The sequence below is a fragment of the Misgurnus anguillicaudatus genome, chromosome 7 (assembly GCF_027580225.2).
Source record: "Misgurnus anguillicaudatus chromosome 7, ASM2758022v2, whole genome shotgun sequence".
NCBI lineage: Eukaryota > Metazoa > Chordata > Actinopteri > Cypriniformes > Cobitidae > Misgurnus > Misgurnus anguillicaudatus.
Window position 1 is genome coordinate 39,272,501 of NC_073343.2, and position 117,270 is coordinate 39,389,770.

At 38.1% G+C, this 117,270-nt stretch overlaps 7 protein-coding genes across 23 annotated transcripts in view; 2 read left to right on the plus strand and 5 right to left on the minus strand.

Annotated features, from left to right (window-relative positions):
* Positions 1 to 39,052, minus strand: part of ctbp2a (C-terminal binding protein 2a) — a 58,021-nt gene extending 18,969 nt beyond the window's left edge. For 5 of the 9 annotated variants that reach the window (XR_008635770.2, XR_008635771.2, XM_055172117.2 and 2 more), the window contains exons 1-2: positions 38,822 to 39,052; positions 22,184 to 22,336 (exon numbers count right to left, since the gene is read on the minus strand). Coding sequence is in view for 6 of the 9 variants with exons in the window: in XM_055172117.2 (XP_055028092.1) it covers positions 22,184 to 22,241 (58 nt within the window). In the remaining 3 variants the exon portion in view is untranslated. Of the gene's footprint in view, positions 174 to 12,278; positions 14,879 to 22,183; positions 22,337 to 38,512; positions 38,533 to 38,821 lie in introns of those variants that run through there. The other 4 variants (XM_055172118.2, XM_055172123.2, XM_055172119.2 and 1 more) reach the window with 4 other exon arrangements.
* A 6,242-nt stretch (positions 39,053 to 45,294) lies between these two features.
* tex36 (testis expressed 36) lies at positions 45,295 to 46,556 on the minus strand. Its single transcript, XM_055172125.2, has 4 exons — positions 46,356 to 46,556; positions 46,137 to 46,277; positions 45,936 to 46,016; positions 45,295 to 45,850 (listed from the first exon to the last, which is right to left on the minus strand). Exons 1-4 carry the CDS (start codon positions 46,404 to 46,406, stop codon positions 45,545 to 45,547), a joined length of 579 nt encoding a protein of 192 aa, XP_055028100.2. The 5' UTR covers positions 46,407 to 46,556; the 3' UTR covers positions 45,295 to 45,544.
* A 574-nt stretch (positions 46,557 to 47,130) lies between these two features.
* edrf1 (erythroid differentiation regulatory factor 1) lies at positions 47,131 to 59,885 on the plus strand. Its single transcript, XM_073869954.1, has 25 exons — positions 47,131 to 47,583; positions 47,894 to 48,096; positions 48,199 to 48,265; positions 48,379 to 48,504; positions 49,392 to 49,516; positions 49,596 to 49,738; positions 50,311 to 50,405; positions 50,780 to 50,901; positions 51,016 to 51,125; positions 51,202 to 51,351; positions 51,431 to 51,542; positions 51,632 to 51,743; positions 51,822 to 52,088; positions 53,290 to 53,361; positions 54,871 to 55,012; positions 55,111 to 55,302; positions 55,507 to 55,707; positions 55,798 to 56,019; positions 56,185 to 56,411; positions 56,974 to 57,132; positions 57,209 to 57,358; positions 57,432 to 57,585; positions 57,652 to 57,770; positions 58,843 to 59,015; positions 59,107 to 59,885. The coding sequence occupies exons 1-25, from the start codon at positions 47,500 to 47,502 to the stop codon at positions 59,267 to 59,269; spliced, it is 3,690 nt and encodes a 1,229-aa protein (XP_073726055.1). The 5' UTR covers positions 47,131 to 47,499; the 3' UTR covers positions 59,270 to 59,885.
* Positions 59,886 to 62,509: 2,624 nt separating this feature from the next.
* Positions 62,510 to 80,296, plus strand: tonsl (tonsoku-like, DNA repair protein). The gene is made up of 25 exons (XM_055172114.2): positions 62,510 to 62,649; positions 62,816 to 62,945; positions 64,602 to 64,773; positions 64,911 to 65,025; positions 65,128 to 65,273; positions 65,345 to 65,497; positions 65,595 to 65,717; positions 65,796 to 65,994; positions 66,193 to 66,248; positions 66,338 to 66,427; positions 67,248 to 67,320; positions 67,409 to 67,572; positions 68,307 to 68,430; positions 68,552 to 68,769; positions 68,866 to 69,322; positions 70,607 to 70,782; positions 70,954 to 71,054; positions 71,128 to 71,284; positions 73,330 to 73,408; positions 73,845 to 74,152; positions 76,791 to 76,962; positions 77,136 to 77,311; positions 79,136 to 79,209; positions 79,321 to 79,454; positions 79,801 to 80,296. Exons 2-25 carry the CDS (start codon positions 62,845 to 62,847, stop codon positions 80,001 to 80,003), a joined length of 3,771 nt encoding a protein of 1,256 aa, XP_055028089.2. The 5' UTR covers positions 62,510 to 62,649; positions 62,816 to 62,844; the 3' UTR covers positions 80,004 to 80,296.
* A 307-nt stretch (positions 80,297 to 80,603) lies between these two features.
* LOC129417450 (antimicrobial peptide NK-lysin) lies at positions 80,604 to 83,992 on the minus strand. Its single transcript, XM_055172126.2, has 4 exons — positions 83,127 to 83,992; positions 82,932 to 82,990; positions 80,957 to 81,061; positions 80,604 to 80,843 (listed from the first exon to the last, which is right to left on the minus strand). Exons 1-4 carry the CDS (start codon positions 83,167 to 83,169, stop codon positions 80,670 to 80,672), a joined length of 381 nt encoding a protein of 126 aa, XP_055028101.2. The 5' UTR covers positions 83,170 to 83,992; the 3' UTR covers positions 80,604 to 80,669.
* Positions 83,993 to 84,682: 690 nt separating this feature from the next.
* LOC129417986 (saposin-C) lies at positions 84,683 to 116,894 on the minus strand. Of its 9 annotated transcripts, none has more exons than XM_073869961.1 (4): positions 97,114 to 97,708; positions 88,715 to 88,773; positions 85,208 to 85,312; positions 84,683 to 85,103 (listed from the first exon to the last, which is right to left on the minus strand). In XM_073869961.1, exons 1-4 carry the CDS (start codon positions 97,154 to 97,156, stop codon positions 84,942 to 84,944), a joined length of 369 nt encoding a protein of 122 aa, XP_073726062.1. In that variant the 5' UTR covers positions 97,157 to 97,708; the 3' UTR covers positions 84,683 to 84,941. The 9 variants fall into 9 exon arrangements, with proteins under 9 accessions (XP_073726062.1, XP_073726061.1, XP_073726060.1 ...); XM_073869960.1 differs by lacking the exon at positions 97,114 to 97,708 and adding an exon at positions 88,909 to 89,216; XM_073869959.1 differs by lacking the exons at positions 84,683 to 85,103; positions 85,208 to 85,312 and adding exons at positions 87,528 to 87,954; positions 88,069 to 88,173 and having other exon boundaries at positions 97,114 to 97,699.
* LOC129417985 (antimicrobial peptide NK-lysin-like) lies at positions 108,491 to 109,838 on the minus strand. Its single transcript, XM_055172893.2, has 4 exons — positions 109,641 to 109,838; positions 109,225 to 109,283; positions 108,913 to 109,017; positions 108,491 to 108,816 (listed from the first exon to the last, which is right to left on the minus strand). The coding sequence occupies exons 1-4, from the start codon at positions 109,678 to 109,680 to the stop codon at positions 108,643 to 108,645; spliced, it is 378 nt and encodes a 125-aa protein (XP_055028868.2). The 5' UTR covers positions 109,681 to 109,838; the 3' UTR covers positions 108,491 to 108,642.
* Positions 116,895 to 117,270: the final 376 nt, after the last annotated feature.

The window sequence follows — 117,270 nt, forward strand, 5'->3', positions numbered from 1 at the left end:
TGTGCCTTTCCTCTCCTCACGCGCCCAATCACACCCCCTTCTGTTGCTCTTTTTTTTCGATCCGATCCTTTTTTTCAGCCCGCACTCCCTCGCTCTCAAATTTATGATTTGGAGACCACAGTGTTTAAAGACTGCCAGCCTCTCCCTTTCACTCTCATCTCTCCGCCTGCGTTTCTCGCTTTCTCTTTCTATCTCTCTTTGATTCACCCTCCCCTTATGCTCGAAAATTACTTCCACTTCTGTTTTTAACAGCTGGATTTATTAAGCTTATTTAAATGTGAACACTGGGTGTGTGTTTGCTTTTACAAACAGTAGGGATGAACACAAAAGGATAAACCAATTATTTACTAAATGAACAGTAAACAAATAAACAAGAAAGCAAAGATACCAACAATTATATATACTCACTGCACAATGAAAGCAAACAAAAGGAACATTAACGCTTAAAAACTATAAATGATTTAAATGACACACACACATTGAGGATATGTTCATCTCACATAGTTTTTTATGTTGCCGACTGAATCATTTTAAGCTACTTAACCACAAGACCAAACACAGCAGCCGAAATTCCCCGTTTCAAATCACTTAACCGGATTTCCAGTATAAGTTAGATTTGCTACCCATTTCGAAACTCAACACACACAAATACACACACACACAGAAAGGAATTTAAGGATGTTGAACTGTAACCACATGTGTGGTGTTCGCAGCTGGTTAACCGCAGACAGAATCAGATTGAAGTTTGAGATAGCAGCACGTCGTGGAAACAGAGCCGTTCATTGTCCCGTTGAAATAAATGTTAAGTGTACTGCGTAGACGCACTGTTAAATGAACAATACCAGGTTTCTTCTGCCGGCAAAAATGAGAAATCAGAAATTGATATCAACGTCACAACTATGATCCACCGCATTTACATATGAATGCCTATTCAGCGGCCTGGCGAGAGCATTGTTACTCATTTCACAAGCATAGAGGATGGCAGGTCATAAAAGAGGCCATTTACATACAGAAGTCTTAAAGGTACAGCGTCTCGGGCTAAGGGTCAGCGAGAGGTTGGAAAATGTTTGGGAAAAAACCCATGCATTTGGTGAAAGAAACGAAAATTGCGATTATAGTTGGACGCCAGTGGGGAGAAAATTGCAACAAGTGTGAATATAACTTTACAAAGATGAAAATGACATCTGCAGTGTGATTAATCAAATCGTATGTGTGTGTGTGTGTGTGTGTGTGTGTGTGTGTGTGTGTGTGTGTGTGTGTGTGTGTGTGTGTGTGTGTGTCCAAATGACCAAATAAGAGACAACATATGACTCAATAACACGCGGTTATACACTGATGCGGTCTTCCTCACTTTGTCATTTCCTGAAATACTTTTCCTTCAAACCATTAGTCTCTCTCTCTCTCTCTCTCTCTCTCTCTCTCTCTCACTCTCTCTCTAGTAGGTGTAGCTGGGTGATTCTCACGAAACCATTGAAACACCATGGCACTAATGATTTTAGCTTTAAAATGTGTAATATAGTAACATTAAAAAGCATCAGAATTAACACAATACTGTGTTCTACCTTGCACAATGTGTGATTTCAACATAAGAATTTATAATTGGAAATTTTCTCTCATTTTCGGCTGAAATTCTCATTACCGCAATGTGTCCGGCTGTGTTTGAACATGCGTTATGTTGTAATTTAATCAAATAAACACAAAAATATTATAAAAAAAATAAATGGATGTTTTGCTAGACTACTTTAGATGACAGAAAAAATATTTACTGAATATTCATGTATAATAATAATGAAGAAAAATTAGGAAAATGATGTGTCCATGCCTGATGTTCTCATCCTCCGCAACACTTTTTGAGAACAGTTTAAGCACACATACAGAATTTTAATAAAGTTTGGTTTTGAGTGACCAAGCACATGGGCCAGTTACTTCAAGATGGCTACCAGGTAAGATAATTTTTTTACAGTTAATTTGAAATATTGTCTTGTCAGAATGCTTACACGACATTTTGATTATCATTACCGCAACAGATGCTTATTAAATGTTAATTTAATTAATAGAAGCATAATACTTTGATTTTAAATGCATGTGCAGAATCTCCAAATTATGTTCTTTCAGGTTTGTCATGTCATTTTGAAAATATGTCAGTGTTGATTTTTTCTGACTGTTGCGGTAATGAGATTTTTTTAGGACTAATTTTTTAAATTATGTTACAAAAAGTGTTAATTGATAAGTAAAAGTTTTTTAATTAATGTTCCCATTTACTCCAGACTTTGTTTTTCAATGTCTGGTGGGAAAAAAGTAAATTTAAGCAATTTTTACAATTTCATGCTTGACATTTTTAAAACCAAGTTTTCGTGAGAATCACCCAGCTGCATTTCCATTACAGATTTGCGCCAAACTTATGCAATATTTTCTTAATGTCGATACAAATCTTTTGTGAAATGACAGCATTTCCACTAACTGGTTATGTGTGTCCACAACATAGTTTTTTCTCTCCAATAAGTTATTCCCAGAATCATGCCGACTGTCGACAATGTATAGGGTGTTTCTTGGAGGTAATAGTACATATCAATTCATTTTCAACTAATGATATATTTCCATATTCTTGCGAAATACACCTTTTCTGAACCGTCTAAAAAAGGGACAAACCATGAACATCTGACTTTCCATGTTTAAGTGCTGTAATTGGGCTTCTATCAACCCAGAAAATGTGAAAAAGATCAACCCAGTAACTAGTGTAGCATGTGGAATATAGGTCATTGAAATTTGCCTCCCCTTGTGATGTCAGAAGGGGATATTATAATAATAACGCCCCTTAATCTGCAACTATCTAACCACAGACTGCCATTTAGTGCAAAGAGAGAAAGAGAGAGAAAAAATATTGACAGCACAATTGAGTTTCAATCTCAACACACCACCATTATGGTGATCAGTGTTTGCATTTTATTAGCTCATTTGCATTTTAAAGGACACACCCAAAAATGTTTGCTCACACCTACAAAGTGTCAATTTTAACATGCTATAATACATTACCTTTTTAAGCTAAAACTTCACATATGTACTCTGGGGACACCAAAAATTTATTTTTCTTCTTTAAAAAAGTCTTGTGAAATGTCCCCTTTAAAAATCACCTCATGCGAACGTAAAAACTTTGCGAAATTGACTTGTTTCCACTGGCCATATTTTCAATTCGCAATGTCAATTTGCGCTAAACACAACCCGCGTTTTCCATTACTTTACAGTTATTTTCTAAATGTCGATAAAAAACTATTGCGAAATTAAAGCGTTTTCATTAACCAATTACTCACGGTAATTCCAAAAACCACGGCGACGGGTGTGTTCGACTTCATACGGCCGACGAATGGATGAGATCAAAATACAGCGAGAGTGACTAGAAAGCATACGGAGCAGACCACTCCCGAATTAAAAATCGTCTTATACTTGGAAGCAGACACATATGAGGTGCTTCTGGGAGGTTTGAGTACATAACGCATCATCTTCAAATAATAATTATGTGACTTACATACATACAGATGACCTGGAAATGCGACTGCAGTTTAACGAAATACACCTTTTCTGAAATGCCTGCGAAATCACCTCATGCGAAACGTAAAACCTTTTTTTGTCATATATTGGATTTTATGCGAAATTGACGCGTTTCCATTGGGCACATTTTCAATCGCAATGTCAATTTGCGCAAAACACAACCTGTGTTTCCATTACTTTAAAGTTATTTTCTAAATGTCGACAAAAAACTTTTGCGAAATTAAAGCGTTTCCATTAACCGAGGTTATGCGACTGAAGTGAAATTTTAGTTTTATCGTGGTTATTCCAAAAAACATGGCAACGGGTGTGTCCGACTTCATACACGCCTTGCAGATCGACGAACGTACAACATCAAAATACTGCAAGAATTGACTCGAATCGCTTGTCGATTCTTGTGATGCCACATGAAGCTGAACACACCTCTTCTGTCTTGTCCTCCAATCAAACATACCACACCATATTTAAAGGGACCATGGCATGAAAATCTGACTTTTTCCATGTTTTAGTGCTGCTGTCAACCTAGAAAATTTGAAAAAGATCAACCCAGTAACTTAGTTTTGGTAAATCATTCTCTACAAGCACATGAAAAAATAGGTTGTTGAAATTTGGCTCTCCTTATGATGTCATAAGGAGCTCTTATTATAATATTACCACCCCTTAATCCAACCACAGCACTGCCATTTAGTGCAAAGAGAAAATAATTCACAGAACAATTGAGTTTTACTTTCAACAAACCACCATCATTGTGATCAGTGTTTGCACTTCATCCACTCATGTGCATTTTAAAGGACACGCCAAAGACGGCACATTTTTGAACACACCTACAAAGTGGCAATTTAACATGCTATAATAAATTATTTATATGGTATTTTGAGCTAAAACTTCACATATGTTCTCTGGGGACACCAAATATTTGATTGACATCTTAAAAAAGTCCTGTGACATGGCCCCTTTAAAGAATGATCATGTGACTTTTACGAAAGTAACGTAAAATGTAAATGCGAACAAAATTGTTTCTATTGCAGTTTTGTGACATATTCCTTTGTTCGAACTACCTAAAAAAAACCTCACCAGAGTGTAAAAACTTTTTTGCGATATATGGGAGTTATTCGAAATGTTTGCGTTTCCAAATTTTCAATGAGCTATTTTAATTTGCGCAATTTAAAGGGTAATGGTAACGCAGCTCTCTCTCTCTCGCTCGCTCGCTCTCTCCTTCTGTTAGTTCTCCATATGACAGGAGCCATCTGGCTTTTCAGAGTGAGAGTGAACCAGGGAATGAGGGCTTTACAACACACACACACACACACACACACACACACACACACACACACACACACACACACACACACACACACACACACACACACACACACACAGCTGTGTTTTGTTACACTAAAGACGAGGCTCTTTATGAGGTGACAGTGTATAACATTAGGGATGAAGTTACAGCAATAACACACACGCTCCTGCACAAACACCCTTACACCAATGAAAAACAAACAAACGAAATAAAAAAAACACACACACACAGCTGTGCAATGCTTAAAGTACAATTATAACAAAAATGCATTTCTGATCTGGTTATCTTTAATGATGTGTTCAATGTCAACACAAAATTAAACGCACGTCTGGTCTTTTCGTAAATGATTCATAGGTGCACAATAACATTGAACTTGCTCTGCCTCTGAATATCTTTACTTTTTCTGTTAACAAGCTCTGAGCAGATATTTGTGCATGTCAGCGTGCAGCACATTAACATCACAGCTTGTTGTTCACACGGTTCAAATTTAACCACACACAGCCGTCTGTCCTTGCTCATAGAAAAATTCATACGGCATACAAAGCATTGGAGATTTTTCTTCAATTGAATTCAAGTATTAAACAGGTTCTGGTTTTCAAACACCGCTATCTGGTCGCTTTATCTGCATTCAGAGATCCACCTCTCCATCTACAAATGAAACTCAATCTTTGTGACCTTTTCATTTTCACACGATGAATAATTCACCGGGACTTGTTCGGTCTCTCTTTCATTGGCACGCAGAAAAAAACCATAGACGGGAAATTCCTTCTGCAGCAGCTGATGCTTTGAGTTGTCTCTCATTGTGCACAAAGACAAGCATCTCATGCACCATAAAGGTTTATAGCATCTCTTGATAAACACTTGTCTTACATAGTTTGCACACGGAGCATGCTGTGTTATGTGACATACATCAACATGTTAACGTATTCCTGTTATCCAAAGCGACTTACTTATAAGCTAAGCTACAACATAAGCGATTTAAAAATTCATGAAGTTGAAAGAAATATCACACGCTGGTTGTTTACATGGATCTGGCACACATGCGAAGCGGGGCAAATTGATTTTTTATACTATCAAACGAACCAATAACAAGCCCAATTCTCATTATTATTATTATTATTATTATTATACGCTACGTGGCATGGTTGTACATCAGAGATGGGCCAGGAAAGTCGAGAGTCCTATACTGCAGATTACAGTACATGCATTCATTCATATCTGCAGGATTATGTTCTGACAGAGAGTCAACCCCAAACCCCCCATCCGTTCCCGCTGGGTCCGGCCCAACACAGATGGCTGAAGGGATTTTTCCTCTCTAATCTCTTTCTTTCCATTCTGTCTCTTTTCTTCATCCTGTTTCATTTGTAAAACCTCAGTTAATGAATATGCTGAGCTGGACAAACCAACCGAGAGTAAAACTAAACTCCTGGCTTTGAGAATCCACTTTTCTCTGTTTCCTCTTACTTGTGTATTCATTACCCACCATTTTTACTTGAGAGATTGACCATCATATGTAAAGAAGTGCTAAATAAACCAAGTTGTATGCGTTAAATAAAGTTATTGCATTTGCTAACATGAACAAACAATGAACAATACTTGCACAGCATTTATTAAGGTGTTAGTTAACATTAGGTAATGCAACTTGAACTGTTATTAACCATTGGATTGAAATTAAGTAACATTACCAAAGATTAATAACCATTGCTCATAGTTAGTTATAAATGCATTTACTAATCTTAACAAATACAACCTTATTGTATTACATACTCTTATAATTTCTGTGCAAATACATTTTGAAAAGAATAAACCTGTGAATTGTTGGCCAATCAAAATGTAATGATGATGTTTGCATACATAATTCTGATTGGTCTTCACTTTTACATATTTTTGGATAATGAATTTCGACTGGTCTTGCCTTTATGCTCATCTGAAAACAAAAAAGCAAAACCAGAAACTATATAAACCTTAAAGGTGCAGTGTGTAAATTTTAGCGGCATCTAGTGGTGAGGTTGCGAATTGCAACCAACTGCTTAGTCCACTGCTCACCCTTGCTTTAGAAACACATAGAGAAGCTGCCAGCGGACAAACATGTCATCGTCTAAGACAATTTAGTAAAAAAAATTGTCCGTTAAGGGCTTCTGTAGAAAAATGGCGGCACAAAATGGCGATTTCCATGTAAGGGGACCCTCTTTGTATGTAGATAAAAATGTCTCATTCTAAGGAAATAAACACATAATGGTTCATCATAAAAGGTCTTTATACACCACTGATAATATAGTTTTGTTTATTATTTAGCATTTCTGTCAAGAGATCCTTCTAAAAATTACACACTGCACCTTTAACACAAACCTTGAAAGCACTGCTGTTTTAAAAAAAATGCAAATTAAATATTTCTAGGGATGCACCGAATCCAGGATTCGGGTTCGGATTCGGCCGAATACTGGGCTTTTTGACGGGGTTCGGTTTCGGCCGAATCCTAGATTTTTTTTCCACCGAACCGAACCCTAGGCTTGCGCATAAAATGAAAAATACACTGCTGTGGACGTTGTTTACTTCATTAATGTGCTTTACTGTGTTAATGGAATAAGGATGCAAGTAGGATTCGGTATTCGGTTTCGGCCGAATCTTAAATGGTGGATTCGGGATTCGGCCGAACGTAAAAAATCTGGATTCGGTGCATCCCTAAATATTTCAATAGTTAGTTGCTTTAAAGCATGACAGTCACTTGTGAGAATAGTAACATGGCCTAAATCTAAGTGGGTGATTCTCACGAAAACTTGGTTTTAAAAATGTCAAGCATGAAAATGTAAAAATTGCTTAAATTTACTTTTTTCCCACCAGACATTGAAAAACAAAGTCTGGAGTAAATGTGAACATTAATTTAAAAACTTTTACTTATCATTTAACACTTTTTGTAACATAATTAAAAAAATTAGTCCTAACAAATCTCATTACCGCAACAGTCAGAAAAAAATCAACACTGACATATTTTCAAAATGACATGACAAACCTGAAAGAACATAATTTGGAGATTCTGCACATGCATTTAAAATCAAAGTATTATGCTTCTATTAATTAAATTAACATTTAATAAGCATCTGTTGCGGTAATGATAATCAAAATGTCGTGTCAGCATTCTGACAAGACAATATTTCAAATTAACTGTAAAAAAATGATCTTACCTGGTAGCCATCTTGAGGTAACTGGTCCATGTGCTTGGTCACTCAAAATCAAACTTTATTAAAATTCTGTATGTGTGCTTAAACTGTTCTCAAAAAGTGTTGCGGAGGATGAGAACATCAGGCATGGACACATCATTTTCCTAATTTTTCTTCATTATTATTATACATGAATATTCAGTAAATAATTTTCTGTCATCTAAAGTAGTCTAGCAAAACATCTATTTAATTTTTTCCTTAATATTTTTGTGTTAATTTGATTAAATTACAACATAACGCATGTTCAAACACAGCCGGACACATTGCGGTAATGAGAATTTCAGCAGAAAATGAGATAAAATTTATCACACATTGTGCAAGGTAGAACACAGTATTGTGTTAATTCTGATGCTTTTTAATGTTACTATATTACACATTTTAAAGCTAAAATCATTAGTGCCGTGGTGTTTCAATGGTTTCGTGAGAACCACCCAAGTAAAGTTCAGTCACTTCAGTATAAGGTTTCTGATCTCTCAAGAGCTCTCTTTTTTCTTATAAAACATCAACATTTATACTAAATAATAAATCAATACAGTAAAACAAACAACCATACGGAAGCACCTGACCTGATGCGCTTTCATGTGGTCTGACCGTGACATCCATCGCCATGGCTACGTAATCCTTCTTACTGGAAAGACTTTTATCACAGTCAGACCTACATGTCCATATGTACATGCGATTAGTTTGGGGGAGGAAGTGCTTTTTGGAATGACCATATATAGCTTTTTAAATTCATGCCCACTTTAGATGTACTAACTAAATCGTAAAAAAACAACAGATTCGCCAAAACATTATTATGCTGTGATTGTAAGCAAGAGTGCAAAATAAATAAAGAGATATGATACGAAAAAATCTGATCAGTCGTTGCTACCGAAAGCAGGTCACCTAGCAACACACAATTAAGAAATATCCTGCGAGCCAGGCGTCTACAGCCTGTCCATTAGCAGGCGAAATTACCGGCAAAACAAACAACCCTCACCCACATGCAAATGACTTTGTTGCGCATAAGAGAAACGTTCGCATTTTACTGAGGACCACTGGGGCTACGCAGATGTTCAGCAATCTACTCTGACACAAACCAAACCTGAAACATCTGGAGTCAGAGATGTCTAGGGCATTATATGAAATGAAAGCCAGCTAAACCAATCAACTTAGGTGAGAGGAGGTATAACAGGAGGCAAAAATAAATGAAGAAACAAGACACGAAAGGAAATAGATAAAGAAAATTGAGAGATAGAGAGGAAGCCCTGAGGTAAAAATCGCAATGTATTTCAATACACAGAAACAATATAGTAGCTCAAATACATACAAATTGTATCTGGAAAGAGTCACAAAAATGTTCAACATACACAGACACCTTTGCATAGACGTATGCCCTATGCTATAGCCATATGTGCACCTCTCCAAAAATGTACAATATGTTATGGTATAATGTTGGCAAAACTACCTGGTCTTGGTTATAGGTAAGGCTGTCAAAATGATTAAATAATCATCTCAACATGATTGTTTGACCTTATCGCAATGATTTCAGATCACCACAATGATTGCATATCTCTCTAAAAAACACAAGGGGGAGCTGCACCACCTGTATAAACGAGACAGTATCTAATGCAGGGTTCCCACACCTTAGTAAACTTCAAATTCAAGAACCTTTTAAGGACTTTCCAGGTCCAATACCCTCAAATTCAAGGACTAAATGTGGGGATACATTACAAGGTTACATCGTGTTACCTTTTAAGATACATTGTTACGGTTACCTTTCGAGGGAACTCACGCTGCGTCACTCCGGTGACACTTTGGGGACGCCTCCAGGGGTATGTGCGTCTGAATGTGTATATCAAATTCAACCAATGGTGAGGCTTAACGACAAAGACAGGGGGACGCGGGAGCCAGGAAGAATATCGCTATCTGAAATATTGCCAAAGACGGCATAACAGGGACAGAGGAAGTATGGCAAGGGAGACACAGCGTCTCGTTCCCTTCTTAGGGAACAACAGTTACACTAGTAGTATTTATTTGTTAGTTATACGATAAGAAATTGGGTTGGTGCTTAAATTGTCATTAAAATGTCAACACCCCCCCCCAAAAAAAAACAAAACAAAACACAGTACTGTGCAGGGCTTCAGACTGCGACCAATTGGTCGCAAAGACTTTGTGACTGAATTTTACATCCAGTCGCACATGTGCGACCAGTAAATTTGCTTCCCCCAACCTCCGTATTTTTTTATACATTAAAGGTGGAAGAGGCACGTCAATGATCAATTAAATGAGCAATGAAATAATCAATGAGACGAGAGCACACACGCACGCAAACACACACACACTCATGAGACGCGAGCACACACTCGCGGTGATGTTGAAATTTAACACGGCCTACTTCTTATTCTGAATGTATGGTATTTTGTTTACTATTTGTACTGTCATGACAGCGATGGTGCTGTCAGTTTACCTTGTTGTTGCATCTTCAAAAGTGCAGAATAAAATGTGACACTGAATTTGAAACAGCACATTGTAATTTCTGCATCTATTATTAAAGTATTAATTAGTAATACAGTGAAAATTAGTAGATTTGGTTAGCATGTTGATTTACGGTGTGGGCCCCTAAATTTTCTGGTTGTGCCCCTAAAATTTTCAGTTGTGCTCCTAGTGAAAAAAGTTAGTCTGGAGCCCTGCTGTGAAATAATAGTTATAGTTATTTCTTTCTTTAAATGCAAAATCCTATTTGTGGGATCCTTTAACCAAACCACATACCATACTACAGGCAGTTTACAGTGTGTTACAATGCATTTCATTTTCTCTAAACTGTCTATTGAAGTTCATGCTTGGCAGTTAAAGTTATTGTCTCTCTCACCCTGCGCTGGCTGAATCAATCATTTTGATCTTGTGTGTTGAAGTGAAAGCTCACATCAAACATGCATCAGAGCGGCTGTAGCGTTTACTGACAGGCTACATTACACTCAGACTATATCTCAGACAAACAGATCAGCTGAAGCACACTAACAGTGACAGAGGTTTAAAGAGAAACCATAATCAAATCAAATATAAGACATGCCACTCCAAATCCTTTTAGATACGTCTGCTGTGCTAGCAACCTACATAAATATAAAGGCTGTGTAATGCGGCTTTCAAAGTCAAGACAAAACACAATCTTATGGTCACCAACACCCTCGGGTTGACTATGACTAATACTGCACAAATATGACCACCGCATTTACAAGACAGAATGAAAAAAAACACAAACGTAGACATTAAGTTTTGTCTTTAAGGAATTTAACAGGTGTATCACATTTAAACCAAGATAAACTATTTGCCAGTGGGCCAAGAAAAATGTTTACCCTGTTAAATTCAAGGATTAGTTCATTCAATAACAAAATTGGATGACTTTCTTTCTGGTGCAGAACACAGAAGAAAATAATTTAATATAAAATATCTGGTTGGTTTAATTAAATACAAGGCAGTGAAATGTGAATCATTTTAAAGCTAAATAAAGCATCCAAGAATGTCAGCATGCTTTTTCAAATTTGTCAAATTTCTTAAATACCAGGTTACTTTTCACTAAAATGCTCAGCGAGCCAAAGGGACTTCTCCTCTGACACTCTTAAGTGCTTTATTAAGCGTTAAAGTGTGTCACAATTTACTGCAATTCACCTAACCAGATATTGATTAAATTATCTCCCTTTGTGTTCAGCACACAAAAGAAAGTCATACGAGTTTGAGAGTATGAGTCGAAATTTTTGTTTCAAGACTAAATGTTGATCAATTTCTTAGAAAACAAGATTTAACTGCTTTAAAAGAAATATTCTCAAATATTCTCAATACTATCAAATGTGCTGAACTTCAAAATCAAAAACACTAAGAGGCAGTTTTTTCACACTAAGATAAAGACACAAACCTAACAGTAACTAGCAAAACTAGTAAATGTTCAGTATACACAATGTGGCCCATATAATATTTAAAACAAAGCGTTGAGCATTGATTAACAACACACATTTTAAAGGGATGGCAGCTCAGGAACATATCAGGAATATAACAACACCACCACCAGTGGCTATGCAATGTATCATTATTTTAACAACAAAATACCATTGTTTGTTCATTAGAGATGGCTTGGATTACACTTGTCTAATTTGCACACACGCCCACTCCGAAACGAACACTTTGAGGGGTGGTGGAGGAGGGGAAAGGCAAGGAATAGCAAGAAGGCATGACATTACTTGTGTCTGGAGATGCCATAGTGGAGACAATGACCGGAGGTCCAGTGCGTCGACTGAGCTTCTGATTAGCCAGGCTCACATTTGTGCCTGGTACGGCCCCCCCCACAGATACCATGGCACCGTCTGAGGCTACAACCCCGGCCTTCCGCATTACCTGTGGGCTCATGTGAGGACTGTGCATGGGTGCCAAACTACGATCCCTCTTCATCAACTCCATGGGGACGGTGTAGTTGGTGGTGTATGCTTTAGGAGCTTGCTGGGGTGCCATAGCAGGAATGGTCATTGGTTGGGGAACTGCAGACAGTTGGTTGGGGAACTGGCAGGTCATTGGTTGGGGAACTGGCAGTTGTGGTGGTATCCCTGGCAGATGTGACGGAACAGCTCCTCGTTGAGAGACTGCAGCCATGGGTGGCAGGGGTAAGCTAGCGTGTGGAATGTAGGGGGACAAAGGGCGAGACTGAATGGCGCCACTGTATGTTCCTGCAGACCTAGCTCCAGGATACCCACTGCTCTCAAGAAGTTGTTGGGAGGGAGCACTACTGGGTCTGCGGCCATAGCTTTCCCCCATTCTTGACGGAATAGTTTGCATGGGGGTACCAGGTGGCTGCATGTAATGGGAGTCCATACCTGGAGTCATGGGTGGCGGTTGGTGCACGTAAGTGTCGCTGCGATGGCTAAAGCTGTTAGATCTGCCTCGAACTGGAACCGTGGGATGTTGAGGTGTAGCAGGAGGTACTTCAGATGGTCTTTTGCAACTGAGCACGACGCGAGATAGGACCCGAGCTTGTCCCAAGTTGGGGGCCACTGAGCGCACATCATTTTCTTCCATAACAGCCAACATTGCAATGGAGTCAAAACCTTGCTGCAGAAGAGAAATGACGGTGCTTTCTGAAAGGCCTTCTTTTTGTAGCAACGCCAGAAACTCAGGGTCTGCATGCTTTTTGGGATCCACTGGAACTACTGGGGTTTGAGGGGCAAGGGGAGGAGCAGCAGGTGCAGGAGGCTGAGCAGGAAATTGGGGAGGATTTTGAACAGGAATAGCAGCTACACCTGGAGTGGTTAGTGGGGTTGTAGGGGGAGCTGGAGTGTATACAGGATTTTGGGGTGCCATGGTTTGCATATGTGGAACTTGCTGCACTGGCTGAAGCTGTGGTATTTGTTGAACTTGCTGTATATGCTTCACTGGCTGAACCTGTTGCATTTGTTGCACTTGCTGAACCTGCGGCATTTGTTGAACTGGCTGAACTTGCGGCATTAGTTGCAATGCCTGAACTTGCTGCATTTGCTGTTGCTGTATGTGTTGTTGTATTTGTTGCTGTGCTTGTTGTTGCGCTTGCTGTTGAGCCTGCTGTTGGGCTTGCTGTTGCTGCTGTATATTGTATGTTGAAGGGTTTTCCGGATGAGTGAGCATACCTCGAGCAGTTCCATCCATTGCCTGAGCAGCTGGATCAACCACCAGGCAGGTGGCTGTAGGCTGGTGAGGATCAGCTGATCTTCCATTAACATCACTGTAGTTCGGATGGCTTGTAAGAGAGGCAGGTGGCTCAGCACCATAACGAGGAGAATTGGCCTCCATTACATAACGAGCTGGAGATGGTGCTCTGCTTGGAATGCGCTGCCCATCCGGCATCATTTTGGATACAGGAGTAAGAGGCGGGGCCCCAGGCAGGGATGAGTCTCTGTAAATACGACCCATTTCATGAGCAGTTGGTGGAGGGGGAGGCAAGCCAGGAGTTGGGGCAGCAGAAGCAGGCCTACCGCCTGAACTGTGCTCCCACAATTGTCGAGGACCTGCCATCATTCCATAATGTAATCCTGACCTATTAAGAGGATGAGACTGATCCCCATGAAAGAAACCTTCTGTTGGTCTGGGTGGTATGCCTGGGTCTTGTTGATAGTAGTCATGGGGTTGCAAGGAACCACGATGAGCTGGTGGTCGGTCATAATTGCTGTTTAATTCAGGAACAGAGCTCTTTCTTATGTTACGGGAGTTCTGGCAATCCAAATAACCCTGGTTATAAAGAGATTCCTGGTAAGCTTCTTGCTCCCGTTTCAAATCCAGGTCAGGGGGACGAACTCCAGGCGGTGGCTCGTACCATCCCCCTCCTGCGTCTCCTCCATAGCTCAACGAGTTTCGTCGACCAGCCATCCGAGCCTGCTGCTCATAAACACTGTCACTTCGTTCCCAATGACTCTCATTCCCACCCAGCGTGTCCCAGCTCTGGGAGCGTCCGATCGGTAACTGCTTACTGGAGATCAACATGAGGAACAGATACACCTTATTCAGAGGGGAAGAAAGAGGGTCCCTTTAGGTTTCTAGTTGCAGGTTGATGTCAAGTGTTGAGAGGTAGGAGGGTGAAAAAAGACAAAACAGAAGATATAAGTTTTCACCTGAGATCCAGTTGTAATTTTTTCCTCCCGGTCTCTTTCACAGTAGCAAAGTCTGGCTATCAAATGGCTCCTCCTGCTTGACGATCTGTGAATAATTAATCTGGGGAATACTGCCAGTGGTGATAGAGGAAGGAAAGAGGACACCAAGAGCTCTCACAAATAACACTGGTAGGTGAAGCCTGCCTGACTACTCCATTGTGGCAATGCAAAGCGACAACCGTGAACCGACGGGGGAAAGAAAATAGAGAAAAACAGACAGGAAGAAACATTTTAACAAGGGGAGGGCTGATGTGGGGGAGATAATCCAGAGAAGCCGATCTGATCCAACCCTGAACATTTTACCCGCTCAGATTGCTATAAGGGATTACGGAGCAGATAAAGCCATCTTAAATCCACTGCCCCGCAAATGTGACGTCACGCAAACTATATCTGTGTTGATTATAAAAAAGCAATGAAATCCCATTGACAGGAAAGCATTCTGCTATTGACACTCTTACCTGATGCTTTTGGTTGAGACTGTCCCTGCTTCTTTCAACTCAGGCCAGATGGCATTGAACAGGATGTCTTTGTGGGACCTCAAGAAGTGGGTCAGTGAGCCAGGCAAGTGAAACTAATACAGATCCCGTGCAGTACTGTCAGAGAATGTCCAATCCTGATTGAACAATAATCCCACGACGGGCCAGCAATGCCTGACCTGCAGAGATCCACTATCAACGCTCATCTAAGGCATTATGACCTGATCCGATGCAAGCACAACTATATGAACTACTGCCTCTATCTAAACACCCTCTGCAGTACAACAACAACAAGGTCAATATGCTTCGGCAAGTTTATGGACTAAACTACCCACAAAAGAATTACAGAGAATCAATGTTAACTGTAAGGATACTGCAGCTTTTTATCTCAAGATGTAAATTCTTAACTATCCATCAATGCAATTGTTTTATTTAAAGAAACCACCATGTTCTGCTCTTCCTTGCTGAGAAAGCATGACTTTATGACTAAGATAAGCAATTAACCTCCACAGGGGGTGAAAGGGGAAATCTGGGACATCAAATGAATATCAATATAACAATCTTGTAAGGCTTGTAAATAATTATCTCATTGAAAACACTTTAACAATATTGATGTTAACCGTTCGTTGAATTTTAGTATGTTGTAGTTGAACCAGGTTTTGTCAAATGCTCCAATCCGTTCTGATCCCCACAACACCAGCGAGAGACTAAGAGAGCGAGAAAGAGAGTAATGACTTGTGACGATAAAATGAATAGAACATTCTTCGACTGTCCATTGTCATTTGATGCACGCTGCTTTTCAATGTCATCTAAAGCTCCGTGCAGTTTCAAAGTCACCTACAAGTGTTTTATTTATTCCATTCACTTTTACGAAATACACCCCGATGTCCGTAATACAGATCTGGCATCATTTTCATGCTGGCGTTCAGGATAGCAGTTCTTATCTAAGCCTGTACATGTCAGCATGTCAAGATTGCAAATGAGCCACAGTATGGTTGCCTTGTCATCTGCCAGGGTAACACTGCCAAAGTTCTTCCCTCGTTGCTTACTAATGAAGCTCATATGTGCAGTTTGAGCATAAATATAAGTAGCAATTAACGACAAACATATACGATTTAACACCTAGTGAGTTGTGTAACCATCCACCATGTATAAGAATGGTTAATCCATACACAAGTTGATCGACACACGTTGGAGGAGGGGACATTTGGCATCTCCAATTTAGCTAACCTGCATGTTTTTGGCCTGCGGGAGGAAACCGGAGTACCCGGAGTAAACCTAATGCTGATGCAGGGAGAACATGCAAATTACACAACAAAAAGGTCACCTGACCTAGCCGAGGCACAAGCCAGGGACCTTCTTCTTGCTGTGAGCTAACAGTGCTGTGAGCCACTGTGCCACCATTTAATGTGTTCTAAAAAGTAAAAAAAGAGGTATTTTAAAAGGCAACGTTATTATTATGTTTGTAACATTCTTCATGTTAACAGTAAGTCTATGATGGTTCAATAGCTCATTGGGTTTTGGATCAGATCCAGCCAAATGAAATCAGATCTCTCTTGAAGAGCGTTTCCTTCTCGCTCACACACGATGAGGATTATGTTGCTCTTCTTTAGACACAATTACAAAACAACCATCCATTAGTATAGTGTTGCATCATAATGTTAAAGTGAAGAAAGAAGTGTCATGGCAACCATTTTTATAGGTTATACTATTGGGAACAAAATAAACAAAGAGAGAGACAAAAGAAAAAAGAATTTTTACAAATCCTCCGTGCCCGAAAGACAGCGACTAATCCAATATGAAACGTTTGGCTTCGACAACCCTCTCTGCATATCTGGGTGTACATGTGTAAGCAATTTTCTACATGGCTACTAATACAAGAGGTCTTGAAGGGGAAACAAATTCATAAGAAGGATATGAAGTAATTAAAAACAGAAGATGTTGGAATAAAACATTATTTCATGTACTTTCTCTCTCTTGCTCACAGCGATCATGTTTCAAGCTTGCAAATGAAACGTGACAATAGAATGGTTGACTATTTGGTAAAACATTCTTCATTTGTCTCCATTGGAACAAAGTATAATAATCTTCTGATGATAGATGGTCTGTAGCTGATCCAAACTGACAATAATCTTGTTGGCTGACCGGCTACCATGTTCCATCATAAGCTTGTATGATTGCTCATTTCCATGAGCTTCATAAGTATTCGGACAGTAAAGACAAAATTGCTCTATTTGCTGTGGAGACAAGAATACTTTTGAGGCAAAAAGCCCTGAATGTTACATTTTATTAAAGGGGCCATGGCATAAAAATCGGACTTTTTCCATGATGTGCTATAATTGGGTTCACAGTGCTTCTATCAACCTAGAAAATGTGAAAAAGATCAACTCAGTAACTTAGTTTTGGTAAACCATTCTCTGCAAGCAGGTGAAAAATTAGGTCATTGAAATTTGGCTCCCCTTGTGATGTTATCAGGAGATCTTATTATAATAATACCGCCCCTTAATCTGCACTATCCAATCACAGCACTGCCATTTAGTGCAGAGAGAAAGAGAGAAAGAAATAATTAACAGCACAATTGAGTTTGAATTGCAACAAACCACCATCATTGCGATCAGTGTTTGCATATCATCCCCTCATTTGCATTTTAAAGAACACAACCATAAATGGCACATTTTTGCACACACCTACAAAGTGGCCGCTTTAACATTTTATAATAAATTATCTATAATGGTATTTTGAGCTAAAACTTCACATGTGTACTCTGGGGACACCAAAGATTTATTTGACATCTTATAAAAATATTGTGACATGTCCCCTTTAACATTTGATTGTTTCAACACATACATGCTTTACCAACAAATAACAGCAACCTTTAATCCTGACTTATATAGGTTGACATAAATGCAAGACTCAGACTGAAGAAGCGATGGATCAAACTGATACTACACATTTTCGGCTTTTCATGGGTAACAATTAAAGGAATAGTTCACACAAAAATTGTGTGTCATCATTTACACATCCTCAAGTTGTTCCTCAAGTTCTGCTCAACACAAATAAATATAACTTGAAGAATGTTTAAATGAACCAAACAAAATCTGGGGCACCATTGACCTCAATGTCATTCTTTTATCCTACACCATGGAAGTCAATGGTGCCCCAGATCTGCCTGGCCACAAACTTTTGTGCTGAGCAGAACAAGGAATATTATATGGGTTTGAAATGAATTGAAGGTGAGTAAATGATGACAGAACTTAATTTTTGGGGAACTATCTCTTTCTTTAAAGCACCAGGACACAGCTCATCATCACTTAACACTTAATATGGTCTTAATATCAGGGTTCCCACCCCTTAGTTAACTTCAAATTCAAGGACCTTCAAGGACTTTCCAGGTCCAATACCCTCAAATTCAAGGACTAAATGTGGGGACACATTTCAAGTTAGAGCAAGGTTACATTGTGTTACCTTTAAGATACATTGTTACAGTTCCCTTTCGAGGGAACTCGCGCTGCGTCACTGCGGTGACACTATGGGGACGCCTCTAGTTGTAAGTGCGTCTGAATGTGTATATCAAATTTAACCAATGATGAGGCTTAACGACAAAGACAGGGTGACACGAGAGCCAGGACGTATATCGCTATCTGAAATATTGCCAAAGATGACGTTACAGGGACGCAGGAAGTATGACAAAGGAGACGCAGCATCTCGTTCCCTTCTCAGGGAACAACAGCTACATACATAACCTGAGACGTTTTCATGTGTCAAACACAACTATGCAAAAAAGATTTCAAGGACCCTTGGGAACCCTGTAAGTGTTGTTGTGTTAAGTTGCTATTCTGTGTATGTTAAAACAGAAAAATTAAATGTGACATTGTGTTCTTTTGTCTCACATTCACCTTTCAATGTTTAAACATTTCTTGACTCCACAGCAAACAGAGCAATTTTGCCTTTCTTGTCCCAATGCTTGTAAATTAAACATGTATTCGATTGCAAACCATAATATCTGAAAAATCAGAGCTCGGCTTTTCTAATTCTGGGCAAATGGACTGAGCATTTAACAAGCCAGTGGCTACAGATGTGATGACTGGAGTCTTTGTGCAGGATCTATAGGGATATACAAATACGACTCAAGTTTCTGAGACCTGATCTGTTACACTTGAAGTGTCCCTTTGAAACCTACCTACTGGTTATTGCATGACCATAACACTTACACTACCTGGATGCACCGTTGAGCTTCTCTGACACGAGACACCACATAAAAAGAACCAGAAGCATATTTAACAAAAACGTACTGATCTTCTAACATATTGCAATCTCTCAAACATTATATTTGTTGAAGGTAACTGACCTCTACAGATGTCTTTGTGTCAATTTACTGCAGTAAAAAAAAAATCGAAATTTAAGGTTATATTCATTTTATAAAAATATACGTTTAAAGGTGCAGTGTGTAATTTTTAAAAGGATCTCTTGACAGAAATGCAAAATAATATACAAAACTATATTATCAGGGGTGTATAAAGACCTTTCTTAATGAACCATTATGTTTTTATAACATTAGAATGAGATGTTTTTATCTCCATATCTACATACACCAAGGGTCCCCTTACGTGGAAGTCGCCATTTTGTTCCGCCATGTTTCTACAAAAACCCTTAATGGACTTTATTTTATTAAGTTATTTTCAACGATGACATGTTTTTTCTGGTGGCGACTACTGTAGCTTCTCTATGCGTTTCAAAATTGAGGGGTGAGCAGTGGACTGAGCCGTTGGTTGCAATTCAAAACCTCACCACTAGATGGCGCTAGAGTTTACACACTGCACCTTTAAGTAAGTGAAATGCACCTATGATCCAATTATGCATATTCAGTATGTCTTTATAAGCTAATATAAGCACACAAGACAACTTTAAAGGGACATATAATGAAAATCTGACTTTTTTCCATGTTTAAGTGCTACAATTAGGTCCCCAGTGCTTCTATTAACCTAGAAAATGTGATAAAGATCAACCCAGTAACTTAGTTTTAATAAACCATTCTCTGCAAGCATGTAAAAAAATAGCTCATTGAAATTTGGCACCCCTTGTGATGTCAGAAGGGGATAATACCGCCCCTTAATCTGCACTATCCAACCACGGCACTGCCATTTAGTGCAGAGATCAGCTCATTGGCATTTAAAAGGACACACCAAAAACGGCACATTTTTGCTCATGCCTACAAAGTGGCAATTTTAACATTTTATAATAAATTATCTATATGGTATTTTGAGCTAAAACTTCACATACGTACTCTGGGGACACCAAAGATTTATTTGACATCTTAAAAAAGTATTGTGAAATGTCCCCTTTAAATACAACTTGCATAACATACATAACATAAAACTAACAATACTACAAACTAACAGTAAATAATAGGGCTGTCAAAAGATTAATCGCGATTAATTGCATACAAAATAAAAGTTTGTTTTGCATAATTTATGTATTGTGTATGCACTGTATGTAATTATTTTGTATACATAAATACACACACATGCATGTACGTACTTAAGAAACAATTATATGTATATTTATTTATTTTATATATCAATTAAAAAAAATAACACAAACAACATTTTTCTGACATTTATACTTGTAAAATATTGGGTTGTTTTTAACCCAGGGCTGGGTAACTATTGGACAGAACACATTAATGGGTTGTTTTAATCCAACTGCTGGGTTGTTTCAACATGGTTGATTAACAATAACCCAGCAGTTGGGTAGAAACAGCCTATTATTTGGGTCATTTTAACCCAGAAATGTGTTCTGTCCAATAGTTACCCAGCCCTGACTTAAAAACAACCCAATATTTTTTTGAGTGTATGTGTGTATTTATTTACATATACATAATAATTACACACAATAAACACACAAATATATAACACCAACACAAACTTTTATTTTGTATGCAATTAATCGCGATTAATCTTTTGACAGCCCTAGTAAATAAACAAACCAATGCATTACAAAAGTTAAAATACAAACTTTGGAAAGTATAGCTAAAACGTGAATATTATATAAGCTAAGGTGAATAGCCACTTCAGACCCTATTTTCTTTTGAAATGGTGATGAATTTAAGTAAAGCAGGATATAGTTAACAAGAAAATAAATATAGGGAGTGGACGCTAAAAGTATAGGCATTTCCACAGCAGACCTGAAGCATAAAAACATAAAGGACATCTTTCAAATCTAAGAACAACAGCCTGTCAGTCCTACAACCAACAAATGTTCAACCCTTTCCTCTGTTCATAGTAAACTGAAACCTAAAATGTCCCTCGGGGACCATTTCCCCTCCCCTAACCATGGGCTTAATTGATGTGCGAGGAAGAAAAGGCGAAACGCTGCCAGATCAGACCGCATTCAGGAGTCCCAGCGAGGGGGCTTCAGGAGCCAAGCGCAAACTTTTATACGCTTATAATACCACACAGCCGGGAGATGCCAAACCATGATCTTTCCGTTGAAAGTATGGAAAGTTTTCCCAGCGTTCGGGGATTAACGTTGATTGCATGTATGTGTGTGTGCGCATATGTGATACGGGTTTTTAGTTCTTGCTTCATTACAGGAACATTGCATCATCATGACTGATGTCAACTTGAAGTAAATGTGCATTTGATTCACCATTCACTTTTTTTTGGCTTTTTAATGTGCCTCTGATGGGACCAATAGGAACATTTGGGAAGCTGGAAAAACTTTCCCAGGAAACATTTTAGATGACATCATTTATCACACATGCCCACACACACAAATCCAAACTACACCCCTTCAATTCAAAGTGTTGTAGCTCTTAAAAACAACAAGATTTGGAGAATGTTAATATCATGCTCCTGTATAGCTAGCAGTGCAAAACATCATGGGTTCGAACCCAAGGAGCACATATACTGATCAAAATATTTCCACTCCGAGTTGCTTTGTATAAAAGCATAAGTACCGTGGTATTTCTGATATCGTTGTAGTACCGCTCTCTCTTACCCTCACAGATTTTGTCCAGTCTCTGGCGTTTGACCTTGTGTTTGTCAACCAATGCCATGGCAGCTCTCCTCTCCTGGTCTAGTGATCACGGAGCTTAGCAACAGGAAACTACAGCCCCCAGAATCCTCCAGTGGGCATAACGCCACCTTACACCTGTACACAGAGATACACACATTCAATGTATATAGAGGACCACTGACATCATGACATGGTTAAGCCACAGGAGGGAGCCAAGTTACAATTTACAATAACATCGGCTTAATGCTGTTTGGCTGTCAATGTCACACCGTGGACTCATTAATTTCAGGCACTCAAATGCCTGATGAAAGGGTTACCAAATTCAATACACGTATTTGTCTTTGCATAATGTGATATGTTTAAGTGAGCGAATATTATGTGGGAAAAATGTGGCTTAATTTTTTACCCGTGGAAACATATAGACTACACTTAGAAATGCTGGGTTGTTTTTAACACACGGTTGGGTACAATATAGACAATATATTTGACTTAAACATAGGTTGAACCAACCCAGCATAGGTTCATTTAAAACCCCAAAGGTTGGATTTGTCCATATTTTACTCAACAATTTTTTCTCAGTGTATTATATTATCATTGATGCTTGCTAAGTCATGGTATTGACTTAAATTGTTTCTGAAAAAAGACAATAATCTATAGCTTTTCAGACCATAAGGGCATAAATATATAAGGATCAGATTATTTAAGACTTAGCAACCTCACAGCAATGCCAATGACACAAGAATAAAAGTGCCGGGTTTTTTTTTTTTTTAAGTAAAAAAAATCAAATTGGTCAGTATGATCTTTGTCTACGCAGCTGACATGTTTTAAATCAAGTTATTACATTTTGAAAAATGACTTTTATTCTATTCTAGTATGAAGTCATGCATCAAACTTTTGCTACACTCACAATATCGATATTCTAGCGATTATTATCGTCTATTACTATAATTTTTCTACAAACAATACTACTAGTTAACTTCATCTTAATGGAGGGTTCACACCAGACACGGTAGTGGCGGCAAGCGTGAGGGAGTTACATGTTAAGTCAATGCAAAGACGCGATTAGGCATCTTGCGCAAATGAAGCGGAACGCGGGGATGGCGTGGCCCACGCGAATTGAGCGTTGCCGCGGAAAACGCAAGACTTGAAAAATATTTAATTTCCGCGCTGCGTTAACCAATTAGGGCCTTGCTGTAGTAGGAGTAGCAGAGTCTCAACGGAGTCGCAGAAGCCCTCCCATGACGCGAATTTCCGAACGTTTCGAATTTCACGTGCGAATGAAGCGAGTAAACTTAAATGTTCAAGCGTCCAACTACGTACGAATAGCACATTTTGCCACCTCTACAGCGGCTGGTGTGAATGCACTATTAGTATTGTTTATTTATTTTGGCCAGTAAATTTTTACTCAAAAAACAAGAGCTGTGGCTTTTAACCCCTAAACTAGGGCTGTCACGATTATGAAATTTGGCTCATTGTTAATAGTATAATAAATTGTGACATTATGACGATTAATTACCTGTTTTATTGCTTTGACATTTAATCCTCATACAGTTTTGTTCATTAAATAAATTCACACATCATTGCGATTATTTAAATGATATCTTTTGCAAGGTTTACCTGGCAGTAAATATTAATTTACATGACACATATTTAAAAGTAATTATTCAATGAATATATTTTGTACAAAAACTCTTTATAAAGAAATAAACACAATAAAGTGTCTGAAAAATAACTGAAAATAAAAATGCAATAAAAATAAATTATACCAGAACAGGCCAAATTAATTTAACTCCTAATATTGGTTAAAATCTTGTTTTAAAGAAGACACATAAAGAATTTTCACGGAAGTGTCTGGAGGTGAAAATATTACATTAAAATATTGTAATAGCAGTTTACACTTATTTTAAGAAATAAAAATAACGTAATAAAGTATATTTTTTACATAAAATTATCACAAAAATGAAGTTTGAGTTATGGTGCGTTCACACCAGACGCGGAAGAGGCGGCAAGTGGAAGAGGCGGCAAGCGTGGAGCGAATGGTGCGTTCCGCGAGAATTGAGCGCTGCCGCGTGATCCGTGCTAGTTGAAAAATCAAAACTTTGACAGTTTTTCACGCCGCATAACGGTACGTTCACACGGGGCATAAGCGTTAACGCTTCCTATTCACTTTTAATGGGTGACGTCAAGTGTGGCCGAACTGAATTGTGGATCCGTCGACGCTGCGTCACTGCCGTTGCTCGCGGCAGAAGTTGAACATTTCTCAACTTCAGATCGCCTTATGCAAATAACCTAGGCAAAGCCAGCCAATTACATTTATGGAATACCGGAGCATGTGTAGCGGCCACTGTGATTGGCTTTTGACCACGCTTCAGACAAGCCTTCCGTTAAGTGTTAACGCTTTCGCCCCGTGTGATTGTACCATTAACCAATCAGCTTGCTCTAGCAGTGACGTGATTACACGTCAGCGGAGGCAAAAAACAAAACAACTACGGAGGACAATCATCATCGCTACACAAGACATCTTCGTACTTTTACAGAAATTAACAGAATCTTGTTTGGAAGAAAGTGGATGAGGAGGTCGAACAATCTCGTAAGTTCACTAAATTTGAGTTATATAAGCCCCTCCCATGATGCGAATTTACGCATGAATGTCTCCAATGACTAGAATTTCACAAGCAAATGAAGCAAGTAAACTCAAAATGTTCAAGCGTCCAACTATGTGCGAATAGCGCGTTTTTGCCGCCTCTCCCGCATCTGGTGTGAATGCAGTTACACTTTTAGTGGTTTTACCAACAATGCCCACTAGGTGTCAACAGTTTGTGCCTACTCTTGTCACAAATTAATAAACTACTGCTAAAATGTTTTGAAATATAGATTTTCTACGCAAATATTAAAGTGAACTCAAGTGCCCCGCTCATGGGACAGCGGCAGTTTACTAAGGTAAAATTTAAATGGCTGCTGAATTATTTACGGTATTGTCATACGTGGAGTATTAACACAATATTGATCTTGGTTTAATCGTGTTTTATATCATGGTTATTGTCTACATACACTGATGAGAAAAATTTACCAAGCATACAGGCTGCCACCTACCCTTTTTTTCTTTCTTTTAAGTACACTTTACAGAACATCTCAGATTTACAGTGTTTGCCATTCCGGATTTTTAAAAAGTCCTTTAAATCAAAAAGCTCTCTAAGCAAAGCTGAAGGTTTTCCTCAATGAAAATCATTGCAGATTTTCCAAGCAGCAGAGAAAGACACACACTGAGCCAAACACATAGAGATGCATCTCGCTTCAGTGATTTAAGAACCAGTGCCCTCTCGCTCAACCCGAAACCGATCACAGGGCGCACGCACACACACACACCAGTCTACTCAACCATACTACACAAATATGACTCAATTTCAAGCATCCTGCTAAAGGACAAATATCGACCCTCGAGACAGGAGAAGACCCCAGGAGAGATGCATGATGGGTCTGTTTGGTGGTGGGTCCTTCATAACAGATCGTTTTCAATTAAACAGACGCATTTCCGAATCCTCATCTCGCTATCAATGAATGCTGTACACAGGCATGTACAAGCTTTCAGTAGTCATTGCATTACCTTGGCAAATCTAACACAAACTTCAAGACATTTACTAAAGCATTTTGAGTCACATGGGTGAATGAGAGATCAGCACTTTCCAGCTGAATGCTGGGTAATCTTAAAGATCTGACCTGTTAGGCAGCAACAATAGCCTGTGTGTGAATACGCACGCATTTACAACAGAGCTTTGGTGTCACGGGGAGGTGAAAGCGAGACCGCCTCTCTTCAACATTATTCTCTGGTTGCTCGTTAGAATTGAACAGCGTAACACATTGTTTAATATGTCACAAGGAGCTTTACACAACTAAAGAAATGCTTACTATAAACAAAACTGGTATGAGTCATATCTTTTGTATCAAACAAAACTTTTTTAAAGATACACAGCAAAATATACAGAAACATAATAAATCGCTGTATTAATGAACCAAGGTCATTCACCATCACCCAGGCAACCGTCACTTCCTGTGACCTGAACGCTTGTGTTTGAGGTCAAAGGAAGGAAAACACAAACATAACACTCGGCCTGAATAAAAGAGTTTTCTAAGGAAACGACAGTATAAACACACACACATGTAAATCTGACTGTAAACATTTACATGATTGTGATTATATTGAATGTGAGATCTGAAGGGCCGCACCGGTTGTAACAAGTGGTTACAGTTTGAGATGTAAATCTCGCAACTGTTTGTGCAACACTGAGCACAGAAAACACCTTGCCGAACGGCAGCCGGCACAAAGACATCAGCTGTATCCACTTCAAAGCCTTGTGTGTGTTTTAAAAGCACTCTTTTACTCAAAGCATGAATTACATCTGCTCCATTCACAAACCTGACGCTTTGATTCCTCCGCACCTGTGTGTGTGTCTGTTATGACAGCGTGACACTCGTCTTGATTGATGTTTGCGTGTTGCGTTCCTCATGTTTACCCTGCACAATAACCACATTTTCACTGACCACATTTCAATATTCATTAAATGCGATGCAGAATGAAGCCGTTATGGGAATGTTTTCATTAAATATTGCACACACTTTTCTCCTAAAAGACTCAAAAACATATCCTGCTTGTATTTCAAAATAAATAGTATTTTACATTACAAAAATTAAGGTGTCACCATTTTGTGGTACCACCAAGACTTTTCTCATAGTGACTCGATTAAAATTTTCCAATTCAAAAAACTGTATGTGACCCAGTCTGTAAAAACCCAGCTAAAGTATTTTTTGGGGATTTACTTTTTCTACATAAAATGTGACCCTGGATCACAAAAACCTCTGGGGTCTCATTTATGTAGAACGTGTGTACGTTAGTTTTTACGCAAAGGTTGTGATCTATAAAAAACAAACTTGACGGGAACATTGCTTTGTTTTATAAGTCTTAATATATTTTGGCGTATGCCATTTTTGTAGTGCTGCCTTACGATTAATCGCGATTAATCATTAACAGAATAAAAGTTTTTGTTTACATAATATATGTGTGTGTACTGTGTATAATAATTATGTATAAACACACACACACACACACACACGTATATAATTAAGAAACATTTGCATGTGTATATACATGTTTATATTTATATATAATTTATATTATATATAAATATATATATTATATAATTTTTTTCCTTTTCTAAAAATTATACATGTACGTGTGTGTATTTATATAAACATAATTATTATACACAGACAGTACACACACATATATTATGTAAACAAAAACTTTTATTCTGTAAATGATTAGTCGTGACTAATTGTGAGGCAGCACTACATTTTTTGCTTTTGTGCATATGTAGACTTTATTAAGGATCCTACGCACAGTTTTATAATGAGACCTCTGGTCTTAAGTCGCAACTCGCAAGGGTATATTTGTAGCAATAGCCAACAATTTGAGATTTTTTATTTATGTCAAAAGTAAAGATTATGTTCCATTAGGATATTTAGAAAATGATTTTGATAATTCCCTACTATCGTAAATAATATATTAATATTTTTATTTTTGTGAGTGGATGTAGTTGCCAGGACTTAATATGAGCATCTTTCAAGGCAATTTTCTCAATATTTAATTTTTTTTGCATCCTTAGCTTCCAGATTTTCAAATATTTGTATCTCGGCCAAATATTGTCCTATCCTAACAAACTATACATCAATGGAAAGCTTATTTATTTAGCTTTTACAATCCTTATAAATCTTGACCCTTATGACTGGCTTCGTGGGCCAGGGTCACAAATCATCATACATAATGTAAAAAACGTTGAAAATATCATTTTTATATATTTTATTCTTTAAATAATCATAGGGGTGTGACGAGACAATAGTCCCTTTCACACATACAGTCTTTACTGGTAATTTACTTGTAAATTGCCGTTAACATGTCATGTGTGAACAGAACCTTTCCGGTAAATCAGTGCTCCCAATTTACCAGTAAAACAGGTTGTAAGAATACCAGTAATTTACCGGTAAGCGCTGTGTGTGAACGAAAATTATAGGATTACCGGCTTTTAGAACGGACGACGTCAGACTGTGCTGACAGCTTCGGGCCAATCATAGCGTTTTAATACAGATGACGCGTTTACCCCCGCAGTGTTTACTGACGTTTCCACACACATGCTGCTTGAAATTTGAGCACACCTGAAGTTTACGTCCACATTTCTTCACCAAAGTTGTTTAAAACAGCTTACCGCTGAATTGCCGACGTCCTTAGCACGCCCTCTGTGAAGCCTAAAGTGCAAACAGTACTGTTGTTAAAAACGCATTTTCGGTTTGACGTCGTCTCATTCAATGTTGTTTGGTCATGAGCAACTTCGCGACTGTTTACCACAGACGTGAAAAGAGCAAAATACGGACCGTGGTCATGAACGACGTGGATTGTTTACAAATACAACACTGAGCTCGCCGCGTGCTACAGGTCCTTCCGCTTTCTCAACGAATTTACCGGTATTTTGATACTGATGTGTGAATGATGTCTTACTGGTAAAATAACGGAACGCCACTGCGCGTGTGAACAGCACATTTTTGTATTTACTGGTAAATTCATTCTGGTAAATTCATGGTAATTTACCAGAATTACTGTGTGAAAGAGGCTAATTACTCCATAAGAACGAGACGAGATTTTTACACTTTTCAAGAAATGATAAAATATATGAATTAATGATTAACGAAATATAATAGTACATATTATAATTGTTAATATTCTGTAATAAGATACTGTCACAAGAAATCTCATGACATATTTAATCTGTCACACCCCTAATCTTTAATACTGACCAAGTAAGATCACGTGAAAGATTGAAATCAATGACTAAAATTAAACTTGATGCTCCTTATCTCATCATTAGCTTATGAGACTTTAGCGGGGATTTCACACACAGGATCACATAAATTATTTAAAATTTAAATGTTTAAGATTTGTGGCTTGCAGTCCATATTTGTGTTAACTTTTAAATGCAAATACACACAAATTTCACTTTAATACACCAGTTGGTTCAACTTAAAAACATGAACATTTTGAGTTAATTCAACTTTAGTTGAGAACAATTTTTAAACAACTTTTATTTTTTTTTATTTTTTTTAGTTGAAATAACAAATTTTTTTTAAGACAACCACAGGTAACTTATTTTAAGTTAAACCAACAAAGTGTTTACAGTGTAGACTTTAATGATGTGTTTTACACATTGTTTTGTGTTATCCTATTTAACACATTATGTGTCATTTTGTGTTGATTTTGGGATCAAATAAATAAAAGGGACAACACAAGATGTGTTAATACAACATTAAGTGTGTTGTTCCAATAATAACACAGATATGTGTCTAGTTAAGGAAAACACATTAAATGTTTTAACACTTTTTTTAAGAGTGAGATACTGTTTGTTTTCTAAATCCTATATGTGTACAAATGCACATGCCAAACACAAATACATTTTCTAATTTTGATCTTAAAGTGTGAAATGTGCCCACTTTCCACCAAACGAAACATTTTTTCTAACACGAGCACAGAATTTTAAACTACACTGTGAACGGTGGTCACTCTTGATGCGTTTCTTCTTTAAAAGCACTGGTGCGGTTTGTCGAGGTGGCATTTTAAATATGCAGATAATTTCCTTTCAGAGCACTCGCCTGTTGTGGCAGTGAATCATTTCAAGCAATCACAAATAGTTTTTTTTTTTTGCGGAGACCTTTAGAAATGCCAGCGCTCATCAAAGCTGGTGTAGCGTCTCACTTCCTCTAACGCACATAAGACGAGCTTTAAATCAACGGCAGTGTGTGAAACGCGCTACAAGCTTATCTGAAAATGTGTCACTGTTCAAGTGTGATAAACCTTCATGGATTCAATTTTTAAAACATTGTTTTGCAGATACTGCAGAGGTTTAAATGATGTCATAAGCATTTGACCTCACCGCCACGCTGGCTAGTGTCTATCTCCCAACACATCACACTTTATGTCATATCTCTTTAGATTCTTTCATTTTATTATCATCCTATCTCAATTGATTCTCCTTTGCAACGAGATTAAGAGAAAAGACTTGACACTAAAGTCCCCACTAACTTCTGCCTGGAAGTTGCAATTTCACAACAATTTCTCACACAGTACACAGTACTTTACATTTAAAAGACATCTAATAGTCATCCAAACACAGCCCAGAGGTGAAACAAGGCAAAATTTGGGCTGTCAATGAAAACTTTATAGATTAATCATAGCCCAAAAATAAATGAAATTAGAGGATTGCTCAACCTTTATAAATAAATCCCGATATTTTACTCACCCTTATGTCATCAAAAATGTTTATGTCTTTCTTTGTTCAGTCATAAAGAAATTAAGTTTTTTGAGGAACATTCAAGAATTTTTCTCCATATAGTGGACTTTAATGGATCTCAACAGGTTCCAGTTTTAATGCAGCTTCAAAGGATTTTAAACAATCTCAACCGAGGCATAAGTAGAGCCCTATGAAATAAGTTTTAATTTTTTCCATAATAAATTCCGTTTTTTTATTCTCAAATTCCGTTTTCATTTGTCTGGATTCTGGTTTTAATGGTTAAGCTAAATTTCAGTTATAAAAAAGCATACTGTATCAACGGAGAACATTAAATGAATACAATTGAACTCTTTCCCCGCCAGCGTTTTTCAAAAAAGTTGCCAGTCAGCGCCAGCATTTTAAAATATATAAACATATTGCCACCAAAATTTGAGAGTGTGCCACTGAATTTTACATCCAGTCGCACATGTGCGACCAGTAAATTTGACCTTCTTTTGTGATGTGACACTGAATTTGAAATAGCACATTGTACTTTCTGCATCTATCATTAAAGTATTTATTAGTAATACAGTGGAAATTAGTAGAAATGTGAATATTTGGTTAGCAAGTTGATTTCCAGTGTGTGCCCCTAAATTTTCTGGTTGCGCCCCTAAAATTTCCAGTTAGGGACCACTGTGCTCCTTGTGAAAAAGGTTATTCTGGAGCCCTGAACATACAATATGTACATACATTTCAAACAAAGAGTTTCAAAAAAGTTTCATCCTACATTCATTTGTTATCTTTTTATCACCTCTCAAATATGTGTAGGTTTCTACAAAAACACAAATTTTTATCAAAAAGCTGAGATAATTCCATTTTTGTGATGGACTTTTGATAGAGATCAGATTCAGAGCGATTCTCAAAACTTACACGAACATACAGCTGCTTTCCCTAGGGCGATACTTCCGGATTTATAAGTTGTGGAAGAACTACACCTGGTGTATAATTTTGCGGAAAGACGGAAACACTCGTCATTGTTGACGAGTTAACCTCTGACATTTGCCGATTAATGAAATAAAAAACTTTTGAAACATTTGAAAAAAGTTATAATGGGTTTTAAAAATGACTGAAAGCTAAATTTGCAGAATTCCGTAACATTTCGCATTGTACAGTAAATTCCGTTATTTCGTCTGTGTTTTCCGCATCGCGGAAATCATAGGGTCCTACCTAAGGGTCTTATCCGGGTGTGCCTCATAAGCCTTGAAAAGTGAAGCCTCTGGCTCTTTGATCGCCCCCTGGTGGCTGGGTGCAGTACAAGTCATAACCCCGCCCTCTCCATTCAAACTAATGGGACTCTGCTCTAAATAAAAAAATTATTTACACTTCCAATAAAAGTTTCCAAAAGGTGGTTTTGGTACTTTCAGGTAGTTGTTTTCACGCTGATATATGTTCAAGTGTTCATTATTGTGGTAAGTTTCATTTTAGCTAGTAATTTAATGCTATAGAAACGGGGCGTGTCGTTATGAGTTGCGTGGTTGAATTGGTTGAGCGAGCGTTTAGGCGGAAGTTTGATAACGTGGCTCCGCCTCTGGCTCCACAGACGATTCCTTCTGCGCATGCCTTGGCTCCAAACTGACATTTTTACATAACATGGCGGTGACCGTGGTCGGACATTTTTGGCTTCAATTCATTACAATGGTGGGAGGCGACTTCACGTCGTCCATCTTTTTTTACAGTCTATGGTCTTATCTAGCGAAATGATCATCATTTTTGCCCCCCAAAAACATACTTTTAAACCACAACTTCTTGTCTTCCACTAGCCATGTGATGCGAGAGTAAGTATGATTAAGTATCATTTCACACACAACAATGTCAGAACGGTCCTCTTTCTCCACACATAGTTGTAAACACCATGCGTGACCTTTCAAAGTTATTATGTAATACTTATAGTCATGCAAAAATCAAAAGCTAATTTTTTTGAGTGAAATGACGATCGTTTTGCTACATAAGACCCTTATGCCCCGGTTGGGATAATTTAGAGCCTAATAAAGCTACACTTCAACTCCAAACCGGTGAGGTCCACTAAAGTCCACTATATTGAGAAAATCCTGGAATGTTTTTCTAATAAAAAAACGTAATTTTTTTTTTTGACTGAACAAAGTCAGAGATCAACATCTTGGATGACATGGGAGTGAGTAAATCTGATTTTTTTTATTATTGTATTGGATTATATAGTGGATTATTCCTTTAAATAAATAAATGAATAAAACCAAACACATTGCAATCACTGTTGACTCTGCATACATGACAGAATATCAGAAATTTCAAGTTATTTAGCCAAAAACAATAACCAAATTCAAATTTATTTGGGCCAAAAGTGGGTTACTCGTAGCTGGACTATATTGGTTCAGAATATTCAATTATTTTTCAGAATTGCCAGGATACCAAAGTACCACATATTTAAGAAATGTGTCCTGTCAGTCACAGTCTCCTCATGCATCACATCTACATCAATATTTGTTCTTCACAAGAGAGAAATGCAAACGCAAAACTTTGAAAGCACTTAAAAAAAATACATTTTCATTTAAACACAAATATTTCTTATCAAGTTCCTCCAAGACCAAATTATCCGAGCTATGCAATCCGTATTAATCTTCTGGTTATGCAAGTCAACAACTGTCTCATCTCAAAGTAAAATTTTAGGAGAAACATCTTTTTAAAAAGTTGATGCATGAATTACCTGAAGTCTTTACGAAACACTAACAACTCTCTCTGGGATAAGAACCTCCCTTCAACAATATCATAATGACTTGACACTCACTCCCACCTATATCTTCTACAACATCACTTTTTCCAGTCATATCTCTTCTTATCTGCCTACGACAGAACCTCCCCGTTTATCAGGAACGAGCCCACTAAACACCGCAAAAGCACAGAAGTGAACCTGACATTTGTAACATGGCTCCACAAACATGTGGTGTGAATGCCTTCCTGATAGTTGTATTGATCTGTCAAGGCTATAATGAGCTAAGCACTCGGCCTCGACCCCTCACGGTCAGAGCACAATGAAGAGGCCCCGTTCCTCGCTGACCCCTCACAACACACTGAACTCACTGACCCGGGTTTGACTCTCGCTCTTGGGGTCGAACTTTAATAACCTGGGTAGGATCACATCACCTCCCGCGGCGCGGAACGCCGCCTCGTTCCGTACCATTTCAGATCAGAGACAAAACTTGGAGATTATACAGCATAATCACCAGCGATCTTGTAGTAACTATTTCTTCTCACGTTTAAATAATGACTGCAGAGACGTTTACAAAAGAGAAAAGATTAGGGGCCGTTTGGCTCTTATCTATCAGAGATAGCCTGTGGCCCCGGCCTCGCCACACAAAGACATGTCACAAGATCTATGAAGCTGTGAGAAGAACAATTCAGAGAAACTCTCAGGTTGTTGCCTAAACTAGGAATCCACAATGTCTCAGTATATCACCAAATACTGAAAACAGATAACAGAAGAGTTATTTTAATATTTTAAGCACCTTTTTTAAACTTACATTTATGCATTTGGCAGTGCATTACAAGGTAGACATTTTTTTCAGTATGTGTTTCACTGGTTCAAAGCCATGACCTTTTGCGCTGCTAACCCAGTCCTCTATTACTGAACAGTTATTCATCATTACTGCGGTACATTCCTGGGATTGTTTAATAAGGAATGCAGATATACAGTATTTAACTTGGCAAGGCTTAGCACAAAAATCCTTAAAGCATCATGATTACATTTGTAGTATGTCAAATTTTGGATTGAGGTGAAGGGTGTCTTAAGAAATAGTAGGGGTGTAACAACGATGCATTGATTAAATTTCAAACAATACATAGACCCCTTCAAGGTTTGTAAACATTGAATGACTATCGGGTGCGCACGCAGCATGGGGTCAAACTGTTCCTACCATTTAGGCTTTCTAGTTTAATCTAACAGGGCTGAAAAATGATGACTTACCTGAAATAAAGTGAGCACTACAAACGCAAGCCTCTTTGATCTTTGCATTGTCCCAGTCTGCACCTTTAATTGCTTGCAGCCACAGATGTTGTATTTTTTGTTTTTGAGATTCTGCAGGAATCCCAAAAAACTTAACGTCAGACCTAGTGCGATTTTTAAAGCCCACGACGCAAGTAGGCATTTTTGACGATACCGAATAATATGCAACTCAATCTGCTGTAATGACTTTTCTGACCCCGACATGCGCTGTGGGAACCGCCTGTGACGTGAACTGTGAAGGGGTCTATTAGGGTGTCCATTCGTGCCAGTTCCGCCGGACACTGTTTTCGGGTTTGTTCTCCGGAAGTCGCGTTGGTCGACCGCATACGTCATCAAGGTTTAATATTTCGGGTTTAATTTCAGAAAATCAACCGTTACATTTCAAGGTAAGAATGAAACTACAATGATTGTATGTCTTAAAAGACATAAATCTTAATTTTCTAATGTATTTAACTGAAATGTGAGAACCTCGATGATGACGTATGCGGTCGAGCAACGCGACTTCCGGAGAACAAACCCGAAAACATGTTCGGGAGGTGTCCGGCGGAACTGGCACCAATGGCCACCCTAGGGTCTATATTGATATGAGGTACCTTTATTTTGACACTCTCCCCGTCCTCATTCTTTGGTGTAATGTCCACCTACGCATTTCCGCCAAATCACGCATTTTTGTCTATTTTCGTGTGCTAGTGTCAACAAAAGTGAATGCAATGCCCCAACAAAGCAGTTGTAGCAGTGAAAACACATGCAAAAGAGGCAAAAGACGTTGTCACTGCTATCAGACACAAATCGTGGGTTTGGAAATATTTTCCATTTGGAAAATGGACTGGACAAGCAGATTGGCAAAAAAATGTTTGCCAGCACCAGCTGAAACACTAAAGACTTCGACTGTTGCCATCATGAGCTTGATTTTATGTGACATTTTTTCCGTCATTATTTACTTTATTAAAAAAAAAGTGTACTTTCTTCTAATATAAGATTTGTTGTAAATTTCACGGTTACCCACGGTAAAATGTCCTGACGGTTAGTATTATCGTTTAAAATTTTATTATCATACCAACTGTGTTTGATTACCGTGATTTAGAAAACTCACGGTAAATCCCGTCCAGACAGAATCAGTTTGGCGCAGGTGCGCACATGCAACATAGTGCATAGTTTTGCACAAGGCGGCATTTAAGGGATAATGTATTGTACAGATTTATACAGATTTATTTATTTTTTACCACAGAAATAATTTCAGGGACATGAAATATTAAATTGTGATTTTCAAAAATAAAACTTTTTTTAAATGTTTTCAGTTCTTTTTTTTAACATTTCCATCTCGTTTTTACAAAACCATGATTATATTGATAACCGTGATAACTTTGGTCACTATGAAATTTTCATACCATCCCATCCCTAGTCCCAATTGGGACAGAGATTGTGCCTTTTTCAAAGAGTTAAATAGTTGCATTGGTGAGTTATTAAACTGCTTAACTAGGCACTTATATTAAAGTATCGATAATCGTAATGGCATTGAAGAAATGCTTAATGCATCATATCGCATTGCTGGCAGAGATAATCAATCATGTATCGCAATGAACCGTCCGATTTACACCACTAGTAAATAGTCTATTGTAATATCAGCCATCACATTGGTGGTTGATGAAAGCAATATCAGTCAGTTAGCTAAAGTGTCTATTAAAATATTCAACATCCGATCCCATATCAGAATTTCCTTTTGTGGGGACAACCACATCCCAGAGAAGCCACAGACACATTTCAATTTGGGATCTCATAGTGGTATAAAATAGTTTTAACCAAAAAATGATCTGCAATTACCGCTACAAGAGATTTAAAATGCCTCGGTTCTGTTGCCACAATGACTTTTCGAGACAAAGGGAGATAAATCAGCTACCCATATAAATCAAGTGTCACTCGACCGCTCTGAGATCACAGACAAACCTCTCAACAGTCGTTTTTTCACTCGCTCAGAGCTTTGCTGTTTAACAGAACAACAGACCATCCAAGTAAACTATACTGAATTAAATCTTTTCTTGTAGACATTTAACCCTATATCAGATTTTAGAGCACAGAATAGTGGCTCATGAAAAGGCGGATGCCACGCAACATGTTGCAATTTCATACTAACTACACATCTGACGTCACGTCCTTTTATCTTCAGACTGGAATACAGAAAAAAACGCTGGAATACTTCACGAGAATGAGTGCAGGAGGATTATTAATATCTGCTAAAAAAGGTACAAAACTGAGAATTCATTATTATTCATGCTTAAGAGTCAGTCTTTAAAATTCACATGACGCTCAACCACCTGCTCAAAAACAAACACATTTTTTCTCTGAGGTGTGTCAATTCCCAGGCTCTCGATACAAGATCAACACAGGATTACTGCTTTCAAGATTTTGACTTTTCTTATCGTCCTTTCTGGAAAAGGTCAGGCTCGCATGTCAAGAGATGAATTCAACAAATGTAATGCATAGCTTAGTTTGCATATACAGTAGAAATGCATTACTTCTTGCTAATGCATTGTGTGCACAATGTGGTGTAAAACTTATATGAAGGTATATAAAATATACTATTATCAAAATTATGAATTGTATGCATTCTTTTCAAAGCATTTCGCTGACAAACTACCTGATGCATCAAGACATCAGATGTTTATATCTTAATGCTATCAGCATAAAGTCTCACAAACTAACCATACAAACATGCATATTTAGAAAAGCAAAATAAATATGACCAAGACTTACTTGCAAGACTTTTATGTGTTGAATTACTGACTGCTCAGATAGTAAATGTGATATTAAGAAATGTCCATAAAATATATATATATATATATATAAAAATCTATGATAAACATTTTGGTTTAATTTGAAAAAGAAACCATCAACCATTAATTAGTATTAAATGAGATTAAACAGAGACCAAATGGATCCCAAACATCTCATGCAGCTGACGCTTAAATAAAACATCTGAAAAGAAATAAAACTTTCATCTGGTAGAGTAAATCTGTCAGGATCATATAAATGAATGCTGTGTTGCCTCTCAACACCTGGAGAACAGAATGCCATAAATATTAAAGAAGCCCTTTGCATTTCCCGTCCTGAATCTAATAAACGTCTTCTTGCTTCATATGCTGCCATGTACACTATGATTCAGTATGTGATGTGCGAGCACTCCGGGCGAGAGAGAAAGAGAGAGAGAATGTAATAGATTTAGTGTTCAGAATCAAGGTCTCCGGTCATCCAACCTACACAAGGAACAAACTGAGAATACAGAACTGCTTATGATCAACAACACTGTGCATTATTTACACATGCGTTGCATTCGAGTAACCAGCATTTGATAGTTTGGCAAACTAGCATATATAGGTTTTTCTTTGGGGGCCTGGCGCCTCCTTGAAAAGGGCCCTTGACAAAGCCCTTAGAAACAGCAGATGTCCTGGTAGGAAACATCTGTACACTCCCCCTCTCCTCCGGCTATTGCACCATGAACAGACAAAGGGGCATCTCCCAAAACACACACACTTTACCTCCACTTCTAATTAACCAAATGAGAACCACCAAGAAATCAATAGGAAACATCACAATTTTACACAAACGTACCAAGAATAAGTTTGTAAGTGTGGCGAGAGTAAACTTTTTAACTACATTAAAACGCAGGGGTTGTTGTGTTGACTTGGCCAAAAGCATATTTATTAAAATCACGTCATGTTTGGGTACCTGATCACACAGTCACAAAAACCCCACAATCAATGTTGACCTAATATGCATCTTTCCTTACATGGTGCACTTAAAAAAACCCACCCAATGCGATTCAGCCAAGATAATAGAGCTATTTTTACACATGGTAACCTACGCGCAACATTATTGCAACATTTGGTTACTCTGTAGCCGCTTGATGTAACGGATCAATCGCTAAAGAATCAGTGGATACAATGTAACCACAGATCAAAGACACAATACCGAAAGCTGTTTCTGTTGATCAGCTGCTAAGTGGCTCAAGATGTCCTCGGATGTTAGAGAAACACAGTGAAAAGACCACCCATCCCCTCCATGTCGCAGGCGAATAAACGCACACATGGACGGACACTGCGCGCGAGACCAGCCGCTGCCGCCGTTTCTTAAAGCAACAACCGGGCGACTCTATTTTATATTTTACATTCATATGAGCCTATATATAATGTATATATGTAAACATATCAGTTTAAAATGGTCATAAACAATCAATCCAACGCTAAACGCACATAGAAGCGTCCAGAATGAGCGACTCACCTTTTTAAACGCTACCAAAACTTAATCCAACGTGTTCCCAAACTGAATATCTGTGAATGATTGTTTGGGCTTTTGATGGTTTTGGAGAAGTTACAGATGAGTGGGGGAGTTTGGTTCTCACAGCGAATTTAAGGTGGCTGAGTGGGTAAAAAAAGAAAAGAGGAGGTGATTCGGACTCGGAGACACAACGTTTAATCTTTTCCCCAGCGCGAGGATTGAGATGTCTCTGTTTTCCTTTGCTTTTCTCTCTATCTTTTGAAAGAGGCGGGGCTTTGGAACAAACCGACCAATGGCGAGGGGGTTAGCGCGCGACCACGCCTCCATTATCTTGGTGCGCAGATACTGGCCAGTTTGACCGAGTGACCACAGCAGCACAGCAGGCCTGAACTACACCATCTGCACTGCCATTTCAGTTTTGGAGGGGAAAGTGCTACACTTTTTTACATGTAGTATAGTATTTACTATAGTGAAATGTAGTATACTGTAGAATATTATAGCCTAGTTATTACTATGCTTGCAATATAATATTCTATAGTATAGGGAACTGATAAACTTTATAGTATACTTTAATATTTACTATAGTAAGACTCAAAAGATCTATGATATTTCCTACAGTAAAAAAAACTAAGTTTTTTATTTGGGTTGGGCTATACTTGCTTAAGAGTGGAGCTTTTATATAAATACGGTTTGTTATTTTTACAAAATGTTCTTGTTAATAGAAAATAAATCAACATCAAATGATATATTAAGCTATTTATTAAATTAATATAATAAGTATACAATATAATTTTTTAATTTTGTACATTTTATGCAATAATAATAATAATATGAATACCTTTATTTTATAGAGCGCCTTTAAAAGTGGCTTTCTCATAATGGAAATAATAAAGGAAATAAAATAATCAAGTAAAAGCAATCCTAAAACAGAATGTTTTAAGAAGAGATTTAAAAGTCTCTAAAGTATTTGCTTCCCTTATGTCAGCTGGAAGAGAGTTCCAAAGCTTAGGAGCATAGGATGAAAATGCTCTATCACTCCGGGAGCGAAGCCGTGTATTAGGAACAACTAAGAGTCCACTCTGAGAGGAACGCAGATTACGACATGGAGTATAAGGCATTAGAAGATCAGTTAAGTAGTGAGGAGCCAGATCATGCAAAGCCTTATAAGTTAACATAAGGACTTTAAAATCAATACGATACCTGACTGGGAGCCAATGCAAAGACTTCAAGACAGGGGTAATATGATCTCCAGCCCTGACCCCAGACAGTACTCTAGCAGCCGAATTTTGTAAATATCGAAGTTTGTTGAGTAATGATCTAGAAACTCCAACTAAAAGACCATTACAATAGTCCAGACATGAAAAAACAAAGGAGTTTATCAACTTCTCAGCAACTACATAGGACGTAAAAGTGCTATGTTTCTGAGGTGAAAAAAGGACGTCTTAACTGTATTCTGAACAAAAGTCTCAAATGACAGCGACGCATCAAAAATGACACCAAGATTTTTAAGTTTGGTTTGAAACGCCAGGGTGACACAATCAACAAACAGGATAAGCGAACCACCAGCACTTCGCAGTTGATGAAGAGAGCCTAGGAGCATAATGTCTGTTTTAGAGCCATTTAAGGACAGAAAATTATTAGACATCCAAATCTTGATCTCAGTGATACCGTTAGAAAGATGCACAATGTCCACATGTTGACCTGGCCTTGAATGGATATAAATCTGCGTATCACCAGCATAAAAGTGACAGTTAAGGTCTAGAGATCTAAGTAGTTTACCAAGTGGATAAATACACATATACTAAAAAGTGAGGGACCCAGTACTGACCCCTGTGGGACACCCGTATGTACAAAACCAACTTTAGACCTGTGGCCACCCATAAAAACAAATTGACGGCGGTCAGTAAAATAAGACCTAAACCAGCCAAGAACAGTCTCTAACAAATCAAATACAGTTTCCAGAGGATTAAGTAACAATGCATTATCAACAGTATCGAAGGCAGAACTAAGATTCAAGACAATGAGAAGAGAGTACACTAAATCATTTTTCTCTCTTATTGTCGGTTTCTCTCTAATTGTGTAAAGGTTGTGGGTTTGATTCACAGGGAACATATACTGATAATGTATACTTTAAATGCACTCCCTATTGAAATGCACGTTTTATTTTTTGTCACCATTCTCATGTAACAGTCTTTAAATAGGGAAAACATGGAAGTGTTTGGTAGCTTCTTAATTCATCCCTGTTTGGATACTAAGGAATGAATGGGGCTAGGCTAAATGCTAACACATTTACGACGCGCTGTACAAAGATTAAGTGCACGGATGTATTAATTCATAAGCTGAGGTACATAACAAAATATTGAAAACGGTGGTGTTTTCCTTTAAAAAGTGACCAAAACACAGCTTGACACCAGCAATACCAGCTAAAACCAAGCTGGGAGACCAGCATAAACTGGTGTGCTGGTTTTAGCTGGTAGGGCTGTCATCAAGTTGGTTTGGATAAAAGTATCTGTCAAATGTATACACACAAGTGTGTTTTATACACTTTTACTTACTGTCTTGTATAATGTGCTTTACTGTGTACTGCTCTTGATGGTAAGATCGATTGTAGTGATCAGGACGTCCATTGTAAAGTATGAAGTATAAAGTATTAAAGTTCTCTGCTCTGTTAATATTCAGATACTGCAAATGAAAAACAGAAATTTGTAGTGGTGGTAGAGACAGGATTTTCCCCATATATTAAATTCTGGGGGCTTTTTTACTCCCTGTGGCATTTTCATTTCCCTGCATCAGTTACTATAGAGCTCAGTGAATGTATTTGATAGTCAAACTTTAAATCTGAACACATGCCTCTAAAGAAAAAAAATCACAGGGCAAATAACAAATCTTTACAAGACATAATGTTGACTGCCCAATAAATAAAAACACTTTCACAGATTCATAAACATTGACAGTACATTAAATACATATGCATGTGTGGTTCACATTCAGAATCTGTAGTGCAAAAAATTGTGCAGGAAAACAGCAGTCCCCACCCTCTCTCTCTCTCTCTCTTTCTGTCTTAGAGATTTTCAGAATCAATATCTAACTTTTGACACATCCAGAAATATCTCATGAGTATGAAAATGTTCAAGTGGAAAATGGTAACCTGTTACAAAATTTATATTCAAAGGAACATTTTTGTAAGAGATACACCACCCTCCACCTCCAATCCCCTTAACACACATTTCTCCCAAACTCAGCACTTTTACATTCTGCCTCTCTGAGCATAAACAGTAGAGCTCATGTCAGATTCATTGCACTCGTAGGTTCTGTCTTTGTTTTATTTATTTTTTTCCTTTTTGCCTGTGAGTTTAATTTCTTAGAGCGCAATATAAAATATTACCAGTAATATCAGCCTCCTCTTTTACAACCTGTTTAACATACTGTACAATCAGCATTTCTGAATTAGACCTTTTTAAATCCTAGTTTTTACTTGTTTTAAACCTTTTGCTTGAGTGAGTTGAATCAGTCATGACTTTGTCACCTGACAATGCTTGAGTTTTTCTGTGTTGTAACATCTCATAGTGATTTATTCACATTGATGCATTATACGTCTCTACTGATGCGAGCAATCTTTAACAATGACTTATTCTAATGCACAAGTCCTCTCTACCTCATTTGAATGAATATTTCATCACACCGAAGGTATATTCTGCTGTGAGACGGGTCTCCCGCAGCCATTTCTCAAGGTTAGACAGTCATCACAGAGCCAAGCTGAAAACAAGAGGTACAGCTGAAGCAGCAACAGTGAATGATATCATTCAATAACACCATTAAGAAAGAGACGGTGTTGACAGGGAGAAAACTAAACTGCATTATGCATCCTGAATTATAACAATCAGAAATCAAAGTCAACAATTCCCAGATAGAAACAATCTAGGTTAGGGTTAGTATTGCAGATTGAATTAATTTCTGCACTACAAAGAAGCATTTGTTTACACACGTCTGGGGAAAAAATGTTAATTGGTGTTAAGATGAGCTCATTATATAATCACTGAAGACTGACATAGGCTAAATTATTTGCCTTGACCCCTCGTGTAAAACACGCCAGACTGTTTTATTAATTCATTATCTGGCAATATTAATTATAATGAGGCAAGTGAAATGAAGTGATTAGGCTGGAATGCCCTTAAGTTAAGGCTCTAATTCAGAACTGATTTATGCAGATTAATCGGCTCTATTAACTCAATGCATTCTAATGTTCTAATGTACCTTGACACCTGGCGATCCTTTCATTAATCCTTGTCAAAGAGACATTCGTTGCCATAGTAACATGACAGGTTTGTTTTAATAGATTTCTAGCACCTCTATTGACAACTTGTATGATTGCTTTTCTGGGAAAAACCTAATGGAGTAATCTAAAAAGAAACAGGAATGAGACATCTCAAAATACTTGAGGGTCTGAATTGATTTCTGTACGGTGCTACTTATCGTTCAAACGTCAAAAGGAGATTGCTTTGATCTGAAAAGTGTTATTCTGCATTTCATTTGATATATGTTGTGGATCCAATGTTTAAATTGTTAAGTATCTGGATTCTCCAAACAGAGATAAATGTGATAATGTCTGGCTTTTAAATAAATAAGAACATGAAGAAAATACTTGTTGAATCAATGTTTAGCTTAAAAAAAAAAACTAAAAGAGAGACTATTGGTGTCCCTACAAGAAGTCGGACAATAAAGAATAATGTTAAGAGAATTCTTTGTGCCATCACCATGGCAACATGTTTTTCAGTCTTGTATTTCATGAATCGGTTATGAAAGAAATGTTCCATTACCATCAAAGCAATAAATACTTAATTATAAGATGTCATTTTCTTGGCTTGCACTTTGGAATATAAGACATTGGGGACAAAATACAGAGATTCTCTCTTTCTCTCTCTCTGGATCGCTGACATGTTATTTAAGGAGTAGAAGGCACAGATGATCCTCTTTACTGGTCTTTTTCAGGTGCACACACAAACAGCTGTATTTTAAATGCAACACCTGCTCGAATAAAATGACAATCTTAAGAGACTCTTTGAGATAATGCAGCACTGCACTGTTCAATCTAGTGAGTCAAATGTTTCTCTTTTTCCATTTTTAACATTTGTTCCCCTCTTTTAACCATCAGGTCAGTACTCTTGGTTTATGAAATGTCATATGTAAAACCTTCATTTTTAAGAGTGTAAAACACAAATGTAAATGCAAGTAAATTCTTCTGAATGACAATAACGCTATTATAAAATGTATAGTTTTAATACCTGCTGTTTCTAAACAGCAATGAGATAAAATGGAGACCCAATGGACACTTTTGCCTCACTGTCCTGAAGTCTCTTTTTTAGACCCCTGTAATGTTACACGTGTCTCACAAAAGGTCTTAAAGAGCACCTATTGTCAGATTCACGTTTTTAAATTTCCTTTGGTGTGTAAACGTGGGTTCACGCCAGCCGTGTTTGAGGCGTCAAAATCGCCTCTAGTTTGCCGCTTTAACATTTTGAGTTTACTCGTGAAAGCCGTGCGTGAAATTGTAGTCATCGAGACATTCATGCGGAAATTCGCGTCATGGGAGGGGCTTCTGCGACTCCGCTCTCTTTCTGTAATCATGTCACTACTAGAGCAAGCTCCTGCTTGGTCAACGCGGCGCGTTTTTCTGCCAAAGTTAAAATTTTTCAACTCGCGCGTTTGCCGCGGCAATGCTCAATTCGCGCCATTCGCGTGAACTAGACGTGCAAATAAGGCGGAACCGCGTCTACCACGCCGCACTAAACGCCTCATTCGCGACACGAGACCTCCAGACACACCTCAACGTGTTAACATTGAAATCACTCGCGCTTGACGCCTCTACCGCCGCTGGTCTCAACGCAGCATAAGTGTGTATTGGTACATGTTAACGATATGCAAAAGGTACAAACCCCAGTAAACGATAACGCGATACGTCTCCAACATAAATCTCTTTTCTTGGACTACAACAAACACATGGATTGTAGTTTACTTCCTGGGATTCGTGATGTAGACAAGATCGACATTTTCATAATTCCTCCCGCTTCGGACTCACAGTCTGTAAGTTAATTCCTGTTAACAATCGAATATTTCAAACAAGGTAAGGAGCGTCACATTTCCGTCTGACATCGGAGGTATTCAGGCCAATCACAACGTACAGATTAGCTGACCAATCAGGGACAGAGAGCTTTTCAAATCCGTCCATTTCAGGAAGAGAGTGAAATCTGGAGCTATAAAAATGTGCGGTATGTGGAAAATAATGTGTTTTTACCAAAAACCACATGAACACGTTGTTTTATACCAAATACCCAAAATAACATTGTCTTAGCAATGAAATAGGTCCTCTTTAAACCGTGCTAACATTTGCCAGAGGATGCAATCAAAACTCAGAGATTTTAATTGAACATTTCTCATAAATTTCCTTCAAGATGAAATGGTCAATAATGAGATTACTCAGGTCACCATTAAATCCCTTGAGCAATTATAAAATTGCAATTTCTCTAAAATATCTATTTATATATAATTTATTCTCTATATAAAATAAAACAGAAATACATCACTACCTTGATCAGATTTATGTTTTGCCTTGCAAGATCAGTGGTTTAAATAATCAAAATGAAATAAACTGCCACCTGCTGGTCAAAAACATGCCCAAATAGCACCATATTCAGTGTCACAAACATTAACTGCTAAAAACTCTATAGGTTAAAGGTTGCTATTGGCTAGTACACTTAGTGATGTGTGCTGGTAACAGTCATGTTTCCCAAACCACATGAAGCACTCCCCAGTCTGAGCTGAAGCATTCATTTGAGACCGGGCTAAGTGGTTTTTAGGAAAGCGGCGTGCAATTGTGGCTCCTGTGGCCTCTGTTTCCTGTTTGGGCAGGAAGTCGGTCTGATACGTAGAGTGGTACTGCTTTTCTGAGCCAAGCAGAGTGTTGTGTTGTTGGCATAGACGGAAATGAGAATTATGCTGTCGTCTCTCATCAAGACATTTCTTACGCCCCAAGCCCTGTACAAATACATAAACGGGGAAATAACTAAGAAACATTAAAGAGATGTACTATAATAGACATCAATACATATGGTAAATTTACCTGATCATACCCCTCAATAGTGTCCTGCAGAGTTGGAAGATTATCATGCATTGATAATGTATAGTCTCTGCCCACTGTTTTCTGCAATTGAATTTTTTTCTTTTAATGTGATCAGAATTATGCTTTTGTAAGCCAAACATCCTCTTATGCCAATGAAATATACACTATAATTATGCTAAATGACTGATGTCCGTATCTGACCTTTTCGAGATTAATGAATATTTTGGGATATCTCTTTTCTCCTTGTGTCAGGGGTTGAGTGACCCCATTTGCCAGCATTAAACCTGTGCTGGTACACATTTCTCTGGTTTGTTCTGTTTTGGGTGTCTGCATATGCATAACCTGGAAAACAAGAACAGCTAGACTAAATAAAGAGGCTAAATATTGATAGGAATGGGTGGTTAAAGAAGTTTAGCTTACCCAGTTTACACTCTTGTTCTTGTTGAAGTATCTCTTGCCTCCTTTACTCATTGTTACAATGTGAATGTTAATGTTTATGCCTTCAAGACAAGCAAATAACTTAATTTTACATTCCCAAATGTCGCAGTTGACTCGTTGATTGAACTCAGGTGACTAAAAGCAAAGACGCTGGTTTTGTAACCATGACGACGGAACACAGTCGATATTTATGAAATTATATAAATATATATTTTTAAGTTTGTACATTAAAATGCTAAACTACTCACTTATTAGAACAAGAAAACTATGTTTTACACACACTAAAAAATCAAAATGGGATTAAACAAGAATTAATAGTAATGTTTATGTTTATTAACTTTTATTATGTTTATTAACTACATTTTCCGTTAAACCAATTTATATAAAATATTAATTATATATGCTAAAATGCATCATCATTAAAACACGAAAATAATAATTAGCACAAATTTTAACACAAAAAAATTAAAACAAACAATAACATTAATTTTATTTTAAATGTTTTACATTACATCAAATATATATATATAAATCTTTCTTTATATAATATTAAAATGTGATAGAAACTAAAACATAAAAATGTAAATAAAATATAAACATTATCTGAATGTTAATACATTTATTAATTTCATAACATATTATATTAAGTAGTTAGATTAAAACTATCTTTATGATAATAAATTATTTTAATTAAAACTGTGAATAATTTGTCAGCGTTTCTACACTTTTCTCCATCGTTCTAGAAAGCGTTGTCGCGACGTCACGTCCGCTTCCGGTAAGAGGTTCTGTAAGTTTACAGTGATCAGTGTGAGAAGCTGCCAGATGAGATACAGAGCTCAAATCTACAAAACATCAATCATATTTTACTCGTTATTAATCTAATATCTAACTAGGTGCTATCGTTTAAAGTGTCAAGCTTAAATCACACAGACATATCGATATCGAAGCTGAAACAGCGCGCAGGATATTAATAAAAGCACATGATGGTGTTATGTATGCTGGTATGTGTGTAGCTAGGAAAGAAGACTTATGATGAATCACAGGATAAAGTGATAGAATCGGATATTTTATATTCTCAAATTCGTCGTTTTGTGAAGTTTCTGGATGGATAACTGTGGTGAACATAATGAGCTCTCAGGATAACAAGACGGAGTTGGAGCAGAGAGATGAGGACGAACAGACCAGTGCTCCCAGTGAAGACAACAAACAGGTTTGAGTCTTTGTAACTGGAGTTACAGTAATAATGTTTCTATCACATGGCCTAGAATATATTTGAACCGAATCAGTAGAAAGCAGCATCATAGAAATCTTTCAGGATTTATAAAGTAATCATGAAAATAGTATTGGTTTTAAAGGAAACTATAATGGTTTCTACTGGTAATATGTTGAGTTCTGTTGGACTGTTATATGGCAGGTGGGAACCAACAGAGCATCCTGATAGCATAAGAATAAAAAATGTTATTATGGGTATACATGTGCTGCATCGATTGTGCCAACATTGTTTATCATTTATTTTGTAGGGGGCGGATCTGGGCAACAATGAAGTGAAGAGTCGTGCAGTAGTGAAATATTCAGCGGCTCCGCCCCCCAGCACCTATGCATTATTGCAGGAGAAGACCGACCTCAAACTGCCTCCCGCTAACTGGCTGAGAGAAAATGCCCAGCTGGGACCTGCAGGGACCACGGTGCTCGGGTCTAGCCGGAAAAGCAAACCTTTCTCTAGGTATGACTGAATTTACTTTTATTTGAGCTGTAATTAACATGCACCTCTGTATTAGGTGTGAGCTTTAAAGCTGATATTTCCATGTTTTCTATTTGATTTCAGTTTTGGGATGGCGTATGACTTCATTGACTGTATTGGTGATGATGTTGATGTTGTGTCTGATTCAGAGGTGAGTTCTGTCTTCTGTTGTTGTTAGCGGGGCTGTGAATCTGTTTTGTTTGTTTGTTTGTTTATATAAATGAACAGATTAATAAGTTAAATGTTTATTGGTTCTTTAAATAGAACATTAAGAAGTTGCTGAAGATCCCGTACAGTAAGTCTCACGTCAGCATGGCTGTTCATCGAGTTGGCGGCACTCTGCTGTTGGATGATCTTGACATTCAGGAACTCTTCATGAGATCATCACAGGTAACAGATAAAGTTTACTGAATCATTCTGGTTACCACTACATCACAGAACCTCAGTGTTTGGATGTACAGTACTGTGCAAGTCTTACGCCACCATGCTACCTTTAAATTTGTTGTTTTTTTTGCAATAATGACCTTTATTTAATTTTAACTGATCAGAAGCCCCATTGACTTCCTTAGTATTTTTTCCTACCATTGATTTGTGTTAAAGGGGACATATCATGAAAATCTGATTTTTTTCCATGTTTAAGTGGTATAATTGGGTCCGCAGTGCTTGTGTTAACCTAGTAAATGTGAAAAAGAACAACCCAGTAACTTAGCTTTGGTAAACCATTCTCTGCAAGCATGTGAAAAAATAGGTCATTGAAATTTGTCTCCCCTCGTGATGTCAGAAGGGGATAATACTGCACCATCTAAACACAGCACTGCCATTTAGTGCTGAGATCAGCTCATTTGCATTTTTGCTTACACCTTTAAAGTGGCCATTTTAACATGTTCTGTGGGGTATTTTGAGCTAAAACTTCACATACGTACTCTGGGGACACCAATGATTTATTTTACACCTTAAAAATGGCTTGTAAAATGTCCCCTTTAAGCAGAAGAAAGAAATTTATACAGGTTTGTAACAACATGAGGGAAAGTAAATTAATTATCCCTTTAAGTGTGAGCTTATCTTAAACTTGAGCAATAGCAGGAACCTGCACGCTCTCTTAAACCTAAATTATGAAATCTTAATGTGTGTATCTTAATAAAGAGAATGAAAAATAAATATGGATGGTCATTCAAACTTTGCTAAAACAAGAAGGCTGATGGTGGCACAATGCTGATCGTGACTATCTAATACCTTTGAGATCATCTTTATTAAACGTTACACTGTTCTCGCTGTAGACCGGAGACTGGACATGGCTGAAGGAGTTTTATCAGCGTCTCATTGACCAGAAGTGGCAGAGAAAGAAGAAAAGTAAAGAACATTGGAATGAGAAAGCCATTCTCTCAAAATTTCTCTATTACAGGTGAGAACTAACATGGTTACCATTCCATTAAAACATAAGCTACCATGACCTAACTGTATTATTTCTACAATTCTCTCAGTATTAACAGTAACGGGGTGCCCGTGCCATCAGATACAGACCAGACAGCAGGCGAGGGTTGTGGGACGGGGAGTGATGGGTCGTCTTGGCCTGCGACCTTCACCAATTCCTCTTCTGCTTCAGAGGAGCCTGCAATACCCAAAGAGGAGCAGTTTTTCTAATCTAGCTCATTTCCTAAAGTGGACATATCATTAAAATCAGATTTTCCATGTTTAAGTGCTATAATTGGGTCCCCAGTGCTTCTATCAACCTAGAAAATGTGAAAAGATCAACCCAGTAACTTAGTTTTGGTAAACCATACTCTGCAAGCATGTGGAAAATAAGTAATTGAAATTTGGCTCCCCTTGTGATGTCAAAAGGGATTCTTATTATGATAATACCGCCCATTAATCTGCACTATCCAATCGCGGCACTGCCATTCAGTGCAGAGAGAGAGAGATGGAGAGAGAAATAATTGACAGCACAATTGAGTTTTAATTTAACAAACCACCATCATGGTGATCAGTGTTTTCATTTCATAATTTTTGCTGACACCTACAAAGTTGCAATTTTAACATGTTATAATAAGTTGAAACTATAATGAGCTGAAACTTCACAAACGTACTCTGGGATACACCAAGATTTATATTACATCTTAAAAAAGTCTTGTGAAATGTCCCCTTTAAGACACATGTTTTGAGTCCAGGACTGAGTCCTCCACTTCGCTTATGTTTTCCAGGAGCAGGTGGACACTTATGATTTTGGTCATGTGTCTTCAATTCCTAAAGAGCAAAACCTGCCTACATTATTCAATGAAGGGGAAAACAGCCAGGTAATAATTATAAATGTTGTTTACATTTCACATTTTCATGATTTCAGAGCTATTTAGCACGAAGGTGATGTCTGTCCTTTTTATCATATCAATATATTATCTCCTGTACCAGCTTAATATCCAGGGACAAGTAAAAGTAAGTCATTTGCGGGTTAAATTCCCCTGAAAGTATTAAAACATAGCTCTGCTTGTTCGTGCCAGACACCACCAGTCCAACATAGCACCATTTGCTAATCTATTGATGTGAGCTTTGTGCAGATATCTATTTGTTTGACCAATGTCAGACAAAGTTTGCAATTTCATAAAGTGATGCATATTAATTTCAAAACTTATCATTAATGCTGGTTAACTTACCGTGTTACTCTGTGTCCCAGGGTTTAAAGAACGACTTTGTCCGAAACATTTTATGGACTTTTGAGGACATCCACATGCTTGTGGGATCAAATATGCCAATATTTGGAGGTGGTCGATACCCTGCAGTCAGTCTCCGACTCCGGTCAGAGTTTAACCTTTTCACACAATTTAAGCACATTTAATTTGTTTTAGAATGTATACATTTTATAGCTACTCTGAATGGCATGAATAAAGTGATTTTTTTCTCTCCAACCAGGGACAACAATAAACCAATCAACGTCCTGACAGGAATTGACTACTGGCTGGATAATTTAATGTGTAATGTACCAGAGTTGGTCATGTGTTTTCATGTTAATGGCATCGTACAGAAATACGAGAATATAGAAATATATGTTAGTAAAGTATATCTATAAGTACAGGCATTGAACATCCTCTTGTTTATAGAAATACGAGATGATAAAAACAGAGGACATCCCAGATTTGGAGAATTCCAGATTTTCGACGCGAGTTGTGAAGGACATTGCACAGAATATCCTATCGTTCCTAAAATCCAACTGTACCAAAGAAGGCCACACCTACTGGCTTTTCAAAGGTTTGTCACTCTTTATTTCATTGTGATTTTAGGTCATTGTTACAAACAACTATTACAAAACATTTTATCCTCTATCCAGCCAGTGGAAGTGACATCGTGAAGTTGTACGATCTCACAACCCTTTGCGAAGAGGCAGCCGAGGAGAAATGCCAAAACCCTTTCACGTTACCTGTAGCTGTGCTGCTCTACAAGTACGATTTACCTTTATAACACCATCTCTCATGTTCCCCTGCCGTTGTCTGCATGAGTATCCCAAACAAAATGTTGTTTTGTATCACAGAGTTGCCAGTAACATGATCCTAAAGAAAAGCCAAAACGGGAAGAACTACGGCACAATCCGAACTCTGTTACTCAACTGTATTAAACTACTGGATGAGGAGAGACATCCACAGGTATAAAACTACAGAAGTCTCTCTACACTATTCTTGCCTCATGTGATTTCTCATCATGTTCTCCGTGTGCCGGTGTAGATCATCGCCTCTGCCCACTACATGCTAGCAGAACTCTTCCAGTTAGACGATGTGAATGAAGAGGCGAGCGACGGGGAATCTCTGAAGGGCGGAGGGTCTGAAGACAGCTACAGTGATGAAGAGGAGGAGGAGGAGACAGATGAAGATGACGGATGCTCCTACAGAACCTCCTCTAAGCCACAGGATGACTCCAAAGCCGTGGCTATCATAAAGTCTGTCGGGGAGCTGTCTGTTCCTGAGAAATACAAGAGCACTCACCAGATCAGAGTATGACTTGAATGTTTATGTTGGAGAACTGTTTCTTTTGTGCAGTCAAGTTAAAATGTTGAGATGTATTTACTGGAAATTGCTTGAGGGACTTAATGGATTTCTTTCTTTTTAAAGGTGCATTGTGTAACTTTTAGTAGGATCTTTTGACAGAAATGCATTATAATACATAACTATATTATCAGTGGTGACCTTAAATAATGAACTGTGTTGTTTTTATTACCTTAGAATGAGACTTTTTTATCCACATAGAGTAGCCCTAAACGTACAAACTGTTCTATTGAGTGCGTTTCATCCCTACGTTGTCTCAGACGACGACATGGTTGTCCTATGGCGGCTACCATATGCGTTTTGAAATTGAGGGGTGAGCTGTTGGTTGCAATTCGCAATCTCACCACTAGATGCTGCAAAATTTTACAATCACTACCTTTGTTAAAGATGCAGTGTGTAAATTTTAGCGGCATCTAGTGGTGAGGTTGCGAATTGCAACCAACAGCTTAATCCACTGCTCGCCCCTTGCTTTTGAAACACATAGAAAAGCTACGGTAGCCGCCACAGTACAAACATGTCATCGTCGGGGACAACTTAGTAAAAAAAAATGTCTGTTAAGGGCTTCTGTAGAAAATGGCGGCACAAAATGGTGACTTCCATGTAAGGGGACCTATGTAGATAAAAAGGTCTCGTTCTAAGTTAATAAACACATAACGGTTCATTATGATAGGTCTTTATACACCCCTCATAATATAGTTTTGTATATTATTTTGCATTTCTGTCAAGAGATCCTTCTAAAAATTACACACTGCACCTTTAAAGGCTCTCTAAGCGAATAATGTGCGACGTCACTTCCTGTTGATGTTTGAACTGTTTTCAAACAAACGGAGCGTAGCTAACGCCTCCCCCTCCCGCTCCCGTGCGTGCTTTCATGAACGCGCCCAAACCCCCCCCCCAAAAACTTCTTGTCGTTTATTGGCTGGAACACTTTGTTATGTTTTGTTGTGCTAGGTTTGGCCACTATGTTGATATTGCCGTTTGTCGAGCCTGAGCTGTCTACAGAGATCGCGTTTTTTTACAGTTTGATCAGCGGACAGGCAGCAAGCAGATAGTGAGGAGATGTTTGCTGTATGTAACAAAAAATGTTTTATGGTCTAAAACGCGTCAATTCGCTTAGAGCGATTATAACAAATTTCTTGCTCTCTTTCAGCCTAACTATTCGTTTCCTGTGTCACAAGACAAAGAAGAGAAGTGTCGACTGGTTCTCAGCTATGTTCTTAAAGTAAGTGCAGTGGATTGTGTTAATGTGCATTTTCTTTATATTCAGTACTGTGCAAAAGTCTAATGCTGCGTTTACACCAACCGCGGTAGAGGCGTGTAGCGCAAGTGATTTCAATGTTAAATCAATGTGAAGACGCGTTGATGCACGTCTGGAGGTCTCGCGGCGCGAATGAGGCGTTTGGCGCGGAAGACGCGATTCCGCTTCATTCGCGCGTGAATGGCCCGAATTAGGGCTGCACGATTTGGGTAATTTTTCCCATTGCGGTTATTGATGCTAATATTGCAATGTGCGATTGCGATTATACTAAATGGTATCATGAGTCAACTTGATGGGTTTTAAGGAAAATCCACACACAGTTTAGTGATAATGCTAAAATGTGTATTTGTAAAACTAGAAATGTTTTCGTATTGCCACATGATGTAGCAACTGCTTAGTGTCAGTAATCCTAAATCTAAAATTCCGGCATAAAACAGACGTAGAGTTTTTTTTTAGCTACCAGATCATTGTCAACCTCCTCTGCATCCATCTTCGCTCTGGTATAAGTCACGACGCACACCACACACGTGCATGCCACACGTGCACTGCCTTTTTTGTTCGTTTTTCTTTCTTTTTTTAAACAGCAAGAAAAATCATCAAACTGTTATCAGAAAGTTTGTGTTAACAAGTCCACACATTTATTTATTTATAATTGCAACATTTTGCTGTCATATAATCGAACAGGCTGACATTGCGATTGCGATTGTGATGCGATTAATTGTGCAGCACTAGCCCGAATTGAGCGCAGGCCGCGGTACGCGCGAATGGTGCTTTTTACATTTTGCGTTTGACGCGAAAATTTGCATCTGACGCCAGAGTTAAAAAATTTTAACTTTGGCGGAATTCCGCGCCGCGTTAACCAATCAGGAGCCTGCTTGATGCTGTGGCGGCAGCACCACCCGGAGTCACTCATTCGACCTGAAGGAACGCTTGATATTGTCCGAAGCAGTCACCCGGAGCTATACGATAAGTTCTTATGTCTATAGATACAGGAATAAAAAGGACCTTACTTACAAACCGGTAACTCTCTTGATAAATACACAATCAACATCAGTCATCTTGGAAACAGGCAACCGCATAGCACTTGCCCCTCCCACAAGAAGCGGATTTTGCCTCTGATGCGCGTCAAATGTTTACTTTTTCCGCGCGTCTAGAGGGAAGTGCATTCAAACTGTTCAAGCGGCAAACTAGGCGCGGTTTTGACGCCTGAAACGTGGTTTGTGTAAACGCAGCATTATGCCACCACCACCAGACTTGTTGTATTAGACGTTTTAAAGGCAGGATAGGCAGGAATTGTCTAAACAATTTTTTCCAAATTTGTTTAAACTGTCTTATATAAAATGTAAGTACTCTAAAAAAAAAAGAGTATAAAACTCGAGTGTCTGTAGACCTAGCTGAAATATGGATTGCCGTAAAAACTCATCTTTTTCTCTTAATTGAGGAGATATCTAACATGTACGTTTTTTTGTGTAGGGTCTAAAAGCAGTAGACAGCAGTATAAAGAAAGAGAGTGACCTACCTGCAGCCGACCCCACCACCCCGATTCCTCTGAAGTATGAGGAAAGATCTCAAACAGGAGATGTGGAGAAGGAGATCGCTCTCCTCCTGGACAGAGGTGAGTAATCCTCCGATACTCAACCAGAGACTGATGTTGTCCTTTTCGGTGATGCCTTGTCTTTAACCGTGTCTCCTTCACTGTCCTTCATGGTTCAGTTGGTCCGTGTAACGAGGAACTAACGGTGCCGACGCGCTCCGGTATGATCCCGGGCACCTGGCAGCACCGTGTGAAACAGCAGCTTTTCCTGAAAGCGTCGAAAGCTTACTACGTCCTGTCAGATGCTGCGTCCAACCTGCTGAAGTACGGCCGTGCACTGCGCTACATCAAACTGGCTTTGCAGTGTCATGGTAAGAAAGTCCGGCATTTGACAACGTACAAAAATGTGCAGTGGTGTGGTTTAGTAGTTAAAAGATTTTAACTGCAGGTTATAGATTCATGTCCTGGGAATCAATTCCATGATCTTGGTGTTGCTAGCACCGTGCTTTACTAGTTGTGCCACAGTAAACCGCAGGTATTTGAGAGCTAAATATGTATATTCTCTCTGTCTGTAGATGCGTATTGCTCCATCAGTGGTGGTCTCCACCCACAGGTGCTTTTGTTTCACTGTCAGTGTCTGTCTCTGTGTGGAGATGTTCAGCTGATGTTGGCCCAGAACGCCTCCAACAGAGCAGCATACCTCGAGGAGTACAACTATCAGACCAAAGATGACCAGGAGATCTTACACTGCCTGCATCGTGAGAGCTCCTGCCAGGGTATGAAAACCAGATGACAAACCTCTTCGACCGCAATATTGGTTTTTACAAATTAGCATACTGACCAATGATTTGTTTTTCCCTTCTTAGCCTTCAGCATGGCCACCGATCTGGCCACAGACCTGGAGTACCAGCTGATCATCAGCAGAAAGTGTTATGAAGCTGCCCATGATCTTTTGACCTCAGGAGTGCTGAAAGATTTGGGACAGGAGCAGTTGGGTCAGGTTCTGAAACGGCTCGGCAACATCCGCAACGAGATGGGCGTCTTCTACATGAACCAAGCGGCGGCCATGCAGACCGAGAAAGAAGGAGGTGAGAAGTTTATTTTTTTTAAGGTTGGTGAAGTTATTGATACAGTCCCTAGAAGAGCACGATGATGATGATAGCTACTTGGCAGGGGTCGAACCTATTTGATAGGCCCCTTTAAAGATGTTTGTGAAGAACTGATTAGTAATCCTTGTCTCTTACTTCCTCCAGAGCGCAGGAGTGTGTGCGTGGCCGAGCAGGAGTTGTGGAAGAAGAGTTTCTCGTGTTTCGAGAAGGGCATGCAGAATTTCCAAGCGATTTCAGACCCTGTGAACACGGCCCTGCTGCTGTGTAACATCGGACGTCTCATGCGCATCTGCGCACAGGCTCACTGTGTCGTGACATCGGAGCGAAGCCGCGGGGAGTTCTCACCCGAAGAAGCTTTATACTACAATAAGGTAAAAATTTACACACATCTAAAGCGGGCTTTATACTTCTGTGTCGATTGTACGACGTAGCCTACGCAGAGACACGCGAACTCTACGCATTAGCATACAGGGTATCCTGACTAGCACGCCTCCCATAATGTAACAGTACATCAATGCTACGTGCACCGCAAGCGCTGTGATTGGTCTGCCACAGAAAAAACACGTCATCGTCTGAGACAACGTAGTAACAAAAACGCAATCTATCAAACAGTTTGTCCGTTTAAGGCTACTGTAGAAACATGATGGTGCGAATTGGCGACTTCAAAAACAAAACATTTCATTTTGTACGGTCCTTTATACACCACTGATAATATAGTTATGCATATTATATTGTGTTTTTGTCAAGAGATCCTTCTAAAAGTCGCACATTGCACCTTTGACTTCTGTAATATTGCATAATGCATTTCATGTTGTTTTTGTAGCTTAGCTTGTAATCTAACTGGCATTCAGTCTGATGTTAATATTGGCAGACATGGCAGTAAAAATGGGATTGTCCTCCACTGATAAACTAATATCTGTCTGTCACATTTAGGCGATTGAATACTATCAGAAAGCCCTAAAGTCCCTGGGTTGCAGAGACAGTCATTCAGCAGTCTGGGATTCTGTAAACTGGGAACTTTCGACAACATATTTCACTTTGGCCACACTTCTTCAGGATTATGCCCCACTGTCCCGCAAAGCACAAGAGCAGGTACCACACACTTCATTCTCACAAGACACACTGCCGTCAGCCTGAGATGATGAGATTTGATCGTGATGTGTTTCAGATCGAGAGGGAGGTCACGGAGACGATGATGAAGTCCCTGCGGTACTGCGACCTCCAGACAGAATCCGCCCGCCAGCCGCTATACCAGTACAGAGCGGCGACTATCCATCACAGACTGGCTTCAATGTACCACAGCTGTTACCGTAACCAGGTACATGATCAAATGCAGATGTTAACTTACAACGCTGTGCTTTGTAGCACACTCAAACTGTTTTTCCTCTCAGGTTGGAGACGAAAGCATCCGGAAGCAACACAAGGCTCAGGCGGAGCAGCATTACAGTAAGGCCGTGCGTCTCTTTGTGAATCTGAGCGACGCCCCGTGCGAGCTGCTCCGCACGCTTTTGGAGAGAGTGGCGTTTGCTGAGTTCACCATGGCAGGTAAGAAACGTGTGCCACAGGAGACAATGACAAGATGATACAGAAACTAAGATGTTTTGTTTTCAGGTCAGAACAGCAATGCAGTCAAACTGAAGACTCTGACGGGAGCGCTGGAGACGATGCGCGAAACTCGACACGCTTTCAAACTCATCCATAAAGAACTAATGGAGCAAGAGGAGAAAGTGGTAAATATACGCACACAAAGTTTAAAGGATTAGTCAATTTTCTTAAAAAAAGGACCAGACAATTTATTCGCCACCATGTCATCAGAAATGTTGATGTCTTTCTTTGTTCAGTCGAGAAAAAAATTGTTTTTTTTGAGGTAAACATTCCAGGGTTTTTCTCATTTTGATGGACTTTGATGGACCCCAGCACTTGGCAGTTTTAATGCAGTTTAAAATTGCAGTTTCAAAGGACTCTGGATGATCTCAGGCGAGGCATGGGTGTCTTATCTCGCGAAACAATTGACATTTTTGACAAGAAAAATAAAAAATATGCACTTTTAAACCACAACTTCTCCTCTGTCGCCGGTCCTGTGGCGCGCCAGCGCGATCTCACGTGATACGTCTTCACATCAAGAGGTCACGGATGATGTATCGAAACTTCGCCCAGTGTTTACAAGTGTGGAGAAAGAGGACCGTTCTGACATTGTTGTATGTGGAATGATACTAATTAATGTCAGTTTATTGTTTAAAATGGTCCGCAAATGTGCGTTTCATATACAGTATGTAACACGTGACCCTTCGACGCCACTACGCAATTACGTAAGGTCACGCTGGCACGTCACAGGACCAGAGATAGACGAGAAGATGTGGTTTAAAAGTGCATATTTTTTATTTTTTTGGCCAAAAATGACAATCGTTTTGCTAGATAAGACTCTTATGCCTCGTTGAAATGTTTAAAGTCCTTTAATACTGCAATTTTAAACTGCATTCAAACTGTTAAGTGTTGGGGTCCATTGGAGTCCATTAGAATGGGAGGAATCCTGGAATGTTTTCTTCAAAAAACAAAATTTCTTCTCAACTGAACAAAGAAAGACATTAACATTTTGGATGACATGGTGGTGAGTAAATTATCTGGATTTTTTTTAAGAAAATGGACTAATCCTTTAAGTTTATTTCAAATGTGCAAATAATACACAAATGTATTAAAATGTCACATGCTTAGAAACAAAATTAAACCACCTGCCATTGATTGGTAAGGCAGAAAGTTCAATGCACCCAATGTTTTTCTTGATTTATTGTATTCTGTGGACAGATACTCACTCTTGAAGACTCTGATAAGCCTGCAGAAGTCCAGGGTTCAGATGGTTCCTCATCTGAACTAAACACAGAAGAAGTTGTGAAGTTAATGGGCGTGTTTGAACCCAGTTTCTCCTTCCTGCTGCTTCAGATGATGAAACTCAGTACTGCAAGTAAACGTAAACTCAGGTGAGGGATATGACATCTATACACACAACCTTTATATTTTCACATTATGTTACTGAAACACTTTTATTTTTTATGAATTTAACATGTGTAGTGTTAAAGAAGAGGAGCAGGTGAAGGCCTACAAGAACGTATATTCTCGACTGTTACGGGCCGAGAAGTCCGTCCCGCTCATCCAGCGGGTTTCCCTCTATCTGGAGCTGCTGGATCAGCTGAACCCACCCACAGGAAGTGAAGAAACCAGATCAACATCTTGAGATTTACTTATAAACCAGCTGGTTTGAACAGTCTAAAGCACGCTCCTGTCTTTGGCTTCCTAATCGTGTTTGTATTGGGAATGTTTGGATAAGGTTAAAACAATCCTGCTCTTGGATGATAAAAGCTGATGAAATAAGGCATTATAAAAGATGGCGTGATATCAACTTTGAGAAGAACCTTAGAAATGTGAACACCGCTTTCACCAGCAGTGCCTTTCCTTATGCTCATAGTCATACAGTATATGTTACAAGACGTCCTATGTGAGCAGACATACACTCATTATACACTCATCAATGATTTTGTGACATTTGTTTGAAATGAAAACAAATGATGATGAGAAATCCAAACTGTACAGTTGTTTGTAGAGCAGATATTTATTTCTAATTAGACAATATGTACAAAATGTGAACCTGTGAGGCTGTTTCACACACTTGGGGCTGGAACATATTCATGGACCTTTTCATTTTTTAGTGTATGAATAAGCTGATATTCATTGAATTGAAATACAAAAATGTGCAATAATTTAGCAAGCCTCAATGCAACCGATGTATTGTTTAAGGTCATTTGTGTTGGCTTGGCTTTTACAAGTCTGCAATAAAGATTTTAAAAACGCTATGGTTTGGTCTGTCGTTAATCTAAACATGAAACTCAAAACATTTCTATTTAAAAAAAATCTAATTTCTTATAGCTGGCTAAACAATGATAGCTTTTGAGGAAACTGAACTAAACTCTTGTCAATAAGCAAAAGTAAAAAGAATCAAAAATCTCAAGTTGCTAATCAAAATACAACAAGTAAACATCTATCCAAATATCTATCTTATTTTAGTTATCAATTGGCATATGTTAGTTTATATCAGTTAATTTAAACTTTATGTTAGGATTAATTTAAAGGTGCTGTACTCTCAAAACTGTATTTACCTAGGCATAGATGAATAATAAGAGTTCTGTACATGATAATGTCATATCGTGAGCCTCAAACACGATTGTTTCCTGCTAATATAAACCTTGAGCACACAAAAGATCGCTGGAAAACAGGCCCATCTCAACATAACACCGACTATGACGTTATAGTTGTGATGTACACCACCAACATTAAATTAACTACAATGTTGTTACAATGCTTATATATATATATATATATATTTATATTATTATTTTATATGGTAAGTTCTACATTCATAAATGCAAATGAGCTCGGATTAAGCCCATTATAAGTACAATATTACCCAATTAAGGTTCAGATGAAGATTTATTTTGAAACATTGAAAGGAGTTTCAAATCCTATGGCAAGACTATGGCATATTACAATGCGTAAAATTCCTCATTTTGAAAGAATTGTATTGTATACCCTCTTTATTCTATTTTTTAATTTATTTTGTAGAATCTCTTTTTATTTAAATTGTAATATTTTTTACTTTAAATATTACTTGTAGTCATTTACGATTGTTTGCTTACAATGTTGCTGCATGATGCTTTAATTGTACAATTATTATGATACAAAATAAAGCACAATCATGCAAAAAAACAAAAAATTTTACAATGCTGAAACAAAGCTGTCACTGCTGAGTTAGCGCTACATACCAGTTAATGCTATATGCTAGTGTTTAGGCTTAAATTTTACTACTGACGTCACAGTTGTGTTTTGCAGGTCCATACAAAAAAAAAAAACACAAACTTACCACTCGTAAACATCCATTAACAATCTCCAAACAATTGATTATTCCTCAAATTCTGTATCTTTGTCTGATACAGGCTCAAACATAAGGTCTGTTTACCCGCACAGAGCTACTGAAATGCGCTGTTCTGTGAAACAGCCAATCATAGCAGAGCTCAACATTATTATTTATGACCATTTCATTCTAAAGGCAAATCCTATGGTTGTAAATGGACATGTAAACCACCTCTGGATAATTTTTGCATTTAATAAAGCCACATACCTTGTGATGTAGAAATCAGAACAATTTAACATTATATCAATGTATTTTGGCACCTTTAAACACGCAATTAACTAATAAAAGCTTTAAAATGCCCTTACCGATATGGCCTCTTAATATGGACGGTTTCCGGCAAGGCATTGTGGGAGCGACGTGACGTCAACTACACAAGCCAATCAGCGGCACGCGATGTTTCCCTTGCAGAAACTTTGGCGCGGCGCTTTGAAAGAATAAGCCGATCGTGAAAAAACAGATAAGTTTATTGATCATAACGACTGATCGATGTCAAACACGCTGTTAAACGATTAATGAAGACGCGATTTAAAGTCTTGCGGCGGATCGGTTCCGCTAAAGGTGTTTATTTATTAGATGCGTGTAAGTGTTTGTGTTATTGATAACGTCAGATAGAATGACGTCTACTAAAGAAATCAAACGTAAGTAACAATTTTCTTTTGATCTATCTATCTATCTATCTATCTATCTATCTATCTATCTATCTATCTATCTGTCTATCTGTCTATCTGTCTATCTGTCATCTGTCTTCTAGTAACGTTATTTGCTTCCTCATTATGTTATTATTATTTTATTTTTAATATGTTACACTGTAATATTATTGCAAATCCAAATCTAACACAATTTACAATAATAATAGTAAATTAATCATGTATAACATGTATTTTTGTATTTTATTTGGTGTATTTTATAAACTATTCTTTTTTTAATAACGTTTATATGGACGTTAATGTATTGTAAGTTAGATGCATTTACTTTTTTATTTCTTACTATTACTACGTTATCTTGCGCGTGTTGTGTAAGTTGCATTATTCATGTGTATACAGAGCTACAGAAAGCCAAAATTAAAGCACAAAGCAACAATAATCTGAAGGAGGAAGCCAGTCTGTGTAATCAGCTCGGAGAGGTGTTTGCTAAAACAGGTACAAACCCCAAAAGATCCACAAACTGTCATGATTTTAATTAATTAATATGTCTTTATTAATCATGCTGTTCTAAATGTATATTTTGTTGTCATGGGTTTCCCTTAGGTGACTACCGTGCTGCTATCGAAGAGCATCGTCAGGAATTGTCCCTGTCTGAGATTTTGAACGATGTGATTGGTTCTGCTGTGGCCAATAGGAAGATTGGCGAATGTTACGCTGAGCTGTGGAACATTGAGGCCGCTCTGAAGGTCTAGAATCCAAATAAATCATTGAATGTAATTGAATCGCACATTTTGAGTCTCACATGCGTTTTTTTCTCTCAGCATCAGAGACTTCACCTGGATCTGGCTCGATCCGTCAATGATGCCGCAGAGGAGCAGAGAGCCCTGGCTACCATCGGACGGACGTACCTCTTCCTCTTTGATTCTGACCAATTACGGGAGAGCTTGCTCCGTGCCAAAGATGCTTTTAAAAAGAGCTTTGCCATCGTTGATTAGCGGTTAGAAGGTTAGAAATAAGCCTTGTCCACTTTAAATGCCCACAAATAATTTGGTACGTTTGATAATGAGCACAAGCTGACAGACTTAATGTGTCATCTAATATTATATTGAGAAATATTAAAGAAATAATACAGAAATGAAATGATTTGACTGTGTTTTCTCTCCGTCTGCAGGTACCGTCTCCTCGCGAGAGCTCAGTGAAATGAAAGCTCGTCTCCTCCTGAATCTGGGTTGTGTGTATGATGGATTGAAGGAACCACAGCGATGCAGTGATCTCATCAGACAGAGCATCTATATCGCTGAGTAAGAAACTCCTACCTGTAAATTAGCAAACTGCAATGTACCCCAAAAGAAAAATGTGCCCGTTTTGATCACCCTAAAGCCATCTTATGTGCAGGTGTAGGGCAGGCCTCTGTCGTAACCTCATACAAAATAAATACAATTTTATGCAATTAGATTAAAGCCACAATATGTAAGATTTTGTAATAAAACCACTTGCACATTGTGAGATATTTATTGCATTATCCCAAAATCCAGAGAGATTGCTGTTTTGAATAATGGCTCGTCTCTTGTCTGTCTTGTAATTGTCACCCTTTTGCTGACTTAATATCCGTGCTATCCTCAGTTTCCGGTTTGCGGAAAGCTGTTGTGCCTTGCAGCCAATTCATTACAATGGCATAAAATAATATGATCAAACGTACGTTAATTCATTACCTCATTTGTGAACATGATTAGTAAATTCCTTATGCTCCGTTCACACCAGCCGTGATAGAGGCGTCAAGCGCGAGTGATTTCAATGTTATGTCAATGTGAAGACATGTTGATGCGCTTCTGGAGGTCTTGCGGCGCGAATTAGGCGTTTAGCGCGGCAAGTGCGATTCCGCCTCATTCACGCGTCTAGTTTGCATGACTGGCACGAATTAAGCGTTGCCGCGAGTTGAAAAATGTGAACTTTGGCGGAAAAACGCGCCGCGTTAACCAATCAGGAGCTTGCTCTATTAGTGACGTGATTACAGGATGCGAGTGGAGTAGCAGAAGCCCCTCCAATGACGCGAATTTCCGCGTGAATGTCTCGATGACTAGAATTTCACGCGTGGCTTTCACACGCGAATGAAGCGAGTAAACTCAAAATGTTAAAGCGGCAAACAAGACGCAAATTTGACACCTCAAACGTGGCTGGTGTGAACCCACGGTTACATCTCTGGTTGGTGGAAACACCATCTCGCATCGTTCCACTCTTCTTCATAACGTCGTTAAGCATCGCCTTTGTTATTGTGTAATAATGACCTATAGTGGTAAAAATCCTACATATTGTGGCTTTAATAGCTTTTCCCTATTAAGAATGAACAATTTTCATTAAAAGATTTGAATGGTAAAATATTACGGGGTTGTTTCTCGGACATGGTTTAGATTAATCCAGGACTAGGCCTTTGGTATATTAGGGCAGTGGTTCCCAAACTTTTTCAGCGTGCGGCCCCCTTGTGTAAGGCCTCCCAAAGAAAATTTGTGACAAAAAAAGGTTCTAAAACTCAAAATTTTAATAAAAAAAACATTAAATAATACAAAAAAGAAAATAGTGCTTTTGGTTAGTAGCCTTATTTTTTTTAGATTGAATTACACAGAATTCATGATAAATTAATGTATTTCATAAAATGTCATAAAACTGGGGCCCCCCTGGCACCATCTCGCGGCCCCCAGTTCGAAAACCACTGTATTAGGGCATTCAAGTAGTTTTTACAAATAAAACTGGTGTGCATCTTGAGACAAAACAATGGCACTGATGTATGTTAAGATATGTCAGTACAAAGTGTTTTTAAATTAAGGCAGCTCAAACATCCATTTTTGTCTGGAAGGACTAGGATAAGCCCTGTCCAGGAAACTGCCCCTAAAATGTTTTTATGTAAAATAATAATATTTAACTCAGTTTTGGTGCAAAAATAATAAAAAAATTGATTTCAGGAAGAACAACCTTGTAGAAGATCTCTACCGTGCCAATTTCAACCTGGGCAGCATCCACTTCCGAAACGGGCAGCACTCTCGTGCCATGCGTTGTTTTGAGCAGTCTAAAGAATGTGCCCGTAAAAACAAGGATAAATTCAGCGAGAGCGAATGTTTCCATAGCATTGGCAAGGTAACTATCCAAACCGCATCAGTCAATTTAGCAGCGCAAAGTTCATGGGTTTATCCCTGAGGAACACACTTTGGATAAAAGCATCTTCCAAATGCATCAATGATGTAAAAACAGCTACATTTCTCTCTTATGTTCAGATATTGCTTCATCTTGGTGATTTTGCGGCAGCCCGGCGATCTCTGAAGAAATCCTTCTGTCTGGGCTCCCAACAGCCTGCAGAACGAGAAGCTGTGAAGAGAGATTTTAAACACGGTGAGACAAAAACATAAAAGGTCAGATATATAAGTGCCACACGAAATCTACAACGGAGCTCTCGATAAGCTTGCTGCTTGAATTTTGTTTTGAACTTCGTAGCGATCCGAGGCTGTCAGCTGGAGCAGGCGGCATCAGAAACGAGCGAGAAGTTTTCCCATGAGGCCATGGGGCTGGCCGAGCAGTTGGGTGATCTCTACTGTAAAGTGGGCTGCTATAACAAGGCTTTGGAGGCTTATCAAACACAGGTAAGAATATTTTTACAAACGTTTGTACCTCGAATGACAAGTCCTGACTGCGTGCGTCTGGATGTGTTTAGCTGGCGTGCGCGGGGGCTTTAGGAAGGCCGGCCCGCGAGTTAGCCGTAATTCACGTGTCGCTGGCGGCCACGTACACAGACCTGCGACAGCATCACAAAGCTGTGGAGCATTACAGACAGGAGCTTCAACTGAGACAGGGAAACCCGAAAGAGGTGAACTGAGCTAATCAAATTAAATGAAACACAAATGTACGTAAATAAAACCTGTGTTTAAGCCCCTTAAACGTCCTCGATATTTCTATCATGTCAGGAGTGTAAGACGTGGCTGAACATCGCTACCTGTCAGGATGAGATGGGCGAGTCTATGGAGAAAATGGATGCCAGTTACACTTCGGCTCTGAGCTGCGCTGAGAGATCAGAAGTGAAGCTACAGGTCAGTTTCTGCGTTTTCAACTTTAAGACAGGACAGGTTTAGCATGACACGTGACGTTCGATTTGGTTGTGTGTTCAGAGACGGGTCTTGAGGGCGTGGTTACAGGCCCAGCGGCGCTGCGGCTCCTCCCAGTGTGATGACACGGAGGCGCGGCTGCAGGAACTGTGTGAGCGTGATGGGCGGAGTCTGGAGGAGAGCGAAGATGAGGATGATGAAGATGAAGAGATGGAGAACAGTGAACCGCTGGAGGACAGTGACATCCAGTGCTCAGACTCGGGTAATACAGAATAACACGTGCCTTCTGCTTATGCAGTATGTATTTTGACAATACTCTCTTTTTTATACCATGGTATTATTTTGTAAGTAAGAAAAAGTACTGTTGTTTGATGAATAAAATGGTAGTGAATTAGTTCAATTCTGTACCATGGTGTTTTTGTGGTACTCCTAAGATGTTTATTTCTGAATGTTTGTACAGATGAGGATCTGGACGGTTATGATAAAATGGTCTCGGGCAGGAGAAAGACTCAGAGGGTGAGGTGATTTTGCAGGTTATGAGGTTTGTTTATTTATTTACGATTATTTTATGATCTTTTATGTTTGCTGTTCTTTCGTCTGTGCAGTGGAACCGGAGGAACGAAAAGGGAGAGACTGTTCTCCATAGGGCCTGTATCGAGGGGAACCTAAAACAGGTCCAATACCTGGTTGAGCAGGTGGGTTTAAAACTCATGCTAATGCTGTTTCTGTGGTTTGTGGGGTTTCTTTGGTTCTGGTAGAGCAGGACACCAGGACAACAAAATTATGGGTTCAATTAAACATCCGAATAAGTTGTGATTGTTTGGGAGAAGAAGTCCTCTAAAGTGATAGGGCTAAATTACGATTAATCGCGACTAATCGCTTGCAGCCCAATCACTATAGAGGTATAAAAGTTTTTGTTTACATCATATATGTGTGTGTACTGTATATAATAATTGTGTATATAAATTTTTATTTCTATAAATTATATTTTAAAATTGATAAATATATTTTGTCTTAAAGTTATATATGCGTGTGTGTCACGTCCACAAAATACTCGCAAAACACTAACTTAACACTAAACTCTGATTACACATGAGATTAAGCTAGTATCTGACAAACTCAAGTGTGTCTTTTATCATAAACCCTTTAGACTCGTGTGCAGCATTCACGTATTTTGACTAAACGCATGATACACATGGTTAACATGACGCGCCGAACACATATTTTAACATGACGATCCAAACACACGAGCTTTAATGAGCTTTGCATCGTGCACCTTCGAAAACCGACTGCCACTATGTGTGTGTGTGTGTGTGTGTGTGTGTGTGTGTGTTTATTTGTATATACATAATTATTATATACAGTACAGTACACACGCATATATAATATAAACAAAAACTTTTATTCTGCAAACGATTAGTCGCGATTAATCGTTATGAAGCTCTACTTGACTGGGTTAACCAGGTGTAAACTAGATCTTTTTTTAAGTCTTGTGTGTCTGTTTCTGCCTCATAGGGTCATCCTGTGAACCTCAGAGATTATTGTGGGTGGACAGCTCTGCATGAAGCCTGTAACTACGGTCATGAAGGTATTTTATTGTTTACTTGCTATGAATTCGAGTGGTGAAGTTTTAGACCGTCAGAGGGCAAAAATTTATGTTTTTTTATTTTGTTTAGAGATCGTTGCTTTACTGCTGGAACATGGAGCAAATATAAATGACCCGGGAGGTCGAGACTGTGACGGGGTTACGCCCTTGCATGACACCCTGAACTGTGGACACTTTCATGTAGCTCGACTGCTGATACAGAGGGGGGCGTCCGTCACTGTTCGCAATGGCAAGGTCAGACACGCAAATGTTTAATAGCTAAATTGTACACAGGTCCGTGTATCTGTTTGAGTTTATGTATATTTTAAAAGTGCACTGTGTAATTTTTTAAAAGGATCTCTTAATAGTAATGCATTAAAATATACATAATTATATTATCAGTGGTGTATTTACATAATGAACTGTATTTGTAACTGACATATGAAAATCTTGAAAGTGCTATAATTGGGTCCCCAGTGCTTCTATCAATCTAGATAATGTGAAAAAGATCAATCCAGTAACTTAGTTTTGGTAAACCATTCTCTGCAAGCATGTGAAAAAATAGGTCATTGAAATCTAGCTCCCCTTGTGATGTCAGAAGAGGATAATACCGCACCTTAATGTCCTTTAAATAAGCCAAAAAGTAAGGAAAAAACTAAAAAGGAAAAGAACTAAATGTTATATGCACCCTAATAACCACCCAACCTTTAGTTCGTCTTAGCTAGTCAGGCTAGTTTGGCTAAGTTGGTTGACTGGTCTTAGCTGGTTTAAGATGGAAGTAGCTGGTTTAAACTGGTCCTCCCAGCCTGGCAAAGCTGGTCTTTCAGCATGCTTTCTAATCAAAACCCCTCTAAAATCAGCCTGCTACACAATCGCAACCAGCTAAAACCCGGCTGGGAGACCAGCTAAAATCAGCCAACCAGCTTGGGTTATTTGAAACGATGATTTTGTTTCCTGTATGAATCTTGTCTAATGTGTTGTTGTTGTAGGGACACACACCTCTAGACACACTGCGTCAGTGGTATAATACGTACAGTCGACAGTTAGACCAAGAGACGAAGCAGGAGTGTTTGGAGACGGAGAAACTTCTGAAGAGAGCTTTGTCAGGAGACGGTGAGAATCAGTGTTAAATCTTTATAACATCGTTTAGATTTCAGCAAGTTTTGATAACTTTTTGAGGTAGTTTGTGTTTGTCCAACATGAACATGTATGCAGTAATAAATTGTTTGTCTAGTTCGTGTTGTGCCGGCTGCTCCGCGTCAGCAGAGGGAGCTACAGGATAGTCAGCTCTTCGATGCTGAATATTCAGAACCACTACTGCAGAAAGATGAGATGACCGCCTCACCGCAGCATACTGTTCCTCGCCCGGAGGCCAGCCCCAAAAACTCCGCCTCCAGAAACAGGGGCTCTTCTGGACGGCCACGGGGGATGGAAGTGGAAGTTCTGTATGGGGTACGACTGGATCTTGTGTTTTTTGTTTTAACAGACTAAGAAATTATATTTGTGCCGTTTAACTTTTTTTTTTTAATTCTCTTTTGTCACTTTTAGATCGAAAGCGATTTTTCAGACTCGGACTGTTCAATCAGCCCTTTGCGTCCTGTTCGATCAGCACAACGCTTGCCACCCGCCCCGTCCCCACAGGAAGTCCCGCCAAGCCAGGAAGTGCCATCCACTTACGGGATCAGAGATGCCCCGTCGCCTCCGCCGGCAGTATCGGGAAGAATACAGTACCAGAAGGTCATACAGAACCTGGGCAGTGCCAAATCCCGCCTTTTCTCTCAGAGCCTATCAGAGCCGGCCTTCAGTAGCACTCCAGCCGTGTCAGTCAACAGCAGATCAGCTTTGGTCCCTGAAGACGAGTATCGGGCAGATGATTGGTTGGAGGATGATTTGGGAGACATTCAGCCCAAAAAGAAACGGAGAGTTTCTGAGCATAGTGTCCCACAGGAAACGACTAGGAAAAATTACAATCATTACACTGCATCTACTGAAGCACAGCCAAAAGGTTTGTGGCACACGTGATCAATTTTACCACTTTTACACAGAGCGTGGATCCTACACTGCTAAAAATTACTTGTTTTGAGTAAAAATATCTACATTTTTTTTATTAAGATGCTTTTTCTTTATGAGCAAAATGACCCAAGAAAATAAGTCTAGTTTTTAGACCAAATATATAAAATTTAAGTGATTTTGTGCACAAAACAAGCAAAATTTGCCAATGGGGTAAGCAAATTTTTCTTGAATTTTTCTTGAATTTGGTGTTTAAGAAAAAAAATGTTGCTCACCCCATTGGCAGATTTTTTTGCTTGTTTAATGCACAAAATCACCCAAATCTGATATCCTTGGTCCAAAAACTAGACTTATTTTTTTGGGTCGTTTTGCTCATCAAGAAAAAGCATCTTAATTTAAGAATTTAGATATTTCTTCTGAAAACAAGACAAAAATACAAAGAAATTTTTGTCTTAAAATAATTTTTTTGAAGTGCATAAAATTACCACCTTGCAAAAAATGACTTTCTTACTTAGTACTTTTGTCTTGTTTTCAGTAAAAATATCTAAAAAAAATTCTTAAATTAAGATGTACTGTATTTGCTTAATGAGCAAATTGAACTAGGAAAATAAGTCTAGTTTTCAGACAAAAAATATAAAATTTTAGCAAATTTGTGCTTAAAACAAGCAAAAACATCTGCCAATGGAATAAGAAAATTTTCTTGAATTAAGTGTTTATGAAAAAAAATAAACTTATTTCAAGAAAATGTTTCTTATTCCATTGGCAGATTTTTTTTGCTTGTTTTATGCACTTATTTACTTAGTTTATATTTTTTGTCTAAAAACTAGACTAATTTTTCTATGTCATTTTGCTCATCAAGAAAATGCATTTTAATTTAAGAATTTTTAGATATTTTTACTGAAAATTACTATACTATAGAATTACTATAGAATTGCTAGAATGCCAACACGTCCCAGAATTGATCCCGGGGTCGATCCAAAAATAGCAACCTAGTAACATTGTCCGGATCAGTTCTGGAAAGCACCCGTGTAAACGAATGGCAATGCTGTAAACGAGGTGTCGTAGTGATGATGCGTGCCATAGGAACATCAATTTTGTTCAATTTCTCTACCAAGGGTTTTAAAGGGGAGTTTTGTCGTCATTTACTCAGCATCATGTTGGTTCAAGCCCATATTTCTTTCTTTGTTCTGCTGACCACAAGCGAAAATATTTGTATTAAAGCAGCAAACGAAAGCACCATTGACTTACATAGGAGAAACATTTCTCTTTGTCTTTGCAGTTCAGAGTTCCTCCAGCAGAGGTCTCTCTCTGAAAAAGGGAGCCAATAAGTCTCGACAAGTAAAGATGAATCAACTGCCTGGAATGGTGATGCTGGGTAGACGAGAGGTCAGCAGGTCACAGAGCCCAACCACAATCCAAGACCCTGAGCCTGCACCTCTGCCCTATCAGCCAATGGTAATACAGACTGTTTCATTGGCTAAATCGGATATGAAATGCAGGCTGGTTACCTCAAACTGATTAAAAAATACACCCATCACTTTTATTATTATAGGTTTGGTGGACAGTTATGGAATGAATAAATTAGTAAATGTCTTATAACATATGTACTACTGTTGTTTTTCAAAGCCACAGACACAAGCCCAGAGCAGGACGTCCCATGTGCCTACACCAATCAGAATGAGGGTCAGAGTTCAGGATAACGTCTTCTTGATTCCAGTCCCACACAGGTCTGATATGTTTGTCTGTGTATGTATCAGATTATGTTGATGTGTGTATTTATGAATATTATGTTGTCTTTAGTGAGGCAGACAACTGTACAGTAGCTTGGTTGTGTGATCAGGCCGCTCAGCGTTACTATCAGACGTGTGGATTACTGCCACGTCTCTCCCTGCAGAAAGAGGGCGCTCTTCTTCTACCCACAGATCCACTGCTGGCTGTACTGCACACTAATGAAGAGGTCAGTGACACACACATTATTATTATTATTGTGTCTTTAGCACCTTTGAAAGTGAAATGAAAGTGACATGTTGGTCAACACATACTCGAAGTGACCCTGGCATTTAATCAATCCCAGTGAGAACTGAACACATGCCGTGATCACACACACACCCTGAGCAGCTATTCCTATAGAGACCGTTCGAAAAGCAGTAACACGCTTTAGTACAAATTACCCAAAAGCTATAATAAAATACTTGTGCAAATCTTCTCAGGCCACATGATTGTATATGAAATAATTGTAGACTGAATTAAAATAAAATTAAAAGTGGTGTTTGTAAATTTTATCTAGTGGTGAAATTGTGATATTGCAACAGCTCACCCCTCAATTCTAAAACGCATATGTTAGCCTCCACAGGACAAATTTTTTTTGTGTGATACAACGTAGGGAAGAAATGCGATCTCTATAGAGCAGTTTGTTTCATTTAGGGTTACTTATGAGAGCAACTTCCATGTAAGGAGAGGTGTATGTAGATAAAAACGTCTCATTCTAAGGTAATAAAAACAATTCAGTTTATTATGTAAGGTCTTTATACACCACTGATAATACAGTAGTGTAGATTATATTGCATTTCTGTCAAAAGATCCCTCTAAAAGTTGCACAATGCACCTTTAAAGGTGCAGTGTGTAAATTTGTGCACCATCTAGTGGTGAGGTTGCGCATTGCAACCAACGGCTCAGTCCACTGCTCACCCCTCGCTTTTGAAATGCATAGAGAAGCTACGTCAGTCGCCACCGGTCAAACATGTCATCGTCGGAGGCAATTTAGTCAAAAAAGTTTGTCTGTTAAGGGCTTCTGTAGAAACATGGCGGCACAAAATGCCGACTTCCATGTATGGGGACCCTCTGTATAAGTAGATAAAACATCTCATTCTAAGGTAATAAAAACATAACGGTGCATTTTGAAAAGTCTTTATACACCCCTGATCATATAGTTTAATATTTTGCATTTATGTCAAGAGATCCTTCTAAAAAATTACACACTGCACCTTTAAGTGATCGTCTCTTTAGCTGCATTTCCATTGGCCTTCAAATTGCATGAATTGAAAATGTGCCCAATGGTAACACAGCAATTTCGCATAAACTCCCATATATAACAAAAAGTTTTCTCTCAGGTGTTTTTTCAATAAAGGAGTATGTCGATAAACTGCAATGGAAATTTTTTCTTTCGCTTTACATGACACTTGACGTGCGTAAAAGTCACATGATCAATCTTCAAACATGATGCGGTATGTTTTGTTGGAGGACAAGTCAGAAGAGGTGTGTTCGACTTAATGTGGCATCACAAGAACCGACAAGCGTGACATCAAACACTGCAAAAGCAATTCGGTAGTCGACTGCTCTGTATGCTTTTTAAGTCACTCTAGTTGTATTTTGATGTCAATCGCATGTCAGTCTTGGCGGCGGCGTATAAAGCCGATTACACCCGTCAGCGTGGTTTTTGGGATGATTTATCGCGTCGATGTGCAATTACACATGCAGACCGCTAGTAGGCAGTTTCTGCACGTGTAACCCACAGTACCAATGCAACAGCAAAAAAAAGCAGCCAGTAAACCCACAAATGAATGAAGAAGTAGTAGCTTGTTGTGTATGATGGAAGAAAGCCAGCAGTGATGAAAGTAAATGGACAGCGACCTTTATTGCAGTTTGAGTTAAATCACTCCTCAACTTGGCCCATGTTTGTTTTTACCGTTGATGCCCATGAAGAAATTCGAGACAGATTTTTTTTTACCTGACTAGTGGACCAATCACAGTGCTTGCGGTCTGCGTAGAACAAACCCGTTGTTTAAATTTTGTTGAGGTGCGTGTCAGGCTACGTACAGCCTACGCATAACCTACGGCATAGATCCTAGGCACAACCATAACTTACACTTAAGTCGCATGACATCTGTTAATGGAAATGCTCTTATTTTACAATAGTTTTTTGTCGACATTTAGAAAATATTGCTAAAGTTTCTTTAATGGAAACGCATCTAGTAAGTATTGATAGCGATTTATTGTCTGCAGGTTGTTGCTGAAGTTTGTTCGTGGGATTTACCTCCGCTCCCCGAGCGCTATAGGAAAGCGTGTCAGACTCTTGCAGTGGGTGAGTGACTTTATTTACACGTAATGCTTTTTTAAAACAACTACTGTGATGAAATGGTGAAACTTTACAATAATGTTGTACTTGTTAGCATTAGTAAATGCATTGGCTAATATGAACTAACAGTAAGCTTTGTTAATATTAGTTAAAGGTTAACAGTTACAATTTTTGATTTTAAAAATGTATTAGTAAATGTTAAAATTAACATGAACTGAGATTAATAAATGCTTGTTGGTTTATGTTAGCTAATGCATTAACTAATGTTAACAAATACAACCTTATTGTAAAGTCGTACAAAAAACACCAATGTTGAAATGCTTTTATCATTTATCCTTCTGCATCCTTCAGCTATGCACTACTTTATCTCAAGCATGTTTTATAGTTTGCCAGTAACTTTGCACATCTATGTTTTTTGTGCACATCTATGTGTGTGTTTCAGAGGAGAACAAGCGTGTTTCTCGATTGTGCGAGGTTCAGGATAACAGTTCCTGTGTGAACGTTTCTGGATTGAGTTTGCCGCCCGCGTCACTGGCTCCTCTCCTCCGAGCATTAAAACTACAGGCCAGTCTGACCGAGCTACGGCTCTCTGCCAACCGTCTGAACGACGACCTCTTACCCGAACTGATGTCTGCTGCTGCCACTATGCCCAGGCTGAGGATTTTAGACATATCAGCCAATCAGATCACAGGAGAGGGACTCAGTAAAGCATCGGATGCAATTGAGAGGCGGAGTCAACATGCATTTCCTGTAATTATGTTCTTTAGTTACTTTTTGCACAGAAAATCATTACTTTGTCATTACTATTGATTAGTCTTTATTGTTTTGTCTACTAATTGGATAAATCTTTTATTTATTACTCATCTACACATCAGAATAATTTATGTAATATCATTGACAGCTTATTGCTTTTATTGGACGCTCTGTGAAACTAGTTGTATTGAAACTAAAATGGGAAAAGTTTGCAGTTGAGCTTTTCTCGAACACCTCTTCACGGTTTGTAAAAGGTGATGAAGAGGGCGTGTGTGTTACTTTAAGTAAGCCGCATCTAACCTAGTTAGTCACAAGTCTGCTATTTCGTGAAAATCAAGTGACGCTGTTCCTGACCTGTGAAATCTTAAAATAGCTATTCATAGCTGTAGTGAATTCAGCCAGCCTATACCGGTTATCAAAAGTCCATATACGTAGGGTTTAAACAAAAGACGTCTTAATTTACAACCATAAACTGGCAGGATAGTTTGATATGTTTTAATCGTTTCTGCATATGCATGTTAGTTGCTGTGTTTCTGTTAAAGGGACACTCCACTTTATTTTTTAAATATGCTCATTTTCTAGCTCCCCTAGAGTTACACATTTGATTTTTACCATTTTGGGATCCATTCAGCTGATCTCTGGGTCTGGCGGTGCCAATTTTGGCGTGGCTTGGCATGGTCCATTGAGTCTGATTGGACCATTGGCATCGCGCTAAAAAAATAAGTTTTTTTTATTAAAGAGTTTGGATATTTTTCCGACTCTTCTGTACAATAGTTACATCATGTACTAAAGGGCGATTTATAGTCGTGCGTAGGCTATCCGTAGCCTGTGCATAGCTCTGCGTAGCCTGACGCACACCTCGCAAAAATTTTAACAGCGCGTCAGATCTACGCGGACCGCAAGTGCTGTGATTGGTCCACCAGAACCCCTCCCGTCAGGTAAAAAAAACTGCGTCATAGGTATTTCCGTTTGTGACGGTGAAAACAAAGATGAGCCAAGTTGAGGAGTGATTTAACTCAAACTGCATCAGAAGTCGTTGTTTATTTACTTCCATCATTGCTGGTCTTCTAAAATTATACACAACAAGTTGCTGTTTCTTCTTCGTTTGTGGGTTAACTTGCTAAGCTTCTTCTTCTCTGACGTTCGCACTGCTACTGTGGTTACATGCGTAAAACTGCCTACCAGCATTCTGTGCGTGTGTTTGCACGTCGACGCGGACGACGACACAAAAGTATAAATGAAAACCGACGCAGAACCTACGCCGTCGCAGCTACGCCGTAGGACCTACGCACAACTATAACGAGCTCTTAAGACCGACAGAAAATTAAAAGTTGTGATTTTCTAGGCCGATATGGCTAGAAACTATACTCTCATTCTGGCGTAATAATCAAGGACTTTGCTGCTGTAACATGGCTGCAGCAGGCGTAGTGATATGACGCACTGCCTGAAAATAGTCCCCTTGGTTACTTTCAATAGCAGTGGACTATTTTCGGCCAGTGCATAATATCAATACGCCTGCTGCAGCCATGTTACAGCAGCAAAGTCCTTGATTATTACGCCAAAATGGGAGTATAGTTCCTAGCCTTAATTGGCCTAGAAAGTTTTCCGTCCATCTTAGTACACAATGTAACTGCAGAAGAATCAAGTTTTAAATAGGAAAAAATATTGAAATTCTTTGGTTATTTTTTTAGCGCAATGCTAATGGTCTAATCAGATTCAGTGGATTGTGCTAGGCTGTGCTAGTGGTAGCGCCAGACTCGGAGATCAGTTGAAGGGATTCCAAAACTGTAAAAATCTAATCTTTAACTCTAAGGGAGCTGGAAAATGAATATACTTTAAAAAAAGTGTAATGTCCCTTTAAATAGTAAATAATGTTAAAGGGATTGTTAATCCAAAAATGAAAAAGGTCGCTCCTGCCACTTAAGATTAAAGCAGCATCATGAGGCTGCAGTTCAAAAAAAGTGTGATGACAGGAAGCTTGTAGATGATAAACAGAAAATTTCATTAAAATATATAAGACATTTCACAACTAATTCCACTACTATAAAAATGGGCTTTGTATAGTGAGCAGAGGTGGACAGTAGTGAAATATTTTACACATTTTTTTAGTATGTGTACTTTATCAAAGTGTTATTTTCCAAAGCAAAAAAATATTACTAGATTAGATAATAGATGCATACTCAATTTTTTATTTACTTAAGTGTTAATATGAAATGTGGTGGTGATAATAGTGTGATATTATACTTTGGAGTGCAGTGAAGTATAATTTAAAAAAAAAACCCACTTTGATAAAGTACATTCATACAATACTGGAGGAGAATTAAAATATTGTCCACTTTTTATTTTCTCCCTCATTTCTAGTGACTTTGGATAAAAGCATATCTGTTAATAATAACAAAGCGTTAGTATCAGATCATAGCGTGATGTCCTCCAGCCCTGACAGGATGTGTTTTGTTCTTTTGAAGTTGGCCACAGAAGAAATGACTTGCTGTTCCTTTCGTTGGGTTAAGTTGTGGTTTATTTGTGTGGGGGGTGATGACCAAGTGTTAAAGAGGAGCAATGTGAAATTCACACTTATATGAATAAGCTGCTCGTCCCCCACTAATATTCATGTGTCATTGTCTCTGTTTTGTAGTGTCTAGAGGAGTTGAATTTAAGTATGAATCCTCTGGGAGACGGATGGGCGCAAGCGCTAGCGAATATTTTGTCCGCCTGTCCCCTGCTCTCCACGCTGTCCCTGCAAGCCTGTTGTCTTTCTGCACGCTTTCTCCAGCAACACCGCCTCTTATTGGCCAACGCCATGGCCAGTGAGTGCATTTGTTAAACATCTTGTACAGTAACTAACTAGGTCACTGAATGTACTCCGTTTCAAGTTTAGTTGTATCTGTAATATTACTTTACTTTAGGGCAGTCATATTCGAAATAAATAAAATTGAAATGAGATCATGGTCTTCTTCATGTTGATCTTTTATGATTGCAGGCACTGGGAACCTGAGGTCAGTGTGTTTGTCCCATAATGCATTGGGGTCCACAGGTTTTGAGCTCCTGTTGAAGACTTTACCGATGCAAAGTCTCACACGGCTTCAGCTTTCTGCAGTCTGTAAAGGTTCACCTGACCAGCCCTCCATGGAAATCCTCACTAAGATCCTCACACAGGTTCTTAAACCTCATACGTCATCTTTATTTAAAATGTTATAGTCATCATCAGCTCATTTTTATAATTCCTAAGTCTTGAAAAAATCCTGGATAAATTAAATAATTAAATAACTGGTGCAGTGTTTTACTCATTTTTATGCCAAAGACCCCAGATATAAAATAGGGACCTCCCTCTGTTTTTGGCTAAAGATAAAATATTAACATCTTGAACAGGTGCATTTGAATGACACTTTCATTTGTATAGATTACAGGGTTCCCACGGATCTTTGAAAGTTTGTGAATCTGGGGAAATAATTCAAGGCCCTGGGAAATTTTTGAAAATATACATGCATAGATACAGGTCATTGAGCATGCTTGAATCTATTTTATGTAAGAAGTTTTCTGAAAAAAAATCCATATTATGTGTAGTGTAGTATAATCAAATTTCTAGCCTTTTAAGCACACGTGCTAAACTGTTCGCTTTAAATGATTATATTTTCTGTATGCGAATGTTGATTGATATGAAAATGTTTGAAAATAGTTGTGTTTCACACATGAAAACGTCTCGGGTTACGAATGTAACTGTTGTTCCCTGAGAAGGGAACGAGACGCTGCGTCTCCCTTGCCATACTTCCTGCATCCCTGTTATGCCGTCTTTGGCAATATTTCAGATAGCGTTATACTTCCTGGCTTCTGTGTCACCCTGTGTTTGTCATTAAGCCTCACCATTGGTTGAATTTGATATACACATTCAGACGCACTTACCCCTGGAGGCGTCCCCAAAGTGTCACCGCAGTGACGCAGCGCGAGTTCCCTCGAAAGGAAGCTCTCGCTTGAAATGTGTCCCCACATTTAGTCCTTGAATTTGAGGGTATTGGACCTGGAAAGGCTAGAAATTTTATGATATTATCCTACACTACACAGGGAATAATATCTTTTTTCCAGAAAACTTCTTGCATAAAATAGATTCAAGCACTTTCAATGACCTGTATCTATGTATGTAGATTTTCAAAAACTTCCCAGGGTCTTGAAATTTTCCCCCAGATGCACAAACTTTCAAGAATTTCAAGGACCCGTGGGAACCCTGTGTAATGCCACTTTTTGGCATTTAAAGAGACACAAGGCAGCATTTTTATGTTAATAAATCATCTTCGTAAGTCTGTATATGGTTAAATGACTCATTACATGACGAATGAAGACTCTCTCGCCCGCCCCTACCGTCTGTAGGAAGAATACCCCACTTGCAAGTTCGCTGTATCCGACCCGGTGTCCTTGAGTCTCGTCAAGTCTCAGATATAGAAAGCATTTACTCCCAGACACTAGGGGGAGCTAGTAGAGAAATAATACTCAGACTTGCCTTGTGTCCCTTTAAAGTCAGAAGTTGTTCCCCGATCCCTGTTTTCTACCAATATTAATCTTGGAAGAGACGGGAGTATCCCTTTAAGTAATCTTTGTGTCAGTGTCCCGCTCACACTGGCAAGATTTATTTGCCATAACAACCGGCTGCCTGTAAATGATCCCGCTTACTACATGACTGCCTGCCACATGAGTCAATTATTGGAAACAAAAGGAATAACAATTTTCTAGCGGCTTTAAGCCAATGCACAAAGACAAACATGCAGTTTGGTGCAATTATTTGTACGTTTAATGTCATGCATTTTATTAATTATGCATATTAGATGTATTTGTAAGTATTATGAAGATGGAACAGTATGATGCTGTGTTATCAGTTTCAGGAAGTGAAATTAACACATTGGAGACTTTTAGTAAGGTGTTACTAAAAATGATGTAATTGTTTAGTGATTATTTGTGTGTAATTGTATTTGTGTATGTTGGGGTATTCAGGGTGACTGCACACTAACACACTTGAGTCTCTCTGGAAATGGCCTCACGGATCACAGTGTACTGTCCATCGCCCGGTAAATCATTTTATATATTTTTTTATTTATTTTATTAATCACAATGTATTTATTTGCAGCTATTACATCATACAAAGCAATGATTTTATAATAAGAAATTGTTGTTTTTAGGTGTCTTCCTGTCTGTCCTTCTCTGGTCTCTTTGGATCTGTCAGCCAACCCTGCTGTGACGTCAGCAGGACTCGGATGTCTCCTGAATGCCCTCATGGAGGCCCAGCGACCTTTGACCCACCTCAATCTTCAAGGTAATCACGGATAGCTATTTACAGCTTTAAATGTCTCATTTTTAGTCTGATCATGTGTTTTTATGTACTGTATATTATTTACATGCTCCCAGTGGTTTAGTGGTTACACAAATGGAAACCTTGCCAGTTCGAACCCCAAAAGGGTGATACATGATGTTTCACCACTGTGCCCTGACTGCCCTTCATTGTTAAAGACCCAATATGTTTGAAAATATCCAAAAATATTAAGTTTGCAGTTTTAAAAAACGATCCGCCCCCGTTCATAAGGTCGAATGTCAATTGTATCACGTCCGGGTTATCAACGTATTTTGTATAACTACAAGCTCCCGTTTCTTTTTCATCACAGGCTGTCAGGTGTCCGGTCCGTGGGGTGAACTGAATTTGGACAGTTTATCCGATCACATCCGAGATCTGCGTTTGTGTTCTCAAAGTCTGAATAAGCTAGACCAGAATGCATTGCGGCAGAGCTGGGAAAACAGGACTGATCCTGTGCACATCTTCTCTCGTGAATCTAAATGTATGCTGACCGTCAATGGACCGTCACGGTAAACCTGGCAAAGTTGGCGTTTGTGTTGGCAGGCAGTGCTGTATTTCTGGTATGATACACTTAAACAAACACGTTTGTCTGTGAATGTGTCTCATTGTAACGTGTGCAGTTTTTTAAAAATGATAAATATAATTATTTGTATATTTCTGCATGTTCTCTTTATCACTGAATAACTAGTGATATTATGATTTTCTGTATGAAATTGGAGAATTTAGCGTGAACAGTATTATGATCCTCCAAACGAGGGTTTAAAGTTACAGAAGAAACTGACCAATAAAATACTTATCCAAGCAAATACTCTCTTTGTAAAAGTTCATGCTCAGGATCACTAAAACAGCGTTTCACACATTTAATTCTCAGTTGCATAGAAAAAAAATAAAACCAAGTGTACGTGACAACAAACATGCATCAGCTTTATTATATTGAGAGAGAAATTTTGCAGATCTGCAATATGTGTGAATGTTAAAAAAAAGCACAGAGGCAACACCATTCGCTCTGATGCTGAACTCAAATAACACTTTTGCGTTTCTTTAAGCCTAAAGCAAATTGAATCCGTTTTAATTTCTGTCATATTACAAAGCATCATAATATTGAAACATTGATCAAACATAAATGCTTCACACTTTATTGAGTAATTCTTATTATTTTAACACCAAGAGTTTAAAACATTAGAAAGGTCTCTTCTTGCAAATGCCAACGTTCACACAGATGGTTGTTGGGTCGTCTGACGTTGAAAGTTCTTCGACCAGAACGCCCGTGTACTTGTTCACCATACCCCTACACGCAGATTTTAGGAACCCAATCTGATCACAGACCATTGATAGCTGACTTTTAATGTCATCCTGTAGAAAAGTGATGATCAGAATTAACAACAGGAAAATAAAGCACCAGTCCAGTGTTGATTTGTATATCTACTTTTTTGTATTAAAAAAGTTTCTGATGTGAGCACACCGACCTGGGTTGCACCATTGGAGATCTTTTTCTTCACGTTCCTCATAGTCCACTTACACGTCCAGCATAATCCAGGAAGCCCTTGGTTCGTTTTGACCATGACTTCACCCTAACAAGAAAGATACATGCATGCATTGAGTGATTATTGCCGTTTATGGTAGTAAGAATCTCACCAAACCCAGCTGGATGTTGGAAGTAATTAATATTTTACTTTATTTACTTTTTTGCTCACTAGCCAAAGTGGCTAGTTGTTTTCCAAAGTTACTAGCCATTCAGCATTTTTAGTGGCCACATTTTTGTTTGATTATGATTAAACTTGACTTGGCATCCTAAAATAACTTTAATTCGAGCAGATTTATTGATTTAGCTAGATTAGATGCAAAATGACCACCCAATGCTGGTATATACCAGGTAGATGATATCTTTAGGTGCATGAAAAACATGTTAGTAGTAAGGCATAAATAGATTAACTTCTAATGAATATATTAAAAGTGGAGCAGGGGTGTAGAAGACTAACTGAAAAGATAAACACAAAAACCCTCGACACTTTAAATATTCATTAACAACAGTAGTGAATACTGTCATGTGGACACATGGACATGTGCATGAATTTTACTGTTAACTTGTTTATGCAGATTGTATTTTATAAGCTTTCTGTTAAAAGTGATTAAAGACTTTTACTGACAAATGTCAAGTAGCCTTCATTAAAGGAATAGTCTACTCATTTTCAATATTAAAATATGTTATTACCTTAACTAAGAATTGTTGATACATCCCTCTATCATCTGTGTGCGTGCACGTAAGCGCTGGAGCGCGCTGCGACGCTTCGATAGCATTTAGCTTAGCCCCATTCATTCAATGGTACCATTTAGAGATAAAGTTAGTAGTGACCAAACACATCAACGTTTTTCCTATTTAAGACGAGGAGTTTTTACGAGCACGTTTGGTGGTACAAAATAAAACGTAGCGCTTTTCTAAGCGGATTTAAAAGAGGAACTATATTTTATTGCGTAATAGCACTTTTGGGAGTACTTCGACTTGCCTGAAAAGTCCGCTCCCCTTCTCACTCTCATAATGGGAGAGGGAGGGTGTTACCGCGCCGAGTCGAAGTACTCCCAAAAGTGCTATTACGCCATAAAATATAGTTCCTCTTTTAAATCCGCTTAGAAAAGCACTACGTTTTATTTTGTACCACCAAACTTGCTCGTATAACTACTCGTCTTAAATAGGAAAAACGTTGATGTGTTTGGTTACTTCTAACTTTATCTCTAAATGGTACCATTGAATGAATGGGGCTAAGCTAAATGCTATCGAAGCGTCGCAGCGCGCTCCAGCGCTTACGTGCACGCACACAGATGATAGAGGGATGTATCAACAATTCTTAGTTAAGGTAATAACATATTTTAATATTGAAAATGAGTAGACTATTCCTTTAATATGATGTGCGGACCACATCGCGTGTTTTCTGCTTTGATTTCGGATAAAACTAGGACGTGTGCATTCAGGAATGGGTATGAATTTCTCTCTGCTCTTGCCCAGAAAGTGTGCACGCACTTTAAATGTCTTCAATCACTTCCATGCAATTGTTTTATCTTTCCCCAAGTGTGCATCTCGTCCATTCGCAAATCGATCAGCGCTCAAGCTCGTTGGTGAATAACCCCTACTGTACGCTGCGCTGGGTGTGGTCTTGGGAGTCATAGTTTCCCAGTGTTGCATTGCGCATTGTTTATCATTTCGCATAACTTTTAAGAAAACTACAATAAAAATGTATATTCAACCTGCCAAAGTGGCTAGTGGGATTGGCTGTCTTACCCACCACAGCGGAAATCTACCTTCATTTGGTGGCTGTTAATGTCAAGCCCTGGTTATAAGCATATGCACTACAAATATTGTAATCTATAAGCAAGCAAGTAAGCATGCAAATAGGCTCAAAATCTAAAATAACGTCATGTGGATGTTAAAAATTGAGATTAACTCACAGAACTTTCTTTATTTCCAATCATTTCTTCTCTGTAGATTTCCCATTGAAGAGCGCACGCTGAGGAAAAAGTAAAGAACATAACTGGTATTAAATGGGTTATGATCATGTTATGACAATCTTACAATTTATGCCTGTCATTTACAGTAAAGCACACACATGAAAGATTAATAGAGTATTATCAGTGGGTTTTTACCTGAGGATACCAGCAGGGTGACAAGGATGATAAATCGTAGCATCTTGCTTGGTCTGAACACTAAGACTGATCAAACTGTGTTTAATTTATGCACAGAAGATCTTTTGTATTGCTCTTTTTCACACATCAAAATCACACTCATGTATAGTCTAAGTGAGACTTTTAACAAACACCTTCATTGTTTCTGCATGTGTTACTGTATTTTCCGGACTATGAGTCGCATCAGTCAAAAATGTGTTTTGAAGAGGAAAAAACAATATATCAGTCGCACTGGACTTTACGTCAGTGGCGGCTCGTGACTGCTCATCCGAGGGGCACAAATTCAAAATAAGTGTTCGGAGAGTTATGTGTGTTGCTTGCGTTTTCAAAATATGTATTTGTTGCGTCATGTAAACCATGTGCATCACGTGTTACATGCGTTAAAACCATTTATGATAGAAGAGACGCTGACATTCACGAAATACACGCTAGACACTTCCTTTAAGGGGACAGAGAATGAAAAACCATTTTTACCTTGTCTTTGTTGAATAATGGTAGTCTACCCGCATTCACAAACATACAAAAAGTGCTAAACATGCTAAACATCTCAGTCTCATAGAAATTCCTCTTTTAGAAATGTCAGCCAGAAAACAGCCCAATCTGAAAAACTGATGCTTATGACATCACAGGCATCTAACTGCCCTTCCACTTTAAAATAATTGGCTGCATTTTTTGAGTGGCAGCAAAGTCAGCCAATCAGTAATGAGATTGCAAGTTAAGCCAGTAGGGGGAGCCAAATAGGTGCAAAACCACTTGTTTAAAATCCCCCACCCGAATAGAGCTATCTGAGAGAGGTTTTAAGGAAGCTTCTAAGGCATTACAGACCCAAACAAAAAATAATTGTCTGCATGTCACATCACAGAACAAGGATAAATACTCTGTTCAATCATTCTATGTCACCTTTAACAATAAACTTTGATTATGCATGAGATTGTGCGAGTATCTGGCAAACGTGAGCGTCTCTTTTATCATAAACCCGTTAGACGCGTCTGCAGCAGGCACTTATTTTGACAAGACAGGTGATGCACACAGTCACCGGACGCAACTGCTATACGTCGGTTTATTTAGAAAATTAATTCACAAAATTCAAGCCCAAGAACAGACATTTAATCTGGAAAGGAAAGATATTCAACTCAACAATGGCACACAGAACAGCAGGCTGAATAGGTGTCTGTACATGTTAACGTAACATTAATAGTTATCACTGAACACAATAGCATATCAAACATACCTGGGAAAATCTGAACAGGCTAAATTAACACGACAAGCCAGATCAAGTTTAAAAATATCCCGAAGTGATTTCACATCACTGAATTTATGTACTTGAGCAGCATAGAGCGGACTCTCGCGGCTGTAGACAGTAATGGTTTCTCTTGGTTCATATGAATTAATTTTCACATATAAGTCGCACCTAAAGTCACAGGACCAGCCAAACTATGAAAAAGTGTGACTTATAGTCCAGAAAATATGGTAATTCTCAATTGCATAGACAGTGTCAAAAAAGATAAAACCAAGTGTATGTGATAAACATGCTTCAGCTTTATTATAATGAGAGCGCAGCACAGATCAGCAATATGTGTGAATGTTAAAAAGGATGCAGAACTCAAATAATACGTTTCTTTAAGCATTATGCAAATTTAATCAGTTGTAATTTCTGTCATCATCATAAAAGTAATGGCAGTTAACTGAAACGTTGATCAAACACTCACATAAATGCTTCACACTTTGATGAATTCATATTTTCAACACCGATAGTTTAAAACATTACAAAGCTTTCTACTTGCAAACGCCAATGTTTTTACAGATGGTTGCTGGGTCGTCTGACGTTGAAAGTTCTTCGACCAGAACGCTTGCGTACTTCTTTACAAAATCCTGACACGCACGTTTTAGGAACCCAATCTGATCACAGACGCTTGTTAGCTGATTTTTTATTTCATCCTGTAGAAAAGTGAAGATCAGAATTAATCACAGGAAAATAAAGCACCGGTCCAGTGTTGATTTACTTTCTGTATTAAAATTTTTTTTAATGTGAGCACACTGACCGCGGTTGTATTATTGGAGATCTTATTCTTCACCTTCTTCAAAGTCCACTTACAGGTCCAGCATACTCCAGGAAGCCCTTGGTTCATTTTGACAATAATTTCACCCTAACAAGAAAGATACATACATGCATTGAGTGATTATTGCTGTTCACGGTAGTCAGAATCTCACCGAACCCAACTGGATTTTGAAAATGATATTTTTTGTTATAAGGATATCACCTGTGCACTACAAATATATATATATATATAAGCAAGTAAGTTCTAAATCTAAAATAACGTAGTGTCATGTAGATGTTAAAACTTGAGATTAACTCACCAGAACTTTCTTCATTTCCAGTCGAGTCTTCTCTGTAGATTTCCCATTGAAGACCGCACGCTGAGAAAATAAGTGAAGAACATAACATGATCAAAGCCCATCTAATACCAATTTAGACAATCTTAAAATTTAAGCTGGTCATTTACAGTAAAACACACACCTGAAAGATTAATAGATAATTATAAGTGGATTTTACCTGAAGATACCAGCAGGGTGATGAGGATGATAAATCGTAGCATCTTTCTTGGTCTGAACACTAAGACTGATCAAACTGTGTTAATTTATACATGCAAGATCTTTTGTATTGCTCTTTTTCACACATCAAAACCACAAACATCTATAGTTTAAGTGAGACTAAGTGAGAGGTGAAAAACACCTTATTTGTTCCTGCATGTGTTACTTGTTTAACCAAACATAGATTTTATTTTATCACACAACTCCTAATAGCAGTATACTTTATGTTCAATGTAATATTCTAGGTGATGAATTTATTTAATAATACATATAATACTATTATTATTATTAAAGGATTATTTGGAACACCATACTAATACTGTGTTTGACCCCCTTTCACCTTCAGAACTGCCTTAATTCTACGTGGCATTGATTCAACAAGGTGCTGAAAGCATTCTTTAGAAATGTTGGCCCATATTGATATGATAGCATCTTGCAGTTGATGGAGATTTGTGGGATGCACATGCAGGGCACGAAGCTCCCGTTCCACCACATCCCAAAGATGCTCTATTGGGTTGATATCTGGTGACTGTGGGGCCATTTTAGTACAGTGAACTCATTGTAATGTTCAAGAAACTAATTTGAAATGATTCAAGCTTTGTGCCACGGTGCATTATCCTGCTGGGAGTAGCCATCAGAGGATAGGCACATGGTGGTCAAAAAGGGATGGACATGGTCTGAAACAATGCTCAGGTATGCAGTGGCATTTAAACAATGCCCAATTGGCACTAAGGGGCCTAAAGTGTAACAAGAAAATATCCCCCACACCATTACACCACCACCACCCACCCACCTGCACAGTGGTTACAAGGCATGATGGATCCATGTTCTCATTCTGTTTACGCCAAATTCTGAATGTCTCAACAAAAACCGAGACTCATCAGACAGTCTTCAACTGTCCAATTTTGGTGAGCTTGTGCAAATTGTAGCCTCTTTTTACTATTTGTAGTGGAGATGAGTGGTACCCGGTGGGGTCTTCTGCTGTTTTAGCCCATCCACCTCAAGGTTGTGCGTGTTGTGGCTTCACAAATGCTTTGCTGCATACCTCGATTGTAACGAGTGGTTATTTCAGTCAAAGTTGCTCTTCTATCAGCTTGAATCAGTCGGCCCATTCTCTTCTGAACTCTAGCATCAACAAGGCATTTTCGCCAACAGGACTTCCACATACTGGATGTTTTTCCCTTTTCAACCCATTTTTTTGTAAACCCTAGAAATGGTTGTGCGTGCAAATCCCAATATCTGAGCAAATTGTGAAATACTCAGAACGGCCTCTCTGGCACCAACAACCATGCCATGCTCAAAATTGCTAAATCACATTTCTTTCTCCTTCTGATATTCAGTTTGAAGTTCAGGAGATTGTCTTGGCCAGGACCACACCCCTAAAGGCAGTGAAGCAACTGACATGTGATTGGTTGATAAGATGATTGCATTAATAAGAAATTGAACCAGTGTTCCTAATAATCCTTTAGGTTTAGGTCCACACACTCACACTCACCTAAAGGATTATTAGGTCCCAAAGTCACTTTACATCACTGAATCTATTGAATTTCATATATAATACATGAGCAGCATAGAGCGGACTCTTGCGGCTGTAGACGTTAATGGTTTTTCTTGGTTCATATGAATTAATTTTGTCGTCCATATGAATTAAGTTGCACCTAGAAGTAGCAGAAACAGCCAAACTATGAAAAAAGTGTGACTTATAGTCTGGAAAATACAGTAATTCTCAGTTGCAAAAAATTTGTGTCAAAAAAGATAAAACCAAGTGTATGTGATAAACATGCTTCAGCTTTATTATAATGAGAGATTTATTCCACAGATCTGCATTGTGTGAATGTTAAAAATGATGCAGAATTCAAATAAGCCTTAAGCAAATTTAATCAGTTATAATCTCTGTAACATTACAAAGCAAAGCATCAAAATAAAAGTTTTGGCGGTTAACTGAAACATTGATCAAACACTCAAATAAATGCTTCACACTTTATTGAGGAATTCATATTTTAAACACAGAGAGTTTAAAACATTACAAAGCTTTCTACTTGCAAACACCAATGTTTTTACAGATGGTTGCTGGGTCGTCTGACGTTGAAAGTTCTTCGACCAGAGTGTCTGTGTATTTGTTTACCAAACTCTTACACATAATCTTTAGGAACCCAATCTGATCACAGACGCTCGTTAGCTTATTTTTAATGTCATCCTGTAGAAAAGTGAAGATCAGAATTAATCACAGGAAAATAAAGCACCAGTCCAGTGTTGATTTGTATATTTACTTTTCTGTATTAAAATATGTTTGTAATGTGAGCACACTGACCGCAGTTGCACCGTTGGAGATCTTTTTCTTCACTTTCTTCATAGCCCACGTACAGGCCCAGCATATATTAGGAAGCCCTTGGTTCGTTTTGACCATGACTTCACCCTAACAAGAAAGATACATTTGCAACGAGTGATTATTAGTATTTGACCTATGGGTCTGTTGAATGCTTGAATCTGAACGTTATTGAGGTGTGTAATTATTTTCTGGGAAACGCACGGCGAACATAGTTGCAGGCAGCTCTCTTGACCACATTACAGTTCTATATCACTTCGCATAGTTAACTGTAATAATGGACTAACAAAAACAACATGACAGACGATTTTCCGAGACAATAACAGCACTGTTTAGAGACTCGTTCACACAATCTCTCTTTCTCCGCTTCGCGTCGTGGCCGCATCCCCACCTCAGGTATGCATTATTTTTCTAATAATTCAATGGCCCGTCATCAATTATTCCGTACTTATGGTAGTCAGAATCTCACCGAACCCAACTGCATGTTGGAAATGAGTAATACTTTTTCTTTATAAGCATATCACCTGTGCACTACAAATATTGTAATCTATAAGCAAGTAAGCATGCAAAAAGGGTCTAAATCTAAAATAACGTAGTGTCATGTAGATGTTAGAACTTGAGATTAACTCACAGAACTTTCTTCATTTGCAATCATTTCTTCTCTGTAGAATTCCCATTGAAGAGCGCACGCTGAGAAAATAAGTGAAGAAGATAACATGATCAAAGCCCATCTAATACCAATAAAGACAATCTTAAAATTTAGCTGGTCATTTACAGTAAAGCACACACCTGAAAGATTAATAGATAATTATCAGTGGATTTTACCTGAAGATACCAGCAGGGTGATGAGGATGATAAATCGTAGCATCTTGCTTGGTCTGAACACTGAACACAATAAGACTGATCAAAACTATAAGACTGATCAAACTGTGTTAATTTATACATGCAAGATCTTTTGTATTGCTCTTTTTCACACATCAAAACCACAAACATTTATATAGTTTAAGTGAAACTAAGTGAGAGGTGACAAACACCTTATTTGTTCCTGCATGTGTTACTTGTTTAACCAAACATAGATTTTATTTTATCACAAAACTCCTAATAGTAGTATACTTTAGGTTTAGTGTAATATTCAAGGCAGTGTTTGATGCTTCATTTGACTTCTTAGTGTGATCACTTTTACCGTCCTCGGGAGGGTTTGGTTATTGGGCCCTGCATGGCTGGCTTGCAGGGGTGGGCTCGAGTGCGTTTCAAAACCATGTGCATTTACAAGTTTTGGCCAGCAGATGTCAGCAGCAAATAAAGGTCATGACAACTGTGTGAAAAGTTGCAGAAATTCCTTTGCCATAAAGTAAATGTGAAGACAAAAGTTGAGATTTGCAGTTAGTGTCATGTTTATTAAAGGCGGGGTGCATGATCTCTGAAAGCCATGTTGATAATTAAAATCACCTAAACAAACACGCCCCTACACTCATATGCTGCGTCCGAAAACTCAAGGCAGTGACTCGTTGCCTCATGAGGAAATGACTTCGGAGGCATGAAGGTAGCTCAGAGAAAGACTTTCGGACACACTTCTAAGGCAGCGTGTTTGAAATTTAAACAGAGAGCGCCGTTGTGATAACTAATCACATATTTGAAAACTACAATATTAATTTCTCGCTAAATATACCTTTATTTACACTAAATTGGTGATCCAGTCGCGTCCTTGGCCGCCATTTTATTTTTTCGAACTCGACCGGACTCGACCAATCACATTCTTAATGTACGTCCACGCATAGGTATCTCAGGAGACAGGAAGTAAACCAAACATTGAATTCGGACATGCCTTGATGCCTTGCTGCCTTGGAAAGCTGCCTCAGAAGGCAGCAATTTAGAGTTTTCGGATGCAGCCATAGAATCTGGACCTTCTTTTGATAGACCCGCCCCACACATACGCAACCCTGGCAACGATGTAGTTTAGTAGACACGCCCCTTACTGCTGATTGGCTACAAATGTGTTTTGGTACTCGGCCCTTTTCCAAAGCGTTTTTTCAAAAATCATGCTGACAATCTGAACTTCAGTGAGCATTTTTGGGCTCTAAAAACTGCTGGGTTATTTAATTTTAAATTGTGGGGTCTAACAGTGTTTTACGTGTATGTATTTTGGAAAAAGCTTTAATCCAATGTTACTTACAGTGCATAGTACATTTTTATCAGTATATGTGTTCCCTGGGGATCGAACCCATGACCTTTTAGGCTGTTTATGCAATGCTCTAACAACAGGATTTAACTTATTGAGATATATCTTAATTTAACAAAACCCCTGTAGTGTATTTAAGTACTAAGGGTTTTCTGAACTTAATAAGTTATCGGTTTATGTTCTGCAAACCCAATAGTTTTCATCATAAGTGTGTCATAGACCCCATGATCAGAAATGCTGTTATACAGTAACACCTCAACCACACAACTCAACAATGTTTGACAAATAACCAACAGACTAAAATCAACTTCCCTTTGCTTCTGCACAGCCTATCATGTGTCAAAAGGGACAGCTGTCCTCCTCATTTCTCATGAACTGACACCTGGTTTCTTAACAACACTATTGTCATCTTTTCTCACTGTGGGCTTGTTGGGGAAAGCATTAGTGGAAATATGACTGCATGGCCTAACATGGGGGACTGACTCGAGGTCAGTTTTTAAACAATGTGGTGAAGCAAATGCACTCTTAATGCATTTGAAATGCATATAAATAGTGCTATACAATACATACTGCGTGCATATGATACGCCAGTCCTTTCCGTTCAATTAATAGTGCATCTTTTCGTGACGTTTTATTTATTGGTTTCTCGTTATTTTTTTTAACGTTGTCGCTTGGGTTCGGGGTTAGATTTGGGATTTGCTTTAGGATGTCATTTAAAGGACAAGTTTATGATTGTTTAGGATGAAATAGATCGGTTTTGACTGAAATTTGGACATATGATACTGGCCCAAGAATTTTCGGGTGTTTGTTGCATCACCTCCCACCCACCTCTACAATGGCTATATAGGTGCACTGGAACAGTCCTTCCTAAAATGCAATAAACTTTCGTTTACAAAGACGTGAAACTCCGAGTGGTCAGGGGTGTTTACTGATATGCTCACACAAAAATCGCTGCAAAAGATGCTTTCCAACAGGTTTTATCGTAGTTTTTGTCCAACTCCATTGACTTGTATTAGATGTGCTGTGAGGTACGGTATTACTCCGCGCCGGGAACTTTGTTTGTATTCTTGCAATTGGCAAATGTGGATTATCGCCACCAACTGGGCTGGAGTGTTTATTATTCAAGCTCTCAACGGAAGAATGTTCGGGTGTGAGGCGTTTGGAAAAATAGGTCCACAAGTTTACATCGAATGCTAAAACACCTGTTGGAAAGCATATTTTGCAGCGATTTTTGTTTTATCATATAAACAATAACTGTGTGAAGTTAATGTGAGTTTCTTCACACTTGCATACACATGCGTCACATGTTCTGTTTCTGCCTACTGAAAAATACAGCTAAGACCAGCATAAGCTGGTTTTAGCTGGTATTGCTGGTTTAGCAAGCTGGTCTAGCTGTGTTTTGGTCACTTTTTTAGCTGGACTTAGCTGGTCAGGCTGGACGACCAGCTGACCCACCAGCTTTGCCAGGCTGGGAGGACCAGCTACTGCCACTTTAAACCAGCTGAAAACAGCTACCAGCTTATGATGGTCTTTGCTGGATATATCCGTAGGGTTTGAACAAAAATAAATGATAAACTTTACTTAAGGCAGGGGTCTCCAACACTGCTCCTGGTTAGCTAAGGAATCCAATCTGATCACAGATGCCTTCTAGCTGTCTTTTAATGTCATCCTGTAGAAAAGTGACAGAAAAAGGTCCGAATTAACTGCAGAAAAATAAAGCACAATTCCAGTGTTGATTGTATAATAATTACTGTCGTTAATAAAAAAAAAAATGTTTATGATGTGAGCACACCGACCTGGGTTACGCCATTGGAGATCTTATTCTTCCCCTTTCTTCATAGTTTGTCCAGCATACTCCAGGAAGCCCTTGGTTCATTTTGACCATGGCTTCACCCTAACAAGAAAGATACATTTGCATTGAGTGCTTATTAGGCTAAATTAAAGGGGCACTTTCATTTTTTGGAAAATATGGTCATTTTCCAGCTCCCCTAGAGTTAAAGAGTTGATTTTTACCGTTTTGGAATCCATTCAGCTGATCTTCGGGTCTGGCGGTACCACTTTTAGTATAGCTTAGCATAATCCATTGAATCTGGTTAGACCATTAGCATTGCGCTAAAAAATAACCAAAGAGTTTCGATATTTTTCCTATTTAAAACTTGACTCTTCTGTAGTAGTGTGTACTAAGATCGACTGAAAATTTAAAGTTGCGATTTTCTAGGCCGATATGACTACGAACTATACTCTCATTCTAGCGTAATAATCAAGGACTTTGCTGCCGTGACATGGCTGTAGCAGGCGTAGTGATATTAAACACTGCCCGAAAATAGTCCCCTTGGTAACTTTCAATGGCAGGGGACTATTTTTAGGCACTGCGTGATATCATTGCAGCATAGAGCGGACTCTTGCGGCTGTATACGGTAATGGTTTTCTTGGTTCATATGAATTAATTTTTACATATAAGTCGCACCTGACTAGAAGTCGCAGGACCAGCCAAACTATGAAAAATGTGCGACTTGTAGTCCAGAAAATACAGTAATTCTCAGTTGCATAGAAATAAAAAAAATGAAGTGTGTCAAAAAAGATAAAACCAAGAGTATGTGATAAACATGCATCAGATTTATTATATTAAGAGAGCTATTCCACAGATCTGCAATATGTGTGAATGTTAAAAAAGCACAGAGGCAACACCATTCGCTTTGATGCAGAACTCAAATAACACTTGCGTTTCTTTAAGCCTGAAGCAAATTTAATCAATTGTAATTTCTGTCACATTACAAAGCATCATAATAAAAGTAATGCCGGTTAATTGAAACATTGATCAAACACTCAAATAAATGCTTCACACTTTATTGAGGAATTCATAATTTCAACACCGAGAGTTTAAAACATTACAAAGCATTCTTCTTGCAAACACCAATGTTTCTACAGATGGTTGCTGGGTCGTCTGACGTTGAAAGTTCTTCGACCAGAGTGCCTGCGTACTTGTTTACCAAACTCCTACACATAGTTTTTAGGAACCCAATCTGATCACAGACGCTCGTTAGCTTATTTTTAATGTCATCCTGTAGAAAAGTTGAAGATCAGAATTAACAACAGGAAAATAAAGCACCAGTCCAGTGTTGATTTTGTATATTTACTTTATGTATTAAAAAATGTTTGTGATGTGAGCACACTGACCGCAGTTGCACCATTGGAGATCCTTCTTTTCACCTTCTTCATTGCCCACTTGCACGCCCAGCATATTCCAGGAAGCCCTTGGTTGGTTTTGACCATGACTTCACCCTAACAAGAAAGATACATACATGCATTCAGTGCTTATTGCTGTTTACAGTAGTCAGAATCTCAACGAACCCAACTGGATGTTGGGAATCACAGGTCAGGAAACCAGCTTGATCTAATCTTCACCTGCAGCTGTACTACAGACAATATCACGGTTGTACCTCTCCATCTTTCTGACCAACTTTTGACATGAACCTACCTACATTCTTCACAACCATACCATCTTCAGTACATTTCATGCATAACCTTCGCTCTCTATCCTCCTGTACCCTTTCTGCTGAGGTGGCATCCTTCTTCCATCTCACTTCCTGTCTTTAGATGCCAACGCAGGAACTGACTGACACTCAATGCTCTACACTAAAATCATGTTTAGATTATCTTTGTCCATTGTCCTCCAGACCAGCTTGTGCTTCTCCCTTATGTCCCTGGTTGTCCAGGAGCAAGGTACTATGCTCAGGGCTGCTGAAAAGAAATGGCACAAAACTTCTCTCAAATCCTCTGTCCTGATTCTGCTAGACCTTTCGGCAGCCTTTGACACAGTCAACCATCAGATCCTAGTAGCCACCCTATTGTCGCTAAAGATCACTGGTACTCCTCTTCAATGGTTTAGATCCTATCTCTCCGATAGAGCCTTCAGGGTGTCATGGAGCACGTTATCCACAGCCCATCAGTCAATGGGGTCCCTCAGGGATCAGTGCTCGGTCCACTCCTTTTCTCCAACATCCTTAGGATCTATTATACAGGCACATGGCTTCTCCTAACACTGCTATGCTGATGACACAAACATTTTCTTCTCATTTCACCCAGATGATACCATCATAGTAGGGCTATAATGATTAATCGCGTGTCCCATTAAAAATGAAATCTGAAATCGATTTTGAATCGATTCTGTGTTTCATGCACAGCTTGTGCGTGTATCTCGACATTTGGTCAGTAGGAAGTTCTTATCAATCTAAAATCATTATGAGTTGGAGTAGTTTATAACGTGCATTTTAAAAAGCAACACCGAGTGGTTTGTGGTGTTCGTTGATGATTAAAAACAAATATATCGGCGCAATGTAACACCACGAACCACTCGGTGAGTAGCACAGTTTTGAAAATGAACTTTAAGTGTTTTTTTAATAACATGGTAAATGGACTGCATTTATATAGCGCTTTTAACAGACCTATGGCCATCCAAAGCGGTTTACAAGTTTGCCTCACATTCACCCATTCAAGCACACATTCATACACCGACGGCGGTGGAGCCGGGGATTGAACCACCAACCTTCCGGTTTGTAGACAACCTACATGAACCACTGAGCCACTGCCACCCATGTTTGTGCATGGCCCTTGACTTCCATTCTGAAGCAGTCAAGAGACGCTTTAAAACGAGTCAAAAAGTCAAGACACGACCCATTGTCAAAATTTCAGTGTCCATTACTGTAGTTCATCCAAAACAAACCAGAAATGAGACTCAAAGTGTTAAATACCGGAATTATCCTTTAAACAAGAATCTCTAGTTTTCATTCTACTTAAAGGAATAGTCTACTAATTTTCAATATTAAAATATGTTATTACCTTAACTAAGAATTGTTGATACATCCCTCTATCATCTGTGTGCGTGCACGTAAGCGCTGGATCGCGCTGCGACGCTTCGATAGCATTTAGCTTAGCCCCATTCATTCAATTGTACCATTTAGAGATAAAGTTAGAAGTGACCAAACACATCAACGTTTTTCCTATTTAAGACGAGTAGTTATACGAGCAAGTTTGGTGGTACAAAATAAAACGTAGCGCTTTTCTAAGCGGATTTAAAAGAGGAACTATATTTTATGGCGTAATAGCACTTTTGGGAGTACTTCGACTCTGCGCAGTAACACCCTCCCTCTCCCATTATGAGAGTGAGAAGGGGAGCGGACTTTTCAGGCGATTTACACTCAGTACTTGTACTTTCACATTTCTGAGTTTTCCCTTGAGTAACATTTTTGACTTTTTACACCTCTGGCGATCATTTGGATTTGCATTATACAATATCAGGAAAATACTACTGCTGCTACTACGACTGCTCACATTAACCTCATTCACACCGCACTTTGGTCCCCAAAATACCCATAAAATTGCCAGACAAGCCTCTGTGTGAACACAACGTAAATTTTCTGGGATCCCTCTCGAAAAGAGGACCTAGTAAGATATCCGGAATACCCTCTGTGTGAACAAGAAGCCGAAACAATGCCGTAATGGGCGTGCCATCACAACAATAAAGTTATGGTTCAGCTCTTTAAAAAGAGGGATTTACATGCAGATCAACATTCACAACGAGAAATGTCAGCAAACTAGACTGAAGCTGATATCAGGTAAGTTAGCTTGTCACTTACAGCTGAAGCGGAGATCAATCAGCAGCATAAAATGATATCGCCTCACGCGCTCATTTGAGCTTATTATAAACAAAAATGTCTGTTCATCATCCCAACAAGATATATCATTCAGCTCCTCAAAAAGGGGGTTTTAAAAGCATATTAACAATCACGATGAGAAATGTCTGAAAACTGTATTAAAGCAGAGATCAGGGAGCTCGTCAAATATCCACTCAGAAGCTGAAATCATTCACCAGCATCACACGTCACACGCTTCAAAAATGCACGCAAGTGGTTTCTGGAGAGAGAAATAATAAGCAAAACTTAAGAAACTGCGGAGGAGAAAGTGCAGGACTTTTTCCGGGACCAATCTCCGTGAAGGCACACACAAATTTCCACAAATCATTGGCAGTGTGAATGAACAAAAAAATCAAACGATCCCGGAAAAATCCAATTTTTTGCCTGTATTTTCTGGAATGTCTTTGTGAAAAGGGCTTTACAGAACTTTCACTGCCACTGCACCAGCATACTTTCACACTTCCCTGCATTCCTACACCCCATCCAAAATCTTGCGTCCAGCAAAGGAGAGGCACCTTGTCTTACCTTCACAAAAGGGCACTAAATCACGTTCTCATTTTCCTTCATTCTGATCAGCCACATCTCCCACTACATTCAAAAAACAACTAAAACCTCATCTTATCCAAATATGCTTGACAAATTGATACTGACTGTAGACACACCTCTATCTAAAAAAATTAGCTTTATCTAACTCTCTTTCTCTCTCAACAAGTATTGTTTCGGAAAACTTGTATCTTGTATTATTGCCTCCATATGACAAATCGCTTGATTGTTTCCTTATCTATGTAAGTTGCTTTGGATAAAAGCGTCTGCTAAATGTCTAAATATAAAATGATTTTTTTTTTCGTTATAGGCATATCACCTGTGCATACAAATATTGTAATCTATAAGCAAGTAAGCATGCAAATAGTCTCTAAATCTAAAAGAACGTAGTGTAGATTTATAACTTGAGATTAACTCACAGAACTTTCTTCATTTGCAATCATTTCTTCTCTGTAGATTTCCCATTGAAGAGCGCACGCTGAGAAAATAAGTGAAGAAGATAACATGATCAAAGCCCATCTAATACCAATAAAGACAATCTTAAAATTAAAGCTGGTCATTTACAGTAAAGCACACACATGAAAGATTAATAGAGTATTATCAGTGGATTTTTACCTGAAGATACCAGCAGGGTGACGAGGACGATAAATCGTAGCATCTTGCTTGGTCTGAACACTTTAAGATTAAACTGTGTTAATTCATGCACGGAAGATCTTTTGTATTGCTCTTTTTCACACCCAAAACCACAAACGAGACTTTTGACAACCACCTTATTTGTTCCTGCATGTGTTACTTGTTTAACCAAAGGTAGAATCTATTTTATCACACAAATCGTAATAGCAGTATACTTTAGGTTCAGTGTGATATTCCAGGTGATGCATTTATTTACTAATATACTATAGACTTCATTGTCCACTTAGAAACAACTTAAGGGCATGCTCACACTATCCAAACCGTTTCTGGGCGTGTTTGACCCCCAAAACCTGCTTCGTTTGACTAGTGTGATCCCTCTAGGTTTGGTTAATCGGGTTTTGGCCGGCTTGCAGGGGTGGGCTCGAGCGTGGTTTAGGACCATGTCAAAGTGAACCACAGAGCACTTTTTTAAAAAATTAAGAGACGACTCCAGTTTTGCCTTTGGACTGAAATGGTCATAATACATGTAGAGATGATGATCAGTGTCTGTTGAATTACAACAAATACAAACCTCATGGTTTACAACAGCAATGTGGCTATAAAAAAACATTTAAAGATGTGATTTAAAATCAGGGTTGTTTTATAAAATGTATGTTTAAAAAAAACATAAAAACATTAGCAGTTTGCTTATTTGGACCATGTTTTCCCCATTTCTATTTCCAGTAAATAAATGCAAATAAAAACATTATTTTTATGAGGATCTTGGCAGAAATGTTGCCGGTAGTTGGCAGAATGAAACAAAAAAGATCATTTTACATTTACATATACAGTACCTATAAATGGTTAAGTTAGAAAAAAAATCTGCGGCTGTATGGCCATTTTTTATGTCAAACAATCAAACAAATTCAACTGCCTACTATACAGCTATATATTTCAAGGGTATTTTAATTTTGAAATGCTTATATTATAGTCTTTACTACATTTACTAGGTTACAATCTAAAAAATAAAGCTGTGGTAAGTTTGTCAAACTGGGTTACTGGTTGCTTTATACAAGCTTTGACCAGCAGATGTCAGCAGTAAATAAAGGTCATGACAGCTGTGGTAAAAGTTGCAGAAATTTCTGTGCCATAAAGTAAATGTGAAGAAAAAAAGTTGAGATTTGCAGTTAGTGTCATGTTTATTAAAACTGCTATAGTGATGCACTGAAATATTGGATTTTTTTTTTTTTTTGATTAAAACCAAAAAATTGATTGGAAGAACTGAAAAGTAAATTAAATTGATTAAAGGGATGGACACTTTTCAGTAATTTTATACAGTCATAGTCTATTGGCTAGCAGTGTTGGGGAAAGTTAGTTTTTAAAGTAATGCATTACAATATTAAGTTACTCCCCAAAAAAGTATCGCATTACTTAGTTACTTCTCATGGAAAGTAATCCTTACATTACTTTTATGTTTCTTTTTCTTACTTGGCTGAGGTTTGATCTCTTATGACAGAGAAGTTCTGCATTCAGAAATTGAGTGTGTAATTCAATGTTAATATGTAAGGAATAATTGAAGACAGGCCATTGAATTATTAAAGCAATAAGCTCCAAGAAGCAGTGGGTTACCAGTGCATTTTATAACAGGTAAGGGGCGTTGTTAGGCACGACGTGAAGCCCCCTTAGCTGTTATAAAATGCACTGTAACCCCACTGCTTTGCGGAGCTTATTGCTTTTATAAAACGGTTACTTAATATACATAGCAGGGTTTCATAAAATAAAACACAAATAAGTTGTAATTATATTAGTACAAATATTAGTCTTCCGCCAAACAAAGTAGTTCCTCAGAATCAAGTATTGTTGCAACAGAACGCAGTTCCCAACCAACACAGACGGAGCAAAGACACAATGAAAATATGATTTAAGACTGTGGTGTTTATTTTCATAAATCAACATTCATCTAATTTATACATTAACATTTATATTGTGCAACGGAGATAATTCCATTTTTGTGAAGAACTTTTGTAAGAAAGTTGAAAGCCATCAAATCTTACACACAGTGTTTTTAGTGTTGAGTGAATGCGTCAGTGTTTAAGTTGGGTAAAATCGCCACCCAGTGGATAATAGCGGAGATGTGAATTTGAGGTAGAAACTCCTCAGAGAACGTTTTCTCTTTATTGACGAGATGACTCAACAATATTTATTGACATTTATCTGGATATCGCCATAATTGTGCAATTGTAGAAAAATAAAAAATATGATTCAAGACTGTGGTGTTTTTTTTTTATAAATCAGTACGCAGCTACAGTGGCACAGTGATACTTATGAAATGCGGTCTGAACCGTGGGTTTACTGGGGTATTTTAGCACGGCTTAGAACGCGTTTCAACCAATCAGAATGAAGAACCAGAACTGCCCGTTTTATAATAGTAAATAATGCATACCCAACATCCCAGGTGTGCATTATTTTCTTATAATTCAAAGGACCAGAGTCAATTATTCCTCTTATACCACGGTTATCACAAACATCGCTCTGGTGCCTATTTTTAAGACATTTGACAGGTTAGGTGTGTGGTTTACAGAAAAATAATCAACACCCATAGAACATTTCTCCGCCAATCAGAATAAAGCATTCAAAAGGCCCATAGTATAAGTTTAGTTTAATTCAGTACATAATTTTTTTAAATCAAATTAATTAAACTGAAAAGTAACTTGCATTACTTTTTTTTAAGTTTATTAGTAAGGCGTTACTTTACTCGTTACTTCAGATTACTTTAATATCATTACATAATGCAATTTACTTGTTATGCGTTACCCCAACACTGGTGCTTAGAGATTCTGGCTTGTAACCCAAGAGTTGCCAGTTTTTTGGGTGAACTATCCCTTTAAACCCAATTGTTCCCCAGGCGCTGAGGGGCTAGCCGCCCGTGTGTGTGTATGTATGTTCATCACTCACTGGTATGGGTTAAATGCAGCGGTCACATTTCAAGTTTGCGTATACTTGACAAGCATATCACACCTTTCAGTTTAATACAAAAATTTATTATTTTAAATTATCTCCAAGACACAATAAGCACAATAAATTATTTCAAATGCACTCGGAGCTTTGCAGATTTTTATTAGCATTTGCAACTAGCAATCAATCAGAATTACATGCAGCGTTTGTTTACAGTATGTTCACATCATACAATATTAAAATTAAACATGTCTTTGTGATATGCATCATCGTAAGACTACACTTTTGCCGAATTATCATTTAACAAATTATTTTTAACTTTTGAAACAGCTGTTGTGCGTGATTAACATTAATGCTTAATTGCTGCGCTTTTGCCTTATGTGGAGTATCCAGATAGGAATGCCTTACTTTGTCTTTGCTTATTCAAAAAAATAAAGAAACTAATGTTTACTAACAGACTCCGATGTGAGAGCAGATCTTCGCGGGATTATCAGTGGTGGAAAGCTCTTCAATCAGAGGTCCCAAGAACCTGGACACAAGACCCCTGCACAGATATTTTAGGAACCCGATCTCATTACAGACATTATGGAGCATCCTTTTAATGGCTGCCTGTGGACAGAAATAAAATTACAGAATAAAGAAATCTAGATGTAATTTTTTTTCTAATAATGGATTTAATTCTAAACACACGCACCTTATTTGTAGTAACAGAGATATGTCTCTTTATCTTGCCCATAGCCCATTTGCACGCCCAGCATATTCCAGGGAACTTATGGCCTGTTTTGGCCAAAAATTCAGCCTGTCGATACAAATCAGAGTCTCATATGACTATAAGCACCTTTGGCCCTTTCAAAACTTTTGGAGGTTATAACTATTGCTACACAACACAACGACTGAGAATTCGACTGTGTCAATGTAAAAATCAATAGACATTGTATTGTCACACAGATATCTGTTAAAAAATAACTCACATAGATTTCTTCAAGTTCTTTTTCAGTCAAACCATCGTTGTCCATCTCCCGCTGAAGAGCGCACACTGAGAAAAAGTGAAGAACGTATCATGATCCCTAACATACGGTATAACCCCAGATAAACTAAAAGAACAAACTGGCAAAGTCCATCTAGTACCAGTTAAGACAATATTTAAGATGGTCCACACATGAAAGATTAATAGATCATTATCAGTGAAATTTTACCTGAGGATACCAGCAGGGTGACGAAAATGATAAATCGTAGCATCTTGCTTGGCAAAGCCCAAAGCGAGTCTGAACACTATAAGACTGATCAAAACTGTTTTAATTTAAGCTTAGATGATCTTTTGTATTGCTCTTTTTCACACACCATCCCAAAACCACAAACATATATAGTCTAAGTGAGACTTTCGACTGCTTTTCTACCAAAGTTGATAGTTTTTTTATCACAACTCATGATTGCAAACACCATACTATACGTTCGATGTGTGATTTTCGCACAATGTGTGATTCGGCACAACTATGCTATGATTAGATCTATGTACATACTTGTGTTTTTGAAAAAAATAATGTTTATGAGGGGTTAGAGAATATAATATTAATGGGCATTTGAAAAAAATGCAGTTAAACCAACTTGGATTTGCAAGTCAACTCAACCTACTATTTTAAGTTTTGGCTTGTGATAAGTTGACATAACTCATAAAATCAAGTTGAAATGTTTTAATTTCACATAAAATATATGTTGATTTGACAAAAATGCTGCATATTTTTTTACAGTGTGTGAAGGTAAAATGTTCTGAAGCAGCTCGTGCACATTTTATATGTAGTTTATTTAATACATAGTGCACACTTAGGGTTTACCTAAAGCTCTTGTCACCAGCTAGTTCAGAATGTACGTCTGCTGGAATCTGAGCTGATCTTAATCAGACCAAACGGTTTTGCACAAAAAAAGTTCAAGTTCAAGTCTGTTTTATTGTCAATTTAATGTGCAGCACATACAAAGAATTGAAATTGCATTACTCTCTTGCACTAGGTTTACAAAGATAACACTACACGATAAGCACTATGGGGCGGTTTCCCAGACTGTTTCTCAATATGCGTTCTTCGGCAATCTTGCGTCCTCGATTTACGTCATCATTAACCGTCGAAGTTCAATTCCAATCCTCAAGAACGCAAGTACAGAGGACGCATGAAAATACCCAGATGTGTTCTTGATATCGAGGATGCATCAAGTGCAGACTTGCGCGCTGAAATTGCTTTATGCCCCAGATGTCATTGCGGCAAAACAATGGCGGAGGTCAGGTGACCAACAGGAAGATCGTACACATCTCAATTCTCACAAGTATGTTCTGTGTTCTCGCGACTTTCTGAGTTGGTTCTTCCAAGACCGATATCCATGAGAACGGAAGTCCATTCTATGCGTTCTTGGAATTGAGAAACAGCCCTAGTCGCAGACTAAAATGCACGATTGAGTTGCCTTAAAGGGAACATTTCACAAGGTTTTTTTAAGATGTCAAATAAATCTTCGGTGTACCCAGAGTATGTATGTGAAGCTCTAACTCAAGATAATTTATTATAACATGTTAAAATTGCCACTTCGTAGGTTTGAGCAAAAATGTGTGTGTGTGTCCTTTATAATGCAAATGAGCTGATCTCTGCACTACATGGCAGTGGCGTGGTTGGATAGTGCAGATTAAGGTGCGGTATTATCCCCTTCTGACATCACAAGGAGAAACGAATTTCAATTACCTATTTTTTCCACATGCTTGTGGAGAATGGTTTACCAAAACTAAGTTACTAGGTTGACCTTTTTCACATTTTCTAGGTTGATAAAAGCTCTAAGGACCCAATTATTCATGAATATCAGTCATGTGACCTTTTATGAAGTATTACCTGGATCTCTACACATGAACACGAGCATTGAGAACATTGTTTGTGTACACAGAGTTTACTAAAAAGAAAGGTTTTGAACAACTGACTTTGGTTGTTTTGGTGTCCACTGGACCAATTATCATTTTCACATTTAGTGCCACGTTGTTTAAGTAGCAAATGCATTTGCGCCCAATTTTGCACCCATGGGCGTTCTGGTCTTAAAACGAGGTTTGTTCAGACGCATTGTTGGCGCGTTGCTATTTTGAGACAACTAAAATAGACTACACCATTGACCAACAAAAACCTGGTCTAAAGTATAAAGTCTATGGCACAATATTGTTTTTGTTATTTAAAGACCGTGTTAGTAATATGCGCCTATAAACGGGACGACAACGCGAGTTTGCTTATCACATGCATGAATGCCCAGTAGCACAAAAAGGCTTTTAAATATGAAAGATTAAAAGATTGAATGTAAAAGATTATTATTGAGTCTCTTGGACATAAATGAGGACTGATTATGAGACGTTAGAAGGCATAAAGAGCTGCTTCACCTGTAGCCTGGTAAGTAAATAAATGCTATGCTTTAACAAATGCATCTGTTTTTAAATGTTTTTTGAATGGTACCCTATGGATTTATTGTATGTGATGACTCTTTACCTGTGGATATGGTGAGATGAGAAACATTTTAAGTAATGTTTTTTAAAAATCTCATTGCGCTGTCCAAGTGCTGAAACGCTTCGGCTCTCCACACGTTTGTAAATTCTTTATCTCTTGTTTGTATTTTTAGAGTTCAAACCTTTTCTTGCATATTCGCAAAAAATTTTTTATGAGATAACAATGATTATGTAGGATATCAATACATTTACAGCAATTAAAAGCCTGCTATTTTTACAGCTATGACTGAAAGAAAACGGCTTTTAAAGGTTTTAATCCAAAAAATATGGTGGTCTTCTTCCTCCACTTAGTTTTTCAGTTTACAAAGTCCGTCATCTAAATAGCGCCAGCACAACTGGCTTTTAAAGGGGATGAGAGATAAGACTCTCGTTGGTTTATTGCACCTTATGCCCAAAACACACCCATTACTCATTAGGAGAATACGAACAACCCTTTTCTACCGTGCGCTTGGCGCACAAATGGTCTAACAGTGTGTATGCAAGAGGCTGTTTTTAGGCTGTTTATGCAATGCTCTACCAACAGGATTTAACTTATTGAGAGAGATTTTTTAAGGAAACCTTTGTAATGTATTATCATCATCATTAAGGGTTTTCTAAACTTAATAAGTTATCGGTTTCTGTTCTGCAAACCCAATAGTTTTCTTTATAAGTGTGTCATAGACCCCATGATCAGAAATGCTGATATACAGTAACACCTCAACCACACAACTCAACAATGTTTGACAAATAACCAACAGACCAACGTCAACTTCCCATCACTTCTGCACAGCTGTTATTGTCATATGTCAGCTGTCCTCCTCATTTCTCATGAACATGAAAGATTCATAAATAATTATCAGTGCAATTTTACCTGAGGATACCATACAAGGATGATAAATTGTTGCTTGACAAACCCCAAAGCGAGTGTGAACACTATAGACTAATCAAACTGATAAAATCTTTTGTATGAATCCTTTTCACACCTCAAAACCACAAACATATATAGTCCAAGTGAGACTTTTAAAACCACCTTTTTTGTTATACATTATGTTCATTGTGATATATATATAAATTATATATATATATAATTTATAGACCATGTCAAAGTGAACCAAAAACCAGTTTTTAATACAGCTGTGGAAAATGTTTTAAAAATGCTGAAATTGTCGTAATAAAGTCACCCAACAGCAATATGTGAGTGGTATCAAAGACACATTAAAGATGTGATTAAAAATGGCCTCCTATAAAAAACATTAGCATTTTGTTACTGAGAAATACATTTTCAACTTGTTTTCTCTGCAGTATCTTTTTTGTTATTTGGACTATGTTTTCCCATTATTTTCTCAGTAAATAAATGCAATTTTTTATTAGGAACTTGACAGAAATGTTGTCGGTAGTTGGCAGAATAAAACAAAAATGATCATTTTACATTAACACATACCTATAAATAGTCAATTTAGAAAAACTAAAAATAATCCTGAAGTGGTCTTTTAATATTTCCCATGGGTGTATATGGCTGTTTGTCAAACAAGCAAACTAATTCAACTGGTTTGCCTATTATGCAGTACTAAATTTACTAGGTTACAATCTAAGCTACAGTATGTTTGTCAAACTGGGTTCTGGTTGCATTTACAAGCTTTGTCCAGCAGATGTCAGCAGCAAATAAAGGTCATGACAGCTGTGGTAAAAGTTGCAGAAATAGAGGGTGTACATTGACGTCACTTTTCCACGTGACCACGCGAGAGCTCGCCGGGTTGAGTGGCAAAACGTGCAACAAAATGGCTGGTTTTCATAGGGGCTGCTGCGAAAATGCCAGTAAAACTGACTATTATCAGCTTAAATTAAATGTACTTGGACTTGATAGCAGAGGTGGACAATACTAGTTACATTCGTTACATTTTCCAAGCATCTGTGCTTTTTTAGGATGTGTGTATTGGGAAAAATGTTACTTCACTACCCTGCTGAAAAAAAACAGTATACCAGCAAGACCAGCATATGTTGTGTTTTGGTGCTGGTTTGCTAGTGAACACCAGCTAAACCAGCACCAAACCAGCATCAGCACCAGCATTAGCACCAGCTAAACCAGCATCAGCAACAGCTAAACCAGCATCAAACCAGCATAGACCAGCATAATTCCCATGTTGGTCCATGCTGTTTTTTTTTGCAGGGTACAGTCTAAACCATATAATCATACTGTGTATTCTTTAATAATGCATATTAAAATTTATTTAATACCTAATTACATTAAAATCGTGTACTTTTACTTGAGTAATAGTACGTTAATGTACTTAAAGGTGCAGTGTGTAAATTTCAGCGGCATCTAGTGGTGAGGTTGCGAATTGCAACCAATGGCTTAGTCCACTGCTCACAGCCTTATGGAAACAATGGATATAGTTTATTATCTGGGGTAGCAGCGGAGTTTTGCGTCTGTGTTTGATGCGCTGGATTTCATTGAAGAGTCCCAACCGGGTCATGAGTTGCATGCGGTAAGTAAGAGTTCTGTCTTATGTTGGAAATAGGCACGTGCATATTATATAAATGACACAAACATTTAGTGAATCATAATTTAAACAGTGTTGTATAGTGTTGCATGACTTATACTCGCTCCTCCCGCAGCTCGTAACTCCTTCTTCATATTTTCGTACATTATCGGAAAGAATCGGTAAAGCTAATTTGTCTTTTATAAATCTAATTAAACTAAAGACTCTTCAGAGATATAAAGGATGTAATACTCTATAGGTACTAAAGATTAACATCAGAAATGCAGAAACAGCGTGTGATATGTGAGCTTTAAGAGCCAGGTTATGCTTTTACACCACCCTGCCAGTAGTTCAATCTCCTCACTGTATGCCATCTCATGCCCACAATCTGAACTTCAGTGAGCATTTTTGGGCTCTAAACACTGCTGGGTTATTTAATTTAAAATTGTTGGGTCTAACAGTGTTTTACATGTATGCATTTTGGGAAAAACTTTAATCCAATGCGACTTACAGTGCATTACAGATCATACAGTTTTATCAGTATGTTTGTTTTCCTGGAGATCAAACCCATGACCTTTTAGGCTGTTTATGCAATGTTCTACAGGATTTAACTTATTGAGAGAGATGTTAATTTAATTTAAGAAAGCCCCTGTAATATATTATTCTGAACTTAATAAGTTTGTTAAAATTGGTTTATGTTCTGCAAACCCAATAGTTTTCTTCAAGTGTGTCATAGACCCCATGATCAGAAATGCGTATATACAGTAACACCTCAACCACACAACTCAACAATGTTTGACAAATAACCAACAGACCAACGTCAACTTCCCTTCGCTTATGCGCAACCTTAATTGTTTCTCAAATGTTTTTCTATCATGTGTCATAAGGGTCAACTGTCCTCCTCATTTCTCATGAACTGACACCTGGTTTCTTAACAACACTATTGTCATCTTTTCTCACTGTGGTGGGCTTGTAGGGGAAAGCATTAGTGGAAATATGACTGCATGGCCTTACATGGTAGACTGACTCAAGGTCAGTTTTTTAAACATGGCGGTGAAGCAACTACACTCTAATTATTATCACCCATTCTCATAAAATGCGTATAAATAGTGCTATACATACTGCGTGCATATATGATACGCCAGTCCTTCATATATAGGTTGCTCCATGTTTTGTCTATTGTTAAACTAGGGATGTCCCGATCCGATCACGTGGTTTCAGACTCAATCGGAATCGGACGTTACCTCCCGATCAGGACTCGGGTACATCACAGTCGGACCCTTTTGAAGAGTTAGACCCTTTTGAATCCACACAGAAACAGCAACACGTGCATCATGACATAAGGCTCTCTTTTCGCTCTTCTTTATTCTTTTTTTATGTATTATAGAAGTATCAGATCGGGACTCGGTATCGGCAGATCCTCAAAATCAAATGACTTGGACTCGAGGGGAAAAAACCTGATTGGGACATCCCTATTTTAAACCATGTTGGGGTTTAAATTGGGGCAAACATTTGGACGTCCGATTACCGTTGAAAATACGTCCCTCCGTCACGTCTCGTCATGGTTGAAAAATAGTTCCAAAATGAAAATCCAATCGATGTCTTTGACGTCATCTGACCGTGAATCACACGTCTTTTCTGCACGGTCTGTGCACATCTAAAAAATGGACGTAATACATAAAACCCGTACATAAATTTTTGAATACACGCAACCTCAGACAAATATAGACATATACAAATGTATACAAGCGTATATAAATGCATTTAAGGAAATTATTTGTGCCGTCCAGCCGCGACTAATTTTGGACGGGGAGAGGACGTTGATTTCGGGCCAATAGTGCAACATTTGTGCTGCCTGCGGCGACCCCTTTTGGCCGGGAAGACGACGTTGCCGTCCGACCTATGTTTGCTGGGTTAGGATGTAATTTTATGTTGTTACCTCAAACCCAAGCGACCCAAGCCACTAGAGGATGAGCTAAAGTAATCAAGTTAGTATCCTGGTAGTATGAATGAGATTCGGACATACTACAACCGCCTTGTTGACATACATAGTCATCACGTCATGTCGTACCAGCACTTTTCGCAATTTCTTAATATGACGACACCTCTTTTTCTTCGTTAGATTACTCCTCTCCCGGGGCATCATGGGATAGTGAAGTATCCGTCGTATGCACACTTCAAAATCTACCGTAACCGGAAGTAGTAGGTCATCCGGGTACTTTTCGCCTACTGTTTTTGGAATACTAATTCTGACATACTTCTCACCTCGCCTACTGCTTTTTGCCTACGATATACAAGTTGGTGGTTTAAGACGCATTACTAGTTAGCTAGCGTCCTGCAGATTTTAGCTCCAACCCCACTCAAACACAGCTGAAGTAGCTTTTTAAGGTGTTCAGGTTGCTTGATAATTAATCAAGCGTGGTTGAGCCAATGATCAAACACTCACATAAATGCTTCACACTTTATTGGGTAATCCATATTTTCAACACTGAATGATGTTTTTTCCGGAAAGGGATTAACTAGGCCTTAGTTTAATTAGGAAATATAACATTATTTTAGTCTAATCCCTGTCCAGGAAACCACCCCTGAGAGTTTAAAACATTACAAAGCTCTCTTCTTGCAAACGCCAATGTTCATACAGATGGTTGCTGCGTTGTCTGACGTTGAAATTTCTTCGATCAGAACGCCCGTGTACTTGTTCACCAAACCTCTACACATAGATCTTAGGAACCCAATCTGATCACAGACGCTTGCTAGCTGCCTTTTAATGGCGTCCTGTAGAAAAGTGACAGAAAAAGGTCAGAATTAGAAGAAGAACCAGTCCAGTGTTGATTGTATAATAATTACTATCTTTAATGTGAGCACGCCGACCTGGGTTACGCCATTGGAGATCTTATTCTTCACCTTCTTTATAGCCCACTTACATGCCCAGCATACTCCAGGAAGCTTTTGGTTCATTTTGACCATGACTTCACCCTAACAAGAAATATACATTGGTATTGAATGATTATTTATTGCTGTTAATGGTAATTTCACCAGCCCGACTGGAGCGTTAATAGTCCATAATGTATTTTCGTCATATGCATATCAATCAATTGTGCATTACAGATATTGTAAAGTATATATGCATGCAAATAGGCCCTTAATGTAAAATATTGTAGTAGATGTTCATGATTAACTCACAGAACTTTCTTCATTTCCAGTCGAGTCTTCTCTGTAGATTTCCCACTGAAGAGCGCACGCTGAAAAAATAAGTGAAGAACATAACATAATCCCTAATGAAAGAACTGAACATAACATCAAGTAAAACAAGAACGTCAGACTGGTGTGAAACAGTTTAATGAAAAGTTTATATAAAGTTACTCTGCCAAAATTAAAAATAGTCTAGTCTGGATTAATCAGTTTCCATCACTAAAAAACTAATCCCAGAGACGCTGATTATCAGTGTACGGTAGTTTTGGAAACATGCTGAATTTAGGATAGCTATCGTGGTAAAGCAGATTACCTGCAATATTAACTAACTTCTCCATTAAAAATGTAAGTATGAGCTTTTTAAGCAAAACACACATATAAAAGATTAATAGATATTATCATTTTACCTGAGGATACCAGCAGGGAGAGGATGATAAATCGTAGCATCTTTCTTGGCAAAGCGAATCTGAACACTAAGATGAAAACTATAAGACTGATCAAAACTGTGTTAATTTAAGCTGAGAAGATCTTTTGTATTGCTCTTTTTCTAAAACCACAAACATATATAGTTTAAGTGAGACTTTTGACAGCTTTCTACCAGAGTTGATATTTTTCATCACATCTCATAATTGCAGTATAGCCTACTACACCCTACTATATGTTCAGTGTGATATTCAAGCTGGCACACCCTTGTTAAAAAAATGTATTAACTAAGACCGTGTCAAAATGAACCACAGAGCAGTTTTTAGCTTATATATTTGAAAAACAAGCAAACTAATTCAACTGGTTTGCTTATTTCAAGGGTATTATTTTAACATACTTATATTATAGTCTTTACTAAGTTTACTAGGTTTGTCAAACTGGGTTTTGGTTGCATTTACAAACTTTGACCAGCAGATGTCAAGAGCAAATAAAGGTCATGATAGCTGTGCTGAAAGTTGCAAAAATTCCTGTGCCATGAAGTAAATGTGAAGGAAAAAAGAGATTTGCATTTGGTGCATTTGTTTATTAACTCTGAGGCTATTTTGGGGATTTCCGCCTGGATTTGGCCTACCCAATTTCAAAAGCTTCCCATACCCACATACAAAAGTTTGGTATTATTTACAGGAAACCCTTTGAAATTACATAAAACACTGTTAAAAGTGCTCAACATGGTTGTATGTGTTGTCAGTCCTCTAATAAACACAAAAAATAAATAGGCGCTTTTTGATGTTTTTTTTCTAAAGTCTGTATTTACAAGTGTATAACTCTGGCCCTGTTTGGTAACGAAACCTCCACCTTGTTTGATTCCAGCAATTGCCAGCTTACAGAGGAAAAAGGATTTTTTTCTCTATCATTATAAATGCAAAATTTTACTCCAACTGATGGGAGGAATAATACCCTTTTTGTATTTAATTTCAGCCTAAACATATTTGAAGTGCTCCCATAACCACATACAGTGGAATAAATGCAATATCTTTATATCATTTTGCAGAAAACCCTTTGAAGTTACATATAAAGCTGCTGTTTGTGACAAATAGTGTTACTTTTGTTGTTTTTCATATGATGAAACACCAAATTGTCTTTTTTATGTTGTAAATACTGTCTTTGATAGTGTATAACTCTGGTTCTGGGTGCTCTAGTAGACTGTAGACAGTTTTGGTTGTTAGCAGGAGCAGACAGTAAACACCCAAAAAAAGAATGAACTCTTTAGCATGTCGCATTCAAAAGTTATTCTTATTTTACTGAAGGGTGCGAAAATACATTTTTCATATAAATATATATTTTTTTGTTTTGCACATATAATAAATAGCAAGGGATTATTCATGCACACAACCAAAGAAAATGCTGTGAATGGACTCATTTTTTAGAGTAGGACCTAAGAGAAAAGATGGTGTATCATTTGTGGCTATCTGTGATATCTGAGGCAGTTCACACTAAAGTTTCCCATATGTTTACAAAAGATGATTTTTTACCTCATTATTCATTCGACGATTGTTGGATATGTGATGACAATAGAAAAAATAACGATGTAGCCTTATTCCTGAGAGTGAGAGCTTTCATTTGATATAAGACTTGTCCATGTTTGTCATATTTGAAAAATATGAAATATGTGAATATTAAATCATATAAAAAATTGTGGGGGGTGATAGTGTAAATTAAGTGTAAATAACTTTCTTACAGTAAAAGATTTCTCAAAGTGATGCATATCTGCAGAAAGTAGAGAGTCTAAGCTTTCAAACAGTATCTCATATGTGGTACTGGGTCCATTAAAAATTAAAGAAATATTTTATATTAAGTCAAAATAAAATAATTCTGGACCCGGTACAGGGTCCACAGAGTCAAACAAGTTAAAACTGCTATAGTGGTGCACTGAAATAAGAATTTGGATTAAAACTGAACAATTGATACATCTGTTTGTAAAAGCACCAGTTTGAAGGCATTTTATACATTGCAGAAAAGTATTTTTATTTATTTTTACTTGTTTATTATAGGGAAGAACTGAAAAGATGTAAAAAGTAAATGAATGTGATGTATTTAATGAATAATTATATTATTATTGATTGTAGATGGGGACCTTTCAGTATTATTATAGTCATAATGGTTAGAGATTCGGGCTTGTAACGCCCACTGCTCTGTGTGTGTGTGTGTGTGTGTGTGTGTGTGTGTGTGTGTGTGTGTGTTCATGACTTGCAGTATGTATGTTCACTACTCACTGGGATGAGTTAAATGCAGAGGCCACATTTCGAGAACGTGTTGCATATTGACAAGTACGTCACACTTTCATTTTGTATTCAGATAGTTGAGTTTAATACAAAAATACATTATTTTACATTCTCTTAGACACAGTATGCCACACCATTATCTCAAATACACTTTGCAGACTTTTATTAGCATTTGCAATTATATAGAATAAACAATCAATCAATCAGAATTACATGCAGCGTGCATGTTAAAACAAAATAATAACATGATAACATAATAATAAACATGCTTTGACAAAAATGTTAAAAAATGGATTTATCTCGTTTTGCAACGAAACTCTTCATTTATAGAAATGACACGAAAAAGACATCCGTGCTTCCAAGCTAAATTTCGTGCCATGGACAGTGATTATAAAACGATTTTCCATGAGATCATGTTGTTTTTTGAAGTCAAACAAGTCTATTAACTCTCTGGGGCAGTGACGGCTCATGACTGCTCATCTGAGGGGCGTTTATTCGAAGTGTCATGTGTGTTTGTGTTTTCAAAATATGTTTGTTGTGTCATGTAAACCATGTGCATCACATGTTTGGTCAAAATAAGTGCCTGCTGCACACGCGTCAAAACCGGTTATGATAAAAGAAATGCTCACATCCACAAAATACACGCAAGACACTCCCTTAACAATAAACTTTGATTACGCATGAGATTATGTGAGTATCTGGCAAATGCTCTTTTATCATAAACCCTTTAGACGCGTCTGCAGCAGGCACTTATTTTGACAAGACTAGTGATGCACACAGGATCTCTCGATGCGCCGAACACATATTTTGAAAAAAGGAACCACACACATGACGGGCTACATACATGTTATGACCAACTATGCATCATGCAAACTGTGCTGATCTATGTACATGCTTGTGTTTTGAGAAAATAACGCTTATGCGTGGTTAGAAATCTCACGGCAAGTCATGTTATAGTCACGAAACATTTGAAATGTGCACACCCAGGAACTTTGTGCTACTCACTCTCTCACACAACTCAACAATATCAACTTCCCATCGCTTCTGCACAACCTTTGTAACACTCTCTGTTCAACTGTTATTGTCATATGTCAGCTGTCCTCCTCATTTCTCATGAACATGAAAGATTAATAAATAATTATCAGTGGAATTTTACCAGCAGATTAACAAGAATGATAAATTGTAGCATCTTGCTTGGCAAACCCCAAAGCGAAACCCCAAGCTGATAAAGTCTTTTGTATTAATCTTTTTCACACCTCAAAACCACAAACATATATAGTCCAAGTGAGACTTTTGACAACTACCTACTCTGTTCTTGCAAAAAAAATTCTCACACAACTCATAACAGCAGTGTACACTATGTTCAGTGTGATATTTAAGGTGGCACACCCTTATTAAAGTATGTTAAAAAATTAAGAGAATATAGAAATGATGATTAGTGTCTGTTGAATTTCAACAAAAGCAAGACTCATGAGCGACATTAAGTCACCCAACAGCAATATGTGAGTGGTACCAAAGACACATTAAAGATGTGATTAAGAATGGCCTCCCATAAAAGACATTAGCATTTTGTTACTGAGAAATACATTTTCAACTTGTTTTCTCTGCACTATTCAAGAGAAAACACTGTAGCTTTTTTGTTATTTGGACTATGTTTTCTCCATTTCAGTTTACAGTAAATAAATGCAAATAATTTTTTATTAGGAACGTGACAGAAAGGTTGTCGGCAGTTGGCAGAGTGAAACAAAAATGATCATTTTACATTAACACATACCTATAAATAGTCAATTCAGAAAAACTAATTCAACTGGTTTGCCTATTATACAGAGAGTACTATACAGCTTTAAATAGCAAGGATATTTTCAATTTGACATGCTTATATTATAGTCTTACTACATTTACTGCAGCTGCGGTATGTTTGTCAAACTGGGTTCTGGTTGCATTTACAAGCTTTGACCAGCAGATGTCAGCAGCAAATAAAGGTCATGACAGCTGTGGTAAAAGTTGCAGAAATTCCTGTGCCATAAAGTAAGTATGTTAATAAAACTGCGCATGGTCTGTTTAAATACTCGATTCTGATTGGCTGGAAGGTATGCATTAAAACGTTTAATGCACAGGTAGTTCCAGTCAGTTTGATTACAGTCAGAAATTAATCCGCTACTATAAACATTGGTAACCATAGTAACACAGTTACACTTGCAAACTGAGTGAGAGACATATATTTAGGTAGACAAAATTGATGATTTTTGCATATCGTTTAATTTGTATGGTAATTATGGCAATTTTGAGAAATGGGCCCAGGCACAAGACTTTGAGAGAAAAAGAGAGAGATGCGTGCGTGCATCTCTCTTTAAAGTGCTACGCCTCGGGTGGTTTTTCGCCTCTACGTCGTGCATTAAAATCCTTTAAAGGAACAGTATGTAAGAAATTTATATCAATTAATCATAAAATGACCCTGATATGTCACTAGACATTAAGAAATGATTTTCATTTCAAACACTTATAACACTGACAACAGTGGTATGGCCAGGATATTGTCATTTAAAAAGTGGAGTTGCAGCCCTCAACTGATGTTTATGTTGTCATTTTGTGTATTGGCTACCAGTTGTGTGATTGCAGTACCAGTTTTGGCCACACGTTTTGTGATTGCAGTACCGGTTTTGGCCAAAAACCTACATACTGTTCCTTTAAGGCAGTGCTTCTAAATTATTTTCTGTCATGCCCCCCCCCCCCCCCCTAGGAAGAAGTAAACATTTCGTGCCCCCCCAACTCTCCGCCGCGACTGTAAATAGTATAATTTATCTATAAAATGACACATCTGCAAAACATTGTATCCTTATTAACATTAAAGAAAACACAAAAAAAGAAATATCGATCAACTTACAGCAAAGAATAACTTTATTAACAGTGTTTTTTAGTCTGTAACAGAAAAGACTTAAAATGCATCAATTTGCCTGAAAAAAATCAACCCTTGTTCAAAGTATAATATTTTTTGACCGTTTGATACTGAAAAATTAAATTTAATATAATCAATAAATAATAATAAAAATTCAAGCGGCTTATCAGTGTGATTGGGGTGTAATGTCTTTAAGTGACAGTGCAAAAAAAGAACTTCCTGAAAAAGTATTTTTCCCCAGGGGGTCCCGCCCCACTATTTGAGAAGCACTGCTTTAATGCATGGCTAGCTGTGGATTATCCCTTCCATAGTGATGCACTAAAATAAGAATTCAGTCTGAAACCGAAATTTTGATATAATTATTGTACATCTATTTATAAAAGCACCAGTTTGAAGGTATACATTGCAGAAAAAGTTTAAGGATATTTATTTATTAATTTTTACCTGTTTATTTTAAGAAGTAAATGAATGTAATGTATTTAATAAATTATTAATGATTATAGGGATGGGCACTTTTCAGTAATATTATACAGTCATAGCCTAGTGGTTAGAGACACTGGCTTGTAACCCAAGAAATACTGGTTCAAGTCTAACAACTGGCAGTTTGGCACCTTAACCCCATGTGCTCCCGGGTGCTAGCCGCCTACTGCTGTGTGTGCGTGCGTGCGTGTTCACACCTTGCATTATATATGTTCACTACTCACTGGGATGGGTTAAATGCAGAGGTCACATTTTGAGTATGTGTTGCAAGCATGTCACACTTTCATATTGTATATTTCAGTTTAATACAAAATATATCTCTAAGACACAATAAGCAACACCATTATCTCAAATGCACTTGGAGCTTTGCAGACTTTTATTAGCATTTGCAACTATTGAGAATAAACAAGCAATCAATCAGAATTACATGCAGCGTGTTTGTTTACAGTATGTTTACATCATACAATATTTTTTTTAAAAATTTAACATGTCTTTGTAATATGCATCATCATAAGATTACACCATTACCAAATTATCATTTAACAAATCATTTTTAACTTCTTAAAAAACAGCTGTTGCTTAAATGCAGCGTTTTTGCCTTATGTGGATTATCCAGATAGGAATGCCTTACTTTGTCTTTGCTTATAAAAAAAAAACCCTGAATGTTTAGACTAACAGACTCCGATGTGAGAGCAGATCGTCGCGGGATTATCAGTGGTGGAAAGCTCTTCAATCAGAGTTCCCATGAACCTGGACACAAGACCCCTGCAGAGAAACTTTAGGAACCCGATCTCATTACAGACATTACCGAGCATCGCTTTAATGGCTTCCTGTGGAAGAGTTACAAACAGAATTAAAATTAGAGAATAAAGAAAGTCTAGATTTGATTGATTTTGTAATATTGGATTTAAATACAAACACACGCACCTTATTTGTAGTAACAGAGATATGTTTCTTTATCTTGCCCATAGCCCATTTGCACGCCCAGCACATTCCAGGGAACCCATGGCTTGTTTTGGCCAAAAATTCAGCCTGTCAATACAGATCACAATATATCAGCTGACTATAAGCACATCTGGCCCTTTCAAAACTTGGAGGTTTTAAATATTGCTACACAACAGGACGACCGTGTAAATGTTAAAAAATAGACATCGTATTGTCACACAACTATCTGTTAAAAAATAACTCACAGAGATTTCTTCAATTTCTTTTTCAGTGAAGCTACTGTTGTGGATCTCCCGCTGAAAAGCGCACACTGAGAAAAAGTGAAGAATGTATCAAGATCCCTAACAAGATATAATAACAAACTAGCAAAGCCCATCTAGTATCAGTTAAGACAATATTTAAGATGGTCCACACATGAAAGATTAATAGATCATTATCAGTGAAATTTTACCTGAGGATACCAGCAGGGTTACGAGGACGATAAATCGTAGCATCTTGCTTGTCAAAGCCCAAAGCGAGTCTGAACACTTTAAGACTGATCAAAACTATAAGACTGGACAAACCGTGTTAATTTAAGATCGGAAGATCTTTTGTATTGCTCTTTTTTACACCTCTAAACCACAAACATATATAGTCTAAGTGAGACTTTTGACAACCACCTTCGTTATTAGAGATGGGTAGTAACTGATTACTTGTAATCTGGATTACGTAATCAGATTCCAAAAATCTATACTTGTAGTTAACTTACATTACATTTTAAAATACTCGTACTCAAGAGTACAGTTATTATTTTATTGTTACAGGTTCCTTTACATGGATATCGTTACATAATATATATATTTTTAATTTTCATTATCTTATAAAAGCTTTCATAAGCAAACTCATCCATAGGGTGGCCGTAGCCAGCTATGAGGTCACAGAGGTCCGGACCTCTGTAATTTTTTCATATAAAAAAATAAAATTTGAATTTCTCTAAATGACTAATTCGTTTTTCAAAACGAATCTGCATAT

Excerpts from the sequence above, each read along its gene's own strand:
- tex36 (XM_055172125.2), bottom strand. The coding sequence starts at position 46,406 with ATGAGTAAAGGAGGCAAGAGATACTTCAACAAGAACAAGAGTGTAAAC. Across the intron at positions 46,278-46,355 it reads AGAACAAGAGTGTAAACTGG|GTTATGCATATGCAGACACC; the intron begins GTAAGCTAAACT and ends CTTGTTTTCCAG. Across the intron at positions 46,017-46,136 it reads TATTCATTAATCTCGAAAAG|AAAACAGTGGGCAGAGACTA; the intron begins GTCAGATACGGA and ends ATTCAATTGCAG.
- edrf1 (XM_073869954.1), top strand. The coding sequence starts at position 47,500 with ATGAGCTCTCAGGATAACAAGACGGAGTTGGAGCAGAGAGATGAGGAC. Across the intron at positions 49,739-50,310 it reads GGAGCCTGCAATACCCAAAG|AGGAGCAGGTGGACACTTAT; the intron begins AGGAGCAGTTTT and ends CTTATGTTTTCC. Across the intron at positions 57,771-58,842 it reads TGGAGCAAGAGGAGAAAGTG|ATACTCACTCTTGAAGACTC; the intron begins GTAAATATACGC and ends TTCTGTGGACAG.
- tonsl (XM_055172114.2), top strand. The coding sequence starts at position 62,845 with ATGAAAGCTCGTCTCCTCCTGAATCTGGGTTGTGTGTATGATGGATTG. Across the intron at positions 65,026-65,127 it reads GAAGAGAGATTTTAAACACG|CGATCCGAGGCTGTCAGCTG; the intron begins GTGAGACAAAAA and ends TGAACTTCGTAG. Across the intron at positions 67,321-67,408 it reads CTGTAACTACGGTCATGAAG|AGATCGTTGCTTTACTGCTG; the intron begins GTATTTTATTGT and ends TATTTTGTTTAG.
- LOC129417450 (XM_055172126.2), bottom strand. The coding sequence starts at position 83,169 with ATGCTACGATTTATCATCCTTGTCACCCTGCTGGTATCCTCAG. Across the intron at positions 82,991-83,126 it reads CACCCTGCTGGTATCCTCAG|CGTGCGCTCTTCAATGGGAA; the intron begins GTAAAAACCCAC and ends CTTTTTCCTCAG. Across the intron at positions 80,844-80,956 it reads TCTCCAATGGTGCAACCCAG|GATGACATTAAAAGTCAGCT; the intron begins GTCGGTGTGCTC and ends ACTTTTCTACAG.
- LOC129417986 (XM_073869955.1), bottom strand. The coding sequence starts at position 101,304 with ATGCTACGATTTATCATTTTCGTCACCCTGCTGGTATCCTCAG. Across the intron at positions 93,545-96,917 it reads TTGCAAATGAAGAAAGTTCT|GGTGAAGTCATGGTCAAAAC; the intron begins GTGAGTTAATCT and ends CTTTCTTGTTAG. Across the intron at positions 93,325-93,439 it reads TCTCCAATGGTGCAACTGCG|GATGACATTAAAAATAAGCT; the intron begins GTCAGTGTGCTC and ends ACTTTTCTACAG.
- LOC129417985 (XM_055172893.2), bottom strand. The coding sequence starts at position 109,680 with ATGCTACGATTTATCATCCTCTCCCTGCTGGTATCCTCAG. Across the intron at positions 109,284-109,640 it reads CTCCCTGCTGGTATCCTCAG|CGTGCGCTCTTCAGTGGGAA; the intron begins GTAAAATGATAA and ends TTATTTTTTCAG. Across the intron at positions 108,817-108,912 it reads TCTCCAATGGCGTAACCCAG|GACGCCATTAAAAGGCAGCT; the intron begins GTCGGCGTGCTC and ends ACTTTTCTACAG.